Genomic DNA, 144,179 nt, shown 5'->3' on the forward strand with positions numbered 1-144,179 from the left:
AAAACTGTCTTTTTATTTAATAGATGTTTTTAAAAGTGATGTAATCGTGTAATTAAATGTAAAAACATTTTTTAATTGATGATTACATTTCATCTTAATATTTAATATTTTAGTGCAGTTTAAATCAATTCAGAAATCATATTATTATTAAATATTCATAATAATGATTGGTAAAACGCAACAAATATACAGTATGGTAAATGTTTAAATAGTTTATTTTTAGGTATATTTAACGGAAAATTATTTAAAAAAAATATATAATCTACATTTTTAATCCTTTTTTTAAGTAGTGATATAATTATTATTGCTTCGCTGATCTTCCCGGAGTAGTAACGTGTCGGCCTTTCATCCAGAAGGTTCCATGATCGTATCACATTCACGCATAGTATTTATTTTATAGATAACAAATTTCTATCTCATATTCCCACGCACAAACTTCTAACTGATGTGGTGAATTAATCATATTAAAAGAAAAATAAATAAAAAGGTGTCTGTTATAACAAAAACTTTCGATATCGATTCTGTTAGGTTATTAGAATAGTGAGTACATTATAAGATACTGAAGCTGTATTATGTAAGTTATCCATCTTAAAAAGTACATAATTATAAACTATGGTATTTCTTTTAATTATAATTGTAACGCATATTTTCATTATAACTGAAAATTAAAATTTATTCTTAACCTATAAATGAAAGTTACAAACATGATTTTTATGAGATATATAGATAAATAATATTAACAAATAAAATAAATAAACTGAAATATAGTCTTACCTAAAAACTGTACCATTACAATATAAATAGATTATCACTAAACCAATTTTTAAAATATCCGAAAATATTTACGCGGGGATTTAACATTTTCTTTAACAGCGATAAAACAGCTGACTGCTAAAAACCGTACTAAGCCAATTTGATTTTTTCGAATTTCAAATGTTTTAATAAAATGCATTTTATGAATAATCTATTCTAAGGTACTCAATTTAAATAAAAAAAAAAAATGATATGCGTAGAAAATAATCTATAACCAAATTCATTTTATATTTACCAACTTTCATTGATATTAATTGAATAAATAATACCTTTTTCCGTTTTAGAGAACATAAAATATTCTCTTTATTACAAAATTTTCTTTCTTACTTTCCTAATAGAAAAAATAAATATCGGTGCAAAAGCAAGTTCAGTTCTGTTAATAAATATTGAAAAAAAATTCTGTTAATATTCAATTACGTTGACAATTCTTATAACGTAATAGTTTTATTAAATAATTTATGTAAATACAAATGTAAATATTCTTATTCAAAAACATGTTTCCGAAAGTTCTTCACCGATTGCTTTGAAATTTTGACGTAACGTTGCATTCGAATACGCGCGTTTTTATATACCTACTATTTAAATATCTAAGATGTCGCATCTGTGACAGGTAAAAACATACTTTTTTGAAAAACAGCGCTATGTGTTGGACGTAAAAGCAACACACGTTAAATATTTTACGATTACACTTCAATGTTTCCGATGTGTGTTCGCTACAGACTAAAAAGCTACTGGACTGATTTACGCGCGGGGGAAAAAGGGAGAGAGGAAAAAATCAGAAAAAGGAAGAAGGTAAAAAGGGAAGAAGAGGAAAAAGGGGAAAAGGAAATTGAAAGGGGCAGGAGAAAAAAAATAATGGGTAAGGGGGAAAGAGGAAGAGGAAAAATAAAATAAAGGAAAGAAAAATTGGGGAAGGAATGGAAAATGGGAAGGAAGCTGGGGAAATGGAATATGTCAAAAATGAAAATGGGGGAAATGGAAAAGGAAAGGGAAATGTGTGAAAGGGGGAAATTGGATGAAGGGGAAAGGTAAAATTTAGTGAAGTTCCGTAATGTTCATTTTGTTAATGTTTTATCAAACTTTCAGTAGTGTTCATTTAATATATATATATATATATATATATATATATATCTCAAATCTAGCAAGACGGAAGTATTACCGGGTTGCTAGAAATTTCATTTTTTTTTTATAACCTCCGGGACCACCGTTAGATATTGCTTCAGAGGATGAGATGAATGATTCGTAGCGTGTGTGAATATGCCATGCAGGACAGGGATTCGTACCCGGGACTTTGATCCGGAGGTCCCGGGTTGGAATCCCGGCCAGTCTTTGAATCAATACCTAACGGTGGTCCCGGAAGAAAAAAAAAATATTTTAATGCACGTAAAAAGTAAAAAAAATCATTTTGAAATTAAATCTTTTTTTTATTTTAAATTATATATTTCAAATTCAATTTATATTTTAAAGGAATTATTTATGAAAGATTAAGTTTCATCATGATGGCGTCTTAATAGAGTGAGTAAACAAATATAGTACTATTGACCAATCAGAAACACTGAAAAATAATTTAGTTGTTTATAAATTCTTTTAACAAAGTTCTTTGTTTATTCTTTTAATGTCGTACCGATAAAGATACATCACGAGGGAGTCGTTCGAGTCTCAAACAAGTAAACAACACTAATATCACTGACCAATCAGAAACGCAGAAAATGAAAAAAATTGTTTGTGAATTCTTTTAACGTGGATGTAATTAAGAGACGTCTCTGAGTCTCATCGAAATCGCTTACTTCTGTGCGTGTTATTTGTCCGGTAACTGAAGAATTTTCTAGGAAGAAAACCACACAATTTTGGATATTATTTTAAAGTAAGGAACATATTTGATTTAGTTTACTGTATACAAAATAGATTTTATTTTAATATATCGGTTTTAGGTTAAATATTTTTTTTTTAATTTAATGAAAACTGTACATAAAAATTTCAACGTGTTTTTTTTTTTAACCACATCACCAGAATTTATATGATGCACTTATTTACATAAAATCTCGTTTTTTAATTATTTTTTTTTCGTTTAAAATCTGTTCTAGTTTAATAATAATCTTCCAGTTTACAAAATTTGTTTTTATCCAAAAAAAGAAGGATGGTGATGTATTTTTTTTAATGTGGATATATCCACATTAAAAAAAATTTAGAAATTTTTACAAAATTAATTTCTGATCAGTTTTATATATGAACTAAACTGGATTTTATTCAGAAAAAAGATATAAAATGTGTTAATTTTCAATAATTTTAAAGGAATTGCCTAATTTTTATATTGCATCTGAATACATTTGTATAATAGCAAATGTAATTTACATGTATTGAATAGACATGTTTTTTTTTTGCACTTGGTTACCTTTAATGGTCTACTGAAAATAAGTGTAAATACCTTAGTACAATTAATATCTCTTAGGAACTATCTAATTTTACTGTTTGATGTATTTTTGTTGAAACAGGAAATACTTTTTAGAAACTGTATGAAAGCAAAATTTTTATTTTAATTCCTTTTGAATTGGGAAAACAATAATGTGCAATTCTATTTCATATTTAAAATTCACTTATTCTTTTTAGATAGTTAAATATTTGCATTTTATTTACTAGTACTTCTGGAAACTTTCATTAAATTTCCAGAGCATTCCAGTAAAAAAAATAAATAAGTTTAACAAATAAGTAACTGATCATGAGCAGTAGAACCAGTGGAATATTCCCTAATGTAGCCGTTGAGAATGTAATGTGGATGTCTTGTTCATGAGATTAATGGATTACTTGGAATTATAGCTACCGAAAATTATTATTTTTTTACCACTTGAGAGCAACCGGTAACCGCCTAGAAGACGTTACTTCGGTTGGTCTCAAGTGACATGACTGAATACTAGCCCTCCTTTAGTGCAGCTTGAAACTGATCTCCCAACAGGGTCCTTCTTGGATCATTGAGACATCACGACATCCCTCCTGCTTGCCATGATGACTCCCCAAGAGTGCTACCCTTCCCTTCTCTATCACCTAGTCCGTGTCTAGGTATGCACCCCTGAATCGCGTGTCCACCTCACAAACCTCGAGGGTCCTCAATACGTCGTCAGAATGTAAATACATAACATAAAATTACATAGTTGAAGTTTTAATTTTTTTTAATTTTTTTAAAATTCGTTATTTTATCTCTCTTTTCAGATTGTAATAATTGTGGTATCTCCCCCATAGAACAGTCTGAATATATTTTCACATAAAATTGTTGAACCAAATCTTACTGGATATCCACACATTTTCAGATCTATGTTGATGAATTTCTTTTTTCTGTAATTTTCTAGAAAATTATAGAAATAAAAACCGTGGATGATTATTATTACTTCTACTAATATTTTTTCATTATTGCAGATATATTCTTCATTAATTTCTCAAAAGTTTATAATAATAATAAATTTTAATTAAAGATAATTTAAATTTTTTTCCCTACATTTTTGTAAATTTTTCCTGAACGTTAGTTGTAGTTAATTGATTCATTTCTGGGTCTCTCAGTTGTAACCTAACAAAAAATGTTTTATAAAATTATTTTATTGAATAATCAACCAAAACTATTTTAGATATTTTGCCTAAATTTATTTTATTTTTTCTGTTCTCTAATAAATATCAACAGAATAAATTCAAATCCAAATAAAAGTTGTTCAAATCCATTTTCAGTATTTTGGTTTGATCCATTACCTTCATTAGTGAATTACCCATCCATATACAAATTTATAAATTCTATAAGTTTCAAAAAAGTTTAATCATATCTTTTAATTATTTCAAGGAATTTTTTATTTATTTCTTATTATATGGGTGATTAGGTTGAAAGAAAAAATGAGTGCATAATTTTTTTTATTACTTTATCACTTTCATTTTTCTTCTGTTCTTTTTTTCTAAATGAATTTTAGTCTATAATTTTTCTATGTAATTCTTAATTTTTATAGATAAGGTTTTTGATGGTTAAGGTATTTCAGATTAAAATAATTGTGTTATCTCCCCACTAGAACAATCTGAATCTTTTTTCACACAAAATTGTTAAATCAAATCTTACTGGACATCCACACTCTATCAGATCTATGTTGATCAATTTATTTATTCTGTAATTCTCTAAAAAACTATAGAAATAAAAACCATTGATTATTATTAGTTCTACTAATATTTTTCATTATGCAGGTATTTTCACCCACAGTTTTTTAATTTTAATTTTTTTAAATATTTTAAAACGTTTTTTTGTACATTTGTCCATTGTCAAGTAAAAGCTTCCAGAACATTGTAAATGTGATGGAACCAAATGAGCTAACGCAAAGAGTAAAGAACAACTCAAAGGGTGACTTGTTACTGGCTCACTACTGTCTCTCTTTTTTTTTTGTTTGTGGGCGAAAAACGCCTGGGCGTTATCATCGCCCGGAATTTTATTAATAAAACGGTAAAATAATTCCAAAATAATAAAGTTTATAAGGTGTAAAAGTAATATTAATCAAATAATAACAATTTATTAAAACAAGTCACGAAGGCAAAATAAAACTCAAAACCAATACCACAGACGAAGTCGTTAAAATATAAAAGTTAAAATAATCGAATAAAGAAACTATATAAAACTTACCTAATTCCGATGGGTTGTGCAAAAGATTCCCTCCCCGGATAGTAAAATTAAATACATAGAACCCAAAATGATGGGTTTCAAGTCTCTACCTATAATAGTTTTGGTGGTACGTTGATTATGAGTCAGTGAATCGGTCAAGATATTCTCTTTTATATAAGAGATTATATTTCTTTACAATACAATATAATCTTTAATGTCAGTAGCCATCCCCCAGTTTATGAAAAAGATACAAAAATCTTTGTATTGAATTGTGCGGGTCACAGTACCATCGGCGTGGTGTATGGCTGTTGTGCGCATGCGCACATAGGAAGGTGCACGCGAGGCTGCGAGGGAGAAGAGCACTGTTGCTCACGCATTGCCCTGGAATGCTGGTGGAAGGTAGTTTTTTTTTTTTACTTCGCGTGTATGGAACGTTCCTTATTCGTTCTATTTTCTAGTTTAGTCGGTGAAAGGAATATGGAAGCGGTTTAGTTGTTTTTTCAGTAGTGATCAGAAGATGGCGGAAAACAAGACCTCTTTGATTGCTGAATCTGTCCAAAAACAGGCTGGAAGAACGAAAGAGAAGGTAACTAGTAAAAACTAATTATGTATTTGTTTCTGTGTCCATAGAAATTTAAATTAGGCACCGTTGCACTGTAGTGTTTTTAAGCGGACATTTTATTAATTTATTATCTAATAATGCTCCAGAAAAAAATTTTCTGGAGCAGCACCATCCAATAATTTTAGCTACGAGCCGCCATGTTATAGATCCGACACGTTCTCAATTACACCACATAACTGCTTGAGTGGTGTGAAACAAAATTAATATATAAACTAATATATAAAATGCTAATACGGACACCATAAAAAAATGTGACGCAATGTGGTGTCTACCACAATGAAATTGTGTTACTGTTCATTTTATTAAAGAATTGGAAGGTCTTATCTCACTTTCAAATGAAATAAGTTTAAATGATGTGCAGCAAAAAATATGTATATATAATTTAATAGGCGTACAAGGAAGTCATGTGGTGTCCACATCAGGATTTTATCATTGCCTTACATACCATAATAGCATACCATTTTTAATAACAATAACGTAACCTTACTTTCAAGAATTTGGATTGTAGAGTAAGTACAGACATTTTTTCTAACACAAATTTATTTGTGTTAGAAATTGAGTGATCTAATCGTAAGAATAATGAAAGATAATCGTAATGTTGGTCTATTGAGTAACTGTTAGAATTGTGAAGAATTTGTTTCAGAAGTTATATAATTTTGAAATCCAGAATAAACAAATTTTGTTCAGTGTTAAAAATAAATGTATCAGCACAAACACCCTAATACTGCCCCTGCAATTAATCTTTTTTTTTTTATTTTATGTTACATTTATCTCTTTTATTAATAAATAATTTAATTTGTATAAAGATGGTTACATAGTTTTGTGCTTAATAGAAGCATGAGTAATTTTTACTTCCTTGTAAAGGAAGTGTCGTGATCGCGAAAAATTTCGGTTTTCAGATTTCAACAGAAATATCCATTTTGACCATCCGTGAATCCACTTTGACTAGTTTCGGCATGCCGTCTGTACGTACGTAGGTATGTATATCGCATAACTGAAAAAGGATTAGCCATAGAATGATGAAATTTTGGATTTAGGACTGTTCTAACATCTAGTTGTGCACCTCCTCTTTTGAATTCAATAGACTTGACCAAAAATGTCCAAAAAAGCCCAAAAATCCAAAGAAATATGGAATTTTGACTTTTTCTTAATTGCAGTAATAAGCCCTCATTGAGAGCTTTTCAACGATATATCACATATGGTACTTATTTTCATTGGTTCTAGAGTTATAGCGAAATAAAATTTTAATTAATGAAATATTTGGATCTTACAAGGGGATGGCACATCGGTTCGAATCCTACTTCATCTTTTAGGTAGATTTCATAAGAAAGCTATTTATTGTAATGGGTACTATGATTTGACTTCCGGAAAATTTCGACATATCTTCGCGTTTCACATCTCCTAGATCCCAAAACCATCGTCACTTCAAAAGTTTATATATACATTTATCACTTTCCTGTGGACACGATAACTGCCGTAATTTTTCACTAATCTCTTTCAAATTGATACATAAAATATAACGACCCAAAATTTCGGCCGAGTTTTTTAATGGGAAAAATCGGACCATGGTGGTAGAAATTTTTGCTTTTTCGAAAAAAATATATCGCTATAACTTTCTCATTAAGTAAAATATCGAATTAGCTTAAAATTCGTATTTTTCTTTAGAAGGGCCTAAAACTTATCTAAGTAAAGGTTTTTAAATCACCAACCATTGGCCCACGGAGTAGAAAAAATGGGGTTTCGAAGACAAAAAATCATACCTCCCTTAATAGGCACAGTATCGAATCGGTGATCGTTAGTCCTCTAAGCAATACCTAAAACTTTTATCGGAAACAATTTTTGATGTGACGAAACCTTACGGCAAGGGATGTCCGAAATGTTGCTTGAATTGGAAGAAGATGGGGCTTATCGTATGCTAGACATGCAGCCATTGTCGTATTGTGTAAATTGGATGTTTTTCTTAACTTAAAGGTGAAAATCTTTTTTATCCTCTACTTATAACCGGTGAAATCTAGCTCCGTCTTCCGGCGTGCCGAAAGGGATTTTTGTTTAATTTAAATATATTGATTTATTAATAATTATTTACCTCTGATTTTAAAAAAATTACGATAAATAATAATTCAATAATAACAATAAAAAAATGTATCAAAAGTTATTAATGAAATAAAATTGAATATACTTTTCATTTAAAAAAATGTGTATATGTAATTTAATAGGCGTACAAGGAAGTCATATGGTATCCAGATCAGATTTGTTGAAACATCTGATTATTTTTTAATTTAAATATATTGATTTATTAATAAATTATTAACCTCCGACTGTAAAAAAAAAAAAAACTATTACAATAAATAATAATTCAGTAATAACAATAAAAGAAAGTGTATGAGAAAATATCAGAAGTCATTAATGAAATAAAATTTTGTATTCTTTTCATTTAAAAAAATGTATATACGTAAATTAATAGGCGTACAAGGAAGTCATGTGGTGTCCATTATCAGATTTTTTCTGTACTCTTAACATTGTTAAACAAAAGAACATTTGTTTTATTTAACTTAAATATAAGGAAAACTGTGTGAGTAACATATTCATCCTTTACAAAGTTAAAACATACAAACGGAAGTGGAATATTAATTTTATAAGTTCATTAAAATAATAGTTACAAGAAATAATAGTGTTTTAAATGTGCTAAGGTATGAGTAAATAATTTATATAATAATTATTTTTAAAAATGACAGTGTATTTAAATACTTTTTAAGGAAATATTTATCATTTGCATTATAATTCAACTTTGATTTTGTTCGAGTGTAACTATGTTGCACTTCTTGTATTTGTGGCCTACAGAAAGTATAATGCTTTATACGGAGTGTTCCGAGACGTATTCCCCGAAGTTCAGGTACTGATTCAGGACATAAAAGTGAACAAAAATGTTCATATAAAGTTCTATTTTGCTTTGTTTACCTTATGGGCGCCATTTTGTGATTTTGAAAAAAAAATTATTTATCAGGAAAGGGTAAACCTATTTTAATTAAATTTGGGAAAACTAAGACTAGTGTTTTCCACTACAAAATAAGAAATATTGAAAACGTTACCTACAAAAATTTTAAAATAGCGGCCACTAATTTTTGAATCTTCAATATCTTCGTAATTATTTGTTTGATGAAATTTTTACTTATTACAAAATCTATAAAGAATTTTATTTTGAAAAAAATGACACCTGATTTCTAAAAATCCAATGACAAATAATCGAGTTATTGCAGACAATTAACTCAGCAGTAAGTTTGCTCACTGTAATGCTAGCTGATAATTTTTTCTTTGTTTTTTATTTCTTCCACTAAAAGTATTAAAAATTATTATTAATAAACAATAATAGTAAATTAATAAAAATTATCAGATTGCAATACGGTGCAATTGAATTAAAGTTCAAAACCCTGTTTTGAATTTCTTGTTCAACATGAAGCAATTTTTATATTTTTATCAAGTAGGTAAGCGTGTTATGCAAGCTAATAAAGCGATTATTATTGCGTATTTCATTTTGCTTTTAAAGATTGTAATTTTTCAATGTGCTTAAAAAAAGGACAGCAGTCAGTAGATGGAGAAATAAGTGTTAATATATATATATACATATATATATGTTTATTCTGAAAGTAACATTATTCTGATTGTGTTTCAGGTATTAATTAAATTTATTTCCCTTCACAGAAAATGGAAACAACAATTAATGATTCATCTGCGGAAGGAGAACCATTGTGTTCTGATATTAAAAAAGAAGTCCAGGATGAAACAGAATTTTTGTTTGTACCAGTAGTTAATGCAGAAACTGGTTTGACATCTGAGCAAGTAAGTTTTTGGCAACAGTCTGGTGTAATATTGTATCTCTTTTTGTCATTCATTTGAATTATTTAAAAAAAATTTTAAACAAACACAATTAAATTATTCCAAGTTCAAATTATGACACAGTTCCTAGAAAAACATAGATAATATTTTTTAAAATTTATTAATTTTTTTTTGTCTTCAGTCATTTTTCTCCAAGATTCTCTATCTAGTGCCAGGCTTTTCATTTCGGTATACGCCCTATATCTTAAATTCCTAACAATCTGTTTTACATATTCCAAACGTTGCCTGCCTGCACAACTTTTTCCATCTATCTGTCCCTCTAATATTAAAGCGACTGTTCCAGGATGCCTTAATATGAGGCTTAATAGTCTGTCTCTTCTTTTAGCTATATTTTTCCAAAAGCTTCTTTCTTCATCTATTTGCCCCAACACCTGTTCATTTGTCACTTTATCCACCCATCTGATTTTGAACCTTCTTCTATAGCACCACATTTCAAAAGCTTATAATCTTTTCTTCTCAGATACTCCATGCGTCCAAGTTTCACTTCGGTATACTCCAAACATATACTTTCAAAAATCTTTTCCTGACGTTTAAATTAATTTTTGTTGTAAACAAATTATATTTCTGACTAAAGGCTCGTTTCGCCTGTGCTATTCGGCATTTTATATCGCTGCTGCTTCGTCCATCTTTAGTAATTGTACTTCCTAAATAACAAAATTCTTCTACCTCCATAATATTTTCTCTTCCTATTTTTACTTCCTTGAACGAAGTAAAGTGGATATTTGTTGTGAAATTGTTACGCATTATCCTAATTTATTAAAGGAAATTTATTCTAATTTGAAATAATTTCTTTATCTGTAATAACAAAATATTTGGTACAAGTAATAACAAAATATTTATACAGTTCCTAATTTTTATAGTAATATCTATTTAAATGTAATGTTAGTTTTTGGTTATAGGTTTGTACACATTTAACAACGAAATAAATTTTAAAACAGTTTTATCCTGTATTTTCCTTGAAATATTTTATTATAAATTAATATTGAAGAAGAATAGAACGCAATATTACCCTTTTTACTTCTTTGTAAGAAGTAAAGAAAGTATTGTAATCGCGAAATATTTCGGTTTTCAAATTTCAACGAAAATATACATTTTGATCATCCGTGAATCCATTTTGACTAGTTTCGGTGTGACTTCTGTGTACGTACGTATATGTCTCGTATAACTGAAAAATGATTAGCCGTAGGATGTTGAAATTTTAGATTTAGGACTGTTGTAACACCTAGTTGTGCACCTCCTGTTTTGATTGTAATCGACTGACCCAAAAATGTCAAAAAAGCACAAAAATGCAATAAAATTTGAATTTTTCACTTTATCTTAAGCGCAGTAATAAGTCCTCATTGAGTGTTTTTCAAAGATATATCGTTAGTGGTACTTATTTTCATTGGTTCCAGAGTAACGGTCAAATAAAATTTTAATTAATGAAATATTTGGATCATGGGAGAAGGCAAATCGGTTCGAATCAGGCTTCATCTCCTATTTTTTAATTCTTTTTTAAATTTAAATATATTGATTTATTAATAATTATTAACTTGTCATTGTAAAAACATTCGGTACTTTCTGATTAAACAGAGGTCACTTGTTTTCAGATGACCTCCGAAAACTCAAAACATGTACACACAGTATAGTCTTTATTTATATCACACAAAATTTTCGAAATTTTACAAACTACTTTTGTGCTTGAACAGAGTCCCGAAACTAGTCCATGTCGCCGAGGAGCTCGTTGAATACATTCCCACTGGCCGCCGAACGTTACATATAGTCAATCAGATACGAATCTAAATAGTGGCGAGATGTACCCTTATTTTTTTTTTGTTTTTTTTTAATGTAATAAATAAATATAATCCAACCAAACTTAACATATGTTCGCTTCGCTTGCTAACCTTGACTATTAAAAAAATATCAGAATTATTAATGAAATCAAATGTTAAGTACTTTTCATTTAAAAGAAATGTGTATATGTAATTTAATAGGCATACAAGGAAGTCATGTTAGTCCACATCATATATTTATATTATGAACATATAACCATATATATATGGTTACGCTGTTATAATACAAACAAAATCAAATGTAAATGTAATAAAAAGGTATGTAATGTTTATATTCGTCACTTTTTAATTAATGGAATTCATACCAGTGCTTTTTAAGGACTGTATGTCTTTTTTTAACCCTATCTACTTTCAAACTTCATGATTTTAATAAAGATTGATGCGTTATTGTGCACTATGTATCGTGCATTTGTAATTTTGTAAATTATCTCGTCTTAAATTAACTAATTTTGTAAATTAACTCACTGTTTCAGATACAAAGTTTAGTTATGAATATAAAAAAAGTCCATAAAAATTGTTAACAATAATTAAAAATTTATTTTACGTCATAAGTATAAAAGCATAATGTTTATCACTTACTTGAATTATCTCCTGTTCTTATGTATTTATTTTTACTTCAATTAATACAATTTAAATATTTAGGTGAAGTAATTCACTGCAGATTGAAAACAAAAGCCGGCCTCCATGGCGCGAGTGGTAGCGTCTCGGCCTTTCATCCGAAGGTCCCGGGTTCGAATCCCGGTCAGGCAAGGCATTTTCACACACGCTACTAATCATTCACCTCATCATCTAAAGCAATACTTAACTGTGGACCCGGAGTTTGAAGGAAGAACAATCAAACAAGATTGAAGGAAAAACAATCATGCCAAAACAGAATAACTAAAATTAAAAGAGTACAAAGTCTTAACTTGGCAAACACAATAAAAAATGTCTTTCAGTAAAATCCAAAATTCACCATTATAACACAGTAGTTCTTCCGATGGCGCTTTATGCTTGTGACACTATCTTCAGATTAAGAATGAAAGTAAACGGACCAGTTACTTAAGAGAAAAAGGCGAATTATCAGAACTTGTTTAAATAAAAGTTATCAAAAGGATGGAGTCTCGCGAATTGCCACAAATGAAACAGTCTACAGACAAGTCGATCCGATTCTTAGTACAATGAAAATTGAAGGATTTCCCATTTATCCCACGTATTAAGAATGCTTGAGAACCGAATTCTAAAACAACTGGTCACAAGACATATTAACAAAAAAACATATGGAAAATATGTTGGAGAAATCCAAAGAGATTTTCAAGAAATTTGCTTGAGGATTGAGGATGCCTGTGATAAAATGAAAATTAACTACGCATCTCAAAACAATAGATTCAACGTTAAAAGATTAGAAAGGCATAACAAAGTGGAAGTCACAGACGAGATCAGGAAGCAACGATCCGATAGAAGGAAGAAATACTGGGAAAATCGAAACGCCAACTAATCTAGAAATTCAAGAGGAACTGAAATATGGATGGATTAAAATGGTCCAAATGTGACCTCAAAAGTAAAAAAAAATACCGAATTAAATTCAATGAAGAATAACGCAAAACCATTCTTACACTCTCCATTTCAGAACATACGTACAAGTGAGCAAAATGTAGTTCGGATATATGTTATCACTCATTGTATGAGTGATATTACACATTTTAACCAGAAAATTAAGATATTTCATAAACCAATATTGGCGGCTATTAATTATTTTCCTTCATTAAATTACCTTGAATAATTAATTTTTATTTATTCCTCTTTTTAAATACTTTTGAAAATGAATTACATCATTGAATTATTGAAAAAGGATCTCTCAATCGAATTAGTGGTGAAAATTCGGGCGGCCATGTGGAAGTTGCGAAGAGGCAGTAAGGTATTTGGGATGCGGTTTCGAATCTGGCCTGTATCGGATCGGAACGTTGATCACAATGCAACGGTTATAAATTTCATTCAGTTGCCTATCTCCCTCCTGCGGAGGAGGCTTTACAGCCTCGCGATGGAAGCATGGCAGTAAGAATGGCACGCTATGACTAAGGGAAGGTTCTTGTATAGATTTATACAGCATCTAAGGGATTGGTACGCTTCTCCTTCGTATTTAAGGGCAACGGGAGCCCAAGTACTCTCCAACATTTGTTTCGGTTCCACCTGCCAAGGTGATGAGCTGTGCGTCTGCGGGGAGGTCCAGTCGAACGAACACATGATATTCGACAGCCCAGCTCTTGGAGGGACCAGAACTCGGCCACTCTGGAACTTAGAGGTCATTGATCCGCATTGTCCGACCGTGTGGGAGTTTCTTGATGCGATTGTTTTGTTCAACCGACATCAGTAGTTTACCTAAGGGAAAAGACTCCTACCGCGCTGCTGTAGGAAGCTAACCGAGAGATATGGCTGGCTACCAGATTAAGGCTCCTAGCGCTTTAATGGTGGACAGGTACTTGCTGGCATTTAGCGGCTTAGGCATGGCAGCGAATTGCTGTCTTTTATGAGATATATTTATCATTAATATATGTTTTAGTAGTTATCGGGGTGCGCCTACCCATTTTAATTTTGTATGATTAGTGGTCGGTGGGACACGCAAGCTAGTGGTGTATGATACCGCGCTTATTCCGCTCACGCGTTATTAGCTCTAGGAATTAATTAGGACACTTGTCGCTAAACTGTTTCATGGTTCAGTAGCCGTTCGTGGCACAGACATTCTGTCTTATGCTTTAGGATGACCTAACTGGCTGGTGGTGGTGGGAGAAATGCCAGACAACCCAATCTTTGAAATATGCTCTTTGAATTACATCTATTTTATTTTAAATTTGCTAATTAATGTAAGTGATATCGTTATTTTTTCCTTATGTAATTGAAAAAAAAAGGTTATCTTCAAATATAAGTTATTTTTACTTTCATATATTCCTTGTAACCTTTGTATGTACAGCATTACATAATCAGCAATAATCTGACAAACTGTTCTTAAATTCTTGTAAAACTGTTGCCAAGTTTCTTAGACTATTTCCAGTTGACAGAAATGATACAACTGCTTGAATTTTCATTTTAGCAGAAACGGAATCTGTCATTAATTACTGTTTCACTCTAATTTTCTGTTAACAATTCTTTGTGACTATTTTCAAATATTTTAAGATTTTAAAAATTGCGATCTTCTGCATGCATCTAGTTTTCGTATTAGATTATCTAAAACACCATTGTCGTTTCTTTGTCATAGTTCCTTATTCAGACATATATTATTTCTTATTCTCTCTAGAGATTTTTTTTTAATTCTTAAAAGCAGACTATTAAACATCAGTAAACAGCTACCCAAATGAGTTATTGCCTCTTGTGAAGCCATTACTACATATTATTACTACATATCGTTATGTTCGTATACTGTATTGAATTATTAAAACATGGCTGTAGTACCAGTTATCTGGTCCTGCACGAGCATTTACGGTGAAGCCTTTGAGTTCTCTTGGTTTAGAGATCTCCTGGCATGCGGTTGAGTTCTGATAAAAAGAAAAAAAATCCGTGATTCATTACAGTGATTGTTTTTTCTTCTACGTTAGTTGTTTTGTTTCGTTTTATTAGTTTTTTTTTCGTTATTATTATAAATTTTTGTGTTTATTTCGTGATGGCTTAGTCGGGATTCCATCTTAGCTATTTGGGCTACCGCGTTTTTGTTGTTTTTGTGTTTGTACTGTTTGTGTTGCGTGATTAATTTGTGGTTTTCATTTTCTCTTTTGTACGGTTTTGTGATTAATTTACGTTTATTATGTCTTTCTTTGTTGTAGCCTACGGTTGCTAACGCGTATTTACTTCGTTGCCACGTCGGTTTTTTACTCTTCTATTTTTTTTTCCGGGGCTTGAAACTTAGTTTTTCGTAATTGTTTTGTGCTATTTACTGTTGTTTGTTATTTTAGACTTTTTTCAGTGTTTCTCTGCGTGTTCCTGTTAATTTTTTGTATTTGATCTATATTTATTGCGAGTTTTACGCTGCAGGGTACGGTTGCTAGAGAATATTTATCTCGTTGCCAAGTGTCTGTTTATTTACTGTATACACAGCTGTTAAACAAATTTTTTTTGTTTTTTTTCGGTGAAATATTTTGTTAATTTTTTTTTTTAGGTGAAATATATTGTTTATTTTTTGTTGGTTGATGTCTGATCCCGACGATTAAACGGGTGTGACCCCGCTCGTGGGCGCATGGTCTTCAGTTCCTACGGAGAGGAGGAGGCCTGGTAAGAGAAATAGAACAATCAGAGTTCTTTGGAAGGATTTTCCTGAGGGAAGCAAGAGCAACCTGGTGTGGGCCACCAGCAGCATGCACGTTTCCTGGAGAGGGTACCTTGGATTGGGCAGCTGGTCCGTACTGGTAGGTTACGGGTGAGCCAGGTGCTGGTTGGGAGGAGCAGTGCCACTGCTCTCACCTGCAAAGCTTTAGGTGTGGGGAGGGTCGTTGATGTACTAATTCATCAACACTACTGGAGGTGAGGATGGGGTTATACTAGTCTAGTTAAGTCCATCCCTCAGGTCGTGGCGGAGGATAGTAAGATCTGTTTCTGTGGGCCTGCTGGGCGGGTGGGCTAGTACCTGCATCGTGTCTCAGAGAGAAGACTGGCGAGGACGCCTCCGGCACGGTTATTGTGATGTTGGAGGGGGGAGGTCCTACACAGACCTCCTTCGTACAGTGAAGGGGAATGTGTCGCCAAGAGAGGCTGGGGTCCAAATCTGGATGGCAGGGCAAAACTGAAGTTATTAAAAAAAAAAAGTCCTATTATTTCAGTTTAGTGTTGGACATAAAGGATTGGTACACTCAGAGCCTAAACAAGACATTTAAACAGCTCATGATATTGCTAAGTAATATGAATAGTTAGCACAAATCCTAGTTAATACAAGTGAAACAGATGGCATTAGAAAAGGCGAAAGCTTTCACAATTTGGACCTGTAATGCAGTAGTGAGTTAATATTAAGCAATGGGGACTAGTGATAAAAAATTACCAGTTTGTTAAAAAAGTATTTTGAAAAATTGATGCTATCTGACAGTAGTTGACAAAAGTTCTCAAAATTGATAAAAAAATTATTTTACAATAAAAAATAAAACCACCAACGTACAAAATAAAGGACACAGTTTTGTGTACCATTTTATATGCTTAACTCTGCCATTTTTATTAAATTTAATTACTGTATGACTTATTTTATGATTCATCTACTAATTAATTCATCTACTTTTCTCTTTCTTTCTCATGTATTCTTCACATTTGTTTCATATGTTTTTATCATATCTTATTCTCATATAAAAGTGTATCTTAGAAAAATGATTTTCATCTTACCATTTCCATGTTCAACTGAATTTGCATTTATTTATTTTTACCCATTAAAAAGTTGTGTCAGCCATGGTTGGTTATAAAATATAATTCCTGACAAACTAATAAATTGAAATACATTTGTATAACTTAATGAAATCTTATATATGTTGAAGGATGTTGATGATTCACACACTTACTTGCCAAAAAAAGAGGATCCACTTCATATAGAGAGCAGTGATATTTCACTGGCTTTTGCCAATTTGGACATTCCTTCAATTAAATTAGAAAAGTTAGATGAAAATCTTGAAGAAATGGTAAGATTCTGTTTTTATTATATATAACTAAAGCCCTACTTAAAATTAATGCATCACTTAAGAGCTCTTCATAGTTTATTGTCAGTATTTAAAATATTACATTTAAGTTGTGCTGGAAATAATGATTTTTTTAAAATGAAATAGCTGTTTCCAACAGTCAATTTGTTGTTTGACTTGCTGTGTTGAAAATCTTGTTTTTATCCTGAATTCATGCAAAAGTAGATTCGCTTTTATCAGAATAGCATTTTACTTTTTGACTTTTTTATTTCATGTTATAAATATTTTATAAATTGTAAACAAAATGAAAAATAACAATGAAAGATATATAGTTTATATTGCTTAATATTTTTAAACTCCAGTGTTAATTTAATATATAGAATTACTTTACTTGTTATAAGCTGAGAGAGGGGTTTATACAAAGACAATTACAAAATTATCTACCAGTAAATTTTTGAACTTTACTAGTTTACTTATGAATGAACAGAGTTTGGAATTTTTAAATTTTATTTTACTTGATTATGTGTGCTGTTTTTAATAAATATAGTTATTTTGCATCAATAAATATTGATACTTCCCCTTTGTTATAATAATAAATATAAAATTATTATATTAATTTTGAAGAACCTGGGATTTATCCATTGAGATTACACAGATTGTGAGAAGGTTAGGTAGAATAATAATAAAATATTTTAATATACGTCATTATGTTTAAGATGTTTAAAAAAATAAATAAATAAATTCTGTTGCTCAGTGATCATGGTTTAAAAAAGTTATTTACATCATAAAAAATTACTTGTTCAAAAATTAGATCTGAGTAATAAAAAATGTTATAACATTAAATAAACTTATACTCAGATTTTATACTTTTATATACTTAAAAAAGCTTTAAAGTTAAAAAAAAATACTTTTAAAGATTTGTACTTAATAAAAAAATATTTATCCCAGTATTGTACATTTGTAGATCACACAAGAGATCAGCCAGTTCTTGCAGTCAGAACAAATAAGAGAGCCAACAGGACTATTGCTAAGCTGTGATTCGGCTTGTTGAACCTCCTTACATGACAACTGGGATTGTACTCTTATCTTCTTTCCATCATGGGAGGAGCAAAACTGACATAACATACTTGATGGCATTTATTTAGTGGTTTCCTAAGTAGTTGGTTCTTTCGAGTTCAAGTTGGAACATTGGTATCTGAAAATTTTACACTAGAAAACAGAATACCACAGGGAAGTGGTGTTACCTTCCTATAGCCATAAATACTATAACAAACAGTGTGCGGAAACCTGTAATCTGTTTGTTTATTATTTGTAGATGATTTTTCAATTCATTTTGCATGTAAAACGTTAGCTACTGCAAAGAGGCTGCTCCAATACATATTAACCTGTTTGGAGTAGTGTTGTAAAACTTCTAGATCATGTTTTTCCAGGGGAAAACAAAATGCATTTGATTTTCCTGCTTGAGAGAACATGTTGATCCTCAACTGTTTTTACATGATGTAACAGTTGAACCGTGCACGTGGGTTAAGTTTTTAAGATTGTGGTTTGTTTAACGACTAATGTGGGTAATACATTTAAAGCAGTTTGAAGGTCAAATGTCTAAAAATGTTAGATATGCTGATCGTTCTACCTAATACTAGTTGGGGAGCTGATCAAGTATGCACGTTGTACTTGTACAGATATCTGCTCCATTTCCAATTAGACTATGGCTGCATGGCTTATTCTTCCACATGGTCACTGCTCTTAGGATGTTCTACATAGTTCATTATTCATTTATCCGTCTTGCTACAGGTGCATTTTGTTTAAGTCCCTTGGTAAGTTTACTAGTGGACAGTGGTGATCCATCTCTTTGGTATAGACAAAATCAAATGTGATCCTGTGTAGCTCAAATTAAAGCCCAACCAAATCATCCGACTATTGACACTGTGTTCTCCAAACAACATCTTAATTGGTATCAGGAATGGCCAAGATCTGCTACGAACTAGAGCTCATCACCTTTTCTTATCTCTAAATTTACAATAATCTCCACTCAAAATTATTACCTCCTTGACGGCCTTCTCTTGTACATCATTGCTTTAGTTTTTGTCAGTATCATAAAAAATACACAAATCTGCCTTACTCCAGACACCCTATGTTCTGTGAGATACAGTCTATTATTTCTGAAATGACTTGGCGTAACAAAAGTGTGAGCTTCTTATGGATCCCCAGCCATATTGGAATTTCAAGCAATGCTCACACAGATCATATGGTAAAAGAGGCTTAGTTGCAGTCTCCTTTCACAAATCGCGTTATTTTGGACAATTTTTTCTGTTTTCAGAAGAGTGTGGTTCGTTACAAGTGGCAAAGTGAATGAATGCTACCATCAAAAATAAACTTCATACAGTCAAGAGCAATGTGTCACCGTGAAGCTCTTCATGCAGAAAAAACCATCAAGAAGAGGTTACTATTTGCTATTTGTGTGAATAGGGCACACTAAACTTACTCATATAATACACCTCATGAATCAGATCAATGCACCCTTTGTGTTCTCTGTGACTACCACCTAACAATACCTTCTTGTGAGCTGTGTCTCTTATGTGGTATTGCATTGGAAATTTAAATTAGGGATTAAAATCCAAAGTATTTTAGAAAACAAAACATGCTTATTTGAATGCTTTGTTGTTTCTTTAGACCATTCATCTATGCTCAAATATTTAATAGTTATGTAATAAATTTTTTATCATTTTATAATGTTTCAATTTTTTTTAATATTATTTTTCCTGTGTTATTGTGAACTTTGATTGTTAATTTTATTTTTATGTTACTGTTATTTAGTTTATATTTGTTTTTAGTTTATATTTTAGTGACATTGACGTTGATCTTTATTTTAGAATCATTGCTTCCAGGTGTTAACAAGGAATCTTAATTTTGCATCCCAACAAAAAAATTTACATTTTGCCTGCAGCATAAGTGATAACAAAGCTAGAGGACTAGTAAAAAAAGTGTAAAAATAAAATTACTGTATATGAAATAAAATTTGCTTATTTAATATATTAATGCGAAAGTTTGTGGCATTTCTGTCTGTTTGCAACAGCATCAAGTGAGAACCAACCGACCAATTACTTCAGAATTTTCAGGATACATTTGTGTTATTCCAGGGAAGGTTTAAGTCATATATTGAAGCCGTAGACCCCTTAGAGTTGTGAATTTTTCCTCTTGGATAACGACCTAATACCATTTTTGACTTTGATTTTTGACATAAAAATAATAGACCTAAAAATAATGCGTTTTATAACATATCTGATTTCCAGCTCTCTACCTTGACCCCTTCCTGAAATATAAGGTATTACAAGGTAATGAGAAGGAGAACCAAAAAGAATATGCTTGTTTATAGCAGGAGGTTCTATGTCAAGAACGAGGAAAACATAGGAGGAAAGAGAGTTTTTCTGGCTTTAGTTGTTATTTATCAGTGTTATTCTCACAACCATAAGGATAACAGACACAGTGGGTGTCCAGGAGGGTTCTGCCTCCTGTACCCTCACTTTTCGGGTAATTGTGTTCAATAGTATACTTGAAGAGATGTTCTTTTTTATCTTTGTTTCACCATACAAACTATAATGTAGTTATTTTCTTAAAAGAATTTGTCATTATGCTTAGCTGTAATTATGTATGATATCTATACCTGATATTAAGCATTTATACCTTATAAGTAGAAAATGTTAAACATAAAATTTTAAAACATTACCAAAGAATGTTATTGATAACATTTTTTATGTATAAAAACAATAGCCATAATACCTGTCTTTAAAAAATTAATTTAAAATAGTAGATAATTTGTTTTTTTAATGTAAATGTCTGATCTTTCTTCTTCTGTTAATGACAAATGTTCCATCTCCAAGTAACTTTTTAAATTTAATGGTAATTAGGATCTTGTAATGACCTACCTCACCTGTCACATTCATTTCTCAAGTGCAATCTCATTGTACCTCTTTAAACTTGAAACAGTTTTCTCACCCAAAGCTTCCATTTATTTTGTTTTTTTTTTAACCTGTACTCTGTTTCCTGGTTTAAGAATTCTTCTAACCCTTAAATAATCGTATTCAGTCAAAGTTGTTATTCTTTAATTTTGATCTGAATATTACTAAGTATTTTCTCTTTTCAAAAACTTGAATGGTAAGATAACACACTGGTAGCATTAAAAAAACAGTAATAGTTATATTCTTAACTAGTGTAACTTGTGCAGTAGTGTTTCCTGTTCTCATAAAACATGATAGTACATACTGATGTGTATATATCTCCACGTCTTCATTTGAAACTGCTAAAATGGAAATGATTTTTTCTGAATAAAGTCAGAGCTATTTTAGAAGTCTGAATTAACAAGAAATGAACTGCTTAATATTTTATTCAGATATTAATAAATTGGAAATAGATTGTATTGTATCTGTAGGAAATGGAATACGAAGTCTGTAAATAAAGTAATGAAACTAGTTTTTGGCAGCCAAAGTGGTAACACTGTAAAGTTACTAGTAAACATATGGTTATATGAACAGCTGATTTATATTAGGTATTAATATTTTAAGTCTATTGTTACCATATGAGATGTAAACAAACTTTTCATGAAACAAGATTTTGTTTGCGTTATAAAAATGTGATAAATTATGAGAAAAGTTCAAGTTTTGTGTTAAACTTTGTGAGAATGCTACTGAAACGTTTTCAGAATTGAAAAGGGCATATGGAGATGACACTCTGTCATGAGCCCAACTTTTTAGGTGGTTTAAAGCATTTTCAGTGGGCCAGGAATCAGTTGCAGACTACAAAAGGAGTTTGACTACAAAAAAGACTGTAAATCAACATGTTTACCAAGAAATTCTTGAAAGACTGCGGAAAAGAGTTGCCCATGTGGGATCAGTAATCAAAGACAGCGGGATGCTGCATCATGACAATGCACCTTGTCACTCTGCACTTTCAGTTAATGAATTTTTTGCAAAGAAAAACATTCCTGCAGTTCCTGCAACTTTTTCCTGTCCTGGACTTTAAAAAAACACCTCAAAGGACACCATTTTGGATCAGTAGAAAACTTTTAAAAAATGTAACTGACCATCTGAAGGATATTCTGGTTTCTAAATTTCAACACTGCTATGAAGAATTGGAAAACTGTTTGAAGCATTGCATGGCTTCCTATGAGAACTATTTCGAAGGTGGTATAATTGGATTGTAAATAAATTTTTTTCTGAATCAGTCTCATTTCTTTATTTACAGACCTTATGTATAATTGAGAAATACAAGGAGTCAGGTAATGTTGTTAAAATATTTCTTTTAGTTTTAATCACAGTATTATTAATTATATTCATTTTGTGGCTATTTTTCATATAAAATTAAATTTTTTTATTTCAACTTTTCATTATCTCCTTGCATTAAAATAACTCTTTAACTACGGTTACAAAATTGTTTAATTAATAACATTTTTAAAACATAAATAAAAGACCATTATGAATGTAATATTGTATCAATATTACATTAAAATACTAAATCTCTTTTAGCCATATTAGAATATTCTTTTTTTATAATTGTCCAAATACTACAACAGGAAAAGTAAATAAAGTTAGTATATCTTTAACTTGTTTTTTATACTTAAAACTAAACAAACTTTATTGATAATTATGGTTATAGTAATCATGATTTAACTGAAAAATTTACTTTTCTCTGATAAATCAATTGTTTCCCTAATTTTATATTGTATACCATTGTAAGTGTATGCATTTTTTTACTTTATCTGATTAGATTATCTATTTTTATCATTCTGTTTGTAATTAATTTATTTATATTCCTAACACTGATGATAAAGATGATAATAATACAAATTATAATTAAATAATTAATGCAATCATATGCACATAATGTTACCCCTGTTGTGTGTTTGTGTGTGTGTGTGTGTGCGCGCGCGCGCGCGCGTGTGTGTGTTTAACTCTGAAAGGTTAAGTAATAACATCCCTTCTTCCATTGGAAAGTTCTGGCTTTGAATCGCAGTCTGGCATGGCAATTTTTTTCATGAAACAAAATTTATCAAAATTGTGTGTAGACTTGTTATTAGAGAGAAAAAAGTATCTCATTTAACAATCTCAATAAAAACAACCTTTAAAATCACAAAATTTATTTGATAAACAATTTAAAATTTACTAGTGTACCATTCTCTAAACTATGCAATACTAGTTGCTAAAGTGCAACTAGTATAGGTATTGGATAGATTAGATAATTGACTGAAACAGATAATTGACTGAAAAATATTTTTATCATTTGTTGAAATAAGTTGTTTTCATAAAGTATAACAAATTTTTCAGTTGGTTATAATTTAGAATGTTACATGTTTTTTGTTTGGAGGAGTCAAAATATGCTTTTGCATTATCATTGCCCAGACATAATGTATTTTTCTTACACAACTAAATGTTAAAAATTCACAATTTAAAATAAAGATAATAAAATTACCATCTGCTTTACGGCAAATAGCTTAAACACAGTAATTTAAATACTTGACTGAATAGCCCTAAGAAATCATAAAACATAAAATAAAAATGTTTCATTATCCCCTAAAATTATTTATATGTTAGTCCCTAGGTTAAACTTACTGTTAGCCCCTAGGTTAAAAAAAAGACTGGTGAAAAAAAAGAAGGTTGCCAGGGGTTGAATCGTGGATAGGGACAAGGGAGGTAACCTCATTGTTGAGGGCATTTCTAGTCCATCCACGTACAAGAGTGGTTGGATTGGAGTGCTCCTATGATCCATTAAGGACCCTCAACGTATGTGAGATGGGTGCACGATTCGGAGGGGGTATGCGTGGGGTGCATACCCAAACTCTGATTAGGATATAGGAATGGGAAGGGCAACCCTTCTGAAGAGAGGCATATAGGGGTAACTGGATAAAGTTGTTGTGATGTTTCAATGAACCAGAAGGGACACCAATGGGCATGGCAACGGCTTCAGCTGTATGCACTAGGGTGGGTTATTCTACAGCCATGTAGGGCCGACTGAGGCAGTGTCTTCTAGGTGTTACTGGTTGCCCCCGTGTGGTTAAAAATTGCAAGGTTAAACTTGCAACATAATGCCATGTAACAGATATAATCCACAAGGATATGGTGCACTGAGATGGTCAGTACACCATATATAGCGAGCACAAAGGGGTGCATCCATTTGTGTCATCAGATATCCATGAGTGAGCCTAGTGTTCCCTACTCATTAACAGTAAATAAAAACCTCCTCTCGATGTAAATTCTTTAATGTGTATATTTTGACTTACTTTGTAATTAAAATACTTATAAATATACTCACAAATATTTTTACATTATAATCATATTAAATAAATTATTCTATGTATGAAATACAAAGTATACAATATAACCATGATTCATCCTCATTTAAACATATTGCAACATTGAGATGTGTGTTTTTTTCACCCAAATGTTATACTATTTCAATTAAATAGATTTCTTTTCATCATTTAGAGGAGGAAGATAAACTAAAAATGAATTATCTAACTATAATGAAGAACCCACCACTTATATTAAAAGAATTATATCATTTATTTATAATGTGATTTATAAATCAAACTTAGTAAAATGCAAATATTTTTTAACTTATCTTCTATTAAATTTGTAAAATAGTAATATATTAAGAAATAATGTTTTCTAGATTTTAATTTCAAGTAACACAAAGGTTAGGTTTGGGTTTTATAAACCCAAATAACCTAAAGTTTATAATTCATTTTTACTGTATAAACATATTGTATTAATTTGTTTGCAGGATCATGGTGAAGGAGCAGTTTTTGATGAAAGACCATCTCAGGTTAGAGAAAATAAAGAAAAACACTGTGATGTGTACTTAAATTCACCTTTAAGTAATGTAGATTACAACAACTATGATTGCTTAAAGAAAATATTTATTCATGATGAGAAAAAATTCATGTGTAAAATATGTCAGAAGTCTTTTAGTCACAAGTCTACTTTAAAATCACATATCTCCATTCATACTGGTGATAAAAAATTTACGTGCAATATCTGTCAGAAATCTTTTAGTCAGAGATATAATTTAAAATCACATATCTCCATTCATACTGGTGAAAAAAAATTCACATGCAATATCTGTCAGAAATCTTTTAATCAGAGATCAACTTTAAAGACACATATCTCCATTCATACTGGTGAAAAGAAATTCATGTGCAATATCTGTCAGAGATCTTTTAGTCAGGCATCTAATTTAAAAAAACATATCTACATTCATACTGGTGAAAAAAAATTCACATGCAATATCTGTCAGAAATCATTTAGTCAGACATCGAATTTAAAATCACATATATCCATTCATACTGGTGAAAAAAAATTCTCGTGCAATTTCTGTCAGAAATCTTTTAATCGCAGATCTTGTTTAAAAAGTCATATCTCCATTCATACTGGTGAAAAGGAATTCACATGCAATTTCTGTCAGAAATCTTTTAGTCAGAGTTCTAATTTACAAAAACATATCTCTGTTCATACTGGTGAAAAGAAATTCACATGTAATATCTGTCAGAAATCTTTTAGTCAGACATCTAATTTAAAAAAACATATCTACATTCATACTGGTGAAAAAAAATTCACATGCAGTATCTGTCAGAAATCTTTTAGTCAGAGATCAAATTTAAAAACACATATCTCCATTCATACTGGTGAAAAAAAAAATCACATGTAATTATTGTGAGAAGTCTTTTGAATTAAATTAGTCATATCTGCTCATGAATACTGGTGAAAAAAATTCACATGTGATTTTTGTTATAAATCTTTTAATCAGAGATCATTTTTTAAAACACATACCTCCATTCACACTGGTGAAAAGAAATTCACCAGTGTGAATGTAATGTTTGTCAAAAATCTTTTGCTGTAAGTTTTATGTTGATTGTTATGCATCCTTGATGTAAGTTATATACTGACTGTTCATATTGGTGAAAAAAAAACTTGTGTAGTGTTTGTCAGAAATCTTTTACTCATAGTTCTACTTTGAAGATGCACCTTTCTACATATTATGTAAAGAAAGGCAAACTTCCATTCATGCTGTTAAGAAAACGTTCAGATGTAAGGTGACAATGTGAATTTTTTTCTGAATTCATTTTTGCCAATCGAAGTTGAAGAAACTTTTCTATTCTGCTCATTAGAAGAATTAAAATTAATATTTTGGTCTAATCTTTTTATTTGAGTTGTTTTAAAATACCACTTTGGATTACATGAGTACGTAAAATGTCACTTTGGATAATTTTTGTTCAAACTTTTAACTAAATAACAATATAATATAATACAAACAATAACAAACCTGAATTAATTTAGGGCTGTATTATTCTTTTATCAGAAGCATTCTCCTAAAACATTTGTATTTAATACATATTTTTATCAGCCTTTCATCTGGAGATCTCTGGTTTGAATCCCGGTCTGGCATGGCATTTCCACACATGCTACAAATCATTCATCTCATCCTCTGAAGCAATACCTAATGATGGTCCCAGAGAATTATTATATATATGTAATATTATTTTTTTTAGACATTTCTTTTTTATTTTCTTTACTTGTTTAATATTAATAAAATGAATTAAATTTACTTTTATAACCTCTTTGAGGTTTTTTAGTTACTATCCTTTGTTATGAAATATGTGATAAATAAAAATGATGGAAATTAGTCTGATTTCTGAAAAGTTACCTGAATGCGAGGTTATAATTTTATACAAATTCCAAGTCAATGCCTACTCTTTTTTAAATTGTTTTCTAACAATTCATTTTAGTAGAAATATATTTATTTTTACAAACAGAAAACCTGGAAGCTTTGTTTTTGTACTTACAATTGTATTCTACATAAAATAAATTGTAAAGTATGCAAGTTTCAGACTGAGACTATCCCAATAATTATTTCAGCAATAGTGGGGTTTTAAAATCCACTTTTTTAAACAAACAACGTTAGACTATGAGGTATATTATTTTATATGAACATAATTTTAATCTATTCTGTAATCCTTCATTATTACAACTAATAAATTTAGTTGAAAAGCAAAATGATTTTGTAAGGAAAAATAATGTGTAAAACCAAAATGTATACAGATGTTTAGTAATATAGCAGAAATGTACGATAGAGTAATTATAAAGTATTAGTTTAGAACAATTAAAAATTGAATCTTGTTATAGATCAGCACCTGCACCAGTTTTTAATATTTATGAGGATTCATATTTCACTACCAGCCTAGCAGCCTTCTGCCAGATTGTAGTGCCAGTTCAGCCTGAAGGTTACTAAAGATTTTTTTCAAAAATATATTAACAATATGTTTCTGTGGCAATAGATTGTTAGTCTGTGTTTTCTTTCATATTGATCGGTGTTAAAGATATTTTTTCCTCATAATCCGATATAATTAAAAAAAGGAAAAAGTATCATATAGAAACCTATAGTTATCCTATCCTATCGGTGTACTTCAAATAAAGCTCACAGCTTGCTAACTACTAAATCAGATTAAAATCAAAGTAAAAAAACAGTTAATATATAAAACACAATACCCGATTCTGATTGGTCTGTGGTTGAAAAGAGTAGGTTTTTATTTAGTTGAAAATCTGTATAATAATAAAAAACTGGTTCATAATGACCCTTATTTTGATAATGTTTTAAGCTGTTTAATTCAAAAATGGTCTTCTAGAATCTATATTCTTAACCATTCTATAAATATGTTAAAAAATACTACAATTATACTATTATTTTTTAGAGAAACGAGTGAAATGTGTTACTTTAAAACTTGGAATTATCCTTTATATTACATGTCAGTAGTTAAAAAAATCGCTTTTGGCACGCTGGAAGGTAGATTTCACCGATGCTAAGTAGGAGATAAAAAAATGTCCACCTTAAAGTTCAAATTTACTAAATACGACAATGGTTGCATATGAAAAAAGATTCACATGTTTAGCATATGACAAGCCCCATTCTCTTACGATTCCAGCAACATTTTGGTCATCTCTTGCCGTAAGGGTTGGTCATATCAAAAACTGTCTCAAAGTTTTAGGTAATGTTTAGAGGACTATGTTTAAACCGATTCGATACTGTGCTTATTAAGGAGGTATGATTTTTTTTTTACTTCAAAACCCTTTTTCCACCCCCTGAGCCCAATGGTTGGAGATACTTAAAAACTTTACTTAAATAAGTTTTAGGTCCTTATCCAAAGAATTGTAAGAACTTTAAACGAATTTGATATTTTACTTAATAAGAAAGTTATAGCGATATTTTGTTTTTTCGAAAAAGTCCACCTATTTCTACCCCAATTTTGACCGTTAACAAACCCAACCGAGATTTTGGGATGAGTTATTTTTAAGGAGCAATTTGAAAGTGATTGGCGCAAAATTACGGTTATTAAAAATTGCTCGGGGAGAACCGCCTCGGCCGCGCCAGCGAAGGACGACCGACGCCGACCCGACCCAACACTGCGGGGCTCTGGCGGCCACCACTGCCACGCTGTAATGGGGACCCAATTGCCGCTTAGGGAAAGCTCGGTCGGACTTCAATGGGCGAGCCGCAACTCCCCGACCTCGCCGGCGACCAACTTCCGGACCCAGCTCTTCTCAGAGCTAATGCAATTAACAGCCCTTTTCAGGGCCACCACAAGGTTATGACGAACCGTCGAAGCCATTCGACGAAAAAACTGCCTTTTTCAGGGCCACCATGAGGTTAGTAAATGCCACGTGCCGTCGAAGCCATTCGGTGACAATTTGAGCTGAAGGTGGTTTTGGGGTCTAGGGGAAGTCGAATCATGGTACTCATTACAGGTAGTTTTCTTATGAAATCAATCTAAAATAACCAAGATTTTATATATATATATTTTTTTTAATTACTGATTTACAGGTTGAGTAATAACAATTTAGACATGGCTGGAATGTGCAAACAAACTCTTAATAAACAACAAATATTTTATTTTATATTACTACATTAAATTAATTTTATTTTTCTCTTTTGATATCTCTATTGCATTTTACAATATAATTTTTTTTATTCTATAACGTGTATTGTTATTGTTCGCAACTTAAACTTTTAATGTATTAAGATTTGTAGAGTTCTGGACCGAACTGCATTGCCACGATTAGATAACCTCCAAATGCGCTGATAAACTGCAAAAGAGAAAGAAAAAGATTATTATCTGCTCAGAAATGACGCAAGTAATTACATTAGCAGTGCAGCTGCTCCTTGCGAAGAAACTGCTGTTTGATGGGCGTGTTTGCATTGGGTGGGTGGCCTGTCGGGTGACGCCGCGTGTCTCCGACGAAGTTTGCTTTAGATGCTGGAGTCCAGGCCACTGGGTGAAGTTCTGTAATAGCGCAGATACAAGTGGCCATACGTATGGTAAGGCCGGCAATGTACGTAAAGATTGCAAGTTCTACGGTCATGCGTCCGGAGGTCAAGGATGCAAGACCGGTCCATCTGTTCCGCAGTAACGTCATGTTGTCTTTGAGGGACAGCTTCACCCGGGAGGGGTGGGAGGCTTCGATCTTCCACCTTTAATGATCAGGTGGGGCAACTCCTATTTGGATGCCATTGGGGGAATGTAAGACCGTAGTCCCGGTGGGGGATCTCTTTGGGGGAGTCCCGGTAGGGAGCTCCCTTTCGAGAACTCCTCATTTGAGACATGGCATGCAGAAAGACAGAGTCCCGACTGCCTGGGCGGGGCCTTGAGTCCTCCCGAGGTAGTTTGAGGCGAAGGCACCTCCCGGAGCTGGGTTTATGCTTAATTGTGTGTCCATTATCCTGGCTGTGGGGGGGGGGCGAGGGACGACAATTATATGGATAGTAGTACACTCTAGCGTGCTAAAGAAGAATTTTCAAACAGGATGAAGCCCCACACATGCAGATATTGGGTGGGGTGTGCTCATCGACATGTTCTCTGAAGGACTAATAGAAAGAGAAGTTTCAATTCATTAGGCACCGCGATTTGATTGTGATGATTTTTTTTTAGAGTTAATCTTAACAATAGCATTTGCTTTAGCAATAGCAAATACCAAGAAAGAATCCAGTCATTTGACCACTTGCCTCAAATAATAACAGAAGACATGGAAACGATTTCCGGAGACATAATTGTAAGAATGTGAAATGAGGTTGATGACCTTGACGGGGTCCAGTGCTGTGATCGGTTGTGGTAAGAAGAGCAAAAAATTAGACATTGGGCTTTCACATAATGAAACACGTACCTTTAATTTTCTTCTTTTTTTTGTGCATGGGATGTGAAAATGTATGAAAAATGCCATGCCTGACCGGGATTCAAATTCAGGACCTACGGTTGAACGGCCCTGACGCTTCCATTCGCGGTACGGAGGCCCGGGAAATTACATTTTCTATTTAAAACCATGTTATTGTTTTTTGGACACCCGGCATATGTAATTTAAAAATTAGTTAAACTTTCCACAGAGTTTGAAATCAGAAAAGGAAAAAGTTCAATACAGTTAATATGGAACTGATCGGTAGAATAATAATTTGCAATAAAGGTCCTTAAAAAGTTAATTGAAGATCCAGCTTAGCTCATTTATTCCAGGCCTATCAAATCAGAAGTTGATTTTCTGCAATAAACAGATTAATATTTTATTAATGTAATAGTTATAACTAATAATAATGATAGTGGATTAGTGTCAATCCAAAATAGCTTGCTAACATTAGCAATCAGGCGTCGGTCCACAAAGAAGTAATCAGCGCAGCTGATCTTTGGTGAAAATAGTTTTACTTGCTTAATGAAGTGCGATACCTACAATAAAAAATTTCTTTTAATTTAATATATCGAAAATAAAAGAAAAGTTGAAGATATTTTTAATTTCTTCCGGAACACATTAGTATTGATTTTCTTTGGTTATTAAGACGAGTTTATAAATTGATTTAACAATAGAGAATTAAATTTACAGTAGCGAGGAAGGCAATTATAAGTAGCAAGTGGTGTCCTGGAATTTATTTTAAAAGGAGAAAATTTTTTTGAAAAAGAATCAAAATGCGCCAAAAATGACATGTAACCGTGAATTTTGTATATGGAATACTAATGTATCTTTTGTGTAACTTTCATGTTATTGTCAAATAATATCTTTACAATAATTAATTCTATGACGAAATATTTAATTTGAAAATTTTTCACTAAATTATTTTTTTGTAAGTAGAGTGTTCCTTCTACCGCAGCAACCAATCAGCGAGCAGCATTTTTACTATACATAATAAAGAAGAGCCAATCAGAGTGCAACACGCGACTTAGGCCAATTCTAGAGAAACGTTACATATTATGCAGCCTATTACAGACAAATTTACATATTTCGCACTCTTTTGCAAGCATCTTTTTTCAAGTTAATGAAAAATGATGCTCTTGAACGTATATGTATATGTTTCTGAACATTCGCAAAAACAATTTCATATAAATGTAATAAAAAAATAATTACATATTCAACATTAATATAAACATTATATTCAATGTTATTATAAATAAAATGATGATGATGTATGCCATCATTACTTTCAGCGGAAGCGGGTGTTGTAGATTTTTAATTTTTTATAGTGTTGATAGCTAATTATTGACAGCTGATGTTATTTTATTTATATTTTACATAAGAAACGTGATTTCTTAGACATAGCCTATTTCGAGATACGCCCTTTTTATTTACTGAAAGATATGATATTTTTAACGCAATTTTCAAAATCGTTATATCTACTTCTGTAAAATAAATTATTCATATTGGTGCTTTTGTTTCCTGAACGTTAGGCTATCTCTTTCTTTTTTTCTTTTTCCTGTTTAGCCTCCGGTAATTACCTTTCCGATAATACTTCAGAGGATGAATGAGGATATGGATGAGTGTAAATGAAGTCCTGTAAAGTCTCAGTTCGACCATTCCTGAGATGTGTGATTAATTGAAACCCAACCATCAAAGAACACCGGTATTCACGATCTAGTATTCAAATCCGTGTAAAAATAACTGACTTTAGTAGGACTTTAAGCTGGAACTCTCGACTTCCAAATTAGCTGATTAAGGTAGACGCGTTCATCACTAGACCAACCCGGTGGGTAGGCTATCTCTACTGGATACTTTTGATTGAGCATTGAATAATTTTCACAGCTAGTGTTAAAATACTAAAATATAACTCTAATTGCAAGTGTAGAATTTTTGAATCTTATACGATACCTTTTTTACTTGAACGAAGTAAAAGAGTAATGTAATTGCGAAAAATTTCGGTTTTCAGATTTAAACGGAAATGTCCATTTTGAAAATCCCTGAATCCATTTTCAATAATTTCGGTGTGACGTCTGTACGTATGTATCTTGCATAACTCAAAAACGATTAGCTCTATGTAGAATGTTGAAATTTTAGATTTAGGACTGTTAATATCTAGTTGTGCACTACCCCTTTTGATTGCAATCGACCAAAAGTGTCCAAAAGCCTAAAATTCAAAGACTGGATTTTTGAACTTTTCTTTACTGCTAATAAGTCCTCATTGAGAGCTTTTCAATGATATAATAAGTGGTACTTATTTTCATTGGTTCCAGAGTTATAGCCAAATAAAGTTTTAATTAATAAAATATTTGGATCTTATAAGGGGAAGGCACATCGGTTCGAATCAGACTTCAACTCCTTTTTCTTTAACTTTTTTGTTTAATTTAAATATATATATTTATTAATAATTATTAACCTCTGATTGTAAAACAATTACAATAAATAATAATTGAATTATAGCAAAAAAAAAGAAAAACAACATTGAAAAATATCAGAAGATATTAATGAAATAAAATTTTACGTACATTTCATTTTAAAAAATTATGAAAATGTAATTTAATAGGCGTACAAGGAAGTCATATGGTGTCTACATCAAATTTTTACCTCTTATTATTTGATCGATTTGATCCTCTTTCTAAATTTTTAAACGATATATATTAGTCTCTACTGCCTAATTAATACCTTTGATTCAAAGGTATTAGGAAATGCCTAAGATACAAGGCATTTTCTGTAAATAATCCTTTCCTAATCACTAAATTGCCACAAAGAATGTGTATTATCATTCAGAAACTTAAAATAAAAGTAACTTAATGTAAAAGCATAGAAAAGCATTTTTGATATATAAAATTATGGAAAACAGTGCTTCATGTTAACTCAGCGGTTCTTGAATTGGAGGTAAATGAACCGTTCCTGTCGCTCAAAACTGTCGCTTTTGATTTCCCTTTCCATTTCTGAGCATGAAAATAGGAATGCACTTTTTTCGTGGCACTAATATCTCCACGATCGGTGTACTTTATCTGCACATTATAGCTTGTTGTCGGACGCTGTGCTTCATATCGATGAGCGCGACGCTAGCCGAACAGATATCAGCGGAAGTACACCTACACGCCTGCACAAGCGCCCCTACTATCAAGTCAGCTGACCGCCCCACATCCCATCACAGTGGTATGGCCCCACCATGCGCTAGCCGTCTTTATAGGAAGTATGCCAGTACTGAGAGAGATTTTCTCGCAAATCCCAACTAGGTGTTCACCAAGAAGAAAATGGAAGAAGGAAGAAGTTTCCTGGCTGGTCCAGTATGGAACCTCTTTGTGAATACAAACTTCCCTGCTGGAGTAGCAGACCTGACTGGCTCTGCCGAGGTAGCCTGGACCTGGTCACTATCTGCCCGTTGCACCTTGTTGGCTTTAATTCCCCTGGCCGGTGAGCAGACCAAAGGGCCTACCAGGAGGAGCCTGCGGAACATAAGAAAGCTCGGGAAGAACCGCCTCGGTCCACGCCAAGCCGATACTGCAGGACTCTGGGGACTACCACTACTTTTTTTCTATTTAGCCTCCGGAAGTACCATTGTAGTGTAGTCTTGTTCAGTCTCAGTTCGACCATTCCTGAGATGTGTGGTTAATTGAAATCCAACCACCAAAGAACACCGGTATCCATGATCTGGTATACAAATCCATATAAAAGTAACTGCCTTTACTAGGATTTGAACCTTATACGACTTTGAAATCAGATGATTTACGATGACGAGCCACTTTTACCGCGCATTAATAGGGATCCACTTGCCGCTGAGGAGAAGCTTGGTCCGATTCCAATGGACGAGCGGCAACTTTCCGACTACAGCTATCTCCGGGGGTCCGGTCCAGGGACTGGACTCAACAGCCCTTCTCAAATCTCCTTGTAAATACACAAATGAACCTTTTCAGGGCCATCATTTCAAAAACTCCAAACAGCTCTTATCAGGACTACCACAAAGTAACATAGGAGCAATTTGGTGACAAATTAAAGATACTTCTGTTCTTATTTGAGCATTGTAGCTCTACTATGACATCAGTATGAACTGGGAAGGGATTTAACTGCAACTCGCGTTCCAAAGTTATTGCAACTCGAGTCTGGGCGTAGCGGTATCGAAGTTACGCGAAGATAATCGAGAATCATGCACTTCTGCTATTTCAGAGTACTGAGATACTCATATCCTTTTAGCAGATTTTCAATAATTAGGGATCTTCTCTTTCTTGAAGTTACGAGATATTTTTTTACTTTTGTTGGCAAGCTAGTATCGACAACCAAAATAAACAACAACCTCATTATATGTGCTAATTTAAGCTAATTACAATATAATTTATTTATTTATTTTGTCTGTGCAATAGAATAGCTACATAAAGCGTTTGTATATCACACAGAAGTACAGAAAACATGAATATATAACTCAATTTTATATATAATAATTACAAGTTACAATTTACATTTTACAATTCAAAAAACAATAATTCAAAATACACAAAACCTAGAATACAATTTCAATAATAATACTCGTTAAAAATAATAATAATTACAAATTATGATGAAATATCAGACAATTTTGTTTAAATAATTGCAAACCCATAAAAATTAAATCAGCAACTAGAGTTTTGATTATGAAGATTATTAAGTAATATTCATTTTTATTTTTATGTTGCATCTCACCACCCCTCGAGCAACCTTAGCACAAAACACAAATCAATACAATAAAATAATTGCCTGCAAATAATTCAAATCAACACCTGATGTTTCGCTGCCGTGCTCTTGTGGTGGGGGAGGGATCAGAGATCGGGTATGCAAATAATTCCCTGAGGCTTCCAACGGATAATTTTTTATTCGAAACAAAGAAGTCAAACCTCCCATTATAATCATTAGTAACATCCTTGCACCTTGCATTGGGAAACAAATCAGATTTTCACTCAGTCTTAAAAGGTTGTTTGAAATTTCCCATTCCCATACAAGGAACGTGTGGCGCCATGCCAGAGCAGTTATCAAACTGACAAGCCATGTTGTAAGCAACAAACCATGAAAGTATAACAACTAAAAACATTTTCTTCTGTCATTTAACTAAGTAAGGCCAAGTCGTTTGCGAATTTCTTCACATGTAAAATCGACAGGAAAATTAAATTTGAGTAGGAACCATGAAATAAATTTCCCTTAGTCATCCCAATCGATTTGTGGGAAAAATTCGGGCAGTCATATTCAAATTGCAAAGAGGTTGAGAGGCTGAAGTATTTGGGATGCCGTTTCGGCCGGGCCAGTACTGGAACGGAACGGTCATCGCAATGCATCGGGTATATATTTCGTTCAGTTGCCCATCTCCCACCTGCGGAAGAGCTGCAGAGCCTCGTGGTGGATACATGTCACACCACGACTAAGGGAAGATCCTTGTATAAATTTATACAGGATCTGGGGGGGATAGTATGCCTCGAGCTCGTTTTTAAGGGCAACGGGTGCCCAGGTGCTCACCAACCATGTTAATTTAAACGAATATCTGTTTGGTTCCACCTGGCAGCTGATGAGCTTTGCTTCTGTGGGGAGGTCCAGTCAAATTAACCCCTGACGTTTCACTGTCTTGCTCTTGGGGGGGGGGGGGCAGAGATCGGGCCACTCTGCAACTTAGAAGTCAAGGGAAAAATCGGCCACTCACAAACGGCGAGTCAATGAGGCGAGAGCCGAATTGTCGGACCTTGTGGGAATTCTTTGATGTAGTTGCTTGGTTCAACCAACATCAGTAGTTTACCTAAGGAAAAGACTCCTACCGCAGTGCTGTGGGAAGCTAACTTAGAGATATATATGGCTGACCACCAGCTAATTAAGACTCAAAAATAATTTAATATGGTGGACAGGTACTTGCTGGCATTCAGTGACCTTGGCGTGGCAGCGAATTGTTGTCTCGGCGAAATGAATTTTAATTTATGGATGTCATATATATTTTTAGTAGTTGACGGGGTGCGTCTACACATTTTAGCAAATATATGACAGGTGAGCGGTTGGGACACGTAAGCAGGTGGTGTATGGCACTGCACTTAGTCCGCTCACGCTGTTAGGTAAGCTCTAGGAGCTATTTAGGATACTGGTCGCTAAACTGTTTGAGGCTCAGTAGCCGTTTGTGACATAGACATTTGATTGTATGCTTTAGGGCGACCGAATGGGATGGTGGCGGGAGAAATTCCAAGCAAACCATATCCTCGATCACTCCAGATGTAAAATCCGTGTCCTGGTTCCACACTACCGTTAAGGTATTCCAGATAATAACGAACCAGTGACTTGTACAGAGTGATAAATAATAATAATATTGTAATAATCAGATAAAAAATTATTAAAATATCTAAAAATATATTAATCTGAACTCAGAAAACATTTCTTGGATTCATTTTTTTCTTTTTTTAATGAATAAATTAATATGTTAATTCCTATTATGAGTATCATGATAATTCTAACTAGAAATAATAACAAAACCGCTAAGGAATAAATCTGCACAGTTTTAATAATATCTGTCCAGTAGTTATTGTGTAATGCGCACACAGGGATGAACCTAGTTATCATTTGATTGCATATCTAGTTATTAGTAGTTTACTAACCTTTTGCTGGAGCTTGTAATCATAACACACTGTCGGTATTTCATACAAATCATTTATGAACCGATAAGTCTGAAAAAAAGTAAATATATCTGATTTATACACATCTGAATATTATTATAAACATTAGAGTGACAATCTTTTGATATTAACCTCTTTTTTTTTTCATAACAATGAAATTGCACTCCTGTTATACAAGAGTAAATTGGGAGTCATCTTGTAATTTAAATGCTGGATACAAACTATTGTAATTACTTGCTAATATTAATGAAAATCGATGATTTAATAAACATTTAAAAATTTTTATGTATGTATTATTCAATAGAAGAAAATATTTTGTTAATTTAATTCTATTATGTATAATCGTGCGCTAAATACAAAGGTACAGAGCCAGAAAATTGGATATAACAAAAAAAAAATTGGGCCTGCATAACTGTATATCTCCGGGGGTTACACCCCCTCTGTGAAACAAACACAAATTTATCAGACAATTTTTTTTTTTATTGAACAAGAACTACATATTTTTATCTATTTTTCGATGTAATCAACTAGTTTTTCTAAACATTTTTCATACCTTGCGACAAATTTTTAAATTCCACTCTCATAAAAATTTCGTCAATTTTCTTCAACCATTTAAAGACGCTTCCTTAACTTCATCATCATTAGCGAAACGCTGCCCTCCCAAGTCTTGCTTGAGAGGGCCAAACAGGTGGTAGTGGCCGGGTGCTAGGTCAGGGCTGTAAGGCGGATAAGACCACGCTTACCTCTTGAATTTTTACAGTAACTCCTTTGTCACATGAGTCTGAATGAGGAGTAGCGTTTTCGTGAAGAAGAACGACCCCATCTTCCGGGTCTTTAATCTTTAATGACTTTACGCAATTTTTTTAAAGTCATAAATTCACTGTAAACCTCTCTCAGAATCGAAAAAGACTGTCAGCATAACTTTCGAACATGTGGGGATGTTTTCACGTATTTTGGCTGCGGGCGGCGAATTTTTATGACTCCATTCATTTGATGTTCGTTTAGTCTCAGGAGTGTAATGAAACATCCAGCTCTCATCCCGTGTGATGATTTGTTTAAAAAACTGTGGACCAGTCTTGGAATAACATTGAAGAAAAGAAAGAATAGGCGCAAAACGTTGATATTGTGGTTGTCGGTTAACAGATGTGCCATACATCGTGCACACATCTTATAGTAACCAAGCTGATCGTGAATAATCGCAAACACACTACCATAACCGATGTTAAGTTCACTTGCAATCTCTCTAATTTTAATGAGCCGGTTACCCAAGATCATTTCATTCATGCATTCCGCGTTAGTCGTCGTGTTTGCAGTTGAAGGACGCCCAGCACGCAGTTCGTCACATTTTTTCTTCCGTTTCTGAACTTTTGGCACAATTTTGTGATGATGGGGCTTGACATTGCATTCTCACCGTAAACCTCAACAATTTGGCAATGAATTTCACAATTGTAATTTTTTGCCCACAAAGATTGGACTACTGAACCCACTTCTATGCTGGACGAAACCTCTAGAGGACATGCCATATTGACGATACTACACACGTACGGAATGTCATACAGAATTGTTTCTGGGGTGGGGGTACATGAAGACAGCAACACAACCAGTACTGCCACCACAAGACATTAATATATCCCTTTCAGTTCAAAAACACGGCAAAGGTGTAACTTACTTTTTGATCCACCTCTCGTATATTTGCATAATGATATAAGTAATTATTTTGAAATGAAATCTTCTTTAGGCGCGTTGTGTCAGAATTTTTTGTACATACGAATTACATGGGAAAAAAAAACGCTGACTAGTAATCAAAATCTGTAACGTAACGCAAGACACTGACGCGAAGCATATATATAGGAAAGAGAAAAGGGCATAGAGAGAGAAAATGTATACGTGTATATGAGTGTATAGTATAATATGTAGTAGCAGAAGATGGTAGGTGGGAGAAAAAACTGCCGGTGATTCACAACAATTCTCCCTCTCAATCGATCTCTTTCTCTCTTTCAATATACATGCCCATAAACGGGTATACGTATAGATTAGTACACGGTAGACTGTGAATTATAATTAGACGTACCACGTTGCTTCTCAGTTGTGTTTGTATACATATGTACATTGAAATATTTGTATATTATATATCAGGTGTTTTTTTATATGAAATTTTTCAATACGTACTCATAATAATAAAAAAATAATAATTGTTTAAATTCAGTGTAAGTGTAACATATTATATTTGTGAAGAATACTGGATGAAAAAGAGAGTACATCAAAAATGTATTTTATGTTTATATTTTATATTTTTTATTATAACGTGTGCACGTGACACATTCAAAAAGCATATACGGCATAATATTATGTACTATGTATGTATATGTATTATAACATATTTTTTCCCCATGTTCCCATGTAATTTGTATGTACAAGTTTTCACTTCAAAAATATATTTGGGTCTGTAAAATATTGTTTTTATTCTGAATATGTGTTCATAACTTTCATAATAATCAAGTGGCATAAATTAAAGAAAAACGATTTTTACAATCTTCACGAAATAATTAGTTTCATTCGTCGGTTTTTTAACTGGGTTATTTTAAAAACAAAAATTTTGACGAAATCCATTTTTAGAAATAATTGAATAAAAAAAAAACAAAATTGTTAAGTATTACTTTGAATATCACGGGTATGAAATGGAATCGGTAGTGAACAGTTTACAGAAATGGAATAGGAACAGTTTAACCGTACGTAATCAGCCTATTATTATAAATGCAAATGTACAAATTCATATTTGTTCTAATTGATTTGTCATTCTGATAATTAAATTGATATCTTTTATACCCAAATTATTTCAATTTTTTTTATTAAAATCTATCATAATATTGCCCGTTTACTATTATTGATTTTCACACAATTAGGTGTTTTTCAAATCATCCGTTAATATTTTTGTAAATATTTCTGTCTTAGGGTGATTAAACTTTAAATAGAAAAAAAATAATATTTGAGATTTTTTGATTTTTATAATATTCATAAAGTTTCTTTATATTTTTAACTTAAATGTTGTACTTTTTAAAATATTCACAATGTTTAGTGCAGCTTTGTGCATATAACTTTGTGTGCACCGTAGATGTTATCTTTTATGACATTCTAGGTTTCAGCAAACGTAAAAATACTTTTTATCTCATTCAAAATGGTAATGTTAACGATACACGTATATTTTTATTGATCAATCGTAGATATCCATAATCCAATAAATGGAAAATGAACATATGGCTGTATGGAATTGAACACATGAACAAATGGTAGTCCAATTTGAACGCACGTTGAGCATTTTTGAATAACGACTATTAAATTATTATTTAAATATCTAAACGGATTTTGTATCAAGATTACACAGGATTTTTAGGTAGATTTCATAAGAAAGCTACCTATTGTAATAGGTGCCATGATTCGTTTTCCGGAAAATTTCGAAATATCTTTGCGTTTCACATCCCCCAGACCCCAAAACCAATGTCAGTTCGAACGTTTATACGAGTATATATATTTTTCAGTTTCTTGTCTACAAGATAACTGCCGTAATTTTGCGCCAATCACTTTCAGATTGACGCATAAAATATAACGACCAAAAATTCGACTGTGTTCGTTAATGGGAAAAATCTGACCATGGGGTACTTTTTTGGAAAAAAATATTGCTGTAACTTTCTTATTAAGTAAAATATTGAACACGTTTCAAGTGGTGGCTAGTCCTCTAAACATTACCTAACACTTTTATCTGAAATAAATTTTTGATATGACCAACTCTTACGACAAGTGATGACCAAAACAAAAAAAATATATATATAACAGAAGAAAATATCGAATTCGTTTAAAGTTCCTACTATTATTTGGATAAGGGCCTAAAACTTATCTGAGTAAATTTTTTTTATATCACCAACCATTGGCCCAGGGGGTGGAAAAAGTGGGGTTTTGAGACAGAAAAAAATCATACCTCCCTTAATAGGCACAGTACTGAATCGGTTTAAATTGTTCGTTAGACCTCTAAGTATAATCTAAAATGATAGTGTGAAATAATTTTTGATAAGACCAACCCTTACGGCAAGGGATGAATAAAAAAAAAAGAAACAGAAAAAATATCGCTATAACTTTCTTATTAAGTAAAATATCGAACTCGTTTAAAGTTCCTACTATTCTTTGGATGAAAGCCTAAAACTTATCTACGTAAACGTTTTTCATATCACCAACCATTATTCCAGGAGTTGGAAAAAGTTGGGTTTTGAAGACAAAAAAATTCATACCTCCGTTAACAGGCACAGTATTGAATCGGTTTAAATTGGTCGTTAGACCTCTAAATATAACATAAAACGTTTGTGTGAAATAAGTTTTGGTATGACCAACTCTTACGGCAAGGGATGAACAAAATATTTCTGGAATTGTAAGAAGATGGGACTTGTCGTATGCTAAACACGTGAAACTTTTTTTCATATGCAACCATTGTCGTATTGAGTCAATTTGAAGTTTTTCTTAACTTTAAGGTGGAAATTTTTTTTATCCCCTACTTAGCACTAGTGAAATCTACCCCTGCCTTCCGGCGTGCCGAAAGGGATTTTTTAGATTATCACACATTGTAGGTTAACGTACTTCATTTAATGCAATGATTACCAGATTTAATATGAAATATTATTTAAAACTTTTTCCGGTTCCTGTGTTTATAGTTAAAGTGTAAATTTAAAGTGTATATATTGTTACCACATATATGTCTAATTTAATATCAGCGGGCGATAACGCTAGCAACGATGTGAGAGTGGCTCACAGTGTACAGACGGGCAGATACAAACATCACCCCCACCGCGCAGATGACCGTGCACTTCTTCCACCATAGCGGCGCTGCAGCCTCACCACTTTCAGGCTCCTATAAAAGAGCGTGCACAAGAGTGAATTGACAATTCTCGGAAAGTGCAGGCCAAAGAAGAACGAAGAGGTCATCGGAAGGAGAAGAAGAAGAAGAAGAAGAAGAAGAAGAAGAAGAAGATAGAAGACCGTATACGCGACCCAACGTCCCGGACGGGAGTCTGAGAAAGAGTCCAGCAGAGATCTGTCCTGAAGGGCAGCCAACAAAGAAGTGGTGAAGAGCTTCTACTCAAAATTTCCCTTAATACATCCAATTAAATTTGTTTAAATCAGCAATTGCGACTCCTCAGGAGAAGGGGGCGCATTGCTCTCTCCATATAGTTATTGCCCCGTTGTGGCGTATTCCTGCTAGCCTATGTAGCGTTAGCACCGGAAGGACTTCAGTAGAAGGTCTGAAGGGGAATTACGTCGGGAGGACAGGTTTTCAGAAGCCTAGCCTTCCCCGGTCGGCTAGGGAGAATCTATAAACTCCCGCCAACTTTGCATTCCATTCCAATCAGAATTGACAATTCATCGTCGACCACCACCTGGAGAAGACCAAGAAGAAGAAGAAGATGGAAGAAGACAGAAAAGTTCCCTGACCGGCTCAACGTGGGACCTCCAGGCGGATGGCAACATCCCCGCCGGAGCAGAATCCCTGGGCGGCCCGTCGAGGGAGTCGCTGGTTGCGGACGCTACTTTTCCGCTCCAGCTCCAGCTCGCCGGGCTTCAATTGGCCTGGCCGGCGGAATCAGCCGCAGGAGCCGGCCCAGCATGGGATCACTCGGGGAGAACCGCCTCGGCCATGCCGGCGAAGGACGACCGACGCTGACCCGACACTGCGGGGCTCTGGGGGCCACCACTGCCACGCTGTAGAGGGGACCCAACTGCCGCTGAGGAAAAGCCCGGTCGGACTTAAATGGACGAACCGCAACTCCCCGACGTCGCCGGAGACCAGCTTCCGGAAACAACAGTTCTTCTCAAAGCTAACACAAAAACGGCCCTTTTTAGGGCCACCACAAGGTTATGACGAACCGTCGATGCCATTCGACGACAAAAATAGCCCTTTTCAGGGCCACCTGAAACGTTTGTAAGTACCACGTGCCGTCGAAACCATTCGGCGACAAGTAGCGCCCAACGTGGGGCGAAGATCGTCTGGACGAGAAGACTGGACATTGCCATACGTTTGCTGACCATATGTTAGCCGACAGACCAACACCAAAGGGGCCCAACAACATTGACTGCCTGGTGGTGGGCATCCGTGCAGCATTTCCGCCGTTGATAACGGCAACTTTCAGCGGTCTTCCACATGAGGATCCAGAACTGTTCCAAGAAGAATAGAGAGTGCCTGTTGAGCAATGGGCCGAGTACGCCGAACGGCAGCTGAAAGGAGAGGCTCTATCCTGAGCCAGGCAATACAAAGACCTACAACTCGATTGGTCCGAGTTCATCGACCGATTTCGGCATTAATATAACCGCCCGCAGACTCCCGCCAAGCTCTGGTCTCAACTTTACAGACAAACGCAAGGAGCTAATGAATCGGCGGAATTTTTCCTCTTGCAGAAGAGGAAACTCATTCACCAACTAGCTTCCGGTACTGAAGTTGCCTTCCTACCCATATTGCTGGAGCAGTTCAGACCCCAGATTCGACTTTCGCTGCGAGCGGCAACCATCCATGATATTGACGACCTGCTGCATCGGGCCGTTGTCATTGAAGCAGCCGAACAAGAGATCCAAACTACAATGTTAAAAAGTACTCACGAAATCCGCGTTACTCCTGGGCGGAGTTCGCTGGCTAGAGTAAGTGAGCTTCAACCGGATACTTCCGTGGCTAGAACAAATAACAAGGCAACTCGACGTAGAAGCAGCTTGGCTCCGTGGTGTCATTACTGCCCGGAGCGCCATTTATACAGGGACTGCCCTATTAGGAAGTCGCAGCAGGGAAACGAGTAAGGGTCTCGGCTGTGGAGCCAACCGGGACCCTCAATCAACTAGGCTCAGACATCCCTTGAATCACCGTCGAAGTAGCAGGACGACTCACGAAAGCGACCATAGATTCTGCGGCCAACTTCAGGTTTGGAAGAGTGAGCTGTTACCGTGGCAAGCCAATTCCAACACAGACGTGTTGAAATTGCGTTAATTCTACCTCCTGCAGTATCACGGGAGTGGTGCAAATAGAGCTTCTCTGTGGCGACATGAAAATTCCCACAACGCTTCTACTAGTTCTGGGGCTTCGGGAAGAAATCATCTTGGGACACGACTGACTGAAGGAGCAACAGTAAATTTATTAATACCATAATTAATAAGATTATGCAATAATTGCCAAAAAGAATCTAATTTCGCTTTGACTTCTTAAATGATCTCAATGTATCAAACATCGAATTGCGGAATTTAAGGAACGTAATTGTTGATATGCAACTAATATCTTCATGTTTGCTCTGAAATTTATAATGATTTCCGATTTCAAGTAAATTTCATAAATCTTTATAATGTAATTGAAATAAAATCTTACCAAATTGGAAAATGTTGTTCCTACGTCGGCCAGCAGATAAAGCATCAATAGAGAGACGATTCTTAAAAGCAATCCAGTCATATAAATTGTTAAATTATCTTCTGAGAATGGAATCAAAGGAGTAAAAAGAACCAATATTCCAAGACGTACGAATAACAATATTATGTACCAACCGTATATTGAATTAAAAGCGTTCATACACTTAGAGAATTTTTCATGAAGTAACTGATATGTATTTATCCGTTTCCTTTCATCTATTGCAGGATTATTTTTCTGTGGATTTTTAAAGCAGATCTGTTTACAGTATTTTGAAGCTGAATTCATATAATCATTGTACATATCTTAATTCCTTAGCAACATACAACATAATCCCGTTTTGAATATCTATCGCAAAGTTTATTTTAACTCGTAATGCAACCAAAAGCCTGGCTCCTCTGAAAACCTTAGAGAAAGAAAGCAGTCATACTGTTGCTTAAAGTGAAACATATGAAGAATAATCCACGATATTTCAGTCTTTTGAGTGCCTTATGTTCCATACTAATCAATAAATCATTATAGTCTTCCATATTTTTCTGTAATGCTAACCATGAAGGTGCACCATACACTATGCTAACTGTAAGTAGAAAATTTACTGCTTCTTGAATACTAATTGCTTTGCTAAAACTGTATACATAAACTAATAACATTGTAAAATATTGAATTATTAAGAAAGGTATTAAATCCATTTTTCTTATTGGTCGGCGAACCCTCTTTTGACAGTAAATTGCAGGATATAATGGTACATATCTAAAGAAAACAGACAGCGACTGAAGATCATTCATAAATTGAGTATTTTCTTTTTTAAATATAGTTTTAATAAAAGATTGCATTGTATTTCTTAGTATTTGATATAAATTCAGAAAACGATCCTTTTTTATAAAGTACAAACCTATGATTCTATTGTGTTGAAACATTTCAGTTCTTGCTTTCTTATTGCGCAATACTTTGCTTTCCAAACGTATATATATATATATATATATATGCTCACTTATTAAATTATAAATTTAATAATAAAAAGGAATAATAAAAAAAAATTACATTAGACTTAATGGCAAAATAAAAATTAAATAAATAATAAATGATCTTTTTTCGCATAAATAGTGTTTCAGTTTTAATACAATACTAATATATTGATTTTTGTTTAATCAAATAAAAATTGTTTGTTAACAACTTTATTTTATATCCAGTTTAATTAATAATTTTTTTCTACTTTATGCTATTACAGACTATTTATTAGAATAAAAAAAAGAAATCATTTTGGTTAAAAAAAACCCAGACTTTTTCCATAATTATAATGAGATTTCCAAGTTCTCTGAGAGTGATAAAAGCAGTTTTAAGTAATCTGATTGATGCATTTCTATAAATACCTAAATTTATGCATATTTTCATGGTTTACAAGATGTTTGATCCACACTGAAATGTCCACTTACGATAAGGTCCATCTGAAGTCCAATGTCCATTAATTATTTAGTCCATATTCCAGTTTAGTCCATCGCACTTATGTCCATTCTAGGTAATATCCGTTTACCGTATTGTCCAGTAGAAGACCTTTAAATAAAGTCCATTATTTGTCTAGTCCATTTAGCGAGATAAAAAAAAAACAAATAAATATATATATTTTAATTTATTTATTGTTTATGTATCCCAGAAATAATTATGACATACGAGGAATGTGAAAAAAATAATGAGACTAACTTTTAACTTACAAAAGTTTTAATTTTTTTCAAACTACAATATTATTCCCTTCCCTTGCTATAAATTAGTTCCCTTGGGCAGCTATACACCGGCGAAGCCAGGAACACCGAACCCAGCTATGCCGTTTCCGGGCCCTGCCCTAGCAGCCGGGTCTCAGTCGTTGTTTTTTTTTCTTAACGTACCTCCTTCCACTTCTTGTAACTTACTTCCTTTGCTCGTATAACCTCAGCCACGAATCTCTCTATTGTCGGCCATTCCTGTTTACGGCTCAGCATATACTTTGTTGTAGTTTCCGGGGTAATCTCTTATAAGTTATATCTTGCTTTTAGATCCTCTCAACGTGCAAATTAAAAAAAAAACCTTTGTTCTCTCTTTAAGATATAGAACGCGAATTGCATCAGGATGTATGCTTTAGAAGACTTCTAGTGTTGCTTGAATTTTATTGTTTATTGAAACCTTCCAGTAAATGTTCAGTGAAGCCCTTTTTGCAGATGACAAGACTGTACTAGTTTTGTATGTGAAGATAAAATTTAACAGGAATGCGATAGAAGCTCAAAAATTTTTCAGTTGATGGATTGTAATCATCTAATTTTAAATATGGGTAAAACCATATTTAAATTTTAATTGGGTGTCTCCGGCTCTTCGCGTGAATAGAATTCGGATCAATGATAAAGCTGTTATTTCTGTTGTTTAGAAAGTTTCTGGGTAAGTTTTAAGGCGACAAGTTCTCGTGATACGACCAAATTGGTTACGTTTATCAAAATTAAGCCACACTATGGCCTAAATAATAACCTAAGTGTCTTCATTATTAAATATTTATTGTACTTACATATATTCTCGTAGAAAGTATATTATTATCTTTTGGATCTCGAATCAACAAACATGAATTTTGTAAGCTTACATTTAATTCTCTAAATATATTAGCTTTTTTATGAATTTAATCATGTATGTAAAATATTATTTGTGTTAATAATTTATTTTCTACTTCCTTGAACTATAACAAAGTATGTTTATGTTCTGATCAAAAGGTTTTCTTGAATCTTATTTAATTTGCTTATTTTTGGTAGATCTCTTCTTTTGCGATTTGTTTCTCTTAAAGGGGAAAGATATCAAATGCAATATTTTATTTGTTCATTCAAATTTCATTTTTTTTCTGTTTGTGAACAGTTGAAAGAATTTTAATGGAGAACCTAAGAAGATTAAAAGGGTATGAATTAGATTACACTTAAATTTTTGTATCTGTTGAATGCCAACCTCCAATTAGATGCAATTTCTGTTGATGAATCGATGTGTTCTTTATTTTTTGAATGAACATATAATGTTTTAATAAAAATAAAACTTTTTTATTTTGAACGAACATATAATGTTCGACTGCCCCGCTCTTGTGGCAAGGGGGGGGGGCAGAACTCGGGCCACCCTGGAACTTAGAGCTCAACAGGAAAATTGGCCATTCACAAGCGGCGAGTCTATGTGGCATGAACCGCATTGTTGGACCGTGTGGATGTTCCTTGATGCAATTGCTTTTTTCAACCGGCATCAGTAGTTTCTTAAGAGAAATGAACCTAGGCGTAGCAGGGAATTGCTTATATATTTATGACAATTATTTATATTTATATAAAATAAATTATATATTTATGACAGTCATATATTTTAATATAGATGAGGAATGCCTACGCAATTTTAGTTAATGTATGACAAATGAACAGGCTGAAACACAAGCGAATGGTGTATTGCACCACGCTTATTCTGTTCACGCTATTAGGTTACCCCTAGGAGCTAGTTAGGAGATTGGTCACTTAAATTGTTCGAGACTCAGTTGCCCTTCGTGGCACAGACATTCGGTCGTATGCTTTAGGGCGACCGAATGGGTAGGTGGCGGGAGTAATACAGAATGCCAAACCAAACTTTCCTCTTTCCTAGGATAGGTAGTATCTATCCAAAGCTTTCTAACCAATTTAACACATCTATATCTAATCCGATTAGGTTTGTTACCATTCAGAAGTATCTGCGTGTTATCCTTGATGAGAAACTTCAATTCAAGGAGCACCTCTAGTTTGTAGCGAAGAAGGCAAGGCCATCGATGACTTCTTCGGGGTCCGTAGAGTCATTGATCCCGATTGGGGGTTAAATTATCGCACCATGCGTATTCTTTACAAAGATGTCTGTGAGGCCATATTGTTGTACGCTGCGCCCGTCTGGGCTCGTCGTTTACAATTCCAATGTTATAGGTATATACTTTTGCGAGCCTAGCGTCTTCTAACTGTTTTCGGTGGCTACAGAACTGTCTCGCGAGAGGCAGTCACTATGATCGCTGGTACAAAACCCATTGATATTTTAGCTACGGAACGCAGCAAGCGGTATATTTCCAAGAAGGAAGGCCTTCTAACGTCAGGGCGTATGCGGGAAATTGAAGACCAAGGTTTTGACTCTCGGCAAGCTAGGTGGAACGATTCTTCTACTGGTCGATACACACATGGTATTTTTCCAAATGTTAGGGAGTTGCGAGCGATTAACTGGGTTTCCCCAATCGGCATATAACTCAATTTTATTTCGGGACGTGGTGCTTCTAGGGATAGTTTGACTAGGTTTAGGTTGGTTGACTCCGGCTTGTGTCCTGACTGTAAGGTCGATGACCCTGTGGACCATGTCCTGTATGTTTTTCCGCGTTACGAAGCTGAGCGTACCAGAGTTGTTATTGAACTTGAGAGAGTAAACTCCTTCTATGATCTGTGAGTCAACTGGAGGACTGGCAGAGATTGGACAATTGTGGCTGGCCTCCTTCGATTCCTCGCCCAGCGCGGGACGGCCGAGGGAATTTAGTAGAGTAGTAAACCGGGCGGCTAGGAACCGCCTGGACAGTTTGATTGGCCGAAGGAAGGCGGCGAGCCACGGTTAGTTAAATCTGAGGTAATTATAAATTGTATAAGCTGTCGGCGGAACGGCGACTGCACTGCCGAGGTTATGGTTCCCAAGCAGCTGTGAGGTGTAGCGGCATCTCGACGATGGTTTATGAGGTGAGTGTCACGCGGGACTCTGCGATGGAGCTGAATGAGAGTAGGAGGTCTGTTCCCCTCTTCCTTGTAGACCAGACCGGAGTCCATAATTTAGCCTAAGTCTGGGCTATGAACTAAGTTGAGTTCAGTAAGAGAATTTAGGATTAAATTTCGTTGTTGCGATCAACATTTTTTGGTGGTATGTTGTGTTTAAGTTGCCTCGAAAATCGAGACATTCAGGAAATTGGCTCAATATAAGTAAAACTAGGCGCGGGGTTCGTGCTTCCACGAACTCGGTTAGCTAGTTCAGAGCGAAACGATGTAGGACATTCAAGATATTTGAACGAGGCCTACAGAGAAGGGAAAAGCTGAGTTAATAAATCACCGATACGAATGTCTATCGACGCATTTACATCGGTTGCATCCCAACGAGGCCAGACTTATTACTGAGGGCGATAGACGACTCCCGTTAAAGCCCATCAGGGCTAGCAACGGGAGGGGCAACGATAGTGGAGGGACCGGTGTCAAAAGGTGGGTGTCTTCCTCTATGGGGTTGGGATGTCTATATCTAATTATCAATGACGTAACCAGATTTTTTGCCTGGTTATCTTTGGACAGCTTCTTTTTAGTGTACTGTTTTGGATCTTATTTTAACGGCCAAACTAGGGGCTCAAATGTTCTTTGAGTACGTGATGCTGCTAATATTATACTTATAAAACTAAACAAATGCAAAATATTTAAAATATTATTTTTGTTGAAAGCATAATATTTATTAATTTTTTTTTTTACAGTTACTGAACTTTCAAATGACCTCTAGTGTTGCTATAATTTTATGGTTATACTTGTTTATGTACAAGAAAATGAAATTATATTTGATTACTTTTATAAGTGGTTATAAATCGGATAAAAACATCTCTCACCACTTACCTGTAATAAATAAATAATTTTCTTTAATACATTTTAACTGTATACTTTTTGTCAACTGTCAAAGTTTATATAGTATCTTCAGATATTTGTATGAATTATTTTTAAGTAATTTATAATTTTTTATATTAAAATTATACAACGTAAATGTTAAATTCTTTAAATTGTTTAGTTCCATAGCCGAACGTTTTAAATTTACGTTTACATTAAAAGAAAAAAATACTCTTTCATTATAATGTATATTTTTTGAAGAGTATATATTAATTAATTTCCTAATATATACTTTATTTTATTAAGTCATTAGTATCGATACATTTTAGCTGCTATGTGCAGAATATAAGCAGTGTATTCCTTTTAAGAGATAAATTTTATTTGATTAATCATAAATACTGGTAAATAGTTATATAGGGATAATATAAAATGACCGACTCGTATTCGTTTTTATATAATTCAGTTCGAATTGTATTAAAAACTTTAAAATTTTTTGGTCTCCTTCCATTAAAAGTAACAACAGCCGAATTTGGGTACTTCAAATATGACTGGAAGAGTTATGAATTTTGGTATCCGTATTTAATCTTAGGTGTAATTTATTCCTTCTTGTATATTCCAATATATTTCCCGGGCATAAATAAACATAACAATTACAGTCCAAATTCTAAATTAATAGATATTCTATTGTATTTTGATTCAATGACCGTAATTTTACAACAGTTAACCCTCGTACCACTGTTTAAGAATATTAATAAAGTTTTTATGAAAATCGAAACATTTGATAAAAATATTCAAACATACTTTCCTTCGTATAATTTAAACAGATATTTTGAAAACGAGTATGATAAATATTTTAATCTTAGTTTATTATTAACCATCATTCCATTTGTATTACTATCCGTTTTCCTAGACTACATAAATCTTAACATTCATGTGGTGCTTGTAAGAATTTTGTTTTATTTTTTAATGACTTTCCCAACTCACATGAGTTTCACGCTGAATGTTGTATTTTTATCATGTTTACAAAAAAGGATAAAAATTTTACATCATTTACTAAGTACGTTCACGGTAAATGTTAGAAGAGGCACGTTAGAACACGACACACCATCACAGTTTATAAGAAAAGTAAGATTGTTGCATTATGATTTAACTGAATATTATTGTGAAGTCAAGAATGCATTCAGATGGGAACGTTTGTTTAATCATTATTATACCAGATATGCAATTATACCACCACTGCTTTTTTCATTAAAAATATACCACCAGGTTCGAGTTGCATTATGGGCTATCTACTATATTTCAATATTCGTATATGTAGCTGTTATTTCTACCAGATCAGAATACATGGTAAGTTACGTTTACGTTTCGTTAAATTAAAGTAATGTTTTTTAAAAACGAAATTATGTTCGGTAAATGTTTGTTAGTTATATCTACACAATTATTTTTATCATTATCTATACAAAACTTCACTCTTCAATTCTTTGAATTTACGTAAAATGGCAAGTGGATACCCGCTAAATTTTTATGAAATGCAAAAGGTATTTCTAAGTGTTTAAAGAAATAAATAGCTAGGTTTTAAATAAATTTCATAACTGATATCAAGAGGTAAGAACTTCGGTTTTGCTTGACAGATATTTTATTGCGATTAATAAATGTTGTGTTTAAACATTTACAATTGGCTGCATTTCAGAAATATTTGCTATATAAAATTAAATAATGCATTTAGATAAAGAAATCTCTCTCAGCACGACGGAAGGCGGAGGTAGATTTCACTGGAGCTAAGGGGATAAAAAAGATTTTCACCTTAAAGTTAACAAAAAATTCAAATTCACTGAATATGATGGTTGGATGTAAAAAATATTTCACATGTTTAGCATACGACAAGCTCCATTTTCTTACAATTCCAACCATATTTTGGTTATCCCTTTTCGTAACGGTTGGTCATACCCAAAATTGTTTCAGACAAAAGTTTTAGGTAATGTTTAGAGGCTTGTCTCCGTGGCGCGAGTGGGGTAGCGTCTTGGTCTTTCATCCAGAGGCCTCGGTTTCGAATCCCGGTTAGGCATGGCATTTTCACACACGCTAGATCATTCCCCCAATCTTCTTAACCAATACCTAACGAAGGTTCCGGAAGTTATACAAAAAAAAGATGTTCAGATGACTAATGTTCACTTTAAATTTTTTTCGATACTATGCCTATTAAAGAAGTTATGATTTTTATTTTCTTCGAAACCCCAGTTTTGTAACCCCCTGGGCTAATGGTTGGTGATATCAAAATATTTACTCATATAAGTTTTAGGTCCTTATGCAAAGAATAATGGAACTTTAAACGAATTCGATATTTTACTTAATAAGGCATTTATAGCTATATTTGTTGTTTTTTTTTTTCAAAAAGCCCCCTCAAGTTCGATGTTGGCCGTTAACGAACTCGACGGAGATTTTGGGACGATTTTCTTTAAGGTAAGTATACTGTGCGCGCTGGTACATGTGTCACTCCCAACGCGCAGTTTCCCACCACAGCGGTACTGATGCCCACCTATCTCAGGCTTCAATAAAAGACCGTGCACGAGAGTGAATTTTTAATTCATCGTTCACTTCCACCTGGAAAATACCAAGAAGAAGAAGAAGAAGAAGAAAAATAAGTTGTCATGTCGACAAGAAAGTGAAATATATATATATATATATATAAAAGTCGAATAATGGTACCCATAAAATAGGTAGCTTTCATATGAAATCTACCTAAAATTGTTGATTTGCGATTGTAACATTTTAATTATTATCATGTTAATAGTTGTATATGTATAAAATTACTGTTTGTTGTTATTTATTAATTTTATAAAACCCTGCTATTTAATTAACCAATTAATTATTTCATAAAGTTCATAATTTACCTTTTTCAGGTTCGTGCTATCATAAAGGATTTATTAAAGATGAACACAGTTCTTATTGATGACGACTTAAAGGATGAGGTAAATACAAATTTTTTATCACAAGTAATATTTGTGTACGCGTGAATGCACGCGTAAGATAAATAATTTAATTTAGTATTTTTAGGTTTATATATCATGATAGTTCACACTAAGTAGAAAATTCTTATTGTAAAAATTTCCACATTTTTTGAGAAAAAATTATGGAATTGTAGTTTTGGATGACTGTGTTCAGGGAATATCTTCCAACACTAAAAATTTGCGTGAGAACGAATGAAAGAAATTTAATCCAGTATAACCCGTTCATTTATACAATTATTTTCCGTTGCAGACGGTTCATTAGATATACTTTTAAAAGCAAGAGAATGTTTCTTTTGAAATTTATAAAACCGATCTTAATTTTTACAAACTTTAAAGTTACTATAATTAATTGCATATTGATACTTGAAAACATTTTTTAAAGTGCAGTCCTAAAACAGGATTTGATTTTCCATCAAATTCGTTGAAAACTCTTAATAAGAATATTATCAGTCGTTGCACCCGGACCAGTTGTTATAAAATTACTTCTTGAATTATAATTCCAGTCTTCATAATTATATAGAGTGTTTTTAAAATGGTGGGCTGGCTATACTTTTTTGGATCCTACTTGTAAAACTAAACAAAATGTATCCTTAGGAAAAATGGCAATTTCTCCTTCGTCTCCCCCTGTCCACCAGTTTGTTATTTTTATATAAAAATTTATATCTCAAGTTCAGATAGAGTAATAACGTTAATACGAGTATTTGGTATCCGTCTTGGTAATAAATTTTTTAGTTAGAAAAAAATCAGGACTACATACTTTCGCAAATTAAAAAATGATGGCCCTGTTTATTTTTCAATCCGTTATATTTCCATAAATATTAATTTTATCAAAATTTATTTTATTTACTAAAATAGTAAACCTTTTATTTTGAACAAACTGACATTTTATTCCTTAAAATCGGTTTACAAATAGCCGAGTTATGGCCGAAAATTGATGTAATTATGTGACTGTTTTCATATCCTTCTTTTTATGTACAATCCGATGAAATATTATTTTTTTAAATTTATTGTTAATTCTAGTATGTATCAAATTAAGTAATAATTTTCTCACAATAATAGACCTAATAATTATGACACAGAATTACAACATCAATTTTCTCCCATAACTAAACTATTTGTTAACCGATTTAAAAAAATAAAATGACATTTTGTTCAAAATAAAAGGCTTAATATTTTAGCGAATTACATAAATTTTGATGAAACTAATATTTATGGATACATAATGGTTTGAAGAATAAACATAGCCGTCATTTTGTAATTTTCAAAGATGTTTAACTTCTGATTTTTGGCTAATTTAACAATTTTATTACCAAGACCTTTACCAAATTTTAATGTGATTGGTCTATCCGAACTTGAGATATAAATTTTTATACAAAAATAAGAAAATGGCTGACAGAGGAGAACGAAGAAGAAATTGTCGTGGTTTGTACCATGTTGAGCCTGTAGGTGCGCACTCTATCATCTACTAGTGCTGGAGGGCGAGTTAATCAAACATGACCATTCTACGTCAGAATCCCGCACACTGCGGTCGTGTTTTCATTTCAGTCCAAAGGGACTCATAGTTTCTTGATAATTTTCAAGTTCAATTATGACTAAAGTGTAATACTTTAGTAATTTAAACTTTCTTAAGTTTAAAGTAACTTCGTAAGTTTAAAGTAACGTTATATTTAAGAAATTAAATATAACGATTCAAGAAGAACATATCATTGTTTTATTTCATGTACAATTTCGTCATAAATGCAGTCCACACTAGCTCTAAATTGAACCATATCTCTTTATGATACGCCACCCACCATGACAAATAACCACCGCCCACCAATTATATTTTGAAAATACATTACGATGAGATGAAACTTCATATTCAAAAATGAAAAGTAATACATTTAAAAATATATAAACCGTGAACCAACGAAAAATCTTATGTTGCCAAAGGCAAAAAAAAGGACTATAAAGCAAATAACTTAAAATTAAGCAAATACATGAAAATGACATGAAGGAATTTCGTTAATTACATTCGGCATCACTGAGGTCATCACAAACGTCTGAATTTTGAAGAAGAATTTATTTATTAATAGTTCTTTTTACTATTGTATTGTTAGTTTTTACATCAACTAATCTAATTAATCCGTCATTACCTGGATATAATTTCACAATTTTTCCCGATTTCCACATCAGTGGAGGGAGATTAATTTCTTTTGTTGTAACTACATTACCAACACAAATGTTATTATTTGAAATTTTACACTTATTCATCTGCTGCAAGGAATGTAAATAATCTATAGATCATGCTTTCCAAACGTGTCAATATTTTTTTTTAATAAACTGCAACCTAGTAAGTTTATTTACATCAATGTCTAAGAAATCAGGATCAGGTAAGGAAGTTAATGGAGCGAAGGTTAGAAAATATCCATGAGTAAGTGGAACTGGATCAGACGTAGCAGATGATGGTAAGTATAATGGTCTGGTGTTGAAACGTGCTATTATCTGAGTTAACAAATGGGAAAACTCTTCTAATTTAGAACGAAATTCCCCATGACTCTTCGCAGGTGAAACTTCATGCTTTTCTCAGCTTCACAGCAGCTTCCCAACTAGAAGAGTAAGGAGGAATGAAAGACCACTTTATGTTGTTTGAGGCGCAGAAAGATTTAATTATAGAACTAGCAGTATCAGTTTTAAGAAAATCACACATTTCTTGAAGATAACGATTTGCACCGCAGAAGTTTTTTCCATTATCAGAAAGAGTATGAAAAGGCAATCCACGGCGTCCTACAAATCTTCGTAGGACAGCTATAAAACTTTCTGTAGATAAATCAGTTATAAGTTCAAGGTGTACTGCCTTGCTGCTGAGACATACGAACAATGAGATGTAAGCCTTAATAGTCAAAGGATTAGTAGATCGAGTACGCCGCCCACCATGACGGATATGTATTCGAAAGCATAATCAACACCAGTTTACTGGAATGGTCCTCTTTTCTGAAGGAAAAGGAGAACGCCTGGCCATCCAATTCGCCTATCATTTCTAGAGAAGAAGTCTAGAAAAATTAATGTGTTTTCAGTTGCTCTTCAAACTACAGAAGCTGTAGAACATTCAAAACCATTTTCTTCGTTCACACGAACATTAAACATATTTTCATATTGTGATCGCTTCAGCCATTTTTCCTAAAGATATTTAATGTTTAGTTTTACAAATAGAATCCGAAGAAGTATAGCCAGCTCATCATTTTAGAAACAATCTGTATACTTTTGATTCTTGATTCTTTTTTATATTCTATTCTTAATAATTTTGTAAAATTTCACTTTAATTTTTAATAATTTCAGCGATAAACATATTAGAAAATACAATGTAATATATTCTGATTAAGAAAAAAAATATTCTTTTTTTTACAGTTCACAGAAACAATGGAATGAAAAAAAAATTATTGTAAATTGATATATATAAAATTAGTAGAACGAAGATTAATGAAAAACAAAAAAAACAGCGTACTTGGCATTTATAGACCTAGAAAAGGCATTCGATAACGTAGACTGGAATAAAATATTCAGCATTTAAAAAAATTTAGTATCCTAATACAGAGATAGAAGAATATTTACAGGAACCAAACCGCAAGAGTAATAATTAAAGAATATAAGAAAGAAGTCGTAGTAAAAAAGGGAGTCCAACAAGGATGTTCCCTAACCCCGATACTTTTTAATATTTACATAAAGCTATCTGTTAATGATATTAAAGAAAAGTTTAGATCCGCAGTAAAAGGACAATGTGAAAAGATAAAGCTGCTACGATTTGCTGATGATATAGTAATTCTAGCCGATAGTAAAAAGAATTAGAAGGAACAATGAGTGGCATGGATGAAGTCCTACCCAAGAACTACTGCATGAAAATAAAGAAGAACAAAACGAAAGTAATGAAATGTGGTAGAAATAACGAAGATGGACCACTGAATTAAAACTAGGAAGAGAAAAGTGTATGGAGGTAGAAGAATTTTCTTATTTTCGAAGTAGAATTACTAAAGATGGGTGAAGCAGAAGCGATATACAATTCCTAATAGCACAGGCGAAATGAGCTTTCAGTAAGAAATATACATAGATTACATCAAAAAGTAAATTAAACGTCAGGAAAACATTTTTAAAAGTACATGTTTGGAGCGTAGCTTTACATGGAAGTGAAACTTGGACGATTGAAGTACCTGAGAAGAAAAGATTAGTAGCTTTTGAAATGTGGTCCTATAAGAGAATATTGAAAATCAGATGGGTGGATAAAGTGAAAAATGAAACGGTGTTGTGGCAAATCAATGGAGAAAGAAGCTTTTGGAAAAATATAATTAAAGGAAGAGATAGACCTACAGGTCACATATTAAGCCATCCTGGAATAGTCGATATAATATTGGATGGACAGGTAGAACGGAAAAATTGTGCAGGCAGACAACGTTTGGAATAAGTAAAACAAATTGTCCGAGATTATGATAAAAGGGGTATACCGAAATGAAACGACTAGCACTAGATAGGGAATCTTGGAGAGCTGCATCAAACCAGTCAAATGACTGAAGTCAACAAAAATTTTTAGAGAAAATAATTTCTTTCAAATCCTTTGAAAATTTATTCGATAATAAAATTACCAATATTTTTACTATAATAGAGATTTACGTGCATCACAATTTGAAAATTATCATACAGATAATTTATATTAAAAATAGACGTTTATATGGTTAAATATTTTGAAAAATAGCCTGTACACAAAATGTGGTAAGTGTATATATCATAATACGTTACCTATAATGATAGAAATGACCCACTCATAAAAAAAACTATTTATCACTCTACGAGTTTATGGATAATTTAGATATCAAAATGATGAAATATCTCATTGGAGTAATCAGTTGAAAATTAACTAAACTTCTCTGTCGTTTTAAATAGATTAAATCCTTAAAGCATTTCATTATTAGATTAATATCTAGTCATTGATACTTCACTGAACACAATCAAATTTTCAGGAGTCCTCGTTGTAAACTGAATTTATTTACATGCAATTTGTCACGTTCACAATGTGAAAAATATAAAAGTGTAGTGTGTATGGGTAAGTGCAAAAAATTCTTGATTTTCCGTCCCACATATTCATAGAATATGTGAGATGGAAAATATATATTTATTTTATATATATACCTATTTTACATTCTATCCATATTCTATGGATAGAATGTAAAATAGATATTTTTCTAATGAATAATTCACGTTTGACTTCTTAATAATTATCTTAATAATAATCTTAATTTCTCATACATGGTATGAGAAATCATATTTTATAGGCTAATTCTACGCATTGTGATTCGAATGAGGCATTCTCTGTTTTAACTGGAGAATTTTGGCCTACACCCTTAAAAACTTATATTTTTTATGCAAGTTTTTAATAACTGTTATTTTTACAGATCTATTTCTTGATTAGTCAGCTGCATTCAACACCATTTAATGTTTGTGGAAACTTCGGACTTGTTATTACAAATGCTATAATTATTAAGGTAACAGTATCTAATTTTTACATAATTAAAAGCGTACCATATACAAAGTTGAATCAAATATAAACGGTCATTTTTTTTTTCATAAATTTATTGATTAATTAAATATATGTGTGCTTAAGACCGCACGGCCGAAGTTAAAACTTGTTTAGGATCACAATCGTTTCGAATTAATATATATTACAAGTAGCATATAATGTTTACATTCAATTGCTACTTTAACCTTTGACTCCTAGAACCAATTTGGTGCACAATTTGCTCGTGTGTTTTCCATGATAACGCCTGTTTGTAGTTAAATTTTCATGCTGAAAGAGTGGGTTTACTACAAAATACGTAGTTAAACACAGGTTTGAGATGCCCCCAAAATTACAACAAAGAAATTGTCTATTGAACGTTTGTTTTCACGGGTTTATTCGAATACATTAAAGAACAGCTACTTTCAATGATGATGTGTATTCACATGTTGAAACAGTTGATTTACTGAAAAATTCATAGAAAAAAATATGTTTTAACTTCAAACAGCATGATTAATTTTAAATTTATGATGACGATGTAGTTCATCATTACATTCAGCGATATTTGTGTGTATTATTATTAATTATTTAATTTATACAATGATCATTATTTACGATTCAAACTTCAAAATGATTGATGGTTTTTATAATCTAACAGATACTTAGTTAAGGCTGTAAATTTATAATGATATTCTGCATCAATCAGTTATCATTATTTTTAGAGAAATCGGATGTTGTGGATTTTAAAGTTTTTATCGTTTTGATAGCTACTTATTAACAAATGATGTTATTTTATTTATATTTTACATAAGAAACGGGATTTCTCAGACATATCTTTCGTTAAATAAAAAAAATGGCGTATCCCAAAAACGGTGTGTCCTAGGCCATTTTTAACGCAATTTTGATAGGCTTCACCCGATTGGGTGCTTTGCGATCACTCGAAACTATAGGTCCTAGTTCCACGCGTGTAGCGGCTACCGTTCTTGAGATACTACCTCAAGCGAAATTCGCCCCCACAAAATTGCAGGACCAAACTATTTCATATAAATAATTTTTTAATAATAAACAGCAATCTATACCAACAATATTTTCAAGGTTAATGATTTTTTAATGCATATAAATTAGGTGTTGAAAATCTTCACATATGTTATCCAAACTCATTAAATACGAGTATGTTACACTTACGCTGAATTTAAACAATTATTTTTTTATTAATATGAGCGATTGGGAAGGTGAATTATTGTGAATCATCGGCAGTTTTTTTCTCCCATCCTCTGCTTCTACGTATTATACTGTACAACATATATGCGTATATATATTCTTGCTCTATGTTTTTCTCTTTCATATATATACGCTTAGCGTCTTGCGTTACGTTACAGATTTTGATTACGAGTAAGAGATTTTTTATCCCAAGTTCCCATGTAATTCGGATGTACAAAATATTCTGACACAACGCGCCTAAAGAAATTTTCACTTCAATACACACAATTCATACCATCGTAATTTATCTATATAATCTCCTGCACAATCTAAACACTTTGACAAGGATTTGGAAACTTTCATAATCCGTGTTCAAAAAAAGTCTGAGGATGATTTGTCAACCAAACGAGTACGCGCTTCTCGATATTTTCGAATCTTTCTTCGAATATTTTGTTTTCGAATCGTTCCACTCCTAACAATTCTTTCAAGGATGCAAACAAAAAATAGTCACAAGGGGGAAAATCTTGTCTAAGGTATCCCAGTCGACGGTATCCCAGTGCATGTTTCCCAATTTATTCCTTGTCAAATTCGCGGTGTGCGGCTTGGCGTTGTCATAGAGAATGATGAAATCACTGACGGGCATAACCCATATGGTTCGGTAAGCGACTTTTGTTGATTGTGGCAGCTGGGAATAGTAGGCAGCATTACCTTTCGTTAATTGTGGAGAAAATCAATGAATAAAACTCCCCTTGAGTCAAAAATTTATTACAAGAACTTTCCCGATCGGCAGACGGATTTTAGCTTTCACGGAGCAGTCCTCATCTTTCCTTAGTCACTGTTTAGTCGCCATTTTTGACTCCGGAATGTAATGATGGATTCATGTCCCATAATATGTGATGATGCGCCTCAAAAATTCGTACCCTTCTTGCTGAATTCTGTTGGGAAACCTCTCACAGATCTTCAACCTGACCTATTTTTGATTTTTGATCAACTATCTCGGATTCCATTGAGCACTAATTTTTCTAAAACCAACAGTTTTTCAGCAGTGAACTGTTGAAAAAACAGTTCACTATTGCTGCAACAGTCGCTAATTTTTGTCAACAGCGGTTTCTTCAACTGTGAACTGGGGATCACCTTCGATAAACCCTCGAACGGCATGGATGTTGTCAGCTGTGAGACTTGACCACAGGTGTTGATCATTTCGTTTTCTACACTTTCTCGCCGCCCTTAAACTGTCAGGCCTACGTATACATTCGGTTCTGTGACAGTGTAACATCTGCAAAGTGTACCTTTTAACAATTTAACATTTTTGCGGGCTTACCGCCTTCATTAGTTAATAACTTTATGGTTATACGTTGTGCAACAGACAACGGTACCTCCTCCTTACTCGTGGCTCTATTGACGATAGAACATAGTGGATGATCTAACCAAGCTGTTTCCCTCTCACTAAAACACCGATCATTAACCCCCACTCCGCCATCCAATTCTGGACTGCTTGCGTTGTAAAATAGCAAAATACCTTTTAAAGTTAATTCTTACTTTTCACTCGTATTCTTTTATATATTATTGAATAAATCTTCAGAACGTTAATTTAACCATTAGGATTAAACCTTAGTAAATCCTAATGGTCTGGTTTCTAAATTAAGCAGTATTAAATTCCAGCACGTGGTCACATAATTCTGGTACTAATGAGTGTTTTAATATGTTACTGAAAATAAAAATTAATTACTACATCATATCGGATATAATCAAATAAAAATTAAGTTGTCATAAGTTTACTCTACGTTCACAGAAGATATAAGTATGACTGATGCGTATGCTACAGAGGATAGGCTGCTTTTCCGTACAGTGAAGTGGCAGAACAATTTAAAATAGTTTCTTCTCTGCTTGATGTTTACTGTATCTAAGGTTGTGGATCTTCAATTTATTATTATAACTTTTCTTCCATCAACAATCACTTTGTAATTAGTTTTACCTAATCTTTTAACATTAATTGGCTAGCATTTCAGTATTCCATTTTTCTTTATAGCGGCTTTCCATCACCAACATTACTTGTTGGTTACTTACATCACCGAGCTTGTCCGGGAATAAATGTGAGTGGGGGAAATTTATTTTCAAAGACATATTACATCCCATAGCTTGCATGAAGTAAGAAGTTGATTAACAATATCGTGGTATTGTCGGATTTTTGTTTGACGAGAAAACTTTTGTAACGTGTCTAAATGAATCCCAAGCTGCACGTTCTACATTATTTAACGTCGATTTAAATACATCACCTTTGACCAATTCTCTAATTTGAAGACCAACAGATATATTTCCTCACTTACATTCGGAAATTTCTGCGTGATGTACAAAAATCCAGAAATATCCTTCTTCATTGCCTTTACAAAAGTTGTTTCGTTTCTTTCACTCTTTGGTAACATAATATTTATCTCTAACTCAGCTGTCCCATTCACAGATAAAGCACATGTACTTCGTATAGACCAACTGCCTGCTTACCAAAATAGCTATAACTTTCAAATTACCACATATGTTCCAGCAATGTTTTTTATAATTTATTTTTTCAAGAACGTCTATCATCACATCGTATGTCTGTTTCAAATTAATACCATAAGCGATTGGTATCAAAGGATATTTTTTATCGTCGAGTAGTAGAACCACTTTTAAACTATACTTAGACGAATCTATGAAAAGGCGTCAGTCCTCAGGTTTATGACATTTTCCTAAGTGCTACATAAGCTCATCAATATTTGTGCAATAAACCATATAATTTTCATCCATAAAGTACTGTAAAAGTTCTTTTTGTCGGCTCCGAAAGTCCGAAATTTCTGTATTTTTTTGAAGTAAATTCCAACCTTCCAGTATTGATCCTAACAGTTCAGCTTGATTTTCTGATAAATTTCATTCCTTAAGCAAGTCACTTAATTCACATGTGATATAAGTAAGATATTGCTTGATGGAAGATTTATTCAGAATCAAAATCATTGTTGTCTTATTCAGTACTGCTTGATTCTTCATCGCCGCTTACGAAACATACATTGACAGGTGGCTCAGGAACTGGAATAATTTCACTGTCAGGTAAAGGCCTGGTTGCAGATTGCAATGAAGGATATTTATTATATGTTTAGATTTTTATTATAAATTCACTTGTTAAACATAAGTAATAATTGGTTACACGTTCCTTTGGTTCACGCCAAACCATAGTTACATTTGTCATAATATCTCACTATGATATGGTTTAATTATTTGTGTATTATTGTTTATTCATAGCTTATAAATTTTGCTAACAAAGTTAAAGAATATAAAATCAGGTAATAAAATAAAATATAGGTGCTTCACATGCTAACTATACGTTGAAACATAAAAAAATTCGTAATAAAATTTACTAAATTTTTCAAAAATGATGGTGGTATAAAGATTCTGAGTTCATATTCGTTTGTAGCATCAAAAAAACAGAATAAAATCATGTATCGCATGTTAGGAAACAAAAATTATGTTTATCAGTATTATCGTTTCAAGAAAATAAGTTATGCTTGTTCAGATATTGTTTAGTAAATTTACACTCTGGTTTTATACCCTTGGTTTTTATACATAATGTCTGAATAAACAGATCTCAAATACAATACTGTAATCCCTTCACTAATCAAACCCTTCACAATTATAGATTACACATTTACAAAAATGATGAATAAAAACAGTACAGAAATTATATATATATATATATATATATATATATAATTTATAAAAATGTTAAACTAATTTTACTTTTCGTCGTTTTCCTCAATTGTTCATTGTATGATAAAATTTATTTCTTAATAAACATTATATAATTAGAATTTACAACTATTGTTAAAATTTGTTTACTGATTAAGATTTTCTTTTTTGTAGGTTTTAAATGAGATGATAAATCAAATAATATTAATTTTCCAGTTGAACCCTGATGAACCGTAGTACAAATCTTACAAAATATTCAGACCAGTCATTTGGAAGAAAAAAGAATTAATCTTTCAAGACAATTAAGAACAAAATGAAGCCATTAAATCTTCAAAATTATGTTTTTAACTTATAACGTATTAAAAAAAAAGAACAAAATGTATGCGCACGACTACACACACGAGTACTTAAGTAAATTTAGTATAAATATTTCCTAATTAAAATGTATGAATAGTGTTTATAACAAATCCTGACCAGAACTTAATTTAATAAATAATTATTCTTTCAACATATTTCTTTTAGGTGATACTCTTAATTATCCTTATTTAGTAAACATAAACAACATTAACCCTACACAATCGAGGAGAAAGAAGACGTTTATTTCAGTCAATGATTCACAAGTGGTGATTTTCCCGTTTGCCTTTCCTTCTCACGATTCTCATTCCCTTGCTTCCCTTTCCCCTTCCCCTTTTTCTACACCCCATTTCCCTTTCTCCCTTCCTCTTTCCTCTTTTATTTTTTCTCTTTTCCCTTTCAATTTCCTTTTCACGTTTTTCCTTTTCTTCGTCTACCCCTTCTTTCTTTTCACTCTCTTACCTTTTTACCTTATTCGATTTTTCCCTATTTCCCTTTTCTGATTTTTCTTTTTCTCGCTTCTTTCCCGGTTTTCGATTGCAGTGGGTTTTCGATTAATTTGTACAGGTTCATTTCGCCGCTAAACAGAAATCTCGGTAAAATTCTTTGTTATTCTTAATTAAAAACTAAGCCTTTTCCGGACACATGTATATTATGAATTTTTTTCATTATTTTAAACAGAAAAATACAGCCGTAAAATTTAACGAAATTCTTCTGGAGCACTCACACACTCATTATGTCGCTCTGTGCGCGCACACGAGATATTAATATTACTTATTTGATTGATGAAATGAATTACTTCATTTCTATGTTTAATCTACGATTTTAATCTCAACGAATTTTTTTGCATCTGACATCTTCTATTAATTGCTTTATTCTAATTTTTTATATTCCATTTTAATTTACTTACTAATTTTAAATTTAATTTAATATTACTTTATATAATTTTAATTAAATTTTTTTTAATCCCCTTCTTCTTCCCTCATTTCCCTTTCCACTCTCTCTTTCCTCTTTTCTTTTCTCTTTTCTTTTTTCCCGTTTCCCTTTCCATTTCCTATTGCCGTTTTTCCTTTTCTCCGTTTACCCCTTTTTTTTCCATTTTCCCTTTATTCCCTTTTTACCTTCTTCCCTTTTACCTTTTTCGATTTTTCTCTATTTCCCTTTTCCGATTTTTCCTTTTCTTCCTTCTTCCCCGTGGGTAAATAGGTCCATTAGTTTATTAGTCTACAGCGGACTCCCATATTGGAAACATTGCAATGGAATCGTAAAATATTTAGTATAGTGTAAGTTGTTTTTACGTCCAACAGATAGCTGTTGTTAAGACAAAATTTAGTTTTTTATCGATTTGAACCCTTTAAAATCAAAATTTTGGCAAAATCCTTTCTTAGTGCAGGACAGTCTCTTTTATGTAATATATATCCGTCAGAAGTGTACATACACATTTAATCAAAATGATCAGACATTAAGCAAGAAATAAAATAATTTAATAAAATATTTGAATACTTATTATCCTTCAAAGCAGGCCCTTATAAGTTGAAGTTTTACTCCCTGCAGTAACTCATCCACAAAGATGCGCGATTTGCTTTGGGATCAATCTGCCTAAGAAACGTAACCATAGATCTAGAAGTCGTTTACAATTATGAATTTTTTCAATAAATCAGAATCGTTTTTTTTTCAAATCGGCAAGTTACTTGTGTCGCAAAGAACAAACTAGGGCCTCATTGGAAATTATACAATAATAGTGGATGCAAAGATCGTAAGTTAAAATTGATTGTTTTAAAACAAAAGAAACTTTGACTTTAATTTTAATGTCTTAAACTCACCGGGTTGTTCTAGTGGTGAAGGTGTCTTCCCATAATAACTGATCTCGAAGTCGAGAGTTCCAACGTTCAAATCCTAATAAAGAAAGTTACTTTTATACGGATTTGAATACCAGATCATGGATACCGGTGTTTTTTGGTGGTTAGATTTCAATTAACTACCATCTCAGAAATGGTCGACCTTAGATTATACTTCACTTACACTCATACATATCGCCTTCTTACGTAATACCTAACGGTGATATCCTGAGTCTAAACATGAAAAAAAATTGTAAGACACGAAAACTGCCGTAATTTTGTGCCAAACACTTTCAAAATACCTCAACCCAAAATCTCGGTCGAGTTCGTTCACGAAAAAATTATATCAAACATGAGTTTGGAAATGGTGGGGGCTTTTCCGTAAAAAACAAAAATCACTATAACCTTCTTATTAAGTAAAATATCGAATTCATTTAAAGTTACTACTATTCTATGGATCAGGGCCTAAAAGTTATATAAGTAAGGTTTTTTGATATCACCAACCATTGGCCCAGGGTATGGAACAAATGGGGTTTCGAAAATAAAAAACAATATACCTCTCTTCACAGGCACATTATGGAATCGGTTTAAATTACTGCAAAGTATACAAAAAGTAGGATGAAAAAAACATTCATAGTCATGAAAGTGGCATACACGTAATTAGGATTCATAGTTTACGCGGTTTAGTAAGCGCTGCGTTTTTGGTTACACATTGAAAAATTTGTAATCCAGTAGCTGCTCTATTCTGCCAATAAAATGAGCGATTAATAGTGGAATATTTACCGATACGATCCGATGGATCCAAACAATGGAAAAAGCTCTCTTTATGGGATCATGAAGATTTATGTAGTCCGTCGTGTGGTTATGATATTATCATGTCCAATTTGCTGGAATACAAACAGCGCAACCGTTTCAAAATAATTTTAAGATGTAATTTTTCGTTCAAAATACGAGTTTTCACTACTCCACAGTCTGAAAGAAAAGCAAACGGCTTGTTTATAGAGAAAAAAAATTTCAGTTATTTCATATGGATATTTTGTTGTCTATATCTTGAGATTATGTCTGTATACATAATGGAAAAAATAATATGCGGTTTCTGGCCACAGATAGCACTGAAATCTTTTCAAAAAAATCTCCCCTGAAAAAAATAAAAGCATTCGGAAGTAGGGTGATTCAAAGAAACGGGAAATTTTGAAAGTTGTGTTGGCAGCCGTGGGCGATTGGTACCACTTGATAAGTGGCGCCAGTCTCTCTAACCTAACCTGCCATTTAGTTGTCATGGATCCTTGGAGTGGTGTGCAACGTGCATTTGCTATCAAAGCATTTTACAAAAACAATGACTGTGGAGGTAGCGCGTAGAGAATTTCGCCGTCATTTTAACCCGGCACGACCGTGTTCCATCAGCATATGCAATTAAAACATGGATATCTAATTTTGAGGAAACTGGTTCGGCAATGAAAAAGAAATCTCCAGGCCGTGAGCGAACCGTCCGTACACGACAGAATGTTCAAGCTTTACAAGATGCTGTCATACGAAGTCCACATCGGTCAATCCGTCGTCTCTCAGCATCTTTACAATTGCATAGTTCAAGTGTTCGAAGAATGTTAGTGAAGGACTTGCAATTCGATCCATACAAGTTACAGATCGTCCAGGAACTGAAACCGAACGATGCAGTTTTGCGAGCACAATTCTGTAATGTAATGCTTCAGAAGATAAATGATAACGAAAAGTTTGTTCACGAACTGTGGATGTCAGACGAAGCGCATTTCCACCTCAGAGGATTTGTTAACAAGCAAAATTTCAGATTCTGGGCACAAGAAAATCGTACGCAGCTACACCAGCGTCCGTTGCACTGCCAGAAAGTGACCGTGTGGTGTGCTATGTCATCTTACGGTGTTTTAGGCCCTTATTTTTTTTAGGATGACAGTCTTGTGATTACAGTGACGTCGGCTCGTTACGTAGCCATGCTTGAAACCTTTGTTGCGGAACAACAAAAGAGATTTCCACCAATTCTTAACACAGCCTGGTTTCAACAAGACGGAGCAACGTCACATACTGCACGAATATCGATGGCAGCTGTACGCCGATTGATTGGACAACGTGTCATTTCACGAAATGGTGACATTAGATGGCCTCCCAGATCGCCTGATCTCTCAGCTTGTGATTACTTTTTGTTGGGTCACCTTAAAAGCAAAGTGTTCCACAGTAGACCTGCTACAAAGGAAGAACTGAAGACAAATATCCGAGAAGCAATTGCGGAAATTCTAGTTGAGATGTTACGTCAACCCATGAACAATTTAACGAACGACTTCGTGAGTGGTTACGTATAAGAGGAGGTCACCTGCAAGATGTCATCTTTAAAAAATAAACTAAAATATATGTATCCTGAAATGCCAACGTTTGTACAATTACGTGAAATAAAATTCATTTTCTAAAAAAAAGTTTTCATTAACGTTATTTAATTTTTTTAATTTCCCGTTTCTTTGAATCATCCTGTACTTACCAAATATAATTAACCACACATTTCCAAAAATACAACAAAATAAATTTATCGTTTTAATCAAAGCAAATTTTGTTAACGAATCAGAATTTTTATTTCCTATCCACATCTAGGAATTGAAAAATTAGATTTTAAATATAAAATTTAAAAATTCCGTGCATATCTACGATATTACTGCTAGTATATGAAAACAAGGCCTAGAAGTAATGAAAATCTCCATTAAAAAATTAACTAATGAATATTTCAGTAATGAGTAATTCCTTGCTTGCTTTCTTAACTCTTCTGTTGTTATTCCCGTACTTATGAAAGTTTCGCCAGTTTATTTAAAAAGTTGTAGGCCAATTTCATTATCGGTCAGATTTTTTTAAATATTTGTAAAAGCTGAAAAATGTCTTTAGATTTTGTTGAAAAACACACAGCATTAACAAACCTTCAGCAAAGCTTTAGGAAAAAATTGTCAACTGACATCCAGTCTCCGGTATTTGGAATAAACATTTTAAACTCTGTAGATAACAGAAAGATCTATTTTAACTCTTCCGCTATCTCACTAAAGCATTCGATTTAGTTGGAAATTTCTATCTGATAAAAAAAATTAGCGGCTGAAAATCGGTTAAAATCATACAATACCAACCGTAAATAATTACTGGAAATTTCATTCTTACTTCATTGTACAAAATAAAGGAAGTATTGCGTTCACAATAAATGTCGGTTTTCAAATTTCAATGGAAATATCCATTTTAACCGTCCTTGGGTCCATTTTGACTTCTGTACGTACGAATCCTTTTTTGACGTGACGTCTGTAAGTACGAACGTATCTCGCATAACTTAAAAACAATTAGCTAACGAAATTCCTAACGAGATTCCTAACGAAATTCCTAACGAGATTCCTAACGAAATTAGGATTTTGAAATTTTAGAAGGACTGTTGTAACAACTAGTTGGTCACCTCCCGTTTTGATTGCAATTGACTAAACCAAAATAGTTCAAAAATGGCCAAAATCCAAAATAATTTGTATTTTGGACTTTTTCTTATTATATTATTATTATTATTATTATTATATATATATATATATATATATATATATATATATATATATATGTATATATGTCATATTAGGTAGATTTCACAAGAAAGCTTGCAATTGTAATGGGTACTATGATTCGTCTGCTGGAAAATTTCAACATATCTTCGCGTTTCTATTCCTCCAGACCCCAAAACCACCGTCAGCTCAAACATTTATATATATATTTCAATTTCTTCTGGACAGATAACTGCGTAATATTGCGGCAATCACTTTCAAATTGTCCCTTAAAAATAACTCGTCCTAAAATCTCTGTCGACTTCGTTAACGGCGAAAATCGTACCATGTTAACGTTTTTTTTTTTTTAATATTTTTTTATTTTCAGAACTCAATCAAAAAAACTTCTAAATCTTGCAGATCTTCCAAATAAATATTTAGAATCAATCGATTCGTTTCTTCCATTAAAAATTCTTACTACATATTTTTTTCATATTTGAATACACTACTAGATAAAAAAGAAATTTAGTGTTTCTCTAAGTGTGATACCATTTCTTGAATTTCTTTTTTGTGTACATTACAGTATAAATTACAGTGTAAATAAAAATTTTTTATCAATCTTACTTTTAAATAAATAACGCTTCAAAAAAATTAAGGGAAATACAGTTAACATGTGTAAAATTTATAAATTTTCGTGGCCATACCTGTGTTAGAATGATTTCACTGAAGCTTTTCTTTTATAAATACCCTCAGGCACATCCCAAATTAATGTCTAACAGTAATCGGCTAGCATGTTAATATTCCATTTTCCTTTATAGCGGCTTTCCATCGCCGAAATCACTTGGTGGAAACGTTCACCGTGTTTGTCACTTACGTCTCCGAGGTTGTCCAGGAAAAATCCAGAGGTGAGTGGAGGAAATCTATTTTCAAAGACATATTACATCCCATAGCTTGTATGTATACAATATACATACAAGCTATTGATGATTAACAATATTTTGGTAATTGTCGGATTTTTATTTGTCGAGAAAAGTTTTGTAAACGTCTTTAAATGAAGCACTAGCTGCACTTTCTCCATTATTTAGCATCGAGTTAAATACATCATCTTTGACCAATTCTCTTATTTGGGACCAAATAATATTCCTTCACTTACATTAGAAAGTTTCTGCCTAATGTACAATAATCCGGGACTTCTTCATTGTTTTTACTAAATTTTTCATTAGCCCTAGCTTCATACGGAAATGAGGTAAAAATATTTGTTTCGGTTCAAGTAAGGGCTCACGAATAATAGTTTTCCGATTTGGAATTAAGTTATCTCGTTTCTTCCACTCTTTGGCAACATAATGTTCATCCGCAGCTCGGCTGTCCCATTCGCAAAGAAATATATGTACTTGGTATACCCTAACTGCCAGCCTAACAAAATAGCTATAACTTTCAAATCACCACATATGTTCCGTCTATGTTTTTTATAATTTACTATTTCAAGAACGTCGTATGTCACTTTCAAATTAATACCATAAGCGATTGTTATCTAAGGATATTTTTTACCGTTGAGTAGTAGAACGACTGTTAACTGTACTTGGACGAAAAGGTGAAAGTCCTCAGGTTTATGAACTTGTCCCAATTGCAACATAAGCGCCATCAATATTTGTGCCTTAAACCAATAAGTACTGTGAAAATTTTCGTTGTCGGCTTCGAAAGCACGAAATTTTTGTATTTTTTTAAAGTAAATTCCAACCTTCCAGTCTTAATCCTAACAGTTCAGCTTGAGTTTCAGATAAATTTAAATCCTGTAGCAAGTCATTTAATTCATCTTGTGATACAACACGTGGGCTATTGGAAGATAATTCAAAATCAAAATCATTATTTTATTCTTCAATACTTCCCGATTCTTCGCTGCTTTCGAAACGTGCATTCACAGGTGGCTCAAGAACTGGAATAATTTCACTGTGAGGATCAGGCTAGGTTGCAGATTTTAATGAAGGATATTTTAGAGTATGTTTATATTTTTTTAGAAATTTACTTGTTAATATAAATGCCGAATAGCACAAGCGAAACGATAAATATAATTTGTTTACATCAAAAATTAATTTAAATGTCAGGAAAAGATTTTTGAAAGTGTACGTTTGCAGCAACACTGCAAACGTGGAAGTGAAACTTGGAAAATCGGAGTATCTGAGAAGAAAAGATTAGAAGCTTTTGAAATGTGGTGCTATAGGAGAATGTTAAAAATCAGATGGGTGGATAAAGTGACAAATGAAGAGGTATTGCGGCAAATAGATGAAGAAAGAAGCATTTGGAAAAATATAGTTAAAAGAAGAGACAGACTTATAGGCCACATACTAAGGCATCCTGGAATAGTCGCTTTAATATTGGAAGGACAGGTAGAAGGAAAAAATTGTGTAGGCAGGCCACGTTTGGAATATGTAAAACAAATTGTTAGGGATGTAGGATGTAGAGGGTATACTGAAATGAAACGACTAGCACTAGATAGGGAATCTTGGAGAGCTGCATCAAACCAGTCAAATGACTGAAGACAAAAAAAAACAAAACTTGTTAAACATAAGTAACAATTGATTACATGTTTCTTTGGTTCACGCCAAACCATAGTTACATTTGTCATATATATATTACTTGATATGATTTAATTCTTTGTGTAGTATTGTTTATTTATAGCTTATAAATTTTGCTAACAAAGTTAAACAATATAAAATAAGGTAATAAAATAAAATATAGGTACTTAAAATGCAAACTATACGTTGAAACATAAAAACATTCTTAATAAAATTTACAAATTTTTCAAAAATGATGGGTGATAGAAAGATTCTGAGTTTATATTCGTTTTCAGCATCGAAAAGCAGAAAAAATTCATGTATCGCTAGTTAGGAAACAAAAATAAATTTTATCAGTATTATTGTTAAGAAAATAAGTTATGTTTGTTCAGATATTGTTTAGTAAATTTATACTCTGGTTTTATACTTTTGGTTTTTATACATTTTTTACTTATATGAATAAACAGATCTCAAATACATTACTGTAATCAGGACCCTTCAAAATTATAAATTATACATTTACAAAAATGAAACAGCAGATAAAAACAGTAGAGAAACTATTTATACATTATAAATAAAAAAAATTATTTGAAATAGTTAACTACTTCTACTTTTTGTTGTTTTCCTCAATTTTTAAGTGTATGATAAAATTAATTATTTCTTAATAAAAATTATATAATTAGAATTTACTACTATTCTTAAAATCTGCCTACTGTTAAAAGTTTTTTTTACAGATTTTAAATGAGATGATAAACCAAATAAATATTAATTTTCCAGTTGAACCCTGATGAACCGTAGTACAAATCTTAAAACTATACCAATCTTACAAGTATAGTAGACCAATTCATTTGGAAGAAAAAAGAATAAATTTTTCAAGACAATTAAGAACAAAATGAAGCCATTAAATCTTCGAAATAATGTTTTTAATTTAATATCGAGCAAAAAAACAAAAAAAACAAAACTACACAAACACACATACACAAACACGAGCACGTTTAAGTAAATTTAGTAGAAATATTTCCTAATTATAAATGTATGAATAGTGCTTATAACAAATGCTGACACCAGAAGTTAATTTAATAAATAATTATTCTTTCGACATATTTCTTTAAGGTAATACTCTTAATTACCCTTATTTATTAAAGATAAACAACATTAAACCTACACAATGGAGGAGAAAGAAGAACGTTTATTTCAGAGCCAATGATTCACAAGTGGTCATGCGGCAAACAACATATCTAGCTTAAATTTAATTTTGTTGTCAGTGAAGAACGTTGCTTCTATTAAAACTAATGTACTAACTGTGTGCTCTTTGCTGGTAAACTTGAACCGAATATCACCAACGACAATAATACAAGCTCTTTTATTTTATATGATCACTAGCGTACCCTGTCACGACTTCGCCTACAATATAGATGTGGCCATGTAGACCATATAGTCACTCGCCATGTTTTTTTAATACCAAACTTGTTTTTTTATAAATAAAATATATTTAATCTACAATATTATATTTATATTTTCTTTAAACCCTGATAAAACGGTAAATAAAAATTTTTATTAAAAATACTGAAGGAATATACGATAAAAAATATATTATTGCCCAAAATATATATAAAGCAAAACGAAAAAAGGAAGATATGAAAATTAAACAATATTTGTTAGACCGATCCATTTCATGAATGAATTAAAATGTTCAATATAAAAGTCCAATAAAGATAAACAAAAAAATTATTACAATCCCAAATCTAGGATCCCCATCGCGGCTTCACCCGTGCTCTATGGTTACTTGCGCTTCCGCAACGATCAGAGGATCATGGCTCGCTTCGCTCCCCCTTCCAGTTTTTTCCCTTTTGCCTTTCCTTCTCCCGTTTCTCATTTCCTCGCTTCCCTTTCCTATTCCACTTCCTCTTCCCCCATTTCCCTTTTCCCCTTCCTCTTTCCTATTTTCTTTTTTCTCTTTTCCCTTTCAATTTCCTTTTCCCCGTCATTCCCATTTTCTTTTTTCCATTTTCCCCTTCTTTCTTTTTACCTTCCTACCTTTTAACTATTATCTTTTTTCATTTTTCCCTATTTCCCTTTTCCAAATTTTTCCTTTCTCCCTTCTTTCCCGGTTTTCGATCCAGTTGGTTTTCAATGAAGTTGCAAAGGTTCATTTTGCCGCTAAGCAGAAATCACGGAAAAATTCTTTGTTATTCTTAATCTGAAAACAAACCTTTTCCGGACACATTTTTTATTATGAACTTTTTTCATCATTTTAAACAAAAAATACAGCTGTAAAATTTTACTGTATTCTCCTGGAGCACTCACACACTCATTATGTCGCTCTGTGCGCGCACACGATGTATTAACATTACTTATTTGACAGATGTAATGAATTACTTCATTTCTTTGTTTTACCTACGCTTTTAGTCTCAACCAATTTTTTTGCATCTTCAATGATTTGCTTTATTCAAATTTTTTAATTCCATTTAAATTTAATTATTTTAAATTTAATTTAATATTATTTTATATAATTTTAATTAAATTTATTTAATCCCCTTCCTCTTTCCCCGTTTCCCTTTCCATTTCCTTTTCCCTGTTTTCCTCCTTTTTTCCATTTTCCCTTTATTCCCTTTTTACCTTCTTCCCTTTTATCTTTTTCGATTTTTCTCTATTTACCTTTTCCGATTTTTCCTTTTCTTCCTTCTTCCCCGTGGGTAAATAGGTCCAGTAGTTTTTTAGTCTACTTCGGACTCCCATATTGGAAACATTGAAATGGAATCGTAAAATATTTAGTATAGTGTAAGTTGTTTTTACGTCCAACAGATAGCGCTGTTAAGACAAAATTTAGTTGTTTATCGATTTGAACCTCTTAAAATCAAAATTTTCGCAAAATCCTTTCTTAGTGTAGGATATTCTCTTTTATATAATATATATCCGTCAGAAGTATACATATACATTTAATTAAAATAATCAGACATTAAGCAAGAGAAAAAATAACTTAATAACTTGTTTGAATACTTATTATCCTTCAAAGCAGGCCCCTATAAGTTGAAGTATTACTCCCTGCAGTAATTCATCCACAAAGATGCGCGTATTCCTTTGAGATCAATCTGCCTTTGGCTAAAAAAAGGAACCATAAATCTAGTGGTCATTTACAATTATAAATTATCTCAATAAATCAGAGTTGTTTTTTTTCAAATCGACAAGTTAGTAATGACGCAAAGATGAAACGAGGAGCCTCAGTGGAAATTATGCCATAATAGTGGATACAAAGATCGTAAGTTAAAATCGATTGCTTTAATAGGAAAGAAACTTCGACTTTAAATTTAATCTCTTTAACTCACTGGGTTGGTCTAGAAGTGAAGGCGTCTTCGCATAAAAACAGATTTCGAAGTCGCGAGTTCCAACGTTCAAATCCTAGTAATGGCAGTTACCTTTATACGGGATTTGAATACTAGATCATAGATACCGGTAATGTTTGGTGGTTAGTTTTCAATTAACTACACATCTCAGAAAATGGTCGACCTGAGATTATACTTCACTTTCACACATACATAACGTCACATGTAACAAGGTCATCTGGATTTATAGTCCCATTCCGTTGGATTAAGTATTCAGCAAAAAAACTGATTCTTCAGACTTTTAGGTAGATTTCATAACAAAGATTTCATAACGTATTATAATAGGTATCATGAATTGACTTCCAGAAAATTTCGACTTATCTTCGCATTTCTCATCTACCAAATCCCAAAACCACCGTCAGCTCAAAAGTTTATATATACATTTATATATATTTCACTTTCTTGTAGACACGAAAACTGCCGTAATTTTGCGCCAATCACTTTCAAATTCTTCCCTTAAAATAACTCATCCCAAAATCTCGGTCAAGTTCGTCAACGCAAAAATTATATCAACCATTAGGGTGGAAATGTTGGCGGCTTTTCCGTAAAAAAAAATATCACTATAACCTTCTTCTTAAGTAAAATATCGAATTCATTTAAAGTTACTACTATTCTATGGATAAGGGCCTAAATGGTATATGCGTAAAGTTTTTTGATATCACCAACCATAGGCCCAGGGTATGGAAAAAATGGGGTTTCGAAGACAAAAACATTATACCTCCCTAACAGACACAGTATAGAATCGGTTTAAATTTCTGCATATTGTAAAGGAAATACGATGAAGAAAATTTTCTTAGTCATGAAACTGGCATCCACGTAATTAGTATTAATAGTTTACACAATTTACTAAGCGCTGCGTTTTTGGTTATACATTGATAAATTTGTAATCCAGTAGCTGCTCTGTCCTGTCAATAAAATGAGCTGTTAATAGTGGAATATTTACCTATACGATCCGATATATTAAGACATTGGGAAACGCTCTCTATATAGGATCATGAATATGGTTTATGTAGTACATCGTGTGGTAAGATAATATTATCATGTCCTATTTGTTGGAATACAAACTACGCAACCGTTTCAAAATAATTTTAAGGTGTAATTTTTGGTTCAAAATACGAGTATATCATTATTCCACAGTCTGATAGAAAAGGAAACTGTTTGTTTTGACAGAATAAAATTTTCAATTAATTGATATGGGTATTTTGTTGTCTAAATGTTGAAATTATGTCTGTATACCTTAACACAAAAAAAATAATAGCGGCTTCTGACCACAGATACTACTGAAATCTTTTCAAAAAAATCTCCCCTCAAAAAAATAAATCATTGGGAAGTACTTACTGAATAAAACTAACCACCCATTTCCAAAAATACAACAAAATAAATTTATCGTTTTCATCTAAGGAGATATTGTAAACGAATCAGTATTTTTATTTCCTATCTACCTCTAGGAATTGAAAAATTAGATTTTAAATATAAAAATTTAATATTCCCTGCATATTTATGATATTATTGGTAGTATATGAAAACAAGGCCTAGAAGTAATGAAAATCTTCATTAAAATTTAACTAATGAATATTTCAGTAATGAGTAATTCCTTGGTGTCTCTGTTGTTTTCCCGTACTTATGAAAGTTGCCCCAGTTTATTTAAAAAGTTGTAGGCCAATTTCATTATCAGTCAGATTTGCTAAAATGTTTGTAAAAGCTGAAAAATGTCTTTAGATTTTCTTGAAAAACACACAGCATTAACAAACTTTCAGCAAGGCTTCAGGAAAAAATTGTCAACTGACAGCCAATCCCCAATATTTTGAATAAATATTTCAAATTACGTAGATAACAGAAAGATCTATTTTAATCTTCCGCTATCTCACTAAAGCATTAGATTTAGTTGGATATTTTTACCTGATGAAAAAAATTAGCGGCAGAAGCTCGGTTAAAATCATAAATTTTTTTTTTTGTCTTCAGTCATTTGACTGGTTTGATGCAGCTCTCCAAGATTCCCTATCTAGTGCTAGTCGTTTCATTTCAGTATACCCTCTACAACCTACATCCCTAGCAATTTGATTTACATATTCCAAACGTGGCCTGCCTACACAATTTTTTCCTTCTATCTGTCCTTCCAATATTAAAGCGACTATTCCAGGATGCCTTAGTATGTGGCCTATAAGTCTGTCTCTTCTTTTAACTATATTTTTCCAAATGCTTCTTTCTTCATCTATTTGCCGCAATACCTCTTCATTTGTCACTTAATCCACCCATCTGATTTTTAACATTCTCCTATAGCACCACATTTCAAAAGCTTCTAATCTTTTCTTCTCAGATACTCCGATTTTCCAAGTTTCACTTCCATATAAAGCAACACTCCAAACGTACACTTTCAAAAATCTTTTCCTGATGTTTAAATTAATTTTTGATGTAAACAAATTATATTTCTTACTGAAGGCTCGTTTCGCTTGTGCTATTCGGCATTTTATATCGCTCCTGTTTCATCCATCTTTAGTAATTCTACCTCCCAAATAACAAAATTCTTCTACCTACCTCCATAATCTTTTCTCCTACTATTTTCACATTCAGTGGTCCATCTTTCTTATTTCTACTACATTTCATTACTTTTGTTTTGTTCTTGTTTATTTTCATGCGATAGTTCTTGCGTAGGACTTCATCTATGCCGTTCATTGTTTCTTCTAAATCCTTTTTACTCTCGGCTAGAATTACTATATCAGCAAATAGTAGCATCTTTATCATTTCACCTTGTACTGTTACTCCGAATCTAAATTGTTCTTTAATATCATTAACTGCTAGTTCCATGTAAAGATTAAAAAGTAACGGAGATAGGGAACATCCTTGTCGGACTCCCTTTCTTGTTACGGCTTCTTTCTTATGTTCTTCAATTGTTACTGTTGCTGTTTGGTTCCTGTACATGTTAGCAATTGTTCTTCTATCTCTGTATTTGAACCCTAATTTTTTTTAAATGCTGAACATTTTATTCCAGTCTACGTTATCGAATGCCTTTTCTAGGTCTATAAACGCCAAGTATGTTGGTTTGTTTTTCTTTAATCTTCCTTCTACTATTAATCTGAGCCCTAAAATTTTTTCTTTTGTCCCTATACTTTTCCTGAAACCAAATTGGTCTTCTACTAACACTTCTTCCACTCTCCTCTCAATTCTTCTGTATAGAATTCTAGTTAAGATTTTTGATGCATGACTAGTTAAACTAATTGTTCTGTATTCTTCACATTTATCTGCCCCTGCTTTCTTTGGTATCATGACTATAACACTTTTTTTGAAGTCTGACGGAAATTCCCCTTTTTCATAAATATTACACACCAGTTTGTATAATCTATCAATCGCTTCCTCTCCTACACTGCGCAGTAATTATACAGGTATTCCGTCTATTCCAGGAGCCTTTCTGCCATTTAAATCTTTTAATTCCCTCTTAAATTCAGATCTCAGTATTGTTTCTCCCATTTCATCCTCCTCAACTTCCTCTTCTTCTTCTATAACACCATTTTCTAATTCATTTTCTCCGTATAACTCTTCAATATATTCCACCCATCTATCGACTTTACCTTTCGTATTATATATTGGTGTACCATCTTTGTTTAACACATTATTAGATTTTAATTTATGTAAAAAATTTTCCTTAACTTTCCTGTATGCTCCGTCTATTTTACCAATTTTCATTTCTCTTTCCACTTCTGAACACTTTTCTTTAATCCACTCTTCTTTCGCCACTTTGCACTGTTTATAGCATTTCTTAATTGCCGATAGTTCCTTTTAATTTCTTCATCACTAGCATTCTTATATTTTCTACGTTCATCCATCAGCTGCAATATATCGTCTGAAACCCAAGGTTTTCTACCAGTTCTCTTTATTCCGCCTAAGTTTGCTTCTGCTGATTTAAGAATTTTCTTTTTAACATTCTCCCATTCTTCTTCTACATTTTCTACCTTATCTTTTTTACTCAGACCTCTTGCGATGTCCTCCTCAAAAATCTTCTTTACCTCCTCTTCCTCAAGCTTCTCTAAATTCCACCGATTCATCTGACACCTTTTCTTCAGGTTTTTAAACCCCAATCTACATTTCATTATCACCAAATTATGGTCGCTATCAATGTCTGCTCCAGGGTAATTTTTGCAGTCAACGAGTTGATTCTAAATATTTGCTTAACCATGATATAATCTATCTGATACCTTGCAGTATCGCCTGGCTTTTTCCAAGTGTATATTCTTCTATTATGATTTTTAAATTGGGTGTTGGCAATTACTAAATTATACTTCGTGCAAAACTCTATAAGTCGGTCCCCTCTTTCATTCCTTTTGCCCAGCCCGTATTCACCCACTATATTTCCTTCCTTGCCTTTTCCAATGCTTGCATTCCAATCTCCAACTATTATTAAATTTTCATCTCCTTTTACGTGTTTAATTGCTTCATCAGTCTCTTCGTGTACACACTCTACCTCATCATCATCATGGGCGCTTGTAGACATATAGACGTTAACAATCGTTGTCGGTTTAGGTTTTCATCTTATCCTTATTACAATGATTCTATCGCTATGTGTTTTGAAATACTCTACCCTCTTCCCTATCTTCTTGTTCATTATAAAACCTACTCCTGCCTGCCCATTATTTGAAGCTGAGTTAATTACTCTAAAATCACCTGACCAACAGTCGCCTTTCTCTTCCCACCGAACCTCACTAATTCCTACTACATCCACATTTATCCTATCCATTTCCCTTTTTAAAGTTTCTAGCCTACCAACCTTTTTTAAGTTTCTAACATTCCACGCTCCGATTCGTAGAATCTTATTTTTTAATTTTCTGGTGACCCCTTCCTTAGTAGTCCCCACCCGGAGATTAGAACGGGGGCTAGTTTACCTCCGGAATATTTTACCAAGGAAGGCGCCTCCATCATTGCTATATGAAAATGCAGAGAGCCACATTTTCTTGGAAAAAAAGCAGCTGTAGTTTTCCATTGCTTTCAGCTGCGCAGTACTCAGAGGACTGAGTGATGTTGATATGGCCGTTTAAGTCATTGTGACTCACGCCCCTAACAACTACTGAAAGAGCTGCTGCCCTCTTTCAGGAATCATTTCTTAGTCTGGCTCTCAACAGATACCTCTCCGATATGGTTGCACCTTCGGTCCAGCTACTCTGTATCCCTGAGCACTCAATCCCCCTCACCAACGGCAAGGTCTCATGATTCATAGAGGAGGAATCATAAAATACCAACAGAAAATAAGTAGTGGAAATTTCATTCTTACTTCATTATACGAAGTAAAGAAAGAAATGCGATTACAAAAAAATTCGGTTTTTAGATTTCAACGGAAATATCCATTTTAACCATACTTGAATCCATTTTGACTACATTCGCCGTGACATCTGTACGTACGAACATATCTCGCATAACTTAATAACGATTAGCAAAAGGATGTTGAAATTTTAGACGTAGGACTGTTGAAACAACTAGTTGGTCACCTTCCCCCTTGGATTGCAATCGATAAAACTTAATGTGTTCAAAAACGGCCAAAATCCAAAAAAAAATTGAATTTTGAACTATTTCTTATTACATAATTATTATTAATATATATAAATTATATTAGGTAGATTTCATAAGAAAGCTTGCAATTGTAATGGGTACTATGAATCGACTTCCAGAAAATTTCAACTTATTTTCGGATTTCAGGTCCTCCAGACTCCAAAACCACCGTCAGCTGAAAAGTTTATATATGCATTTAAATATATTTTTCAATTTGTTTTGGACACGATAACTGCGTAATATTGCGGCAATCAAATTCAAATTGTCCCTTAACAATAATTCGTCTTAAAATCTCTGTCGACGTCGTAAACAGCGAAAATCGTACCATGTGAGTGAAAATGGGGGCGGGGGCTTTATCGAAAAAAAAATTTTTATATCGTTCTTATTAAGTAAAATATCGCATTCGTTTAAAATTCCCACTATTCTTTGAATAACTGCCTAAAACTTATCTTATAAATCTTTTTTTATATCATCAACCACAGGCCCAGGGTATTGAAAAAATTGGGTTTCGAAAACAAAAAATAATCATACCTCCCTTAATAGGCAGAGTATCGAATCGGTTTAAAATGATCGTTAGTGCTTCAAACATTGCCTAGATGTTTTTATTGAAACAATTTTCGATATGACCAACTCTTACAAGGGATGACAAAATATTGCTGGAATTGTAAGAAGATGGAGCTTATCGTATGTTAAAAATGTGAACTTTTTCACATGCAATCATTGTCTTATTGAATAAGTTTGTAGTTTTTCTTAACTTTAAGGTGGAATTCTTTTTTATCCCCTACTTAGCACCGATGAAATCAATCTCCGCCTTCTGCCGGTGTGGCGAAAGGGATTTTTTTTATTAAGACAATCTTGACCAGAAAATCTTAACCCATGAAGTAAACATTATCGTAGATGACAAGACACTATTATATATGAAGATATTTATTAAAAATAATAGAAAATACTGTGATTGCCGATCAAAAAAATTATTCAGTTGCATATATAAATATCTAATTTTAAAGACTGATAAAACCGTTATTAAATTTTAATTTAGCTTCTTCAATCGACGTAAAATTGCTTTTCACGGGGAGAGAGTTCCAGTTAATGATAAAGCAGTTATTTCTGTTGCCACCGAAGCGAAATTTCTCGGTTTTTTTAAGACGATTTTCTCACACGATAATCAAATTTATTACGTTTACAACGAATTCTAGCCTAATTAAAATACTAATAATGTCATTATTATTAAAATTTATTATTCTTAATATATTCTCGTATAAATTATAACATCGACATTCCGGGCTTTTCTTTTTTTTTTCATGTTTACCCTCCGGGAATTGCCCTTCAGGTATTACTTCAGAGGATGAATGCGGTTGATATGTGTGAGTGTAAATGAAGTTAAGTCTTGTTCAGTCTCAGTTCGACCATTCCTGAGTTGTGTGGTTAATTGAACCCCAACCGCGGAAGAACCCCGTTATCCACGATGTAGTATTGAAATCAGGAAAAAATAATTGGCTTTAATGGCACTTGAACGCTGGAACTCTCGACTTCCAAATCAGCCGATTTGGGAAGACGCCTTCACCACTAGACCAACCCGGTGGGTTCTACATTTCGGGCAGCATAAAAAATTGAGAACGAAGTTTTAACATATGAAAATGGCCTTTCTGATCATTATCTCGTGTTAATAACAGTGAATCGTGTGGACTTACATTTAATAAATTATATACGTTTGTTAAGTTATTCGTGTATTAACAAGTATCTGCATAATTTTTTTGTATTTATAATTTACATTCAATAATATTACACGTATTCTTCAGCAAAATGGTAGAGCTTATGCGGCTACGATGTGATGAGGGACATCTCTTTGCTTATCCGCTATTCGATTGTGTATGCATAGATGGATGACAGTGATGAGGCACGAGAACTGTCTTCTCTTCTTGTAAAAAAAGAAAAGAACGTATTCACGGCGGAAATACTCTTTCGGGTGTTTTCGTTAGAGGCAGGATGGCATAAAGTCCGAGTCCCGGATCATGTAGTGGGGAACGGGAACGATATTGTCGGGCCTGGTAACCCTGCCTTAGGAGTTAGAGGCAGGCAATAATTTAAGACCGGCGAACCGACCTTTCATGACGGAAATACTGCCGTTAGGCAGGGAGGCTCGTCAGAATGAAAAGACATTCCCCAGGACTGTGATAAGCGTCATTGTGGTATCCGGTCCTGTGGTAAGGGGGAAAAAAAGAGTCTTAAGTATGTTGCAGGTTTTCTACTTGTATAATTTAACAAACCTCTCGATATTTAGAATAATATATTTGTTAAAAAAACAATAATTATTATTTTTTCTTTCAGATGACCTCCAGTTTTTATGTAACACTCTGTATAATTTTGTGCTTTTATTTGTATACACAAAAAAAAAAACAAATTTTATTTAATAAGTTTTATAAGTGGTCTTAAAATGTATAAAATCCTGCTACACCACTCATATGAATTGAATAAATAATTTTCATTAATATATTTTGAAGTGTATTCTATTATTTTCCAGTCAGCATTTGTGTAGTATCTTTGGATATTTATGTGAATTTCGTTTTACATTACGTATAATAATACTTTTTCTATTCTTATTGTGCAATGAAAATTTAGAAACTATTAAATTATGTAAAAGAGATTTATAGATTTCTTAAATATACGTTTATAATAAAGTAAAAAATACTCCTTAATGATAATGGATATTTTAACCACGGTATATATAATAAGTTTCATATTTCATACTTTATATTATGATTTGAATAGGATCAATAAACTTTACTTGCCCCATGTAGAACGTATGTAATTCAATTATTCAGTAAAATATAAAATCATTTCGTTAATACTAAAACACAATAAATTGAAATATCTGTAAAACAGGAGATGACCAACTCATATTCGTTTTTATATAATTCAGTTAGAATTGTATTAAAAATTTTTAAATTTTTTGGTCTACTTCCATTAAATGTAACAACAGCTGAATTTGGGTACTTCAAATATAACTGGAGGTGTTATGAATTTTGGTATTCGTATTTAATCTCAGGTGCAATTTATTTCTTCTTGTGCAGTGCAATATATTTTCCTGCCATAAATAAACATACGATTTACAGTCCAAACTCTAAATTAATTGATATTCTACTGCAGTTTTATTCAGTGACCGCAATTTTACAACAATTATCGCTCATACCCCTGTTTAAGAATATTAGTAAGATTTTTATCAAAATCGAAAGATTTGATAAAAATGTGCAAAAATACTTTCCTTCCTATAATATAAACAGATATTTTGAAAACGATTATGATAAATATTTTAATCTCGCTTTATTAATAACCATCTTTCTCCTTACATCACTACTTTCTTACCTAGACTACAAAAATTTCAACATTAGTAAGGTGCTAGTAAGAACTTTATTTTTTTTTTTAATGACTTTTCCAACTCACATGAGTTTCATGCTGAATGTTGTATTTTTATCATGTTTGCAAAAAAGGATAAAATTTTTACATTATTTACTAAATACGTTCACGGTAAATGTTAGACGAGGCACGTTAGAACACGACACACCATCACAATTTATAGGGAAAGTAAGATTGCTGCATTATGATTTAAATGAATATTTTTGTGAAGTCAAGAATGCATTCAGATGGGAACGTTTGTTTAATCATTATTATACTAGATATGCAGTTATACCACCGCTGCTTTTTTCATTAAAAATATACCACCTGGTTCGAGTTGCATTATGGGCTATCTATCATATTTCAACATACGTGTATGTAGCTGTTATTTCTACCAGATCAGAATACATGGTAAGTCACATTTTTGTTAAATAAAAGTAAAGTTTTTTAAAAATGAAATTATGTAGGTGAACGTCTGTTAGTTATATTTAAAAAATTATTTTTATCTTTATCTATACAAAACTTCACTGTTGAATTCTTAGAAATTACTCAGAATGCTGACCTGGAATAAATACCCGTTAAGTTTTTATTAAATGCAAATGGTACTTCTGAAGGTTTAAAAGAAATAAATAACTAGGTTTTAAATAAATTTCAAAAACTGACATCAGGACGTAAGAACTTCTGATTTGCTTAACAGATATTTTATTGTGATTAATTAGTGTTCTGTTTAAACATTTACAATTGACTGAATTTCAGAAATATTAGAATATTAGAATTAAATAACACATTTAGTAAAAAAAAAATTCCTCTCGGCACGTCAGAAGGAGACTTAGCTTTCACCAAAGCTAAGTAGGGTATAAAAAAATTTCCAGTTTAAAGTTAAGAAGTAATTAAAATTTACTCAATACAAGTCCCATCTTCATACAATTCCACCAATATTTTCTTTATCCTTTTTCTTAAGGGTTTGTCATATCCAAAATTGTTTCAGACAAAAGTTTTAGGTAATGTTTAGAGGCTTGTCTCTGTGGTGCGAGTGTTAGCGTCTTGGTCTTTCATCCAGAGGTCCCGGTTTTGAATTCCGGTCAGGTATGGCATTTTCACACACGCTAGAACATAAAGCTCATCCTGTTAACCATTGCCTAACTGTGGTTCCGGAAGTTAAACAAAAAAAAGTTTAGATTACTAACGTCCACTTTAAATTGATTCGATACTGTGCCAAGTAAAGAAGTATATTTTTTTTCTTCAAAATCCCAGTTTTTCAAGCCCCTGGGCAAATGGTTGATGATATGAAGAAATTACTCATATAAGTTTTAGGTTTTTATTAAATGAATATGGAACTTTAAACGAATTCCATATACTACTTTATAAGGCATTTATAGCAATATTTGGTTTTTTGGAAAAAACACCCTCGTTTTCTTCCCTAAGGTCCGATTTTGGCCGTTAACGAACTCGACGGTAATTTTGGGACGATTATTATTAAGGAAGAATTTGAAATTGATTGGGCCAAATTATATCAGTTATCTTGTCCACAAAATATATATTTATGTACATATACATATATTTTTATCCCATATATGGCTAATTACAATCGGCAGAGGACAACGGTAGCAGGTCAGATGTCAGCTGGAGCACAGTATGCGTACGCCCTGGTATTAGCCTCAATCCCATTGCGCAGTTTTCCACCATAGCGGTGCTGCGGCCTACCACTCTCAGGCTTCAATAAAAGAGCGAGCACGACAGTGAATTTTTAATTCATCGTCGACCACCATCTGGTGAATACCAAGAAGAATAAGACGTTATCATGTCGATAAGAAAGTGAAATATATATATAAACGTTTAGACTGACAGTGGTTTTTGGGTATGGAGGGAAGTGAAACGCATATATATGCTGAACTTTTTGAAAGTCGAATAATGGTACCCATTACAATAGGTAGCTTTCTTATGACATCTACCTAAAATTGTTGACTTGCGATTGTAACATTTTAATATTCATCATGTCTATAGTTTTATATATATATAAAATTACTGTTTATTAATTTCATGAAATCTAGCTATTTAATTTACCAATTAAATATTTCATAAAGTTCATAATTTACCTTTTTCAGGTTCGTGCTATCATAAAGGATTTATTAAAGATGAACACAGTTCTTATTGATGACGACTTAAAGGATGAGGTAAATACAAATTTTTTATCACACGTAAATGTTTGTGTATGTGAATGCACACGTAAGATAAATTATTTAATTTAGTATTTTTAGGTTTACATATCATGATAGTTCACACATAGTAGAAAAACCTTATTGTAAAAATTTCCACATTTTTTGAAAAAAAATTATGGAATTGTAGAAAGAAGAAGTTTTGGGTGACTGTGTTCAGGGAATATCTTCCAACACTAAAAGTTTGCGTGAGAACGAATGAAAGAAATTTAATCCAGTATAACCCATTCATTGATACCATTATTTTTCGTTGCTGACGGTTCATTAGATATACTTTTAAAAGCAAGAGAATGTTTCTTTTGAAATTTTTAAAATCAATCTTAATTTTTACAAGCTTTAAAGTTACTTTAAATAATTGCATATTGATACTTAAGAAACTTTTTTTAAAGTGCAGGCCTTAAAAAGAAACTCGTTGAAAAGTCTTAATAAGAATATTATCAGTCGTTGCATCCGTACAAGTTGTTATAAAATTATTTCTTGAATTATAATTCCAGTCTTCTAATTTTATACAGAATGTTTCTAAAATGGTGGGCAGGCTATATTTTTTGGATTCTAGTTGTAAAACTAAACAAAACGTATCCTTAGGAAAAATGGCAATTTCTCCTTCCCCCCCCTGATCCCTGTTTGTTACTTTTATGTAACAATTTATATTTCTACTTCAGATAGAGTAATCACGTTAATATTTTGTATGCTTTTGGTAATAAAATTTTAAATTAGAAAAAATCAATCATACCTTCGCAAATTAGAAAATGACGCCCATGTTTATTTTTTAATCCATTATGTTTCGATAAATATTAATTTTATCAAAATCTATGTTATTTACTAAAATATTAAGCCTTTATTTTGAAAAAATTGACATTTTTTTATTTAAAATCGGTTTACAAATAGCCGAGTTATTGCAGAAAATTGATCTAAATATGTGACAGTTTTCATGTCCTCCTTTTTACATACAATTAGATGAAATATTAATTGTTTTTATTTATTGTTAATTCTAGTATTGTAAATTAGTATCAAATTAAGTAATAATTTTCTCACAATAATAGACCTATAATTATGTCAAATATTTACAACATCATTTTCCTCCCATAACTCGACTAGTTGTTAACCGATTTAAAAAAACAGATTGTCATATTTTTCAAAATAAAAGGCTTAATATTTTAGCAAATAACATAAATTTTGAAAAAAATAATATTTAGGGAGATACAATGGTTTGAAAAATAAACATAACCGTCATTTTGTAATTTTCAAAGGTATTTAACTCCTGATTTTTTGCTAATTTAAAAATTTTATTACCAAGAGGTTTATCAAATATTAATGTGATTCGTCTATCCGAACTCTAGATGTAAATTTTTATATAAAAATAACAAAATGGCTGACAGGGGAGAACGAAGAAGAAATTGTTGTTTTGTACCATGTTGATCCTGTTGGTGCTGCACTCTAGTATCTACTAGCACTAGCCGCCGAGTTAACTAAGATGACCATTCTAAGTTAGAATCCGCACAGTGCTGTCGTGTTTTCAATTTCTTGATAATGCACATGATTAATGATGAATAAAGTGTCATACATAATTAAGTTTAATGTAACTATTCGAATTCAATTAAAATATTAAGGGTTACAAAAAAATTTCAAGATGAACATAGCGTTGCTTCATTTCATTATCTACCATCATATCAAAAAATACAGACCACACTAGCTCTAAATTCAACCATATCTCTTTATGATACGCCGCCCACCAATTATAATTTAAAGATACATTATTTAGAGATGAAACATAATATTCAAAATTGAAAAGTAATACATATAAAAATAGTTACATAAACCTTGAAAGAACGAAAAATTAAAGTTATCTTTATGTTGCCAAAGACAAAAAAAAGGACTATAAAGCAAATACTTGACTAAGTTAATCAAATACATGAAAATTACGTTAAAGGAATTTCCTTAATTACATTCGCCATCACTGGGGCATTCGTCATAATCACATTCGGCATTACAAACGTCTGAATTTTGAAGAATTAATTTATTAATAGTTATTTTTACTGTTGTATTGTTAGTTTTTACATCAACTAATCTAATTAATCCATCATTACCTGGGTATAATTTCACTATTATTCCCAATTTCCGCATCAGTGGCGGGAGATTATTTTCTTTATTATAACTACATTACCAATACAAATGCTTTCATTTGAAATTTTACACTTGCTCATCTGCTGCAAGGAATGTAAATAATCTATAGATCATGCTTTCCAAACGTCTGTCAGTATTTTTTTGTAATAAACAGCCATCTATTAAGCTTATTTACATTAATGCCTAACAAATCATGATCAGGTAAGAAAGTTAATGGAGCGAAGGTTAGAAAATGCCCAGGAGTAAGTGGAGCTGGATCAGACGTATAACATGATGGTTCAGTACAATAGTCTGGAGTTTAAACATGCTTTTATCTAGGATAACAAAGTGGAAAACTCTTCGTAATTTAGAACGGAATTCCGCATGACTCTTCGCAGGTGAAACTTCATGCTCTTCACAGCAGCTTGCCACAAACCACCCAAACTAGAAGAGTAAGGAGGAATGAAAGACCACTTTATGATAGTTGAGGCGCAGAAAGATTTAATTATAGAACTAGCAGTATCGGTTTTAAGAAAATCATACATTTCTTGAAGATAACGATTTGCACCGCAGAACTATTTTCCATTATCAGAAAAAATATGAAAAGGCAATCCTCGGCGTCCTACAAATCTTCGTAGGGCAGCTATAAAACTTTCTGAAAATAAATCAGTTACAAGCTCAATGTGTACTGCCTTGGTGCTGAGACATACCAACAATGCGATGCAGGCCTTAATAGTCAAAGGATTAGTAGTAGATCGAGTACGCCGCCCACCATGACGGATAAATATTGGGCAAGCATAATCAACTTCAGTTGACTGGAATGGTCTGTCTTTTCTGAAGGAAAAGGAGAACGCCTGGCCATCCAATTCGCCTATCTTTTGTATGATTCCGCCAGATTCGCTCAAGGAAGAGAAGAAGTGTAGCAAAATTAATGTCTTTTCAGTAACTCTTCAAACTACAGAAGCTGTAGAACATTTAAAACCATTTTCTTCGTTCACACGAACATTAAATATATTTTCATATTGTCGTCGCTCTAGCCATTTTTCCTAAATATATTTTTTGTTCAGTTTTACAAATAGAATCCGAAGAAGTATAGCTAGCCTACCATTTTAGAAACACTCTTTATATTTTGGATTCTTGATAGTTTTTTATATTCCATTCTTAATAATTTTGTAAAATTTCACTTTAAGTTTTTAATAATTTCAGCGATAAACATATTAATGAATGTAATGTAAGGTATTCTGATAAAAAAAGAAATATATATTTTTTTTTTCACTGTACAAAAACGTAATGGAATTTTAAAAAAAAATTATTACAAATTTATGTAATAATATTAGTAGTAGAACGAATATTAAAGGAAAAAAAAACAAACGTTCTTGTCATTTATAGATCTAGAAAAGGCATTCGTTAACTCAGACAGGATTAAAATACTCTGAATTTAAAAAAAAATATATAATTCAAATACAGAGATAGAAGAATATTTACAGAAATCAAACAGCAAGAGTAATAATTAAAGAACATAAGAAAGAATCCGTAATAAAAAAGGGAGTCCAACAAGGATGTTCCCTATCCCCGTCACTTTTTAATCTTTGCATAGAACTAGCAGTTAATGATGTTAAAGAACAATTTAGATTCGGAGTAACAGTACAAGGTGAAAAGATAAAGATGCTACGATTTGCTGATGATATAGTCCGAGAGTAAAAAGAATTAGACGAAACGATGAACCTCATGGATGAAGACTATTGAAAACGTAAGAAAGAGAATCGATATGCGATTAATCAACAATAAATTAAAATTTAAAAAATTAAACGCCACCCCAAGAGTAAAACATTGTTACATTTATGGAAACGATGTGGTTGGAATAACAATGTTGAAAAAAATATATATTTAAACAAACCCATATATGTAGGTTTAACAGTGACGGATTTGGCAAAACTAATTATGTACGATTACCATTATAACCATTTTTTACCTAGATATGGTCATGAAAACATAAAACTGCTAATGAGAGATACAGATTCGTTATTATACTCAATGGTGCCAACAAAACAGGAACATTTTGATACACCAAAACAATTGAATCAATAAGTTGGAAATGTTTACGGTAGGTATATAAGACTTTTAAAAGATGAAATGGGTGGGATGCCAATCTATGAATTTGTCGGGTTAAGAGCAAAAATGTATTTAATGCTTTGGGGGCGTAGACAGTGTTATTTAGAACAAAAAAAGACGGCCAAGGGAATTTAAAAAAGGTTCTAGTATATTTGATAAAGATTGCAATTTAAACGTTTTAAATCATGAGCTTTATAAAGACTATATATTCAATAGAAACATTTCATATTCCACCTCGAAATCATTACGTAGTTTTAATCACCAAATATACTCGATTGATCAATCTAAAAAAGCTCTCTCTCCATATGACGACAAAAGATTCGTATTGGAATACCTTATAGATATACTCTCATATGGGGATAAAGAAATTGATAAATTTATTTTGAAAAAAAAGAAACTAGTTTAAATGAGTCAATAAATAATTTTTAAGATATTGGACTATTTTATTTATTTAAAATAATAACCTTTTTTACAATTATGCAACATCAATACCAAATGTAAACTCTACATCATGGTAATTATGACCATTGGCCGTTTTTCTCATACCTTTGTATATTATATAAACGTCTTTAGAATTGTTAATTTCATTCAAATCTAACAGTGTAAGATCACTGAACCTTTGCGGTAAAAAGTTTTCCAAATCCTTCAATTATTTTATTAATGATGTAAAAACTTTTTTTTCAGTCCAAGAATTGTAGGTTTTATCAAAACCCAACCATTTTGTATAGGCTTTGTCGCCTTTTCGTCGTAAAATTTTCTCAATTTGATATACATCTTTATGTTTGGTTTTTTGTAGTTTGTGTTGATAAAAACGCCCTTTTATGAATTTTAAATATTTCATTCGTTCAATTTGGTAGATAGCCCTTTTCAAATACTTTTTTATGTTTACTTATACGAACACAATCGCCTACATTAAATTTAATTTTTACAACTTTTTTCCATCGTAATTTTTACTAAAATTTGCCAACATTTGTGCTTCGTTCGTCTTGTATACATCTTTGGGTTTAAATAATGTGTAGAATTATTGTATTCATCTATATGTGTTTGCAAAATATCAATCCATTTATAGCTGCCATATTCTGTAAATTTAGTCCACTTTTTTTTTTCAACGTTCAATAATGGCGGCCTTTTTATCTGAATGGGTGGAATAATGATTTATGTTGAATTTTTTCAACAAGGCTTTCACATGTGGATTGTAAAATTCCTTTCCCTGATCTGTTTGAAAATGTTTCATTTTATGTCTTTTCAATATCGGTTCCAAAGCAAACACGACCTCTTTACCCGTCATGTTCTTTAATGGTACACCGTATGCAAATTTAGTAAAACAATCAATTATAGTCAGTAAATATTTATAACCTTTATTGTGTCGCGAATAAGGAATCATTTCAACTATATCTGCTTGTACTAGGTCGGCTAGACCCTTTAATTCCGTCTTTCTAGTAAGATAATTTACGTCTAGCTGGCCTGTGCAATTCAATTGCCAAATCAGTTTTAATAGACATTCTAAAATATTTAAAAAAATAAAATGAAACAATAATTTACTCGTCTTGTACTTTGGTGTTGTAATATTCAACGTATTGAAAGATTTTTTATACAAGTCCAACTTTTGTATAAAATCATCAATTTCCATATTTATATTAAAATGATTACGTTTTCTCATAAATTTCAATTCTTTAAAAGCAAGATTAAAGAATCGTATACTTTTAATATAATCGGATCTTTTAATTTTTCATAGACAATTTTAAAATGGGGATAAATTTTTTAAGTTTATTCAACGTTTCTTCTAGATTTCTATATTGAACACGAACAACATAATATTTAAACTCTTCGTCATCCTTATTTTTAGCTAAAATTACAAGACAATTGTCACTTTCATCGTATAGATAAAGTGTAGATAAATATGGGGTGGTCATTGTTTTAATTTTCTTTACATTACCATTCAATTTGTCAATTTACAACTTGCGTTTTAAAATTGCATCTTCAAGTCTATTATTTTCAATTTCCAATTGTTCTTGCTTATTTTCTATGTATTCCAATTTTGAATGCAACTGAGCAATATCATCTTTATACGACTTGAATTCTATAATAAAATAAATTCAATTCTTAAATTCTTTTCTGATTTTATAGCATTTTTCATAGAAATCTATAAAAATCCAACAAGCTAAATTTAAAATTAATTCATCCCTTAAATAAGTACCAGAAATTACTAAATCTAGTGAATTTGTATATTTTGAAACGACTTTATATGAATTATTTTGGGGGAGCAAATTTGATCCACCAAATTATTCTATTAATTCTAATATATGATATGTAAAACTGTTTAATATTTTCGACAAGTTGAAAATTTTAAATATTTTTAATATTGCAAAAATGTCTAATATTTTCAATAAATTGAAAAGTTTAAATTGTTCATCTATAAACATTAAATTACTAAATTTAATGGATTTTGTACTATTTGGATTCACTTGCATGTATTTAGGATATTTTGTTGGACAATTGGAGAACGGCAGTATAAAAATTTTTACACTGCCTAAAGTATAAAAACAATTTCTATTGTCAAAATGTTATAAAACAGCGTTTTTCGATAACTTGACGATAGAAGTGAACGGCTACTACTTTCAATAGTCTATTTGAATTAAAAAACTTCAATTTACATATAGAGAAAGAAATATTGAATATTTTTAATTATTGTAATAATATTAATTTTAAATATTTTAAATTGTTAATTTAATACAGTTTTTTAAATAAATCAAAAACCTACTATTATTTGAATTTCTATTTGAATTTCAAAAAGTTAACTTTTATATAGATACCAAAATCAAAATTCGTATTAATAAAATTATTTTACCAAATTCATATTCAACATATATTCCATTGCAAGTAGAATCTGCAATTGATGCGATTTATTTCTATATAAAATTTATAGCAAATGATTGTAAAACAATACATTTGAAAATATAATATGACATTTTTCATAAATGTGGCCCTATTTTTGAAAAATGTTATGAATTTGATGATGTAGAGTAGGTTAAAAAAACTTCCCATTGATTTGTCAAAAGTTAATTTTCACACCCATCCTTTTTTCAAAATAACTTTAAATTGGGAATAATTAATTAATTTGTATTTTTTATTTTTCTCTACAAAGATATGAAGAAAATACAACAAAAAACAAAATTCCCCATTTAAAATGTATTGGGGGGTTGTACATTTAAAAACAAAAGTAAACATGGTTCTCTCTTGCCAAACACCATTAGATGTAATGTATGCGGTCCATCGAATTATGGTAAAACAAATGTAGTTTTTAATCTTTTAGTTCAAGAAAACGGTGTACGTTTTCAAAACTTGTACATTTTCTCAAAATCGCTTCATCAACCTCTCTATAGAATGATGTCAAATTTAATGATGATGAATCCTGAAATGGGCTGTTATGAATATACTGAAAACGATCAAGTCCCTCAACCACGTCCACGTGGAGAATGAGGTTTTTCACTCACACCAGAAGGAAATTTTGATGTAAAACATCATAGATTGTGTAATGTATCCGATCCTGTCGATGAAAATGATGCATTGAATTTTAAACTATGTGAACTTATGTTTGACGAATATACAAACAGTCTTGATGAAAAGTTTGTGGGTTTAGAACGATTAAATAAAGAAATGACAAATCTTGATGTAAGCATTAAAAAATATATAGAGGATGAAAAAGTGAAACTTGCAGATGCAACTGTTGAATTTATGAAAGATTCCCCCAAACCACTTAAAGAAAAAATTGCCAAGTATATAGACAATGAATTAAACCGTCGCATTACAGAAGATCTCATCGCGATCAAATTAAAACCATTGTCGGGGCAATGATTCGAGAAAATGAAATGACTAAATTAAAAGTACTCGATAAACCATGAAATAATTTGGTGCCTGGAATTCCATCCACCAAATGATTCGGTTTCTTCCTTAATTTTTACATCAATAGTTTATTTAAATCGAAATGAAATTTTTTTATATATAGACATGAACAAGAAAAAAGGCCAAACAGACAAAAAGACCAAGACAAGCCAAAAAAGATAGACTAAAAAAAAAGGTCGTGGTATTTATGGTTCTGTTCTGGTAAATCTGTAGATTTATTACCAGTTGAAGCGCATTTACCAGGTTACAATTGTTGTGGTCTTGGGACGAAATTGGATAAAAAGATTGAAACGTGGAGATGAAGGCGTTAATAAATTGGATGATGCCTGTAAATTGCACAATATTGCGTATTCGAAATATTCAGATACCAAAACCAGAGCCTAGGCCGACAAAGCACTGGCTGAGAGAGCTTGGGAACGTGCAATTGCGCCGGGTAGTAGTTTGACTGAAAGAGCGACTGCCTATACTGTAACAAATGCGATGTAATTAAAATCTAAATTCGGGGGTCAATTAAAATTAAAGAAAAGTGGCAGGAGAGGAAAACTAAAGAAAAGTGGGGGAAGAGTAAAAAAAAATAATCGATTCAATACCGAGGCGTGCTTTATATGACAATGAACTGAGAGAGTATGCAAAACGATTGAAAATTTCACATTTCAGAGATGTGTTTATCTTAGACGCTTTACCAAAAAAGATTGGAAAAAATGAATGTGCTATAATCAATTTGGACACTTCAATGGGTAATGGTACACATTGGGTTTGCTTTAGAAAAGTTGATAAAAATGTAGACTATTTTGATGGTATAGGAAACATACACCCGCCTCCAGAATTGATTAATTATTTTGGAAAATCTAATGTAACGTACAATTACAACAGATATAAGCCGATGATGATGTAATTTGTGGTCGATTGTGTTTAGAATTTTTATCCGAATAAATTGTACATTTTAATTTTAATTTTTCTCATTTTAGACATGCGTGTTTGCTGTCGATTGATGGAAACGATTCGTTGATTATCGAAGGATAATTGGAGGAAAAAACATTTTTTCCTCCAATAGACCTTTCAAAAGGCCAATATGAATTAGGCTTAAAATGGTTGATGACGGCCAACACGATTCCAAATGTTGAAGAAAACAAAAATAATAAATTGTGTTTTGCGTTCGACAAGGATGTTAAAAAACATGAAAATTTCGGGCGGATATAAAAACGAGAAACAAGATTGCATTTTGTATGATTTTCCACTGAGTGTCGATTCTGGTGAAATGATTGAAGAATGTTTATTTTATAATACATTCGTACCAGTAGATGAAAAAAAAATTAGCAACTTGATAATAAAATTGACCGATGAAAACGATCAGTTGTTAAATTTACGTGGCGAACGAGTATTGAGAGAATGTAAATAAGTTGTTGCAATTTGATTATTTTTTTTATTAGAAATGCCATATAAAAGTGACTGTGATCATGATGTTAAATATAAACTAACAGAGGAAAGAATTAAGAAATTAAAATCTCTAGGGTTTGAAATAGTCGATGGAAAATTAAAAAGCACCAATAACTTATTGAAATGAAAAATAGTTTTTCTTTTCAAATGAATTATTTAAATGTTAAAAAAGTCGCGTCTACTGACGAATCGTTAACATATAAACAAATACATAAACACACCCCATTTGAAAACAACTTTAAATCGGGTGACAAGATTCTGTTCCGGGCAACAGTTGTCTACGTATTCGTGGGAAACTTGTTGGTGAAAACAATAAAAAATCAACAACATCAGAATTGGTTAAATTTTGCGGGCGCCTTTTTATTCGATGAGATTGTTTACAAAAGAAATGGGCACGAGGTGGCCAGCACAAAAAAATGTAGGTGTGACCTCTATTATTAAAAATGTAATTTCCGTAACAAACAATTCGATTCTATTGTTGGAACAAGCCGGGTGGGTTAATGGTACAAATAAAATTAATATAGACGAAGATGGGGCGTTTACTTTATACATACCCCTTTCAATGTTGTTGGGTTTTCCTGAAGATTATAAGAAAATAATTATAAACAACAGGCAAGAATTGTTATTGAAACGTACTAGTGATGATGTAAACGCTACACTGGCCACGGTTTCAGATCGTAAATCTAGACTAGAAATAATAGATGTTGCATGGCTTGTATCATATTTAAAGTATCCAGTCAATATCAGTTGGAATTGGCCAAATTGAGAGAAAAAAATAACGGATTGCCTATACCGTTTAGAAGTTGGGAAATTCATCAGAATCCAACAGTCCCACAGACAAAATCTATGGTTTGGAATGTAAAAACATCATCACAGTTGTATAAACCTAGATACGTTATTTTAGGGTTTCAAACCGATAGATTAAATAAAGTTACAAAGAACGCGTCGGAATTTGATTCGTGCAACGTTAAAAATATCAAAGTATTTATAAATTCAAACTGTTATCCATACGATGATTTAGAGGTAATCGAATGTTGATGTACAATATGTTTGTCAAGTTTAAACAACTTATTATAAATTGACCGATACGCCATATACGTTTTCAGATTATAAAAACAAATATCCCTTGTACGTGATTGATTGTTCACGACAGGATGAATCGATAAAAATGGGCGTTATTGATTTGAAAATTAATATTGAAGTTGAAGAGAAGATTAAACCAAATACAATCGCGTATTGTTTATTAATATATGAAAATGTAGTGGCTTACTCGCCGTTAACCGGAAAAGTAATTAAACAATTAGTTTAATTGTTCATAAGTAGAAATTTTAATTATTTGTTTATTTTTAATGTATTGTATAAGTTACTATTGACAATGACACCATTACTTTCAGCGATGATAGTGTAATATAATTTTTTTTTTATGTAAACAGTAACGATTATTTAATGTCTATAAAGTCAGTTTAACCTTCAAAATCATTGGTAGTTCTTCATTAGTTAGTTCATCATGTCATAAATAAAAAAAGGACGTATCTCGAAAACGGTGCGTCCTAGATGATTTTTAACGCGATTTTGGAAAGTACCCTTTCGGTTAAGCCTTTCAAAATCACATCCTAGACGACTAGGCTTAACCGAAATCGTCTAGGCTTAACCGAAAGGGTACTTTCCAACTATCTCGAATTTAAAACCACTAGTTTCATCCTTCCAAGTCCAGCCGTTCTCGGGATACGCCCTTTTCTCATAATATTTTTGTATTTGATGATGAAATAAAATAAAAATATGTTTTTACCACTCGGTTAACAGTTCTGATCACTTTTAAATTTATAGCAATGTTGTGAAAAAAATCGAGCAACATTACTTTCAGTGATATAGACATGTAAAAGATTGGGGCATCAAGTGTTATTTTTATTATTTTTTAAATAATGAGTATTGTTTTATGAAGGAAACAGAATTGTGCTTACTACACGCTTTCGTGGTGAAAATTTAATTCGAAAGAGGGGGTCGCTGTTGTGAAAAAATACCTTAGGTTCTCAACCAATCAGCGCTCGTGAAAAAAAAAGTTTACATTCGGCTGTAAAGTGGTGGGGGCGATTACAGCCGAATGTAAACAGAATATAATACTTAGAAAGAAAAAAGATTATGAAGGTAGAGAAATTTTCTTATTTTGGAAGTAGAATTACTAAAGATGGGTGAAGCAGGAGCGATATAAAATTCCTAATAGCACAGGCGAAATAAGCCTTCAGTCAGAAATATAATTTGTTTACATCAAAAATTAATTTAATTGTCAGAAAAACAAAGTACAGGTTTGGAGCGTAGCTTTATATGGAAGTGCAACTTGAACGATCGAAGTACCTGAGAAGAAAAGATAAGAAGCATTTTAAATGTGGTGCTATAAGAGAATGATAAAAAACAGGTGGATGGATAAAGTGAAAATGGAACGGTGTTGTAGCAAATCAATGAAGAAAGAAGCTTTGGAAAAATATAATTAAAGGAAGAGATAAACTTACAGGTCACATCCTGGAATAGTCGCTTTAATATTGGAGGGACAGGTAGAAGGGAAAAATTGTGCAGGCAGGTGACGTTTGGAATATGTAAAACAAATTGTTAGAGATTAGGTTAAAGATACCCTCTATAAAGGGGGTATACCGAATTGAAACGACTAGCACTAGGTAGGGAAATTTAGAGAGCTGCATCAAACCAGTCAAAAGACTGAAGAAAAAAAATTTTTTAGAGATAACTATTTCTTTTAAATCCTTTGAAAATTTATTCGTTAATAAAATATATTACAGTAAAAACCAATATTTTTACTGTAATAGAGATTTACATGCATCACAATTTGAAAATTATCATACACATGATTTATGTTAATAATAACGTTTATATGGTTAAATATTTTGAAAAATAGCCTGTACACTATGCATGTGGTAAGTTTACATATCATAATACGTTACCTATAATGATAGAAAATGAGAGAAAAACAAAATTCTTGATTTTCAGTCTCACATATTCTATAAAGAAATATGGATAGAATGAAAAATAGATATCTTTCTAATGATTAATTCACGTTTGACTTCTTAATAATTATCTTAATTTCCCATACATGGTATGAGAACTCGTATTTTATAGTGCTAACGTAATGCTACGCATTGTGATTTAAATGAGGCATTCTACATGTTAATTGGAGAAATGTGGCCTAACGTTAAAAATTTATTATTTTTTATGCAAGGTTTTAACAACTGTTATTTTTACAGATTTATTTCTTGGTAAGCCAGCTGCATTCAACACCATTTAATGTTTGTGGAAACTTCGGACTTGTTATTACAAATGCTATAATTATTAAGGTAAAAGAATCTAATTTATAATTAAAAGCGTACCATATACGAAGGTGAATCAAATATAAACAGTCATTTTTTTAATAAATTTATTGATTAGTAAAAAATATATGTTTTTAAGACCGCACGGCCGAAGTGAAAATTTGTACAGGATTGCAATGTTTTGAATTAATATATATTACAAGTAGCATTTAATGTTTAAATTCAATAGCCACTTTAACGTTTAACGTTTGACCCCTAGAACCAATTTGACGCACAATTTGCAGGTGTGGTTTCCACGATAACGCCTGTTTGTAGTTAAATTTTCACACTGAAAGAGCGGGTTTACTACAAAATACGTAGTAAAACACAGGTTTGAGATGCCCGCAAAATTACAAAAAAGAACCAAAAAGAAATTGGGTATTGAACCTCCACGTTTCTTTTCACGGGTTTATTCGAATAAATTAATGAACGGCTACTTTCCATGATGATGTGTGTTTCCATATTGAAACAGTTGATTTACTGAAAAATTCATATTAAAGCATATGTTTTAACTGCAAACCGCATGATTAATTTTAAATTTATGATGACGATGTAGGTCATCATTACTTTCAGCGATATGTGTGAATATCATTGATCAATATCTAATATATACAATGATCAATACTTACGATTCAAACTTCAAAATTGTTTTTTGTTTTTATAATTTAACAGATACTCAGTTAAGGCTGTCAATTTATAATGATGTGCATCAATCAGTCATCATTACTTTCAGAGAAAACGGGTATTGTGAATTTTTTTATAGTTGTGATAGCTAACTATTAACAGCTGATGTTATTTTATTTATATTTTACATAAGAAACGGTATTTCTCAGACATATCTTTCGTTACATAAAAAAATGGCGTATCTCGAAAACGGTGCGTCCTAGGCACTTTATAACGCAATTTTGAGAGGCTTAACTCGATTAGGTGTTTTGCGATCACCCGGAACGATAGGTCTTAATCCATCGCGTCTAGAGGCTACCATTCTCGAGATACTAGCGCAAGCGAAATTCTCCCCCACAGAATTGCAAGACCGAAATATTTCATATAAAGCAATTTTTTAACAATAAACAGCAATCATTACCGACAATATTTTCAAAGTTAATGATTTTTTAATGTATATAAATTAGGTGTTGAAAATCTTCACTATGTTATCCAAACTCAATAAATATTATAATATGTTAACTTACACTGAATTTAAACAATCATTTTTTTTTTTATTATTATAAGCGATAGAGAGGGAGAGTTATTGTAAATCACCGGCAGCTTTTCTCCTACCTATCATAATTGCTACTACATATTATTATATTATACACTCATATATTCTCGCTCGATGCCTTTTTCTCTTACATATATATATATATATATATATATATATATATATATATATATACTTATCATCTTGCGTTACGTTACAGATTTTGATTACGAGTCAGCGATTTTTTCCTGACACAACGGGCCTAATGAAGTTTTCACTTCAATACAAACAATTCATACCATCATCATTTCTCTATATAATCTCCTGCACTATCTACACACTTTGCCAACGATTTGAAAACTTGAATATTCATTGTTCATAAAAAGTGTGTGGATGAGTTGTCAACCAAATGCGTACGCGCTTCTCGAAGTTTTCATTGTTTTCGAATCGTTCCCTTCTAAGAAATTCCTTCAAGGATGCAAACAAAAAATAGTCACAGGAGGAAAAAATCTTGTCTGTAGATAGAGAAGGTGGTCGACGGTTCCCAGTGCATGTTTTCGAATCAAGAGAATGATGGAATCTCTGACGGGCATTCCCCGTCTGATTCGGTAAGCGGCTTTTGTTGATTGCAGCAGCCCTAATTCTTCTATCGTCATTTTATAGTCAACATTTTTGACTCCGGAATGTAATGTTGGGCCCATGTCCCTAAATATGTGACTATGCTCCTCAAAAATTCTTACCCTTCTTGCTGAAATCGATTCAGCAGTCTTTCACCAATCTTCAACCCGATCTGTGTTTGATTTCTGGTCAACAATCTCGGAATCCATCGAGCACTAATATTTCTAAAACCAACATTTTTTCAGCAGTGAACTGTTAAAAAAACAGTTAATTGTTGCTGCAACAGTCGCTGATGTTTGTCAATAGCGGTTTCTTCAACAGTGAACTGTCGATCACCTTCGATAAACTCTCGAACGACATACATGTTGTCAACTGTGAGATTTGAACATGGGTGTCGAACATGACTTTCGTTTTCTACACCTTCTCGCCGCCCTTAAACTGTCAGACCTACGTATACACTCGGTTCTGTGACAGTGTAGCGCCCCCAAAGTGTACCTTTAAACAAGTTAAAATTTCCGCGGGTTTACCGCCTTCACTAGTTAAGAACCGTACGTAACCGGTTATACGTTGTGCAACAGACAACGGTACCTCTTGCACACTCGTGGCTGTACTGACGATAGAACAGAGCGGATGAGCTAACCAAGCTTGTTTCCCCTCAGTAACATACCGAACATTAACTCCCCACTCTACAATCCAGATCGGAACTACATGCTGCGTAGAATAGCAAAATTACCGTTTAAATTTTATTCTTACTTTTCACCTGTATCCTTTTAAATGTTACTGAATAAACTTCCAAAACCTTTTTATTTAACCTTAGTAAATCCTAATGTTCTGGTTTCTAAATTAAACAGTATTAAATTCCAGCACGTGGTCCGATTTAATATTCACACTTTCACTATAAAAGTTTCTGTATTGGTGAAAATTTTTCTCACATAATTCTGATACTAATGAGTATTTTAATATGTTACTGAAAAGAAAAATTAATTACTACATCACATCGGGTATAATCAAGTAAAAATGAAGTTGTCATAAGTCCATTCTACGTTCACAGAAGATATAAGTATGACTGATGTGTAAGCTACTGAGGATAGGCTGATTTTCTTACAGTGAGGTGGCACAATAATTTAAAATTGTTTTTTTTCTGCTTGATGTTTACTGTTTCTAAGGTTGTGGATCTTCAATTTATTATTATAACACTTTTCTTCCATCAACAATCACTTTGTAAGTAGTTTTATCTATATGATTAGTGGATGAATACTAACGATGCAGAGGAGTCATTCCTTTATTTGGGTTCTTAACATGTCCGAGGTTGTGAGAGAAAGATTACTTACGTACGTGTCAGGATCTGTTCAAAATACCTTGGCTATAAAAAATCACCATTCTTTGTCTAGGATGATTGTAGGAATTCCTGGCTTCTAAAACTATACCAAAATCAGTAGTAAGTAACATATTTTCTTGATCTTCTCTTCTTTGTTGGTTTGTATTGAATTTTTTACATTTTATAAATAAATTGATTGCGGTGTAATGAACTGAAATAAATAAATACTTTGTATTGAAAGGTAACCTAATTAAAATTAAATCCTATCAACCTTGTATTTTTTATCTAAATTACAACGATATTTAGATTTCTGCTTTTATCAGAATATCTATGTATCGTTATGTTTTTAATATTTTTTATTGTTTTCAGGACAAAATTCTAAATCGGGCACATCATCAAAAAAAAAATTTAAATCAATCGATTTGTTTCTTCCATTAAAATTTCTTACTACAAACTTTTTCACCTCAGATTACATTGATAGGCAAAAAAATATTTTTAATGTTTCTTTAAGTAGGATACCATTCTTGAATTGGTTTTTTGCGTACACTATAGATCTCTAAATACAATTTTTCTATCACTCTTAGTTTTAAATAAATACGCTTAAAAAAATTAAGGGAAAATACAGTTAAAATCTGAAAAATTTATAATTTCCTTTATAGCGGCTTTCCATCATCGTAATTACTTGGTGGAAACGTTCACTATGTTCGTCACTTACGTCTCCGAGGTTGTCCGGGAATAAATCTATATGTGATTTGAGGAAATCAATTTCAAAGCCATATTACATCCCATAGCTTGCATGAAGTAAGAAGTTGATTAACAATATCGTGGTAATTGGCGGATTTTTGTTTGCCTAAAAAAGTTTTGCAAACGCCTTTAAGTGGAGCCCAAGCTGGACTATCTACATTATTTAACATCGAATTAAATACATCATCTTTGTCAGTTCTCTTATTTGAAGACCAACAAACATTTTTTGTTTAATATTTCATTCAAATACATTATGACATTTTTGACTAATGTACAAAAATCCGGGACTATCCTTCTTCATTGCTTTTACAAAATTTTTCATTAGTCCTAGCTTCATATGGAGAGGAGGTAAAAATATTTTTTTGGGTTCAACTAAGAGACCATGAATAATAGTTTTCCAATTTGGATTTAAGTTGTCTTGTTTCTTCCACTCTTTGGTAACATAATGTTTGTCCCTAGCTCGGCTGTCCCATTCGCAAAGAAATATATGTACTTGGTATACACTAACTGCCAGCCTATCAAAATAGCTATAACTTTAAAATCACCACATATATTCCAGCTATATTTCTTATAATTGATTTTTTCAAGAACGTCTTTCATCACATCACAAAGACACAAACCTCTTTCAAACTAATACCATAAGCGATTGGTATTGAAGGATATTTTTTACCGTCGAGTAGTAGAACCACTTTTAAAGTATAGTTGGACGAATCAATGAAAAGGCGCCAGTCCTCAAATTTATGAACTTTTCCTAAGTGCAACATAAGCTTACCAATATTTGTGCAATAAACCAAATTATTTTCATCAATAAAGTACTGTGAAAGTTCTTTTTGTCGGCTTCGAAAGCCCGAAATTTTTGTATTTTTTTGAAGTAAATTCCAACCTTCCAGTCTTGATCCTAACAGTTCAGCTTGATTTTCTGATTAATTTAAATCCTTAAGCAAGTCATTTAATTCATCTGTGATATAAGATGTGGCTTATTGGAAGATAATTCAAAATCGAAATCATTGTTGTTGTCTTCTTCAATACTGCTTGATTCTTCATCGCCGCTTACGAAACATACATTGACAGGTGGCTCAGGAACTGGAATAATTTCACTGTGAGGTACAGGCCTGATAGCAGATTGCAATCAAGGATATTTTATAGTATGTTTAGATTTTTTTAGAAATTCAATGTTAAACGTAAGTAACAATTGGTTACATGTTCCTTTCGTTTACCCCAAACCATAGTTACATTTGTCATAATATCTCACTATGATATGATTTCATTATTTGTCTGGTATTGTTTATTTATTGGTTATAAATTTTGCTAACAAAGTTAAACAATAATAATAAGGTAATAAAATAAATTATAGGTGCTAACTATAGGTTGAAACATAAAAACATTCTTAAATAAATCTACAAAATTTTCAAAAATGATCGGTGTTATAAAGGTTCTGAGTTGATATTCTTTTTCAGCATTAAAAAACAGAATAAAATCCTGTATGTCACGTTAGGAAACAAAAAATATGTTTATCAGTATTATCGTTAAGAAAATAAGTTATGTTTGTTCAGATGTTGTTTAGTAAATTTACACTCTGGTTTTATACCCTTGGTTTTTATACATCTCTTACTTATCTGAATAAACAGATCTCAAATATATTACTGTAATCAGGACCATTCACAATTATAGATTACACATATACAAAAATGAAAGTATACAGTACAGAAATTATATATATATATATATATATATATATATATATATATATATAATTGTATGATAAAATTTATTTCTTAATAAATATTATATAATTTGAATTTACTACTATTGTTCATATCTGTTTACTGATAAAGGTTTTTCTTTTTTATAGGTTTTAAATGAGATGATAAATCAAATAATATTAATTTTCCAGTTGAACTCTGATGAACCGTAGTACAAATCTTACAAAATATTCAGACCAATTCATTTGGAAGAAAAAAGAGCAGTTTTTCAAGACAATTAAGAACAAAATGAAGCCATTATATCTTACAAAAATTGTTTTTAATTTATTATGTAGTAAAAAAGAAAGATGTATGCGCGCGCATACACACACACACACACGAGCACTTAAGTACATTTAGTTGAAATATTTCCTAATTATAAATGTGTGAATAGTGTTTATAACAAACCCTGACCAGAACTTAATTTAATAAATAATTATTCTTTCGACATATTTCTTTAAGGTAATAATTTAATTATCCTTATTTATTAAAGATAAACAACATTAACCTTACACAATGGAAGAGAAAGAAGAACGTTTATTTCAGTCAATGATTCACAAGCGGTCATGGGCAAACAAAAATGTCTGGCTTAAATTTAATTTTGTTGTCAGTGAAGAACGTAGCTTATATTCGAACTAATGTATATCCTTTACTTGTAAACTTGAACCTAATATCAACCAGCGACAATAATACAAACTCTTTTTATTTTATATAATCACTAGCGTATCCACGACTTCCCCCACGATATAGATGTAGATTAACTCGTAATGTTTTTTAATAGCAAACTTATTTTTTTATCAATAAAATATATTTATTCAATAATATTATACTTAGATTTTCATTAAATCCTGATTAAATTAAATAAAAATTTTTGTGAAAAATACTGAAGGAATAACGACAAACAATGAATTGTTGCCAAAAACATAATAAAGCAAAACAAAAAAAGTAAGATAAGAAAACTGAACAATATTTGTTAGACCAATCCATTTTATGAGTTCAATATAAATATCCAATAAACATAAACAAAAAATGTATTACTATCCCAAATCTGGCATTCCCACCGCGGCTTCGTCCGTGCTCTATGGTTACTTGCGCTTCCCGTCTCGATCAGAGTGTCAATGGCTCGCTTCTCTCTCTCCCTTCCGGTTTTCTCCCGTTTCTCTTTCCGTTACTTCCTATTCCCCTCCCTCTTCCCTCATTTCCCTTTCCCCCTTACTCTTTCTTTTCTTTTTTCTATTTCAATTTCCTTTTCCCGTTTTTCCTTTTACCCGTCTACCCCATTTTTCTTTTTTTCCATTTTCCCTTTTACCTTTTCGATTTTCCCTTTCTCCCTTTTTCCCGTTTTTCGATTCCAGTTAGTTTTCGATGAATTTGTACATGTTCATTTTGCCGCTAAGCAGAAATCACGGTAAAATTCTTTGTTATTCTTAATTTAAAAACAAAGCCTCTTTCGGACACATGTTTATTACGAACTTTTTTCATTATTTTAAATAGAAAAATACAGCTGTAAAATTTAACGGTATTCTTCTGGAGCACTCACACACTCATTCTGTCGCTCTGCGCGCGCACACGATGTATTAATATTACTTATTTGCCAGATGTAATGAATTACTTCATTTCTATGTTTTACCTACGCTTTTAATCTCAACCAAATTTTTTGCATCTGACATCTTCAATTATTTGCATTATTCTAAGTTGTTTAATTCCATTTTATTTTACTTACTTATTTATTTTAAATTTAATTTAATATTATTTTATATAATTTTAATTAAATTTATTTAATCCCCTTCCTCTTTTCCAGTTCCCTTACCCCTTTTAATTTTCCTCTTTTTCCCCTGTTTCCCTTTTCATTTCCTTTTTCCCGTTTTCTACTTTTTTCCACTTTCCCCTTTTCCCTTTTTACCTTCTTCCCTTTTTTCGGTTTTCCTCAATTTCCCTTTTCCGATTTTCCTTTTCTTCCTTGTTTCCCGTGGGTAAATCGATCCAGTAACTTTTTAGTTTACAGCGGACTCCCATATCGGAAACATTGCAATGGAATCGTAAAATATTTAGTATAGCGTTTGTTGCTTTTACGTACGTCTAACAGATTGCACTGTTACACGAAATTTAGTTTTTTATCAATTTGAACCCCTTAAAATCAAAATTTTCGCAAAATTCTTTCTTAGTGCAGAACATTCTCTTTTATATAAGAGATATCCATCAGAAGTGTACATATACATTTAATCAAAATGATCAGACATTAAGCAAGAGAAAAAATAACTTAATAAAATGTTTGAATAATCCTTCAAAGCAGGCCCCTACAAGTTGATGTATTACTGCCTGCAATAATTCACCCACAAAGATCCGTGATTTCCTGCGAGATGACTCTGCCTTTGCCTAAGAAACGTAACCATAGATCTAGTAGTAGTTTACAATTATGAATTTCCTCAATAAATCAGAGTCGTTTTTTTTTTTTCAAATGGGCAAGTTACTTGTGACGTAAACGAGGGCATAGTGAAAATTATGTAATAATAGTGGATACAAAAATCGTAAATTAAAATCGATTGTTTTAAAAGGAAAGAAATTTCCACTTTAATATTAATCTCTTTTATTCACTGGGTTGGTCTAGTGGTGAGGCGTCTAAGCATAACTACTGATCTCGAAGTGGAGAGTTCCAACGTTCAAATCCTAGTAAAGGCAGTTACGTTTATACGGATTTGAATAATAAATTATGGATACCGGAGTTCTTTGGTGATTGGATTTCCATTTTTTACACATCTCAGAAATGGTCGACCTGAGACTATACTTCATTTGTCCACTCATACATATCATCATCTGACGTTATACCTGACGGTGTTTCCCGGTGGCTAAAGAGAATAAAAATTGTAAGTCTGAGATATAATTAATGATCTTGTTTCAATCACCGCCAGACATTCTTAATTGTTTATAAATTAGAGTCATACAGCCGTGTCCAGTCTGGTGTTAACTGCAGTATGCAGTAGTTTTCCATAAAACCACTCGACCTCACTATGAAACAAGGTCATCTGGAATTATAGTCCCATCCCGATGGAAGAACTAGTCAGTAAAAAAACTGATTCTTCAGACTTTTAGGTAGATTTCATAAAAAAGCTACCTATTATAATAGGTATCATGATTAGACTTCCAATAAATTTCGACATATCTTTGTATTTCCCATCTTAGGTCAGTTAAGAGTTAGTGTGTTTAGGATAACTTGAATGATTCCAGTATTTCTGTACTATGAAGGCACGCACCAAAGGACCTAATTAAATTTCTTCTTATGTGGTTGATTACCTAGAAAGTTACATGGGTTACCGCGCTTAGTCTGCTCACGTTGTTAAGTAAACTCTAGGAGCTATTTAGGACACTAGTTGCTAAACTGTTTCGTGGCTCTGTGGCCGTTTGTGGCACTGACATTCAGTCTTATGCTCTAGGGCAACCGAATGGGCTGGTGGCGGGAGAAATGACAAACAAACCAAAAAAAATAATAATAATAATAATAGGGCACTCGTTCTTACCTTGGGATCGAGATTTCACTTTAATAAAAATAAAAATAAAATCTTGTGATCACATCAACACCATAAAAAATATCTGGATTTAATTTTGAATTGTTACAAGACTAACAAATTCCTTGCTACTCTTCCTGAATCGAACAATGTTACTGACTATAAAAATTAGCGACCCAAATGTTTTTAAGAGAAATATACTTTCTATGGAAACTTACGGAAGTAACCAAAGGTGACAAAATATACTTTAATTTTAAACTATATTTTCTCATCTTTTTATATATAAAATATATATATATATTTATATATGAGAAATCCATGAACTGGCTAATTTTAGTTCATGGATTTCTCATATTTCTTTGATCATGTAGTTAGTGCAAGGAAATATATTGTGGTATTGCAAAACACACTTTTCAATTAAGAAGCACACACACAGAAATTCTTTCTATGCCAGTCACTGTGCATATTCTATAGGGTACATACCACTCAATTATCAAAAAGGTTACAGATGTAAAAAAATTAATACAGTACCTGCCTGATGAAGAAGAAGTGAAAAACTTATATGACAATCAATGTTGCCGACTTACTACAGAGATGAATGAGAATGTATTGGAGATACTTGATATCAAAGATTGACAATTGTTGTTTATTTTTCATAATTGATTATGAAAAATGTATGTGTGTCATTTTAATAAAAAATCGATTGTTTTAATGATAGTCCTCCTTACCTTGTTTATTTTATGAAACAAAATGTTTTCATATTGGAAAATATTGAATTTTTAAAATAAATATTTAGCACTGCATTATGATTTGATAAAATATCTCATACAATGTTGTTTTATTAAAAAAAAAAAAATGTTTTCTGGTGAAATTACTCATAAATCGAGTAGAAATAAGGTAATAACTTCTACAGAATTCGGTGAATTTGAGAAACAACATAAGTCAAGGGCAAAAGGAAGCCATTTTCCTTTATTAAAACTTAATTTTTATACTTTTTAATTAGGTATACATTCAAATAGAGAGTATAGGTTCAAATAATTGTATAATTTTTTCCAGTGTTTTTGGCCTTATCTGTTGAACAGATAGTATTTTTTCTTGATTTTCCGAAAATTATAATTACATGACAACGTGGTTTCTCAAATGACTATTACGTTGACATAATAAATATTTTTAATAATGATTAATGACGAGCTTAGCATTTTGCTTCAGAGTAAATCATTACAGCTTGCTTTTGTTACTAACAGAATTAATTTGATCATCCCTCGACAACTTGTCATCTCATAAAACAACCAGAAATTTCACTTTGTGGAAAAGCCTTTCGTTTAAATATATATTATATAATCACGACTGCTAAAGTAGAATTTATTATTTGCTAATAACAACCCTTAGCAGTTTTATTTAAGATTCCAAAGAAAAAAATGTGATGTATTACACAATTAAACATTGCAGCTGGTGGCGGCTCGTGCGCTAGTTTATCAGGGTGTGTCTAAGAACGATCCCAACACAACTGTCTGCAGGGATTGACAAGCCAGGTGGGATGCGTCCACGAAAAGGAGGTGGACACATCGTTTTATCGCGCACATTGAGCCGTGGGCCGAGAGGAAGATTGGCGAACTGGGATTCTAGCTGAGACAATTCCTGACCGGCAATGGGGTCTTTCATTCATACCTGTGTGGACGATGAAAAGCTGAAGACCCCTTCTGCCCCTACTGTCGGGAGTTAGACACGCCGGAACACGTGATATTCCAGTGCCCACGGTGGGACGAGGAACTCCGCGACTGTACTGCCGTAACTGGGCATCTGGAGGTCGGGACTATCGTTGAACGATGTTACGCAATTCGGTGGACTTCGACACTGTGACGGGGTTTGTGTCGGTAATACTACAACTGAAATATCGGGAAGCGAAGGGGTAAGGGACAGATCCGTAAGGAGCTGCCGTTCGCCGATCTTGCACGGGTGGTCGGTGGTGATGAAGTGCGGGGACTCTCGAGTCCTTGAGCTAAAAGACTGAGTCCCGGCGGGGCCGTCCCTCCGGGGGTGTCCCCGTTAGAGGCGAAGCGAAGCACAAAGGACCGAGTCCTGGTTGCTGGGTGATGGTGGCCGGGTACGGCATAGCCGGGCCTTTTCCCTCGTCTGGCGACTAGAGGCAAAGGCACCTCCCGGAACCGTGTTCATGGCTTAATTGGGGGTCTGGTTCCTGGAGGCAAGGAAAAAAATACATTAAACATTATTCATTTTGATTTAACATCATAATTATACTACTTTACCACATATTAGTTTAGCTTAATGTAGAATAAGTATATCACTATATCGCATCCGCATTTTCTTTTTTTTGTATTTTAGTATGAAAAATAGTTTTCAAACTTTTCTGATAAGAAAAGATAAGAACTTAAACTGATAAGATTATTGATCATCAAAAGAAAATGTGAATTACATGCCAGACCTTACTTATATCAACTTATAAAGTTACTACTGATGTTGTATTTGAACAAATTATTAAGAATTGTTTTCCATCAGTAAAATTTGACATTTTATTTTTGAAAATACATGATAATAACCCTTCATCACAAGTCTAAATTTTTGGTGAAATAATAAAATACAAAATACAAAATTTTTACTATTAAATATACATTATGATAAAAGAGCAATTTTATATTTTAATTGAATCCGTTTTTCTTAATAAATTAAAAATTTACTGATTGTAACTTAATAATTAATGAGTTTTCAAATAGTTTGAACTATTTTAATAGATATTTATATTTTTATAGTGTAATGGATGCTTTACGGTTTTCTATTACAATTAATGGGTTTCTTTTTACAAATGTTGAACATTTTGATTATTTTATAATCACTGAAAAAATATTTTCTACATTTTACTGCAATTTCGTTTTAAAAGAAAACCATTGATTTAAAACCTTTTTTTTAATTTATTTTGTTTGTACATGTACGGGTATAAGCGTAAAATAATTTGTTACAGTAAATTATATACCTAATAAAAAAAATCTGTCGAGATTGCATGACTTCCTTGTACATCTATTAAATTACATAAATACATCTTTTGCTGCTGAAAATTTCATTAGGATTTTATATTAGTTTATATATTATTTTGTTTCAATTGGCTCAAGTAGCTCAAGTAGATATGTGATGTTTTTGGGTGTACTTACATGCCTGTTATATCGCCTATAGTGTCTGATTTAGGTGCGATTGGATAGATCTCTCCCAATCGGTATATCACACAGTTTCTCTCCGGGCATGCTGCCTTTCGGGCAAGTTTGGTTAGGTTTCGTTTGGTGAATTCGAACCAATGCCCGAATTGTGGGACTGATGATACAGTGGATCACGTCCTCTACGTCTGTCCCCGATACGTGATCGAACGTTCACGAGCTGTTAGGGAACTTGAGAGGATCTTTACTATGCACGGGGTTCGCGCTCCGCGGTTTCAGTCAGTTAGTTTGAGGGAATCATGTTAGGTTGGATGTGATGTCCAATTGTGGCCTACGTGAAGGCGAAATTTGATTTGTATTTTACTGATGCAAATGTCTGCCGAGGCATTTATATCGGTGGCATCCCGACCGAGGTCTGGCTGATGACTGTGAGATGTAATCAGTTAGAGGGACTAAAGACTACCTCCGGTAACGACACAAGGTGGGTGTCTTCCCCCTATGGGATTGGGATGTACTTACATGCCAGAAGGAGAGCTGATCACCGTTTTGCCTTTCTTGCGGAGAGCTCGATAAACCGGAACAAGTCGTGTTCGACTGCCGGACGTGGGCTACTGAATGTCCCTCCTGTGATTTGGTGACTGGGACCCTTAGAGTTGACACAATCATAGATTGTATGTTATCAGGGAGAGAGAGGTTTCGTGCGGTAACTGACTTTGTGACACGAATACTCCAGCACAAAGCCAGGGTGGATGGGGGATCGAGGGGATGAGGGACAACCCCCTGCACAGCTGTCGTTCGTCTGTGCTTGCACGAATGGGCGGTAGTGATGAGGCACTGGTACTCTCTCACCCCTTCGCGAAAAAGACCGGGACGCGGTTTGAGTGCCCTGCACAGAGTGCTCTCACTAGAGGCACTGGCGTCAAGACCGAGTCCCGGCTTCTGGGATGGGGTCCAGGAACGACATAGTTGGACTTGAATGCCCGCCATAGGGGTTATAGGCAGGCAATGAAAACATCTAATATGAAGAGATGTAATAATTTTAGTTAGTTGTTTTGTACTTCTCACACAATAAACATGTATGTTTAATTGTATATTACGCTGGCTAGTTCGCTAAACGTAAATAATAATTATTAAAGTGAATATTTAATAATAATAATAATTAAAATATGATTTAATTTATATAAACCTGTAATATAAATTGTGTGTAAAAAAAGGTTTTTATAAATCCTACAATGGAATGTACTAGTTATAAAGACAGGATTTTTTTTTGTATATTCTTCTGCTCCACAGGGTCGGCTCCACAGTCAAATATTACTAGCCCAGGGGAGTGTCCTTGCGACTCTAATGAGCCTTCCTGCCTACCAGCAGTACGTCCAGCATGGCAGGTAGACTCATCGGTTCCGGAACTTTTCCATATTTTCATCTTGCCCCCGCCTCTAACCGCTAAGACAAGGAATACCAGGCCCGGCTGTGCCGTTCCCGGGACATGCCGCAGTAGCCGGGTCTCGGTCGTTAGGTTTTTTAATCCTAAAAATAGGATTAAAAATTCTAAGAGATTAAAAGAATTTTATTTTTTTAAATATTGGGAATGTAGCTAAAAGTGTAAATAATATTAATATTTATGTTTTGCAAACAAATAAATTTAATAAGAACCCAACTGAATTTTGTGGAATTATTTGTACCAGAACTATAAAATGCGGTGACAAAAGAAAAATCATCGTAGAATTTTTATTAACAGTCAAGTTATTAAAGGAATGTTTCACTTGTTTGATCTATTTTAACTGGAAATTATTAATTTTATAACTAAGTATTAAATTATAAAAAGCCTAAATATTACTCGAAATATTCTGTTCGAGTAATGTTTAATTATTATATTTCCTTTACTTCCTTGTACGTAGTAAAGGAAGTATTGTGATCGCGAAAAATTTCGGTTTTCAGACTTCAACGGAAATATCCATTTTGACAAATTTCGGCGTGACGTCTGTACGTACGTGTGTATCTCGCATAACTCAAAAACGATTAGCCGCAGGATGTTGACATTTTTTATTTAGAACTGTTGAAATATCTAGTTGTGCGCCTGCCCTTTTGATTGCAATCGAATGAACCAAAAGTGTCCAAAAAGCCCAAAATCCAAAAAAAAATTTGATTTTAATTTGGATTTTGCTTTTGAATTATATATCATAAATGGTACTTATTTTCATTGGTTCCAGAGTTATAGTCAAATAATAGTTTAATTAATGAAATATTAGAATCTTACAAGGGGGAGGCACATCGGACTTCTTTTTAATTTAATTTACGTATATTGATTTATTAATAATTATTAACCATCATCATCATCATTCACTAGAGGCTACGCCTTGTCGATTTAGCCACATCACTCTCATCTCCGCTTCTCTCTTCAAGTCATTATATGAACCAAGGCCCATCTATTCTTTAACATTATTGATGATGGTTATTCTCGGTCTACCTGCAGGTTTTTTACCCAAAACCTTGCCCTCAAATATATTCCTCAAGAACTGATCATGTCGCATTACATGTCCTATCAATTTCGCTCTTCTTCTTCGTATAACATTTAGCAAGGACCTCCTGTCACTCACTTCTGCTAACACTTGATCATTTCTTTTCCTATCCACCCAGCTTATTCTTGTTATTCTCCTCCAAATCCACATTTCCATTGCTTCCAGTCTTCTTCTTTCTGCTTTCCCAAGCGTCATGTTTCACACCCGTAAGTTGGAACACTCCAGACATAAGTTTTAGCGAATCGTTTCCTTATTTGCATACTCATATGATTATCAGTCAGTATATTCTTTTTATCCTGGAAACCTCGTTTTGCCAGCGCTATTCTTCTTTTTACTTCTGTGACACATTTATTATCACGAGTAACGGTGTTTCCCAAATAACAAAAACTGTCAACCTTCTCTACAACAGTACCGTCTAATTTAATATCAACTTTTGTACTTTCTGTTGGGTAAAGTTAACTAAGAAAAAACACAGCTCGTATTTGCCAAAAGAAATTGGACTTTAATGAGAATGAACAAATGAACTTATGTTAAAAATCATAACCTTAAAACTAAAAAGAAAATTATGAAAATAACATAATTTGATGATGCATAAGAATATCAAATGAAATCAGCATAGCAATAATATTAAATGAAAAAATACATGAAGATACACTCTTAAATACACATTTTTACAATATAAATTTTTAACAAAGCCTGCAAAAGAGAACATGAAACACCTTAATTTTAATTATAAATTTAGAAAAATATAACATCAATAAACATAGTATGTCTGAAAAACTATTGCATTGCTGAAAAGTGCAGTAATATTGAAAATTAGGAATGAACAAATGTCATTAACTTAGAAAAATAAATTACAGTAAATCTTAATTGGCACTGGCCTTTCCTGATTTATGACCAACAAACTTAGCATTAAATAATTAATACAGGTAATTCTAGTTTAGTGTAGAAAAAAGGCCACAATGATATTCTAGTACAAAAAGAGTTAATAACAATAATCAAATTGTGATAAGTAAACATAAAAATAAAGAGTTAATTACAATATAATCGCATTGAAATTAATTGAGCACGTGAAATAGGTTGCAGCGGAACAATGACAACCTTATGTAAGTAACCTGTCGTGACTGTACTTAAGTGAGCAAATGGTTTTGTGAACTACACTTGAAAGTGAAAATGCATAAGGTACGATGAACTGAATGTTCCACAAATTTTTACTGATAAAATAACTGTTTAAACGTAATAAATAATGAAAATTAAACTTGCCTGTAGCACACAAACATTAGTAAACGACGAACTCGTGAATATAGGTAAATGAATACATACAGTAATTCCTGGGCGTAGTCCGCCGTGGTGTATCAGGAACGCAGTGGTGAGACGTGGTGTAGAGTTAGACTAATACGTAGTAGATATGTAGCAACGAGGTTGGAGATTCTGGATCAAGGAAAATGTAAATCTGCGATTCGAGAAGATTCGACGTCGATAGAAATGGCAGTTTGTAGTAAATGAAGCACTTTCAGGAGAAACGTAATATAGTGAATTTGAAGAATAACTTAACGAAGAAACGAGGCTGGACGAACATAGAAAAACTGTGAAATCACGCAAAACTGACGAGTAGAACTAGAAAATATTTTTGACACAGGAATACCGCATCGTGCATGCGAGTATAGAGGTGATGATGAGATTAGCACAAATCTTAAGAGCGAAACGTAAAGGGTGTCTTTACATTATGAATGTCTGGTCAACACTGCCAAAAAGATGGCGTGAACGAAAGGAGGGGGAAACCACAGCTAGGCAGTGAACAGAATAGTGTGTGTTGGCAACAAGAGTAGTGTCTTAGTGTTAGTATAAGAACGATTAGAGAGAACGTGTTGGAATTCGAGACCGAAGACATAACAAAAAATAATTCTGAATACGCAAGTTGAAGAAATGACATCAGAGCCGACAAAGAGAAATAGACTTCTAGGAACTATGACAGTATTGAAATTGGTTGAGAATAAAAAAAACACTAAGCCTAATATATACATTAAGATTAAACAGCAATGAAATAATGCGTGATAGAAATGAGCAAACACCATAACCTTGAATTCATTGGAATGAAAACGACTTTACGCTAAACTGCGTAAACACCTTCCTTTGTGTTTTCCACAATCATAATTTTTGTATTTCCTTTTTAATTTTCAATTTAAGTTTTGTAAGTGCTTTAGATAATGTTTCTAACATAATTTCCATTCCAGTTGCTGATTTCGCCAGTAACACAATATGATCTGCAAAGCATCCGCTTTGCAGATGATATTGGGCAACCTTTAGGACAGTGGGGAACCTTTGCTGACTACGCTTCTTATTTTGGCCTCTTTCTTTAAGCCGTTGATTTCAATCTCCGTTTTCTGCATTTTATACAGATTCAGAATTAATCTTCTATCCCTCCAGTCGAGCTTTATTTTCCTCATTGCTTGAAATAGCAATTTCCAATCCACCTTGTCAAAGGCTTTTTCTAAGTCCAGAAAAGTCAAAAAGGTCTTCCTATTAACCCTAATTCTTCTCTCCAATAACACTTTCAGCGCCAGTTATTAACCTCTAATTGTAAAAAAAATTTTACGATAAATTATTCAATAATAATAAAAAAATTTGAAAAAAGTCAGAAGTTATTAGTTAAATAATATTTTACGTACCTTCCGTTTTAAAAAAAAATATGTATACGTAATTTAATACGCGTATAAGGAAGGAAGTCTTGTGGTATCCACGTCTGATATTTTTTGTGTAATGTAATGGGCTTGGAAATCGTCTAAAAATAAACCCACTATCTTTGACCTTTGGCCATACGATTTGATATATTGTATATGTTTGCTTCAATCACATAAATAGATATTTATTATTTTATTTCATTTCATTTATTTATATTTTTTTATTTGTTTCATATAATAATCAGTCATAAATTGAGGGAAATCTGTGTTACACCAATTTAATACAAATATTAACACAAATAAAAATATTTAATACAATAAGTTGGAATAGGGAATTATCAGCCTTAAAAAGGGCTGTCTATCGTTTATGGAAAGGGTCTCAGCGTGATGGTGGTCCGAAATGGTGAATAGTTCTTATTGCTAAATATAGAGATCGGAGACCTTCCATAACGTCCGGACTGCGAAGAGGATTCGTGGCGTTCCTTTGTGGATGAGCAAGGGAACAAGAATCCCTGGGTAGTATTATACAGGATTTTGAGACATAAACAACAAAAGGACCTTCTTCTGTCCGCTCTCTCGATCAGGTTTGGTGTAATTTCAGAAACGTCTGAAATTTTACACAGATTACTTGACGATTTACTGCCCGATGACAGTGAAGCTGGAAAGACCGCATACTATCTGCAAGTGCGGTGTGAGGTCACTGAGTTTTGCGGGGTGCAGTATCCTTGGAGATTACTGAATTCGAGGTGCTTCAAGCTATCTGTAGTTCAAGTAGGGGTAAGGCCCCAGGCTTTGATGAAATAACGGTGGAATTTCTTGTTTGCTTGGTTAGGGTGAGTCGGAAAGTGATCACCGAGTTTTCAATAAATTTTTGTCTGGAGGATACTTCCCTGTTTGTTGGAAGAAGGGGATTGTAAAATTGTTTTTTAAAGGTGGCGATAAGGTTATCCCTCTGTTACTTCATCGTGTAGGCTCTTGACATTACTTCCGGTTATTGGTAAGGTCTTTGCAAAAGTTTCCGGGATTTGAAGCCGGGACCACGGTCAGGCATGGAATTTTCACGCTTTACAAAAATTGTCACTCATCTGATCCTCTGAAGTAATACCTACCGATGGCCCCAGAAGTTAAAAAAAAGTAATCTAATTGATGTATTTCTGTAAATAGTTAAATATATACATATTTTCATGTTCATCCTCCATTGTCCAAATAATTGTAGAAAAAAAATTTTTTGATATACACATAACTAGTGTTCGAGTAAACGTGCGCTTTCAGGTACCCTACATCATTTGTTATTCTACAAAAGAAGTCTTCTATTATCATTAATTTTCTTCAGAACATGACAGAAACGATTTATTTCTTTGTAATTAAGTAATCTAATTAATTTCTTTGTAATCTTTTTTTTATTTCTTTGTTTTTAAGTAATTACATTACTTAAAACTGTTTTTATCACTCTCAAGAAACTTGAAAGTCTCATAATAATTATGAAAAAAATCTTCGTTATTTTTAAACCAAAATGATTCCTTTTTTTATTCTAATGAATAGTTTGTAAGACCATAAAGTAGAAAAATATTACCAGTTAAACTGGATATAAAATAAAGTTGTTAGCAAATAATTTAAGTGATTAAATAAAAATCAATATACTTGTATGCATTAAAATTGAAATACTCTTTATTAAAAAAAAAGCCATTTATTATTTATTAAATAGTTATTTGCTATTAGGTACAAGGTAAGTTTTTATAGTATATTCCTTTTTATTATCAAATTTATAATTAATTAATTTATTAATTTATTATAATTTATATAATATATATATATTAATACATTTGGAAAAAATCTTACGCAATAAGAAAAAAAAAACTGAAATGTGTTCTAAACAATAGAAATCATAAGTTTTTACTTTAAAAAAAATGGATCGCTTTCAAAATTTGTATAAAATATTTAGAAATACAATGCGATCTTAAATTAAAATTATGTTTAAAAAAATATTCCATTTATGAATAATTTCCAGTCACTGTCAGTTTTCTTTAGATATGTACCGCTAAATCCTGTAGTTTACTGTCAAAAGAGGTCCCATCAACTGATAAGAAAAATGGATATAAAAACCTTTCTTAATAGTTCAATTTTTTACAGTATTATTAGCTTATGTATATAGTTTAGGAACGTTATTAGTATTTAAATAGAACTAAACTTTCTACTTACAGTTAATATCGTGTATGGTGTACTTTCACGGCTAGAATTCCAGAAAAAAAGGAAGAGTACAATGATATGTTGATTATTGTAGAACGTAAGGTAAGACTAAGACAAAAATATCGTGGATTACACTTCAAATGTTTCTCTTTAGGCAACAGTATTTCTGTAATATTGTATCCTTTCTCTAAACGTTTGAGCAGAGCCGTGCATCGTGCAATCGCAGTGAAAATAAACTTCGTGATAGATCTTAAAAACTGTTACGTTGTATACTGCTAAGGAATTACTAGATATGTACAATGATTTTACCAATTCGGCTTCAAAATATTCCAAACAGATCTACTTTAAAAATCCGTACAGAAGTAATCCTGCATCACAAGAAAGGAAACTGATAAATAAATATCTATTGCTTCATGAAAAATGTTGTAAATATATGAGTGCTTTTAATTCATTTAACCGGTTGCTATGTAATATTATCATTCGTACGTCTTGGAATATTTTTTTTTTTTACTTCTTTGAACATATTCTCGGAAGATAATTCAACAATTTATATATGATTGGATTGCTTTTACAAAAAATTATTTTATTGCTGCTTTATCTGCTGGCCGATGTAGGAACAAGATTTTCTAATTTAGTAAGTTTTTTATTCAATTACATTAAAAAGATTCATGAAATTTACTTGAAATCGCAAATCATCCCAATTTCAGAGAAAACATAAAGATATTAGTTGCGTACCATTATGTTCGTTGAATTTTCCACAATTCGATGTGTGATTTAAGAAGTCAAAGCGAAGTATAGAAAAATAAAGAAGAAAGAAAATTACCGATTTAACTGGAGGTAAAATTTAGTTGTTAAAAATTAATTTGTATAATTTAAATAAAAATCAATATAATAATGTTGTATTAAAATTTAAGTTTTTTTTTAAGAAAAAGATCACTTATTCATTAAATTGTTATTTTGTCATTAGGCAAAATGTAACTTTTTATTCTTTCTTTTTTCTATTATCCATTATATAATTTAATAAGAGAATATATACGTACATATTTGAAATGCAAAATCTTACGAAATAAGAAAGAAAAAAGTGAAACGGTTCAACAAAATAGAAATTGTAGGCTTGTACTTTAGAAAAATGGATCGCTTTCAGAATTTCTATGAAATTCAAAGAAATACGAGGCGATATTTAATTAAAATTCTATTTAATAAAGAAAGTAATCCATTCATGTATAATCTTCAGTCACTGTCTTTTTTTTTAAGATATGTACCAATATATCCTGCAGTGTACTGTAAAAAGAACCAATTAGAAAAATGGATTTAATACCTTTCATAATATTTTAATGTTTTGCAATATTATTAACTTATGTATACAGTTTTAGCCATGCAGTAAATATTCAAGTAACACTAATGTTTCTGTTAACAGTTGCCCTCGCGTATGGTGCACTTTCATGGCCAGAATTACAAAAAAATATGGAAGAGTATAATGATTTGTTGATACATATTTTTCGCTTTAGGCACCAGTACTTTTTTAATACTGTTTCGTTTCTCTAATTAGTTCAATAGAGCCGAGCTTTTGGTTGCACTCGGAGGTAAAATATACTTAGGGATAGATCATCAAAACGGGTTTATGTTGTACGCTACTAATGAATTACTAGATACGAGATGTGTGAGAAAAATGAGATTGGTAACACTGCGAGCGATCTGGCAACGCTGTATCTACCGGTCTGTGCTAGAACGGGCTTGTTCATCCCTTCCACATGCTCAGTACGAGTTTCAACTCCGTTCAGCCAACATATTATTTTTGACAGCGCCATCAGTGAAGTTGTGTTTTTGTTGTGTGTTACGAAAATGGAGCATCGGAATTTAGAGCAAAGTTGTGCAATCAAATTTTGTGTTAAATTTGGGGAATCCGCGAGTGTGACCTTTGAAAAGTTGAAACAAACCTATGTGGAATATTGCTTATCAGGAGCACAAGTTTTCTGCCGGCACAAATCATTTTTGGAAGGCCAAGAACACGTTGAAGATCAACCTCGCTCAGGGAAACCTTCGACTTCAAAATCTGACGAAAACGTTGAGCGTGTGAGGGTTCTTGTGAGATCAGACCGTCGTTTAACAATAAGGATGAAGAGTTAACTTTAAACGCTTTTACCATACATCAAATTTTGACAGACGATTTGGACATGCGAAAGGTTTGTGCGAAATCGATGCCGAAAAACCTCACAACGGAAAAAAAGACAATCGAAGAAACGTATGCGTTGATCTTCTTGAGAGGATTGACAATGACCAACAATTCTTCAATCGTGTGATCACAGGTGATGAATCCTGGATATTTGAGTACGATCCTGAAGCAAAGCGGCAAAGCGAAGAGTGGCACACTCCGTCATCTAGACAGAAAAAATGTCGAATGAGCAAATCAAAGATCAAAACCGTGGCGGTTTGCTTTTTTGACAGTAGGAGTATCGTGCATAAAGAATTTGTTCCTCCAGGACAAACTCTCAACCAAGTGTTTTACAAAGGTGTCCTTGAAAGGCTTAGGAAAAGAATGATTCGCGTGAGACCAGAGATTGCAGACAAGTGGATGCTTCATCATGACAATGCCCCGTGTCACACGGCCATTTCCATCAGGGAATTTTTTACCTCAAAACGCATTCCTACGGTTCCTCAACCTCTCTGTTCGACTTTGAGTCCTTCTGAGTTTTCCTTTTCCTGAAATTGAAACATGTCTTAAAACGACGTCATTTTGGAACTTTGGAGAACATTCAAAAGACTGTGACCGACCAGTTAAAAACTCTACCAGTTGAAGCTTTCCAGCCCTGCTAACAGGAGTGGAACGACTCCGCCGGTGTATAGCTGCCCAAGGGAACTACTTTGAAGGGGATAATATTGTTGTTTGAAAAAATTAAAATTTTGGTAAGTAAATAGTCAGTCTCATTACTTTTCTCACACACCTTGTATGTACAATGATTTTACGAATTCGGTTTCACAATAATGCAAACAGATCTACTTTTAAAATCCGTACAGAAATAATGTTGCAATAGATGAAGGGAAACTGATAAATGAGATCTATTGCTTTACGAAAAATTCTTTAAATGTATGAACGCTTTTAATTCAGTGTACGGTTGCTATATACTATTGTCATTAATAAGTCTTGGAATGTTGATAGTTGTTACTCTCGCATAAGATGAATCGGCAATTTTAATTATTGAATTGCTTTTACGAAGAATTATTTCCCTATTAAATATTTTATCTGTTGGCCAAATTAGGAACAAAATTTTCCAATTTATATATATATATTCCTGTGTACCGAAGTCCTGAAGAAATATAATATTATCTGGACTCATTGCAAGACGATATGCACGGGAAACGAGTTGTGGTATATTGGAAATTGTCATCGTTCTTCCTGGGTTGTTAATCATCTAGTTGTCACAACCTGAGTTGAAGAATTTCTTGAACTGCCAATAGACAGTGCGATCAAGAGACTGGAGCTTATGTGAACAATGTGGGGGGAACAATAACATGACAATTTCATTGGATCATGCAAAATTGAGGGCTTTTATGGCTAGATGGGAGCCATGATTATTAATAAGAAACAAACATGGATTCTCAGGTGTGCTTTTTGTGTGCATATGGAAATGATTTAAAAATGTAATGAAATTGGCTTCTTGTATCCATCCAGATTTATTTACAATTCCACCAGAACCTGCAGACGCAGCATCTAGAAAGCACTTTAGCTACTTCACCCTTGGAAACACAATGAATAGTGGGATATGGTTTCCAGTGGCAGAGACAGCACAAACTAGGGTTACTAAAGTACTCCTTTCAGCAACAATTCAAGTACGAGCAACAATTTTATTTGGCCTCTACACTGAAGTAATACCCATTTCGTCCATGTTCCAAATTTTGTGAGGTTGAAAATTATGTCTTCCAAGAACTGTTGTCAAAATATTGAAAAAAGATTCCACATTTCTTCGGTTGAAACTAGAATCTCATGCTAAGCTGGTCACCTCTGGTTTTCATAATGAGAGTTGAATGTTTTTTTTAAAAATCAGCGAACCAGTCATCTCTGGTACACCCATTATCCTGCCAAGATTTAGGACATTTAATAGAATTTGCCAAGCAAAGATCATAAGCCAAAGTTTTGATCTCCTTTGGCATTTCACCATAGTAAATATAGGCTGCTTGAAGGTTCTTCAAGCAGCCAATGTTTTAATTCCTTCTTGTTGTCATTAGAAAAAGCTTTTTTATTTGGATATAAACAATGGTGATGGTAGACCGAACTATCTTTTGATTATCATCAATTTCATCTTTGGAAATTTTCGTACAAATCTTGTTAAAGTTTGATAATTTGATGATCAGCTGCACCTTTACGAATTGATAATCCCTCCTTTTTACCTTTCTCGCTGCTGCAAGCATGATATCTGGAGCAACTTCTCCTCCAAATTTGTCTTTTTTTTATGATTTCTCACGATCATTACCTAAAACAAGCGAAAAACTACTAAAAAAAACCTGCTGGGTAGGTTGTCACATGTAACAACCATCCTCGGAATTTTTGCGACAACCAACCCCAAACAGACATTTCAGACAAAACCCGAGCTGAAAAAACAGACTTGAACCTAACCTCTATGTTGAGACAGTTTCTCAATCAAAGTGTCTGGTTTATGAACACCTTCCAAAACAATATTAATATGTTATCTTAGAATCATTATAATCTGAGATTTTTAAGACAGTTTGTTTTGTGGTTTCTTAATTTCAATTTTATAGTTATCAATGAGTCTATTTAATGTTGAAATATTGTCTTCAAAATTTAATTATATTACCTCAAATTCTGAACATAATTTTTTATTAAACAACTTATCTAGAAGTAGACTATCAATTTTTGTAGCTTCCAAGGATAAATCATATTGATTAGATGCAAGTGACAGCTCATTTGTGAGTTTCTATAATAAAACCAACTTAGCGTAGTTCTCACAGCCATGCTTGTATATTAAGGATGATAATTCACTGTGAATTTATGTAGTGTTTTTTGCCCAACCACATCCTCTCAGTCAACAAGATTAGAACATTTCACCGTTTTATTACTTCCAGTAAAACCTTTTAAATCAATTTCATTTTATATGTTCTTCATATTAATAATCATAACAAATCAATTTTCAATGTTACAAATAACAGTTACTTCAAATATATCAAGATAAGATGGTTTACATCATTAGTATTTCAATTAAACAAAATAAAATATTATTACTATTATACACAAATTATCAGAGAGCAACATTTCCACAGGTAATTTTGATAATAGTTATACCCTGATTTCAGGTAGCAATTTTGTCCATAGGCAATAGATAAGATAACAGTAATGTTAATAAGTGAATTTTAAAACCTGACTATACATCATTATCTTGAAATACTATATAGGCAAAGAAACTATTAAATAAATACAAATGCTTTGAAGATTATGTAAAAATAGAACTAGAAATTACCAATGCATTAATCTATTTGCTACTAAACACCAAGAAACAAATCACTTCAAAAATAATCTCTTTAAACTACTCAAAATGACAACCTATTCAAGAGGTCATCACAACAATGCTCTTCATAGTTCTATCATTTTAATTTCTTCATGTTAAAATATAGGTCTTCTAGTTAACAAATAAATTAACGTATTGAATTTTCTTTGGTAGTTGGGTTTCAATTAATCACATGACTCAGAAGTGGTTAACCTAAATTTCCAGATTTCATATTTACAATGGTAAACATTTACACATACATATTTACACATACATTACACTATGTCAGCCCTGGCAAGCCAGTAGCAGTAATTCCATTTGCCTATACACACACACTCAGACCTGGCAGTAGATGGAAAACTGGTTCGCAAAATATATATATAAATTTCTTAAAAATGGTTTCTCTGATATACTTTAATAAAATAATTAAAAAGTGAAAAATTCACCTTACCAGTAAATATAAGTGAATATAAGAAGAACATAATACAATAGCAATTTCATATAAATATAATTTAGAGCCTGATAAAATAAAATACGTAACAAATCAAACTACAATCTACACAGAACATAATACGCATATAAAATTCAAGATAGTGATATAAGAGATAAATAATATGACTTCTAAAGAAACACAAAAAATTATTAAAACTAAATTGATCAGTAATTAAGCACATATTGTTAAAGCAGATAAAACAGAAACAGTTGTTATTATGTACATAGAAAAATATATAGAGAAAAGCTATGCGATTCATAAAAATAATAATTTTATAAAATTCAAAAATCGTATAAACATATGTTTAAAAAAAATTAAATGTTTAAATAATAAATCCAAATATATTATACCTTAAGATAAATTAAAAAATAAGTTTAGAAAAAATATTAATACATACATTCCTAATAGGAAAGCTTTACCTAAAATACACAAAATAAGACCATTAATTGATTTTGCTATTTCACCAACATATTTTTAAGAAATCTTTAGCCAATACATTAAAAATCTAACAAACTTAAATAATAAATATATTTCAAAAAATGGTTATAATATTATAGATCCTTATTTTTTAAGGATTTTGAGATTACAGTGAACCACTTTAGTCAACTCTGGTTCATCTTTTCTTTTTATTTTTCTTCTTGATTGGTTCCCAATACTTCATTCTGTCAGATTTTTTTTTCTCAGTTCTTCTGAACAAACCCTCGTTGTTGTTTTCTTTTCTTTAATTTTAAATCTACAGTTTGCTTCTTTTAGTATTTTTATATTGTCAGATTGTTTCGTAAATCTTCTATTGTGATTTCTAGTTCTTGCATATCTTGTTTAACTTTTGTTATCCAGGTCGGTGTGTTGGACATTTTCCAGAATTTCTCGAGCAGTTTCTGACGAGCCTGTTCGGTTCTGTTTTTATTATGTGTCCAAAGAAGAAGATTTTTTTCTTTCTAAAGTAGTCTAAAGCTGGTTCTATGTCTTTATGTACCTCTTGGTTTGATATGAGTCTCCATTCTACCCCATCAGTAAGTTGTCTTTTATTTATGCATGTTCTTAGATTCTTTGCATCTCTGCTGAGTAGGAAATGTTGGATCTTAGTTCAAAAAGTGTTTCGCTTCTGTGTGATACTATAGGTCTGATTATAGTTTTGTAATGTTTGAGTTTGGCATCTATTGAGATGCATCTTTTGTTATATGTTGTTTTGGTGGTATGTTGTGCATAATTGAGTTTTTGTATTCTTTCTTTCCAGTTTATTTTTTCTTTCAGGTCATGTGTAATATTTTCTGCTAAATATTTAAACCGTTCAACTGGGTCGACTTTGTGTTCGTTTATGATTACGTGGTTCATTACCAGGGGATTTATGGTCATTATTCCAGTCTTTTCATACGATATTCTTAGGCCTATTTTTCTTGCTAGTTCTTCCAATGAAGTTACTTGGATTATAGCTTCTGCAATGTTATTGGCTAGAAACGCTAGGTCATCTGCAAATCCTAGACAGTTTACTTTGATATGGTTTACACGTTTCCTTGCTTCAACTGTTACATGTGGTGGGTCTTTTTTGTACCATTCTCTCATTACATATTCTAGGCGCAATTGAAGAGCAGTGGGGATAGTCCATCTCAGTGTCTTAAACCTGTTTTGATTAGGAATGGTTCTGATATTTCTCCTCTGAATTTTATTTTGAAGTATGTGTCAGTTAATGTTAGTTCTATCATTTGTACTAGCTTCGGGTATAATCCTAGGTTTCTTAGTATTTTCAGCACTGATGGTCTATGAATACTGTCATAGGCTTTCTGGAAATGTATAAATGATATTATTAGTTGTCTTTGTTTCATTTTGTGTACATCCATTATTAATTTGAGAGTGGTTATTTGTTTATGACAGTTTCTCCATGGTCTAAATCCCCCCTGATATTCTCCCATTTCATTTTCAAGTTGATCTTTTATTTTATTCAGTATTACTGTTGAGAGTATTTTATATGTGCAATCTAATAGAGAAATTCCTCTGAAGTTTTTGGGGTTGATTTGTCTCCTTTCTTGTGTAGTGGGTGTATGAGTGCAGTAGTCCAGTGTTTAGATAATTTTTCTTCTTTCCAAATTTTTTTGAGATTTTCTAGAAGTGACTGTTTAGTCTCCTTGGAGGAATATTTCCAAAGTTCTACTGCTGTCTGGTCTTCCCCACTTGCTTTGTGATTTTTCATTTCTTTTAATGCTTGGTTTAGTTCTTTTAGGGTAGGTGAATTTATTTTAGCCGGCCTCTGTAGCGCGAGTGGTGCGTCTCGGCCTTTCATCCGGAGGTCCCGGGTTTGAATCCTGGTCAGGCACGGCATTTTCACACACACTACAAATCATTCATCTAATTCCTCTGAAGAATGCCTAACAGTGAATTCAGAGGTTTAAATAAATAAAAAAAAAAAAAAGGTGGATTTATTTTGTTTTGGTTTGATTTGATAAGTGTGTTTGTGTCAATTTGGAAGAGTTCACTGGGTTCTTCAAATTTAATGGTTTTTTGAACGATTTAGTTAATATTTCTGCATTTTGTTTATTACCGTGTCAGGTTTTACCATCTTTATATTTTAGGATAAGAGTTGGGGGTTCATATTTTTGTATTTGTATTTTAAAGATTCTACAGTATTCCCTTGTATTATTTTTATCGCTTTCAGTTTCGATTTGTTTTAGTAGGTCTTTTTGGAATTGTCTTTTGGTGTATCATATTGTTTTGTTGGTTTATTTTCTTTGTTTTGTTAGATTCAAGTGAGACTCCTCTGATTGGTCGCATTGGTGTTTGATCCAACTTTGGTGTCTTTTCTCTACTATGATGTTATAATCTTTATTCCACCATCGGTGCTTGGCTCTTGGTTGGATTGGAGCAATGGTTTTGCTGAATCTTTTACTTTTGTTGTGAGTTTATATAATTCTTTTTCGTTTGTATATGCTTTATATTAAATCAACATAACTAATAATACAAAAATCATGTCTTTAGATATTTTTAATAAGTATTCAAACATATATATAGCTAAATCATTAACAACTATTAAAAAACAACAAAGATTTAAATACACAATATATAAATGAATTAAGTGATATAAAATTACATTTCAAATGTAGTTTTTTCACTTTTAACCATCAATATTATAAATAACCATTTGGTTTAACAATGGCTGAACCTTTGTCAGCAATTATATCAGAAATATATCTACAATTCTTATAAGATACTTCTATCAAAAAAATCCTAACCCAGCATGACATTATTTTATAAAAACGTTATGTCGATACCATAATTATATACGTAAATGCCATAATTATATACAGTGAAAATAATCAAAATTAATATGATAAAATTTTAAATAATTTTAATAAAATTGATAAAAACCTAAAATTTATGGAAACAGAAAATAACAATTGTTTAAATTTTTTAGACATAAAATAAATAATAAAAATAAATTTATAAATATTTTGTAAACCGTCTTCAAACAATACAATAATTAACTTTCATTTCATCCATGATCTCAAAAAATGGCTGTTTTTAAACACTCTTTTATGGAGCCACACATTATTTAAAAAATTATAAATTTCTCTAAATAAAGAAATTGAAATAATTACAAACATTACCCATACAAATGGATATAATATCAATACAATAAATAAATTATATAAAAGAATAAATAATCAAATTAACACAATAAGCAATATAAAATTATTACCAGAAAAAACTGAGAAAATATTTATAAAAAATTAACATATGCCATGTAGTCAAAAAATTACAAAATTTTATAAAAAAATTAACATAACATCAGCTTAAACAACATATAATAAATTAATTAAATATATTAATAATAAAACATTAAATATTAATGATTCTAACTATAATAAACAGGAAGTATATAGTCTAACCTGTAAAGATTGATTTATATATTGGTATGACCAACCGTAAATTTTCTATATGTACAAAAGAACATATTGATAGTCTATAGATAGATGGATAGAAGGTATATTTCTTATTATCTTAGACAATGGTCATACATACAACCCAAATACTCTTATTAAAATTTTAGATATTTCTTATAATTATTTTAACACATGTAATTTAGAGAAATTCCATATTTACAGTAACCATAAAAATCTAATTAATAAACAAAAATATTTTAAATAGATAAATTATTTAAACATCCTCTAAGTATAAATATGAAGAAAAAATAGTCATAACAATTAAAATATCATTCCTGATAACATGGATTCTGTTAATTTTATTTTATTCCACCAGAGCAGACTTTATATTTTCTTCAGTATATTGTTGACAAGCAAACAGTCATGTCTGTAATTCATTTTAATTTTTGACTTTTATATAATATTTTAATCTCCTGATGATGGTTTGAAAAAACCAAAAGATCTAGAGAACGTACATTTTATTTGTGGTAAGGTGGATTTTTCACATTTTAATTATTTTTAAATATATATATATATATATATTGAATTTAATAAATATTGGTCTTCATTATTATCAGGATCAAGACCAAGTTACACTAATAACACTGGTCAGCAAAATTTAATTCTTGTTTGTTAAATAAGAGCAAATGGCTGATTCTTACAGTTTTTTTTTGTTTTTTTTTTATACTAATTTCATATATGTTAATATATTTTTTCTACTGGGCTCAGTTTTATGTAATTGAAATTTCTTTTGAAATAAAAAATGTACAGTGAACATAATATGACAATACATTAAATGCATTTTGTATTCACCTAAAATCCATTTCTTATGGATTTCCTTTGTAATTTGCTGTAGGTAGATCTCTCTTTAGATTCCAATAGTAGACAGCTAACACTTTTTGGTTCCATTTTCCCTGGTACCGTGTTTCCATTGTAGATATCACCTGGTGAAAGCATTTTCCATGTTCACCACTGGTGGCGCCAAGACTATTAGGGAAAAAATCCAAATGTGAATGTAACAAATGGATTTCGAGTGACATGTTACACCCAAGTTCTTTGTAGTTTTGAAGGAGTTCACTCACAAGTTCTCTGTAGTTACTGACCTTATGGTTTCCAAGGAGGTTGTTTATCACATTCTGGAATCATTTCCATGCAGCCTATGCTGCATACTTAAGCATTTCCTAGCTTGATGTAAAGTGGCGGAGGATGAACTCTTTCTAGTTTTACTAATGCCTGACTAACAACATTCTTCTCTCTTAGTCAGTATCTCTCTCTTTGGCCATTGCACTTTTTTGTAATGGATTTTCCTATCCCTACTGTCCTACTCACACAAAACACAACAGAACTTAGTTTATCCAAGTTGTAGTCTAAGTAAAAGCGCTATTACTTTAAGATCTCACAAATATGCCATAAATATTTCTCATACTGAATCCTGCTCAATACAATATTCATATTTTCATAAGGCTCCTTCATGTGAACAGCGTATGCTAATAATATTGATGAATATTTATTTCCAATGTTAAGTAGAACAGCTTTCAAACCAAGCTTTGACAAGTCACCATTCGTCAGGATGGTGCATATATCCCAAAGCGTCCAGTAAAGAGTCCACATCATTAGAGTATACTAAGTTTTTGTAGTGAGAGAAGAAATGTTCAAATTCTGACTGTGTCATGGAAAGCACTTATTTTAGAGTTTGGTAGAAAAAAGTGACATCCTTTCAGTCTTGATGCCAGTATTTTTGCTTGAGTTTTTGATAAATTTAGATCACAAACCAGATCATTTAATTGTGACTGATTAAATAGGGTTCAGTACATTTATTTTCTAAAAAGTTTGGATCTCTTTCTTCATCATCTGATAAGTCAGCATAAGATCATCTTCATCTAACTTCTATGTTTCTGGTAGTACTGGAATTGGAAGCTCTTGGCTTTGTAGCATTGGCCGCATGACAAGGGAATATCAGGATATTTAACAGTACATTTAGTTTTAGCTGTTATCCCAGATATCTTTGTTACACAAAAATAATAGTCTGCAGTGTGATAATTCAGTTCTCTCCAAACCATTGGAATTGCAAACAGCATGTAACAAGATCCATTTAGCCAACCAATCAACAATGTTACACAAGAAGCACAGCAAATATGAGGAGCCTAAGATTTGTCCTAATCACATAATTTACATCCAAAATACAGTTCAAACAATTTTTTATCAATGGAGTTATATTTCTTTTCTTAGACTTCAATGTTACCTCATCGCAGATGTAGCAGAAATTTTTTGTATGATTATTGCAACTGCGAGGCATTGTTAATACATTACAATAACTAATATTCTTTAAAAAGAAACACTAATTTAGTAAATATACACTCACTTTACAAAACAACATACTCGTACACCTGCAAATATGAAAGTCAGCTACAAAACTGAATGTTACACAAATGAGAACTCACACTTGAATGAGAATTAAAAATATTTCTCCATTCTGCATGACAGTTTATAAGTAAATATAATAAAGACAGAAATAAGTAATGATTGGATGATATATTTATAGTAAGATGAAAATAGAAAGAAGGAGTCACATTCTTGTTCATTTTAATTAGTGTGTGAAATAATAAACATGATGACTAATGTCTAACAAATCAATGTCACAACAATTAAGGACGGTAATAAATAAACAAAACCTATTTAGTTGATAAATAATATAATAAAATACGTTCACAAAATGCTATGCTTATGGAGTTCACGCAAGATACCTTGGGTCAGGTTTTTAGACAGAGGCTGGCCTCCATTTCGCAAGTGGTAGCGTCTCAGTCTTTCATCCGGCGGTCCTGGGTTTGAATCCTGGTCAGGCATGGGATTTTCACACATGCTACAAATCATTCATCTCATCCTCTGAAGCATGCCTAATGGTGAACCCGGAGGTTAAACAAAAAAAATAAAGGGTGTAGACAGAATTTTTTAATTCAGTTTAGTTTCTTTTTATATTTTTGCTTTCCCTATGTGGTGGCAAGCAAGACTGAAACTCTCTTCTTCACCTATGTGGTATTTTTAGTGCTTTTGAAAGTAGAACATATTTTGAACAAAAAAATTCGTTTGACTTCGGCATTTAATTACTTTACAGAATTAAAATTTGTTAGGGTATCTGCGGAAAATTACAATCCACTAATGGTATACTTCTCGTCACTTAGAATCAGATTTCAGCTGGCCTCTGGTGCGAGTGATAGCATCTCAGCCTTTCATCCAGAGGTCCCAGGTTCAAATCCTAGTCAGCATGGCATTTTCACACAATACTTTTCATTCATATCATCCTCTGAAACAATACCTAACAGGAGTCTCAGAGGTTAAAAAAAGAATCAGATTTCAAAGTTGGTGGATGTGTAATAAATGATTCTCTCACAATCAGAATTTTTTTTTTATCAGACATTTATTTGTTATTAATGTTATTACCATGAATTAGTACCAGTATGAGTGAAAATGAGGGTGTATATTTGACACTTAGGAAAAACATAGTTTTTAATGAATGGATAAGTATATTTGTTATCAATTTAGTAATTGTTAAGGATGTAACAAAGTAATTAATCAACAAGCAGATAATTATTTGTGATATTCTATTCATTTTTGTGTTCAAAATTCTATGAGTAACGTGTAGTAATATGATCAATGGGTGCATAGGTCATGGGCTTAGGTTTCATGTAGCTTGAATTAAGAAATCAAGCTACATGTTTTAGCCACAATTGTCCAACGGCACTTGCATTTGCAATCGTGTCTGTTTTGATACAATGACTTTATATAATATGTACTATCTGAATATCTCATGATTGCTCTAAATCTTTAGTCTGTACATTATATACACTGTACAGTCCACAAGTATGTAGAAATACTTTTTAAGACAAAGTCTTGAGACAGATTTTGCATAATGTCTCTCAGATCTAACTACACTTTAATAATGGTAATAATGGAAGTAATAGTAACCAACAAGCATCAAAATATTTTAAAGTATAGATTATATGAGGAAGTTGGAATACAAGTCCTGGTTTTATCTTATAGCTATCTTGGCTGTTGCTTAAAACTTTTTGCAATCCCTGGATAGGAAATAGTCATTCTGCATAATTCAAAGGGTAAGTACTAACTAATCACTAAATCTCACCAACAAAGCAACAGTCTCAATCTGATACTAGATATTGCTGAAATGGTACTGCAATTGAATCATGTACTGAATCATGAATGTCATGAATCATGTACTGAGGCTAATAAAATTCTCAGTAACCTTTATAGAAAAGAAAGAATCAATAAGAAGGTAATGTTAAATATAACAATCAACGTACAAAAAGTGGTATCTAACTACTTAGTGAATTGTATAAAAGAACATTCCAGTTTAAACTTTTTTTTTAGTTTTTTGGTATCAGTTATCAGAAGTGTATAAAGATGAAAGAGTTTCATAAAAAATATTTGGTTACTTAAACTAATAATAATTTCCCTTCTCGTTGAGTTTGTATTACCTTTTAAAGAATCTATTTCATGTAAAATAAATTTTAATATAGTAGATTATATGAGGTTTGAATTAAGAAATCAAATAATGTTATCTGCTCTGGATGTTCATAATGAACATGAGCTGTGTAGGTGAGTTAGGGTTACAGTCTATAAAAGCATAGGTTTACTTTTGATTTATTATTTATTTTTGAGGCTATGCATGGGTAGGATGTTGATACATCTGGAATTGAGTTTTGCGTTCCCCATGTGAGAAGTAGGAATCATAGCCTTTTCTTGTTGAGTAGACTTAAACTTTGTCCTTTGGCGAGTTATGTTCATTTTTGAACGAAATAAGTGATAAGTTGTCATTATATGTTGAAAATTGGCGTTGATTCTTTTAATAATTTAAGTCTTGATTTCTTGTTATAAATATTTTACTGTGATTGAAATATTATTTATATATATATATATATAAAACATTAATTGTTTGAATATGATTAAAATATAACATTAATTATAACTGTTTCATTGTAATTGTTAATATTTCTGTAAGTGAAATGACTGAATAGAACTGGACTGAACTGGTGTAGAACTGCCGTAGGACTGGACATGAATGTACTGGAGAGCTTACGGTGGAGCCACTGAATCGTCAGGAGCTGCTTGCATCCAAAAGGAGCTGAGTGAAATGTAAAGGGCCGAGTGAATCCGACCAAAGCTGAAGATCTTTAAATTTAGAAGTCATGTATTAAATAAAAATTAAAGTTCCAACATTTAAACAGGAGCAACAAAAAAGTAAACATATTTATATTAGTATTTAAAAATTAAATAAGTTATTTAAGTAACCCTGAGATTAATCATATTTAATAAAAAATTAGATTTTGTTTAGGAAGGCCATTGGTACTTATGTCAACCGATTCATTTATTTCCAATCTTAATGAGAGTATTCACTTCATGAAAGTGGGTGTTGTTTTTATAAGTTTTCATTTTTTTTTTATTTGGAATGTATTATTATTATTATTATTATTCATAGCTCTGAGCACTTAGCTGGATACATAAACACTTCATGAGCAGATTTTTCTTCAACTTGGAAGATTTTTATTTCTTTTTCCCCTTATCCATGTTGGGTCAAGCACAACATACTAAAGTATTTTCATCTAATATTCTGGCATGCTTGCTTCTGCCTGTAGATATGTCATTTCCTTGAAAAATAATAATTTTTATTGTTAGAATATCAATAATTATTTTTATATGTTGTTGGGGCTATCGGGTAAGTAGTTGCATTTTTAATTTCAGTTCCTTCATGTCGCTCAGTCTTATTAAAGACTCGACATAGATGTGTTTTGTTTTAAAGAGTTCATTTCCTAGTAGTACACCAATGGGAATATCACATGTGGTATTCACATTGGTGGCATCCTGACTGAGGCAAGAACAAGACTGAGAGATGCCTTTTGCTGAGGTTCTGAATATGACCTCCAATAAAGCCCATAAGGGCTGGGTACGGACAGTGTGGTGTGGCAACCAAAACTGCCACATGGAGGGTGTCTTCCCCTATGAGGTCAGGATGTTGGGGTTATTTATGTTAAAAAATTATTATTATTTATGTTTAGTTGTATAGTATAGTGAAACAGTAATATGTATTGGTATAATTTAATCAATTTTGTTATTTTATTTTTTCTAATAAATTTTCTTTTGAATTATTATTAAAATAAAGTAGAAGCAAAAAAAAAATTGGGATTATAATTTTTGTAAATGGGGCATTGATTCTATTTAAGTTTGGTTATAATTGGGCAAGGGGTCAAGGAAATATGAATTTTAAGGTTCTTGTAATTCAAAATTTTACTCAAAGGGTAGATAAATTTTTTCATAAAATTTAATGCTCCTTGGGTAGCAAAGATATTTTCTGATGGTCCTATTCAAACTCCCATTAAGGGGTGGGGAAGAAAAATCTTCTTTTCTTTTATTTAGTTTTTGTACTCAGTCTTATTCTTGTATTAATTAGATGATTTTGTTATTCTTATTTATATGTAGCTTCAGTTACATATTCAAGTAATTTCATTTAGGAGTGGGAAAATACCTGAAATTATTTCTTTTTTTCATGAGTTATCATTTTGCTATCTTCAGACTGGATTAACAAATTTTTATGAAATTTTGTGTGATGACTCAATCACATTATGGGTCATTTATACCATCTAATTTTAGTTGTAACTGGTGTAAGGGGGTGCAAGATTCAGTCAGCATGGATCATGTATCTCAGAATTTTACTCGGAGTAGAATAATCGTTTCTATAATTCTTTTACTTGCATATTTACAAATGTTATATTCCACTTATTCTCCTGCAGACAAATTTTCTTAACAAAATAGAGAGGAACATTTTGAATAATAATAATAGGTCAACCTGAACATAACCAAACCAAGAGGGAAATCATGTGAGGATAAAAAATATTTAAACTGTTTGTACAAAATGGAGGTGTCCATTATGTACAGTACTAGAGAGATGGGAATATTGGTTCAGAAGAACCTTAATTCTGAACCATATTTTGAATGTGTTATTTCTAAATTACAATGTATAGGACATGTTCACAAGCATTTTGGAACTAGCTTTTGTTGGCAAAAAGAAATTTAGGGAAAAACTCTGAAAGATGGTAAAATTTTAACTGGAAAAGGAACATTAACTAATATCCAAATAAATAATATAGAAAGATATGGATAAGCCATCTGATGTATAACAAAAAATGTAGAAAATATGAGGAAAGCTTTTATGGGCCATCCTGTTGGACAAAATTTCTTCAAATTGGCTTCCTCAACACAACTTCTATCCAAAAGTTGAGGGAACTGTGAAAATTTTTATTGGTGAACTTTACTGATAGTGTAATCCATTGCCTTAATAATTTACTGTGTAATAATTTGATGTGGAACAGACTGCAAAAAACTGTTTTGTGGGAATAGGTACTATGATTTTGGAAATGTGCAACTAGTAATTGCTTATAATCAGGAAAATATTATTAAGTGTTGGGATTTTAAAATAATTAGGAATATACTTAGGAAAAAGCTTGGTTATAACATGAAAAATATTGAAAGTAACAAATCTGTGATGTTGAGAAAGCATAATAGGAACATATAAAAAAAGTGAGACAAACAGCTAGGAATGCCAAGACTAGAGTACCAGATAGAAGAATCAGAAAATCCTAATTTTGGAGCTGGATTATTTTAAATTAGATCTGTCAAATAAAATTTTGTATTAATAACTTAAATTGTGTTTTTCCAAAAAGGAAGTTTTATTAGGTAAAAGTTCCTTTATTTCAACAACCAACTTAAATTTCACTTTAGCCGAAATTTTTTGTGGCTATGCTTTTCTTTTTCCTGTTTAGCCTCCAGTAATTACCTTTCAGATAATACTTCAGAGGATGATGCATATGAGTGTTAATGAAGTGTAGTCTTGTACAGTCTCAGTTCAACTCTTCCTGAGATGTGTGTTTAATAGAAACCAAATCACCAAAGAACAGTGGTATCCACGATCCAGTATTCAAATCTATGTAAAAATAACTGACTTTACTAGGACTAGAACGCTGGAACTCTCGATTTTCAAATCAGCTGATTTGGGAAGATGCGTCTGCCACTAGACCAACCTAGTGGGTTTGTAGCTATGCTGCACAAAGACAAGTTATTGAGGAAGTAGAGTTTTGCAGTTTTACAGAAAAAAAAATATATATATATATTAAGTAAGCTTTATAATATAGATTTTTTCACTAAAATTTTTAAATTATTTAAAATCAGTGATGTAAGATAAGTTAATAATTCTATAAACACAAGCTGTGCATAATGCAGTAAGTAACCTGACAAAATTTCAGCTATGAAGTTTTTACAGTCCAAGAAAGGTACTAAAATGTTTAAGTTTAGCGTGGGAAACATAGGCCTTGGCAAGTTCCTTTAAACATCCTCAAAGTGTATTAAGGAGATGCATCCTTTTCTAACTTCAGTTTCTTCATGTAACTACACAAGGAGGTAGGATGCTTGTAAGAATTTAGCTAGTACTATGCATGATATTTTGTACCCTCCAAGTAATGGTCTCATACTGAAAAATAAATCATTTTAACATTGGAGCATATACTAATTTTCTTTTTTCCCCTTTGCTGAGTAGTTATTTAATAGTCAACTCCTCTGAAACCACCTCCGAAATACTGTATTCATCACAATATAGTGGTGAATACAATATATATATATATATATGTATAACGTGTGTAGAAAGAGAGAGAGTGAAAGAGAGCGAGTGAGCGTGTGTGGTTATGCATGCACACACACTTTATGGACTGGTTATTATTTTGAGTCATCTTACCACTAGCAATTGTAATTGTTGCCTAATATTAAAAATATATTAATGTATCATTTATTATGTTGTGATTGATAACTGGCTAATATCTATATATTTTTTTTTTTGTCTTCAGTCATTTGACTGGTTTGATGCAGCTCTCCAAGATTCCCTATCTAGTGCTAGTCGTTTCATTTCAGTATACCCTCTGCATCCTACATCCCTAACAATTTGTTTTACATATTCCAAACGTGGCCTGCCTACACAATTTTTCCCTTCTACCTGTCCTTCCAAAATTAAAGCGACTATTCCAGGATGCCTTAGTATGTGGCCTATAAGTCTGTCTCTTCTTTTAACTATATTTTTCCAAATGCTTCTTTCTTCATCTATTTTCCGCAATACCTCCTCATTTGTCACTTTATCCACCCATCTGATTTTTAACATTCTCCTATAGCACCACATTTCAAAAGCTTCTAACCTTTTCTTCTCAGATACTCCGATTGTCCAAGTTTCACTTCCATATAAAGCGACACTCCAAACATACACTTTCAAAAATCTTTTCCTGACATTTAAATTAATTTTTGATGTAAACAACTTATATTTCTTACTGAAGGCTCGTTTAGCTTGTGCTATTCGGCATTTTATATCGCTCCTGCTTCGTCCATCTTTAGTAATTCTACTTCCCAAATAACAAAATTCTTCTACCTCCATAATCTTTTCTCCTCCTATTTTCACATTCAGTGGTCCATCTTTGTTATTTCTACTACATTTCATTACTTTTGTTTTGTTCTTGTTTATTTTCATGCGATAGTTCTTGCGTAGGACTTCATCTATGCCGTTCATTGTTTCTTCTAAATCCTTTTTATTCTCGGCTAGAATTACTATATCATCAGCAAATCGTAGCATCTTTATCTTTTCACCTTGTACTGTTACTCCGAATCTAAATTGTTCTTTAACATCATTAACTGCTAGTTCCATGTAAAGATTAAAAAGTAACGGAGATAGAGAACATCCTTGTCGGACTCCCTTTCTTATTATGGCTTCTTTCTTATGTTCTTCAATTGCTACTGTTGCTGTTTGGTTCCTGTACATGTTAGCAATTGTTCTTCTATCTCTGTATTTGAACCCTAATTTTTTTAAAATGCTGAACATCTTATTCCAGTCTACGTTATCGAATGCCTTTTCTAGGTCTATAAACGCCAAGTATGTTGGTTTGTTTTTCTTTAATCTTCCTTCTACTATCTATATATAGAGTACATCATGAAGTTCTCCCAGAACTTTTATACTTTATTCCATTCGTGAAAATAATGGAAAAACTTTATATAAACATATGTCCTAAAGTGATTTGTTTATGAGTTACGGCTAGTGAAAGATGTTGCTCAGATTTCAGCTACCCTGTGAAATGAAGTCAAATTTTTAAACAAAACTTGTAGAGAATTCAATTCTTAGCAAAATGGTGTAAGACAACTTGAACAAAACAAAGAAAAGTTAGAAGAATTTGAATTTTATTTAGAAGCAGTACACTAGACCAAAGTGCATTACACGTAGCAGTTTGTAATAAATATTGAAAAATGAGTCCGCCATTTTTAACACATTTCTTGACTTGCATCTTTACTGCTTTTGTTCTTCATTTTAGTTCTTCAGGGCTGCCCTTAAGTTGCTCAGCCGCATCCTTAATGCGAACAATATTTTTGTTTTGTATACAGTATTTTTCATCAATTCCCAGTCACAAAAATCTAAAGTTGTTAGATCAGATGATTTTGGTGACCAGGAATATGGACCTTGACAACCGATCCATTTCTCAGGACAATTAAGGTTTAATTGAGTGAAAACTGTACAAGAGAGGTGGGGAGGTGCGCCATCATTCTGGAAGTATACTTTGCGTCTCAGCATTAGAGGAACATCTTCAAGCAGCTGTGGCAATACTTCTTGAAGAATGTTCAAGTAGACCTCAGCATTTAAGCGGCCATTTATATGAACAGTCTAAATAGCTGATTGTGAAGAAGGCCGTATTATACATTGATGCTAAATCAGTGTTGAAAATTGCCTTCAACTGTTTCATTAGGATTTACTTCTGCCCATGTTTGCTCATTGCATAAGTTATTGACGCCATCTGGAGTGAAATTTGCCATGTCGGTAAACAAAATGTACCTGTAAAGTTGTTGATTTGCATTCCACCAGTTGCAGAACTCCAAGCAAAGCGGACCGTCTCCTAGGTGTCATAAAGTATTGTTTCTGAATAAAATTAAAATTTTTCTGACTTTTCTTTGTTTAATTCAAATTATCTTACACTATTTTATTTGGAATTAAATTCTGTACAAAAGGTTTTATGTTTATTACACATTTAACAAAGTTATTGTATGTCAAATATAAAAAACAGGGGTTTTTACCCCAATTTATTGGTTTTCACCCTAGATTTTTCAAAAATCTATTTTACGCCCCTGGAACCTGTTTTATTCAATTTTTTAGGTAGGAAACCATAAAAAATGACTAATTTTGCCCCTTAATTAACGTCCTAAAAATTTCAGTACAACCTCATTTCTCTGGAAATGCAAGCAAAATCTCTCACTAGCCGTAACTAACAAGCAATTTGCAGCAAACAAAGATTTGCAGCTAGGTTGATCGCAACCAACATTTAACTTATTTGCTCCTTAATAAGTGTGCACTTATTAAGTGCACACTTATTAATTCAACAATTAATTAATTAATTCAACAAGACGCCATGCTAAGTCAGTAAAAATCATACTCCTGGGCACGACCCCCATTGAAACTTGAAACTACTCTAATTGAGGCATGGTGCTTAGCACGCCTACCTTTGGCCAATCCAACTGCCCAGGCAGAACCCTAGCCACCCGGGATACTATCACTATCATAATGTCCTCAGACACCAGTGCAGATTAAGAGGAGAAGTAAGCTAGTCAAGAATCAGAGTGAAGTCACAGCGGTACAAAGCGCAGGGAAATTAAGAACTCTACCAGGTCTTAATACAAATAAACTAACGCACTCAGTTGAAGACTGAGACTACAGCATCTACAAGCAAGATTCATTCAAACCTGATGTGAAAGCGACCCTGCAACCAGAGACAACAGCCCGAAAGAAGTGCCCACAGTCGTCACTTAACTGTCGCCAAAGAAGCAATTTGGCATCGCATAAAACCTAAACATAAAAGCCCTCTGCACCGAATAGATCACAATATGATACAGAAAATCTAAAATCGCATGACCTGATAGATCACCCAGCTATACTACAGGCATTTTGAAAAATAACCTCGAGACTCATAACACCAATTCACCTAACACTACGTACAAACATCAAGCTTCAAAGAAGGATACTAACTATCCAAGGAATTGAAATATAATTCTACCGCACACAGTAACAAGTAACAGCTACAGTCCTTACTGTTGACCAAATGTTTGCCCTCTTTGCGCAACTGTTTACAGTTGACGCAAGATGGAGCCTCGGATTTCTGCGGACAGTCCTGGCGCTTGTCACCTTCCTTGCTACAATGCGCGCGTACCGATGCATATTTACAGAATTTGGCTTTGTGACTAAAACGACATCACTTGAAGCACCTTTGTGCATCCACGTACTCCTTAACCCTACAAGGTGTCAAATCGACATACAACCTACCCTCAAACACAAACTTCTTAAAGAGACCAGCGCTAAATTCGAATACATTGTGATAGCGCTGGGCATCACGCTTACCAGTCTTGAAGAGTAGTATACACTTTTTCCAAATTTGGCTTCATCCATTTCGGTGTTCTGTTCCCAAATTAGAGACAGAACTTACTCATCCGATAGCCGCCGGCAAGTGTCGTAGACAATGATCCGGGGCCTATGTTTTCGCTTCGGGTCGACCTTAACCTCGAACTTCTTTGCCTCGGAAGACTCCCAAATGACTTGGACTGTCTCCTTGTCGTTTGCAACCACCTATAGACCCTTGCCGGTCTCTTTTATTTCCTTAATTTTGAGGTTTTTCCGTTTGCTATGAAGGGCAACCAGGAAATCCTCTTTGAGTTGCCTACTAGTGTTAATAGACCCCTCAGTCTTGTTAATGAAAAGCACCTTGGGCTGCTTTGAGGTTTGACTAGCTTCACGCTTGCCCTTCATAACGCTTCGGCTGTTTGGGAGCAGGTGTCGGAACCTGAACCACTTCGACCTCCTTGGGCTTGGAGGCCAACTTTTCAAAGCCTTCTGCCAATGTAGAAAGAACACCCCTAACATGTCTCTAAAGACGTAGCAAAATCTTGCTCCTCGCCCCTGCACTAACGCTGTGGGGACTGTCAAGGAAATCCAAAAGATTATCGATGCTCTGCTACACCGTAGCCAACATTGGGGCGGAACTGCCAGGTCTGTCCTTTGTCGTCTTGAACTCTTCGACCAACGGGTTACCTCTAACTTCCCAGGTCCCTACATCCATATCAGAGCCTTCGCCCTCTGAACTTGAGGAGAATGAGTAAATTTCCACTCTCCTCTTCCGCCAGGCATAACTAAAAGCTGGTCCTCTAGCATGGCCTGAGTTACCCTAGCCTCTCCACCTACAGATTTAGACATATTCGCTGTCTTCCTCTTACCAACTAAGTTTGGGCAAGCCCACGAGAGCTGTCCGCAGTGAGCCATTGACAGCTGGGGATCTTCTACATTTTCCTGTGTATCTCTTAGCCGCTTCTAGATCTGTTACAAGAGTACAACCACGGATTACCGCCCTCATTCTGAAAAGAACGCAAGTAGGACTAGGAAGTATTCCCTTACTTGTGACGGAGGCTTACAACCAGAAGTCATTACTGTCTCTTCACCGCGGTGAGGCGAACACGCATCGCAGAACACTCAGCCCGATTCACAACTGAAGCAGAACAAAAGTTGAGTAATTTGAATAATGCTACATGTAGCCACAGAAAGCAATCAACACGCCCTGAACTATCGGAAGGTACACATTTGACCAAAAGCCAAAACACCAAATGCAACTAATAAAGCCACTGAATTCTCTGGACACATCTGAGGGACCAGAGCATGTCTTTAGCCCTCAGCAAAATGGAGATGGTGGTTCTAACAAAGAAATGCACCGACACCCTCCTCTAGATGCGGGTTGGGAACGAGGTTGTCGAGACCAAGCCGACCGCAGAGTATCTCTGTATGATGATTGACCAGAAATTCAGCTTTGCTGAGTAGCTTCGAAGAACTGCTGACAAAGCTATCGCAGCTTTGTCAGCAGTTCGTTCTTTGTGTTCTGCTTTGTCAGCAGTGGTTATGGCTATCCCAGCCATAACCACTCTCAGCTGGCTCATGGCGAATGTCGGCAGACCAAAGGCCAGCAGACAGCAACTGATGATGTCCACGGTGCATTCTGCCCTGTTATACTGGGCAGAAGTGTGAACCCAGGCTTTAAGAGTCAAAAGAATCTGGAAGCGGCTCGCGTAGATGCAATGCCTATGGCCTTGCACATCGCTTCCGCGTATTGAACGGTTTTTGAACCTGTCGTAATGGTGATCGTCGGTGTCATACCCATACCTCTTCAGGCAAGAGAGCGCCTGTCGACCTGCAGGAGGTGACAGGCAGGCAAAGACCAGGAGACCATCGCCAAGGAGGAATAGACTCGCACATTTCTTGCATGGCAAGAGACCTGGGACCATGACACCAGAGAACGGTGGGCCGCAAGGCTTATCCTTCTGGTCAGGCTGTGGACGGAGCGGCAGCATTGACAGGTGGAGTACTACATGACCCAATTTTTAACATTTCATGAGTACTTCCACGCTTATCTCCATGTTATAGGGAAAGCGTCATTCCCTGACTGCATCTATTGCTCTGGTATATGAGACGATGCCGAGCACACCTTTTCCAAATGTGCTTGCTGGGCAGCAGTTGAGGGACAGTAGAAGTGGATCTCGGAGCAGTGAGCCCTCACAACCTGGTTGCGATGGTGGTTCATGGTGCTGAGCAGCTGGGAGAGTCTGGCCTGATTCGTCAGCAGCATTCTCAGGATCAATAAGGGTGACCTGGATAGTCGTGAAAATTAGGTAGTGGGCTTCTCAGACTTGGATAGGAGGACTCAGCTGTAACTAATGTGTTAAATGGTTCCAGGTTGAGTCCTGGTAGAAAGGGTTGGTTTTAGCTGATAGTCTGCTGATGGCAGTTGGATAATACCACCAGTGGGAGCCCAACATTCCATGCATAAATGCATTTCCACCTCCCCAAAAAAGATTTTTTTTAAATTTTATTATGACATATTTTTTGAAATAATATGAGAAATTGTTTATTTATAAATAATTTTTAATCTACAAGAATTACATTATTTACCTTTCAGATCAGAACAGATAAAGAAATATGATGAAATTGTGGTATTATACATTTTGAAGAGTTTGTCGTTTATTCCTGGCATTGTTGGATTGTTTATTTCCGGAAT

General features: G+C 32.6%; 2 protein-coding genes and 1 long non-coding RNA gene across 3 annotated transcripts; 2 read left to right on the forward strand and 1 right to left on the reverse strand.

The window, feature by feature from the left end:
- The first annotated feature begins 5,774 nt into the window (after positions 1 to 5,774).
- On the forward strand, positions 5,775 to 99,442 carry LOC142317643 (uncharacterized). Its single transcript, XM_075354200.1, has 8 exons — positions 5,775 to 6,017; positions 9,724 to 9,890; positions 17,260 to 17,400; positions 25,171 to 25,212; positions 53,194 to 53,262; positions 58,722 to 58,811; positions 86,415 to 86,483; positions 99,332 to 99,442. Exons 2-8 carry the CDS (start codon positions 9,756 to 9,758, stop codon positions 99,440 to 99,442), a joined length of 657 nt encoding a protein of 218 aa, XP_075210315.1. The 5' UTR covers positions 5,775 to 6,017; positions 9,724 to 9,755.
- LOC142322282 (uncharacterized) lies at positions 25,254 to 27,008 on the forward strand. The gene has a single exon (XM_075361194.1). It carries the CDS (start codon positions 25,330 to 25,332, stop codon positions 26,092 to 26,094), a length of 765 nt encoding a protein of 254 aa, XP_075217309.1. The 5' UTR covers positions 25,254 to 25,329; the 3' UTR covers positions 26,095 to 27,008.
- A 19,435-nt stretch (positions 99,443 to 118,877) lies between the features above and the next one.
- On the reverse strand, positions 118,878 to 125,271 carry LOC142322310 (uncharacterized). Its single transcript, XR_012755819.1, has 3 exons — positions 125,057 to 125,271; positions 119,120 to 119,475; positions 118,878 to 118,997 (listed from the first exon to the last, which is right to left on the reverse strand). It is a non-coding gene; the product is annotated as an uncharacterized LOC142322310 (long non-coding RNA).
- Between the last annotated feature and the right edge of the window lie 18,908 nt (positions 125,272 to 144,179).

This window comes from Lycorma delicatula, chromosome 1 (genome assembly GCF_047948215.1).
Source record: "Lycorma delicatula isolate Av1 chromosome 1, ASM4794821v1, whole genome shotgun sequence".
Taxonomy (NCBI): domain Eukaryota; kingdom Metazoa; phylum Arthropoda; class Insecta; order Hemiptera; family Fulgoridae; genus Lycorma; species Lycorma delicatula.

Bases quoted from the DNA above. Each gene is read 5' to 3' on its own strand.
- LOC142317643 (XM_075354200.1), top strand. From the start codon at position 9,756: ATGGAAACAACAATTAATGATTCATCTGCGGAAGGAGAACCATTGTGT. The intron at 25,213-53,193 runs GTTAGAGAAAAT...TACCTTTTTCAG, and splicing joins TTGATGAAAGACCATCTCAG to GTTCGTGCTATCATAAAGGA. The intron at 58,812-86,414 runs GTAACAGTATCT...TACCTTTTTCAG, and splicing joins CAAATGCTATAATTATTAAG to GTTCGTGCTATCATAAAGGA.
- LOC142322282 (XM_075361194.1), top strand. From the start codon at position 25,330: ATGTGTAAAATATGTCAGAAGTCTTTTAGTCACAAGTCTACTTTAAAA.